General features: G+C 42.7%; 2 protein-coding genes across 2 annotated transcripts; both read right to left on the bottom strand.

The window, feature by feature from the left end:
- Positions 1–3,160: 3,160 nt before the first annotated feature.
- Positions 3,161–8,222, bottom strand: rpl15 (ribosomal protein L15). The gene is given in 4 exon segments (NM_001292707.1): positions 3,161–3,514; positions 4,776–4,912; positions 7,704–7,886; positions 8,199–8,222. Coding segments are annotated over 3 exon segments (615 nt in total). The 5' UTR covers positions 7,876–7,886; positions 8,199–8,222; the 3' UTR covers positions 3,161–3,208.
- A 19,395-nt stretch (positions 8,223–27,617) lies between these two features.
- On the bottom strand, positions 27,618–96,101 carry LOC103179943 (ubiquitin-conjugating enzyme E2 E1). The gene is made up of 5 exons (XM_042332285.1): positions 95,610–96,101; positions 94,379–94,429; positions 39,593–39,725; positions 31,728–31,875; positions 27,618–28,907 (listed from the first exon to the last, which is right to left on the bottom strand). The coding sequence occupies exons 1-5, from the start codon at positions 95,996–95,998 to the stop codon at positions 28,810–28,812; spliced, it is 819 nt and encodes a 272-aa protein (XP_042188219.1). The 5' UTR covers positions 95,999–96,101; the 3' UTR covers positions 27,618–28,809.
- Positions 96,102–144,179: the final 48,078 nt, after the last annotated feature.

The raw sequence follows: 144,179 nt of genomic DNA, 5'->3' as shown, positions 1-144,179 counted from the left end.
CAACTAGTACTTCAGCTCAAAGTCAGTCACAATTGGAGTTAATAAAAATAAAGTGACCTCCAGTATGGAATACTCACTAATATGGCAATGGCTAGCAGCAATTATTTGCATCAGTTTGTTTTGATCAGTAGAGGAATTGACTGAATGAGGCCATGTTAACAGCACGTAGCAATTCTGTTGCAAGAGGTTGTATATAGGATACATGTACTGTATCTGGTCTGCTACACCACAGACCCTGGAGCAGCAGTGATTACCAGGAAAAACAAGAAAAACACAACATTAAAAATAAATAAATCACTGCTTCAAAGGTAGAAACAATCTGTTTGACATGCATTCTAGTTAGGCTTCACTGAGCTTTGACTATAAAGAATTCATGGCCATTCGAAAGATGGATGGCGAATATTCAAAGTCTTGGATTGTTCCCAGCTTCCTGAAGGCATAATAAAGGCTCAAGGCATTCAGTTGCAACAGCTACGACAGACCCAACTAATATGTCAGTGCAGCTTAAATTGAACACAAATTTCCCTTAAGTCTTTAGTTTTTCCAGATATCCAAATATCTGGTGGGAACTCTTCAGGTCCACCCCTAAGACCAGCCTGGATTGCCATTGCTAATCATTATGCAATGAACCCTGCTGAAAAACTACTTGCCTTTATATAATGTCTCGCAATGTCTCACAGGGATAGGGTTGGATACCATGCAAAGGTGGGGTGGTGGTGGGGAGGGTGTTGAATATGGCCATAAGAGTTCAAACAGGTGGGATTTGAAGCAAGAATTAAACAGAGGGCGAGAAAGAATTGGCAGAGAAAGTTCCAAAAGTTAGAGACGTAGGAACTAAAGGCTTGGCCACCGATCATTGAACCGAGTGGTCAGAGCAGCAAACCCTAATTAGCTAAGTGAAGGGAGAGGATGGATTTGTAGCTGAGGTTAGTGGACATGAATGAATATGCAGACATTGGTATGAGGAGTGCACGGTGCAGCGCAAGCGGGAAATGGGCTTCGCTCACCCCAAGGTCCCACTGTTGAGATTGCCTGTGTCTCTCCTCTGTATGTCTGTGTGAGTGAATGTGTGTCTCTCTCTCCTGTTTGTGTGTATCTGTGAGTCTGTCGGTCTGTGTTTCTCGCTCTGTGTCTGTGTGTCCTTGTCTGTTTCTGTCTCCCTCCGTGTCTGTGTGTGGTGGTGGCCCTGAGAGGCAGAAGGTGGTGACCTTGGGTATTTGTAGGATCTCCAGGCCTTCAAATGCAGTGCAGGGTAGACACGGATCATTCGGCCCTTCGCTAGTGTTATGAGCTCAAAGATTCAGCATGGGGCTTGAACCGGCAACCTTTCCTTTTGACTCAAGAGTGCTTCCGACTGAGCCAAGCTGACACAGCATCAGCAAATTAACCAAAGCTCTAAGCCAACCATAGGGCTTGATATCCTAGCTGTCAGCTTTAATACAACAATATTTCATTTATAGAGTGCCTTTCACATCGAGAGGATGTCCCAAGGCTCTGGACAGTTGGGTCGGGACCCAAGCAGGAGGGAAATGGTCAGGGTGAGGGGAGGGAAGGGAGGGGAGGGAGCGAGGAGGGGGTAGAGAGTCGAGAGGGGAGCTGAAGGCACGGTCAAAGAGAAAGGTCTTGAGACCGGCCTTGAAGGAGAAAAGGGAGGAAGCAAGGCGAAGGCACTGGGGGATGGAGTTCCAGAGCCTCGGGGCTGAGAGCCCGGCCACTGATGGTAGGGCGGTTAGGGTGGGGGATGTGGAGCAGACCGGAGCCAGAGGAACGGAGGGTACGGGCAGGTAGGTAGGGGGATAGTAGGTCAGAGAGGTAGGAGGGAGCGAGGCCGTGAATGGGTGAGGATCTTGAATTCGATCCTCTGGGGGATGGGGAGCCAGTGGAGGCGAGCGAGGGTGGGAGTGATGTGGTCGCGAAGCCTGGTGCGGGACAGTACACGAGCTGCAGAGTTCTGAATGACCTGCAGCTTGTGGAGGGAGGTGGCGGGAAGGCCGGCGAGGAGAGAGTTCCCATAGTCCAGCCTTGAGGTGATAAAGGCGTGGACCAGAGTTTCAGCAGCGTGAGGGGTGAGGTAGTGCCGTAGTCTGGCGATATTCCGGAGGTGATGGAAGACGGCGCCAGTTGTGGCGCGAATATGAGGGAGAAAGGACAGCTCAGGGTCGAACAGAACCTCGAGGTTCCTGAGTGGCTTTGAGGTGGAGAGCGCAGCCTTGGATGCTGATAGCGCCTGAGGTGCGGAGACGCTGACGTGAGACAATCAGGAGGGCCTCAGTTTTGCGCACGTTGAGCTGAAGAAAGTTGTCTCTCGTCCAGTACTCAATGTCAGACAGGCAGACTGTCAGGACATCGGTGGTCATGGAGTTGAGGGTAAGAGCACTAACTTGATTATTTCAAATTTGTATTTTGTTGCAAGTCCTTTGTTACAAGTTTTTCATTTACTACTGGCAAATTTAAACACGTGAAAAGCACGAGACCAAGAGGTAAATCAAGTAATTAAATGGGAATCATGCCCAAGGACCTGGGCATGTGAAAAGCGATTGAATTTATGGGGCGAGGGGAGGAGAGGAATTTGGGTTATTGTGGTTTCATTGCAGTAGAATATAATTTGCTTCTAAGGATTTTCAGAGTAGAATCTTTAAATACCTTTTCACAATGCAGGATCTTTGACTGGACATTTAACTTACATGTAATTGATGGTTTCATGAATTCATGAAAAGCTACATAGCTTAGAAATTCTGGTGCATTAAAGCACAAGAAGAAAAACAAGATTCCTTGCTATTTTGATTTGTAAATTCATTCAGTCTAATTTGTTGTGGTTTCCTTATGATGGTACTAAAATACTCTAAAGCACTCCAATCACCATGATCCAATACATTTCGTAAAGTTCATACCTGGGGGACAAAACTAAATTACACAAAAAAATGAGCGTTACCAAGTTGACTGCAAATCTTAAAAAGAAGCAGTATTCAATAAATCAGAAAGAAAAAGTGGATGCATCAATATTCTGGATGATCTCAAAGTCTGGAAAAAAGGAAAACTCAAAAACAAGTATTACAACAAAATCAAGAAAGGTATTAAAATAAACTTTCTTTTTAAAAAAAGGAACAGATCACACCCCAATTTCACATAATTTTAGGTGTAAAACTGGACAGGCAAATATGCTTCAAACAAGATGTTTTATTGCCAAAGGAAATATACAGCATACATATTAACGGTAGCGACGTAGCTGCAGAGTGTTGCGCCTTCTCCATGCAGCGTGACGAGAACCTCCAATAGTAAGATGGAATCTGTGACCTTTGCCCAAACCACGGCTCTTCTTGCCAGCAGATGTCAGGCCACGCATCTCTCTGTGCTTATGCACAGGTTTTGTGATCCATTGGGTATCAGGATTGCGCCTAATAGCTTTGTGGAACGGATCAACAAGAACAACCTCGAAGAACTTGTAAGTTGAATCTTCACCCACCCAGTATGAAGCGAGTACTCTCAGGGCTTTGCAATGACGGCCAGCACGTTCCTAAGGGGAGAAAAAAAAATCATATGGACATGGGTTAGGTCAGTTGAAGAATTCTCAGAACTGAAATACAAGTGAACAAATAATTTAGAATAAATAATTTCCTGAAAGGAAAGTCCTAGGACACTATAAATGTTAAGGATTCTTATTTATCATAAAAGTTCATAGTTGAGAGTTCTAAATCACTACAGCTCTGTTGGATAGCAAAATGTTCCAGCAATAGGCTTAAATTAATACTACCCTCAATTGGATGTGTCCGGTGTCAAATGGAAATCGTTTTTTTTATCATAATTAGGACCTCGACTATTAGGGTTTAAAATATATATTTTTGAACCTTAATCCTGCTAATTTAATTATCAGACAAGTGATTTTTAATCTCAAATCTCATCTAATGTAAACCTGGTTAACAAAGGAACAAAGAAATATATGAATGGCAATTAAACCTACATTTATACCTAGGCTAACTGGACTATTAAGGAGGATATGGTCCAGCAAAATTTACAACTGTGTAATTACATGCCAGTACTGACATTTTTCGAAAATTGCAGCAAATGCCAGCACCAGCATTGTAATTCCTTTAAATCCCGCAAGCAGAAAATAGCGAATAACCTATCTTCTGCTTCAGGGATTTGAACAATCTAAGTCAAAGTCATTATTCTTGGCCACTGAGAATACCAGGAAGGTTGGTGAGGCTGTGCAGCACAGCATTGGCGTGTGCTAGGCAAGTGGGCTAACAGGTATCTACACTCATTATTTGGTTTCGGGCCTATGTTCGAACTCTGGACACCTGAAATACGGTAAGCAGGGGTTTACTGCATTTAAATAATAATAATAATCCTTGCATTTGATATAGCCCTTTTCACGTCAGGAGGACGTCCCAAAGCGCTTCACAGAACACACTGTAACGTGAATTGACTGTATATTTGTGGGTGAACGCAGCAGCCAATTGCGCACAGCAATGTCCCACAAACAGTCGTTGATTGAAAATGACCAATTTATTATTGTTTTGTTTTGGAAGGATTATTAATAGGCTCTGTGTGGAGTAAGGAAACTTGCCCAAGGTTTCGCCTTCTGCCGGGAATTGAACTCAGGTCTCTCACTTGCAAAGCGAGTGCTCTAACCACTGAGCTACAGGACTCCGCAAAGTATCAAGAACTAGGTTTTTACTTTTTAATTTAAAAACAATTCCTACAGTTGAAAAAGAAACAATTATAACAGAAAAAATACAAAACAATTTATAAAACTTCATAGCAACAGCCCATACCTCAGCAACAGACTGAAGACTACGGGCAAACTTCAGTTGATTGACGCCATGATGCACTGGTTTACCGTAGGTAGCACCCTTAGGCACTGGACGTTTGCGACCACCACGACGGACCCGAATGCGGTAGATAACATAACCTGTGGAGCAGTCGTAACCCGGGTTTAGCAAATTTTGGACACATCAATGAAACAGAAAAAACACACATGAAAAATCATAATCGTAATTGGTCAGCATGCAAAATACTGTACAAACATGAGGTTAATCAAAAAAAATATTCTGTGAGGAGTTGGTGAGATTAAAGTACCACATTGTGCTTGGTCTCAGTACTTTTGTCACCTGTCTCAGTCTCTCAATTTCTCTCTCCCCACCCCCTACCGCTGCTCCCCAAGACCGCACATATAACAAAGTGCTGAAGACTGTAAGGACTTACCATGGGCCTTTCTGTAGCCCTATTCCAATAACCTTGCATAATACAGGCAAGCAACATTTTTGCCCACTTCTGCATCACAATCCCCACTGTTGCCAACATAGACTTAAGCAACAATAGTTAGTCTATTTGCTACCATGCAATAACATGGAAAACTTTTAGTATGACAACAGTTCAGTCAGACTACCTCGATACACCAACAATGTTTTCCAAATATTGAACCAGAACAATTCCTATGGAGGAATCTGCGCTCCAAAGCACTAGTATCTATTGCTTAAGGCCTTTTAAAAATGCAGCTTTAACAGTCCTTTGATGGCTCAGTTGGTAAAGGCATCACCTGGAATGATTTGATGAGAAAGCTGCAACATTCAAGGTTCAATCTGTGTGGAGTTAAAATAGACCTCACTGCCCCTAAATGTGTCTTCTGTGAAGGAGTGGTGTGGTCAGTAAACGGAGTCTCCTTGCAGCTGAAGTGGCTTCAACATGACATACTTGGCAAAGGAATGTCGGAATCGAGTCAGCCCTGTGAGATGGTCTTGGTAGCAATGGTTTCCAAGCCAGGCAAGCCTGAAGTACAGTGCAGAGCTAATGGCATACCAGCCAACCTGTCTCATCGGCAGGACTAAGAGGGGCAGACAGGTGCTTGCAGGTAGTCTTCCCACTCATCTACTGTTAACCCTGCAAGCCAAAGCCCTAACAGATAGGTAGTCTCAGCTAGGTAAGCAGTGAGAAGCTTGCTAGACAATGCTTCAATGGCAAGGGTTGCGGTTTTTGGCCGGTTAGTATCCAGCAGCACGCCAACGCACTCTGGGGTCCCAAGCCTTGGCTCTTGCTAGCCTACACCTAATGTTCTCCAGAATTAGGTATGCAGGGTGGTCCCTCGAAGGAGAGTGCATATTCCATTCTAGTCACGGAAAGTTTTACGTGTAGGTGTTGAATGTTCTGGTTCGATAAATTTGAGCACAGTGATGGGGTTCTGCATGTAGTCAAACAAAAAATAAACTAGGGTGGGAGAGGAAAGGCACAATCCTATTCCCGATATTTATCCAAACTGCAAGATAAGGCTTTGTAACCTTCACACTTGATTCCCCCGATGCCCTTCTCACTAGCCCCCCGACCGCCTCCAGTTTTATCCAAGATTGCAGGTAAAGGAGGAGCTGAGAAAATCACATCATCTATCTGCAGGGTAGCTTTAGCTATTTAGTCAATTGTATCCAAGCTATTTAAAACAACTCCCCCCCCACCCCCCCATGTTCCTCAAATTGTTCCTGTTTACATATCTACCTTGATCACTGTTCCAAGTAGGGCATTCCACATCCTAACAATTTTGTGGAACAAAAAATCCTCCTACCCCTCTCTCCTGCTAATTCGATACTCTAGTTTACTGACTTGCCAGTGGAAATAAATTCTACGAATCTACCCAAAATATCCCTCATTATTTTAAAGAACTTCATCACACCTGCCCTTGATATTCTCATCCAGTAAATATAGGCTCCACACTCTGCTCACAGGTCAAGCCACTCATCTTTCCAATACATCTCCTCTGCATCCTCTCTCTGAGTCTAGCATCTTTCCTAAGGGGGGGTGGGGAGAACTAAACATAATACTCTAGATGTGGTCTAACAATCAGTTGCTCTGATTTGGCTGTACAAGCACAAACTGTACAGCCTGCATCAACCTGTGAATGATGAGCTTCATACGGGGAATAAATTCAATCTCTGTAACTGGGATTGGCCAGGATTGGGAGAGAACCAGGCTGGCTGATGTGTCATCTGCAATTCGCTGGAGTACTTCAGACTTGACTAGCTCAGGAACCATTACTACTGAGAGCAATTGATGCTGATTTTGGACAATAAAACACGGGCATAGACCCGCATGTCGCTGCGGCCTCTTTGTGCTGTTTTTATGTTTGGCAATGGAATGTCAGAATCGAGTCAACCCTCTGTGGTCACTCGTCCGGTTCCTGAGCCAGATTGCTCTTCAGTATCCCAGGGCACTGCTGATGACAGCACAGTGCCTGGCTCATTGGCAGGACTTGGAAGGGCAGACCAGTCACTGGGGGCAGGGAGTCATCTCACTCAGCTCCTGTTAACCAAGCAAACCAAAGCCCCAATGGGTAGTAATGGCCCCAGTGGGTAGTAATGGCCCCAATGGGTAGTAATGGCCCCAATGGGTAGTAATGGCCCCAATGGGTAGTAATGGCCCCAATGGGTAGTAATGGCCCCAATGGGTAGTAATGGCCCCAATGGGTAGCAATGGCCCCAATGGGTAGCAATGGCCCCAATGGGTAGTAATGGCCCCAATGGGTAGCAATGGCCCCAATGGGTAGCAATGGCCCCAATGGGTAGCAATGGCCCCAATGGGTAGCAATGGCCCCAATGGGTAGTAATGGCCCCAATGGGTAGCAATGGCCCCAATGGGTAGCAATGGCCCCAATGGGTAGTAATGGCCCCGGCTGGACAAGCAGCAGGAAGGTTAGCCATACCCCTACAAGTCCTTACCTTGCTTGGCCTTGTACCCGAGCCTGCGCGCCTTGTCGGGCCGTGTGGGCCTGGGTGCCCGGTGCAGGGCGGAGAGCTGGCGGTATTGCCAACAGCGGACACGGAGCAGGAAGCGCAGCACATCCGACTGCTTCTTCCTCCACAGCTCCTGCATGTACTTGTAGGCGCCCATCTCCGGTCAGTCTGAGGGGAGGAAGAGAGAGGACAGGGGCTCAGCCACAGCACTAACCCTCCCCACAGCCTCGGCCTCTGCTATCGCTTCTCCCCGTGTCCACACGCGGAGGCCTTAGCACCAGGGCCGCTCTCCCCCAGAGCCATCCCCACCCCCCCCCCGGGTTTCAGCTCTTCCATCCCGCGGTAAAGTGCAAATAAGATGCGCAGTGATCGCGGGGGCCGAGCGGGAGACTCCCCGGGGCGCCGCGGGCCGCGGATGGCCGGTGTGAGGGGAGGATGGCGGCGGATTGTCGGGCGCTCAGACACACGGCTGAAGCTTACATGGCGGCGGCTCGGCAGAGAAAGGAGGGAGGGCGCTCCCGGCGTGCTTAGCACCAACTACGTCACATCCGCCAAGTGCCAGCTGACAGACACTGGGCAGAGAGAGCAGCACAGCCCCAGGCTCCTCCCACCCCCCGAGGCTCCTCCCACCCGAGGCTCCTCCCACACAGAGGCTCCTCTCCCCGAGGCTCCTCCCACCCCCCGAGGCTCCTCCCACCCCCCGCAGCTCCTCCTACCCCGAGGCTCCACCCCCCCGAGGCTCCTCCTACCCCGAGGCTCCTCCCATCCCGAGGCTCCTCCCACCCCGAGGCTCCTCCTTCCTGGGGCTCCTCCCTCTCAGGGCTCCACCCACCCTGAGGCTCCTCCCTCCCGGGACTCCTCCCTCCCGGGACTCCTCCCAGCCCGAGGGTCCTCCCTCCCGGGACTCCTCCCAGCCCGAGGGTCCTCCCTCCCGGGACTCCTCCCAGCCCGAGGGTCCTCCCTCCTGGGGTCCTCCCAGCCCGAGGGTCCTCCCTCCTGGGGTCCTCCCAGCCCGAGGGTCCTCCCTCCTGGGGGTCCTCCCAGCCCGAGGGTCCTCCCTCCTGGGGGTCCTCCCAGCCCGAGGGTCCTCCCTCCCGGGACTCCTCCCAGCCCGAGGGTCCTCCCTCCTGGGGGTCCTCCCAGCCCGAGGGTCCTCCCTCCTGGGGGTCCTCCCAGCCCGAGGGTCCTCCCTCCTGGGGTTCCTCCCAACCTGAGGGTCCTCCCTCCTGGGTGCCCTCCCAGCCCGAGGGTCCTCCCTCCTGGGGGTCCTCCCAGCCCGAGGGTCCTCCCTCCTGGGGGTCCTCCCAGCCCGAGGGTCCTCCCTCCTGGGGTTCCTCCCAACCTGAGGGTCCTCCCTCCTGGGTGCCCTCCCAGCCCGAGGGTCCTCCCTCCTGGGGTTCCTCCCAACCTGAGGGTCCTCCCTTCTGGGTTCCTCTTGCAAATGAACTGGCTCTGAGGTGACATGTCTGGCAGTGGAATGTCGGAATCAAGTCAGCCCTCTGTGGCGGTCTCCAGTCCAGTACCAGAGCCAGGAGGGTCCGCAGTATCCCAGGGCACTGCTGATGTCAGCACAGCTCGTCTGCTCATCATCAGGACCTGGAAGGGCAGACCAGTCACTGGGGGTAGGGAGTCATCCCGCTCGGCTCCTGTTAACCCTGCAGCCAAAGCCCTAACAGGAAAGCCTGACAGACAACGATATCAATGGTAAGTTTTGTGGCTTTAGCTGGTCAGACTCCAGCAGTGCCCCAATAAACACTCTGGGGTCCCCAAACTTTGGCTCTTGCCAACCAATGTCTAATACTCTCCGGATTAGGTAAGCAGGATGCGTCCCTGCAGGGAGACAATGTGCATTCCATTCCAATAAATATCATGGGAATTCCCACATATAGGTGCATGGAAAGGTTTGGATACTGTTAAGCATATTCTTACGCTTAAACACCAGGCTGACTAATAAAAGACTAATAAAAAAACAAAGCCTGAGGATTCTGCAGGGCACCAGGTGGACAGGCACTTAGTGCAAAGCCAATCGTGCGAGTTCCTGTAAGCATTCCTTAAGCACTTCGAGACCCCACCCCACATGAAGGGCACTAAATAAAGCGAGTCATTGTCGTTTTTGCAAGGCATCAGGTGAACAGGCACTCAGGTTCCTACAGCACCAAGGGAAAGGCTGCGGGTTCTTGCAAGGCACTGGGCGTTTTTAAAGTATGTAAAAATAAGATAGATTTGTCCAAAAAAAATGTTTAAAGTTGGATTCAAAATGGGACAGAAAGAGAGAATATGGAAGAGGAAAGGAACAAGGCAATATCTTTGAATGCACGTTCAAAATACATGGTCACTACTGTGAAACAAATTGAAGTATTTTGATGTAAAGGGCTAAATCAAAAGCAACAATGTTATTATAAGACCCATTTTGTAAATATATATCCACCTGCTTTAATTAAACATGCTTACTGAATCTGCTTTTTTTGAGTTCAGGGTTAGTGCATTCCATATTTTCACAACACCTGATCCCCAGCCTTCCCCTCCAAGTCCTACCAATGCATTCAGATGCTACTCATGTGAAGGTAGCTATATAAATACAAATTACTGTACCAATGAGCCAGGCTGGCTGGTTTGTCATCAGCAGCGCCTTGGCTTTTGCCAACTCATGCAGACGTGCCTGGCTCAGGAACTGGTATACCAAGACTGCCACAGAGGGTTGACTCAATTCTGACTCTGGAGCTGAACTGGCTACAAGGTGACATGTTTGGCAACAAAGAGACCCCTCTAATTTCCAAGGAGGATATTCACTAATTGGGTCTTTGACATCTGACAATCTCAGGTTTGAGCCCTCAGTAGGTGGACAGCCGGAACCAGCAACTCTCTGTGAGCTTCCTGTGAGCATGAAATACTTGAGATGCTCGTCACCATCTTTTTGTCCACTGCTTGGATACGTGTACCCATTCGTTTTTAAATTTTTATTTCAAATTGTTTTTGAAATACGTATGTTTGTCGAATGGGATAAATATTACAGTAATAATAATCCTTGCATTCCACATCGATTGTGGAAATGTCTCAAAGCACTTCAGATGATATAATATAAAGGGGTGTGACTGTGAGTATTTTGTGGGAAGTAATAAAGTTGGATTGGACAAATTAAATACTTGTGGTACAGCAATTATTTGTGTTCATCTCAGCATAATACTCTAAAGTGTGAACTCAAAACATCAAATGAAATTTGAGGCTCAAGGGAATCTGGAATTCTCTGCAGTTAATGCCAGCGCAAGGAGTTAATGTCAAAAGGACCATTGGAAAGTCCTGAGCCAAAAGGATCTGTGTTCTGTACAATAGGTAATGGAGGGAATGCAGTGCAGGGATTGTGTGCCTTAAATGGATTTGTCCTGTATAATGTATAATTCTTGCTGACATAAGGGTAATGAAAATTTTATAGAGGTAAGTCACAGTTATGATAGAAATGAGAAGAAACATTGTAGTCATGCCCTTGAGAAAATTAACTGGTGATCTCCTGCCCTATCCCAGGTTGTATGTAGAGCGAAACTTTATTACATCAGAAATTTTCAATCGTCTCCAGTTTGAAGAAGCGTTCAGAAATCCTTTACCTCAGTTTATTTTAACTTTTGTACATGAGGTTCAAATTCAAGCATTTTATCAAACCATAAGCACAGGCTTCAAAACTATAAAATAATTTATATGTTTCTAAATTAATATGCACCACACTAATGTATGACTTTACAATTAGAGGGTTTCTTGTGATTTAGCTTTATAGCAATACACTGAGTGCTTTTCAGACTTGCTTCATCTGCATATTCTGTCTCCTAAAAAACACATAAAAGTCTTTATTCGTGTCTGGACAAATTACTGTCAGCATTCAGTTAGAAGTAGTCCAACACAAGATTAGCTAAATGTGCTTCTCTGTTCAACCTAACCTCTGCAAATAAAAATTCTGTAATGTTATCTTTAAATTAACAATTCTGTAATGTTATCAAGATCTTTAAATCTGGCTCCTAGCCAGTGATTGCACCCCACCCCCATAACAAGAATTTACGTTTATATAGCGCTTTTTCACATGGAGAAGATGTTCCTTTACACAGCCCTGAGGGGAGAACCTGAGAGGAGCTCCAAGTGGCTTAAAGTATGGTCAAAAGGTTAGGTCTTAATGTAGGTTGTTAAGACAGGGATGGAGGGGTTGAAGCAGAGGGATAGAGTTCCAGAGAATGGAGAAGGATTTGGTCATGTTATTCCTTCTCTCCATGCCCACTGCATCCATGTCTGCAGTCTCTCTTCCCAACCATGTCTGCAGTCTGTCTATGATTACAGTGGTGAGACATCACCTTGTTGACGAGTATCAAGATAATAATAATCCCTCCAAAAAAACCAAAAAACAATAATAAAAAAAATTGGTCATTTTCAATCTACGACTGTTTGTGGGACATTGCTGTGCGCAATTGGCTGCCGCGTTCGCCCACAAATATACAGTCAATTCACTTTACAGTGTGTTCTGTGAAGCGCTTTGGGACGTCCTCCCGACGTGAAAAGCTCTATATCAAATGCAAGGATTATTATTATTATTATAAGAATGGCTGAAAGCTCACCCAAGGTTTGGAGACATTTGAAAGTGAGGTCAAGGATCCTGAGTTCAATCTGCAGGGAGCTGGGGAGCCAATAGATCCAAGTGAGGGTGAGGATGATGGTCTTACTGTAGTGACATTTATTTGAAGATGTTTTTTAATGGCACTTTACAAGACCAGTACATTTCCTGAAAGCAGCATAATTCAAAACTACAACAAATTACATTTATATACTCTATTTCACGTAAGGATGTCCCAAAGCGCTGGACAGTAAGGGTTTGCACCTGAGCTTGGGGTTGCAATCAGGAGGGGTGGAGGTAGGGGGCTGTGAGGGTAGCCAAAGGCAAAAGAGGAAGGCTTTGAGATGGGCCTTGAAGGAAGCAAAGAGAGTGGGACGAGGTGGAGGGATTTGGGGGATGAAGTTCCAGAGGGAGGTGGCAGCTGAAGGCCCGACCGCCAATGATGAGGCGGGCAGGGCAGCGGACATGCAGCAGGCTACTGCCCTCCAAGCAGATAGAATTGACAGGTTTGTAAGGCAATTCACCTCAAGATGTTTAACGTTAACAAATGGCAATCGTTAAAGCCTCAGATTTGTTGAGCAACGTAAGGGGGAAAGAGTTACTGCAACTTCTACATCTATAAATCATCCAACTTGCAGGAGATTCAATGTGAAGTATTTAGACAGACAGACTATATTTCTTGGCTGTCATGGTTGAGTGCCTTAATGCTCCTTCTTTAGAAAAGAACAGACACTTTTCATGATTTATCATTCAGTGTTGCAGTATAACCAGCTACAAATCACGTCAAAGATCTGCAAATAAATAAGTGTGCTTCTCAGGGAATGTGGGATTTTGGACAACATCTCACCAGATTTTATTGATGTTTATATGCAGCCATTGCAGTTTAAAATAATCCTCAGAAATTGAATAATAATCCTTACATTTGATACAGCCTTGATGAGAAGTCTCAAAATGCTTCATAGGAGCCGCCGCTAATCGGTCCCCTTCCCGCCCAATGGGAATGGGAATAAGAGGTAGGAGCTATCACTGCCGCTCCTCTGCTGGGTGGGAAGAGGTAATGGTATATCGAGTAGCCTCGGACGCCGCTTAAGCCGGACAAAATGGCCGTCCATTTTAATCAGCCTCTGCTGATTGTGAATTGATTGTACTTTGTGTGCGAAACACGGCACACAGCAGTGCACCATAAACACTTGTGGATTAAGTAACCAAATTATTTTTTTGTGGCGAGGGATTAGTACCCCCTGAAAGCGACCCGTCAATCGACTAGCAACTGGGTTCCTACTGATTGCTAGGTAAATAGAGGCATGTGGAGTAAGGAAACATGCCTAAGGTTTTGCCCTGCCTGGGAATCATACGCAGGTTCTCTCGTCTGTGAAGTAAGCGTGCTAACCACCACGCTACGGGACTCAGTTTAGTGTGAAGTGCAGTAACTGTGTAAATGTATAATGCTAAAGCTACGTTCATTCTGTATGTGGCCTGACTGGCTCCCGCATACTGTGGTTACTGTACAAATATAAGTTATTTACCTTGATACATTATGGCAAAAACAGCGGGAAAGCCTGAGAATGATTGACCCGGGTTAGCAGGGTGCACCCCTCCTGCCAGTGTGTCAGCATCCATTTAGTAATTACATTTAGTCACAATCCAAACATTATATTGCAATTACTTCAACTGTCTGAAGGCTCAATGAGTAAATGCACCATTTGGTGTGGTCCTAAAACATACAGATGAAGATGGTATGTGTTTTGTTGTGAGTTACGTGATCTTAAACAGAGCAAGAAGTGGCACAATTGCTTGTATTACTCTGAGCTGGGGACACAGAAAGAAATCAGTCAAGATTTCAGTCTTGTTTAACGTGTAGCTGAAACCTGCACAGATGTGGCACATCAGCAGCCCTAAAAATCTGTATGTTTTTAGCCTGAAGATCATTGTCTTAAAACATAAGATTGTGGACAGTTTCAGGGAATAGTTTTACATCCAGTCTTGACTTGGAAGTCAGTTTTCCACAGTACCCAAAAAGAACTTTGGAAAATCAACTTCCAAATTAAAATTGACTTTAAGACTGTTTGCAGAATTTTGCACAATCTTAAATCTTAAATCATCTGTGAGCCTGACATTGAGTGTTGTGACCTGTGGGCACCACAGCCAAAGCTGATTACTACTTACCCGTGGAAACACATGCACCACTCACACACACACAAAGGAATTTCTAACAGAAATCAATAACTAGCAATCGGAGTAGAAACCGTGGTTACTTTTCTCTCTTCCCAGCACAGAAGCCAATTGTCACATCCCCAAAGTCACTGACTGAGACAGCTAATTCAGCACAAACTGAGAAATTGAAGCTAGGACATTTCTGAGTGTATGACATTTCACACTGGGAGTACCTTTACCAATCAAGCTGTTGGGAAAACTGCTAATTTAATATATTAATAGCCATTAATGAGCTTCTTGAACTTTTTTCAAGTGTGATTCAGATGGCAATGTTGAAAAATGTTATCTAAACCTAAATTTGAGGCAATGCCATGATTCAAGAATAACTAATTGCATATTATTAATCTTGAAACCTGTAAAATAAAATAAAAAATAAAATGACAATCCTGTGTTGGCCAACAAAATATCCTTAGATGTCAAATTATCCAGGTTAAGATTGTCCAAAACACAACAGCCCAAATTACCAAGGATATTGAGGAATGTAAAAGAAAATTTTACTGATCTTAATAGGCTGGCAAGCTGAAAGCACCCCATAATAAAATTGTGAAAATGAAGGTAAGCGATGTGTAATGCAGCAAAACTAATGCTGCCATTCACAAGAAGTTAGAGACAAGCACTGTGAGGAAAGTGGAGAGAGATCACAGTGATTCTAAATACAGTATATGGAATCACGTTTAAATATTGTCGAGGTGACACAATGAGAATGATAGTCCACTTATCAACAATAATAATCGTTGCATTTGATAATAATAATCCTTGCATTTTGTGTCAGGAGGAAGTCTCAAGGTCTTCACAGGATGTACTGTAAAAGTGTAGTAACTGTGTATTTCTGGGGGGGAGGCAAAGTAAGAGAGTCTCCTTAGAGTTGAACTGACTCCAACATGTCATGTTTGGCAATGGAATGCCAGAATTGAGCCAACCCTCTGTGGTGTCCTCAGTAGTCAAGTTCCTGAGCCAGGCAGGAACGCAGTATTCCCGGGCATTGCCAATGACAACCCAGCCAGCCTGGCTCATACATGCATTATTTGTGAGGAGGTTATCACAGGATAACCTCCTCACTCCTCAAATTGAATAGCGTGATAGAAATGACAAGATAAGGCACTGTTATAGAAACAAAAGCTTCAACTGTTACACAGTGTTAAATAATTTATAAAATTACTAAACATCACATCCTATCATTGCAAAGCATACCTGCGTGTCAATGAAACAGCAGTTTAAGCCGCATGACTTGCAAAGCATGTATACATTCAGTAAATCCCTGGCTGAGGCAGTCAACCGCATTGAGATTATTTTGTCACGTCGGTATTAGTAAGATTTCAGAGCCTGAGGACTTGTCACAAAGGACAATTTAATACCATTAGACTGCCATTATCATCTGGACTAACAGCAGATCTCTCCCCCTACACTCTTATATAGGATGATGCTCTTATTAGTTGGCTGAGCAGGTTTCACTTGTTAAGTGCCTTGGGTTAGTGCCAATTCCAGTTACGTAAATACTGCAATATTCCCTCTGGTGGCCAATGTTGGTTTTACCAGCATCATTGAGAATGCTGGCAATTCGTTGTTAACGTGGACTGAGAAAAGATCAGTCTGGCCTAACAAGTCTGTGCGTTAACACAGATCCAAATAAACCTTGCGATAACACAGATCCAAATATTGATGACTCGATCTAATAAAATCCATCTCTTAGTGGAAAGGACTGCATACATTCTCTCTGATTTACAAACACAGGAACCACCTTCTCTTTACCCGGTCTGATTCTTCCTCAGCCACAATCCTTCCTCCTGTAACAAAACCTTTGCGCATTTATTGTAAGAGATGTGTAGTATTGCTAATGGCAGTTAAGCACGTATCCCTATAATCTAATACTGTTCCCAACTAGATGCTAATCCAGTTCTTTTGGGAAGGAATTAGTTTGATGGCTTCTCTTAGGAGGGACTCCCGTATCTTAATGTACGCTCTGGGGCCCCAAGCCGTGACTCTTGCCAACCTGTGCCTAGTACTTTCCGGATTTAGGTAAGCAGGGTGCATCCCTCCAGGGAGAGATTGCACTATCCATTCCAACAAATATCTCTGGAATTTCCATGTATAGGTGGAACTCTGTTTAAGCATGGTGATGGGTTTCCGCATGTGTCAGACACCTGGCTGACCCACCCAAGAATATTATTTAACATAGTAGTTTTATTGACTTGCATTGCAGTGGCTACATACTAAAACAATTACAAGATAGATTTAGGGATTTTGTTTGGTCAAAATTCTCCTCTTCTTCACTCCTGAAGACGGTGACCTGTTGGGTGTGGATCCACAAGTGCCGGCACAGTGTCCAAAGGCCCATTCTTCAGATGAGAACTGACTGTGAGTGAGTACCTGCACTACTTGACTTTTGAGAGCATCATTGGCCTGACCCTGCCTTTACCACTCTTTATACAAAGATACTTTCCAGCAAGGATTAATAGATAACAATAAAGAGCAGAAACTCTAGCTGATTTTCACTTCCCTAGGCCTGGGATACCACTGTTGCAACACCCAGAGCATAGACAGTGATTTGAAATAATAATTCTTTTATTTTGAGCTGGTAATTTACTATTCCATATGACTTACGGCTTTACCTACCGGTCCATCAGGTTGCGTTTCATGACAGGAAGCTGGAGACATCTGTAACAAAATATCTTATCATATTGCACCTGGTGGTTGGGAACACACCAACTTGCATTTATGTAGCGTCCTTTATGAGGTGCATAACATTAACACAGTTTGATGTGTAACAAATAAAGGACTTAATGACATTGAGCAATAGAGAGATCTAGGGTTGCAGGTACATAACAAAGATTTATATTTATATAAATGCCTTTCAAAATCAGGAGGACATTGCAAAGCGTTTCAAATAACTGACTGAGAACCAGAGCTGGACAGAGGAGAGTTGGGGTTGAGGGGAGGGTAGGGGATCAAAACGCAGTCAAAAGTATTGGTCTTAAGGTGGGTTTTCAAGGCAGGGAGCAAAGCAATGAGACCCCAGGATACAATTCCTGCATACAGAAAGGGGAATAGCTGAAAACATCTTCACCGATGGTGGGGCAGATAAATAACAGATCTTTAAAGGCATGAGTTCAGATAGAAAAAGCCAGAAAAGGGCAAGTGGAATTGGCGATTTTCTATACAGTGCAAGTGATTACAAGAACAAGGATTTGGAGTTCCATTTATAAAAGGCATTAGTCAAGCCTCTGTTGGAGTACAACAACAATAATAAAATTACATTTATAGAACGCCTTTCGCGTCAGGAGGACGTCCCAAAGAGCTGAACAGTCAGGTGTCACGACCCAAGCGTGGGGGAGGGGTGGTGTAGGGCTGAGGGAAGGCAGAGAGGTGGGAGAGCGACCAAAGGCACGATCAAAGAAAAGGGTCTTGAGACCGGCCTTGAAGGAGGCAATGGAGGAAGCGAGCGAAGGGACCGTGGGATGGAGTTCCAGAGTATGGGGGTAGAGAGGCTGAAAGCCCGGCCACCGATGGTAGGGTGAGTTGGGCCGGAAACATGGAGCAGGCTGGAGCCCGCTGAACGGAGAGAGAGAGGGCAGGTTGGTAGGGAGTCAGCAGGTCAGAGAGTAGGAGGGGGCAAGGCCATGGATGACCTTGAAAGTGGGGACCAGGATCTTGAATTCGATCGTCTGAGGGATGGGAAGCCAGTGGAGTCGGGCGAGGGTGGGAGTGATGGGGTCACGGAGCCTGATGTGTGAGAGTACACGAGCTGCAGAGTTTTGGATGATCTGCAGCTTGTGAAGGGAAGAGTTGGGAAGGCCGATGAGGAGGGAGTTTCCGTAATACGAGTACTGAGTAAGTTATGGCCTCCCAATCTATAGAAAGACCATCAGTGCCATAGACGAGGTCTAAGTTTCAGCTCTTGAGGATACCAAAGATGAGGGATTATAGTTATGAGGATAGACTTGAACAACTGGGGCTTAATCACTGGAACAGAAAATGTTGAGAGAGCATCTAATAGATGTGTTCGAAACAAGATCAAGATCTAGTGACATTAGAGTATAGCAGCTATAATCAATTGCACACCAGACTCCCTCTTAAACTTGCTGTTGAATCTCTGGACCCAACAACCCCCCTCCCCCTTCCCATCTGTCTTCAATTCCCGTCATAGCCTATCTTCTAGACCATGCCTATGGTCAACTCCCACATCCCCCCTCCCTTCTGCTCAACATCCATCCCCGCCACGGTACAGCTCTCTGAGATGGTGTTCTATGTGAAGGGTGTTGTATAAATGTAAGGTATTATTTTAGGACTCTCTTTTCTAGTTATTTTTCAGGAGCATGCAGATCAAATTATGTTCGTCAGAATCCAGCCGCAGCAGAACAATTTTCAAAACGACATTTGCAAAAGTGTCACTGACAAAACATTTATTTCTGAGTCTTTTGTCTAAGCTACCCTTTAAAAACACTGTAGATGCAATGTCCAGCCCAACCTAATTGCATTCTGCAGATGGAGCTTGAAAACTGGTTAACAATATACCTCACGCAAATAGAAATGTTATCAATTAATCTTTTGTTTTTGAAAGGAGTTCTCTACCTTTAGCAACACAGTGCTGTTGAGAAGCATTCTAATAACAGTATAGCGATTGTGGCATGGCTTTTGAATTGCCTCATTCATTCACCAGGCCTCAGTTTACATTCCAGCTGCTGTCTCCAGTGGGATGAACTTCAGCGACACGGCCGATCGGACCAGGCTGTTCACATTATGATTACATTTACTCAGCTGTCAGTGTTAATCCAACAATTGTTGGGGATTGCGGTTTTTTAAAAAGAAAAATTATAAAATTGGTCATTAGAAAATTCAATGGCATAATTTTAAAAACACAGCTCTGAACACACCACTGTTAAAACTCATTAGACCTCAATATTTCAACAACAACTTAACTGCGGTGGAGCCTGATCTGAAAATCGGGAACGCAGGGGCAAGGCAGAGAGATTGAGGAACAGAGTTCCAAAGCTTTAGGTGTAGTGGCTAAAAGCATGTCCACCAATGGTGGAGCGGAGGGGACGAGGGACAAAGCAGGAGGTTGAAGCCAGTCGAGTGGAAGCGACGAGGGGTGGAGTGTGGAGTAAACAGGTTGGAGAGGTAGGGAGATGCCAGGGTGTGAAGGGATTTGTAGATGAGTGTGAGGATCTTGGACAAGACAATATGCCACACATGGACTGGATTAGTGGGGTGGGCGGAGGGCGGGGGGAATGGGTGGATGGAAACACAAAATTGCAGGTTTGGAAGTGCCATCTTATATCTCAATGAAAAATGTCCAAGTTGGGTGAATTACGAATGGCAGAATGATATTTGAATCACTTCTGGAAGCAAGAAACTTGAGTTACCAAGTTATCCTTGAAGCAAGAAGTTATTTGCTTCTGATGAATTGGCTTTGGACATCAAATGGAGGATTATTGTTTAGTGGTTGAGTGTTGAAGCAGTGGACTACAGGAAAGAAGGGAAACGGGTATTATGTTTGAACTGGCAGCACTTCCACTCCATAGTTTTACCCAGCAGCAAAAGCAATACAGGAATCCGGGGTTGAAAGATGTACTGCGCAAAAGTAAGCAAGGGCTCCCACAAACAGCCGATCGCTTTCATCAATTGTTTGCGTGTTCCCTACAAAAAAGAGCAAGGCAGTTTAGCCCCCACCACCCCACCAGTTAAACACAGACATGAGATCTTCTCAGATAAGCCACCTCAGCCCTGTTAGCCCTAATAATTCTGTTCACTTGGTTCAGTTGTAAAATATGCAATCTCTACTTAATCGACGCATCTAGAATTTCCCAAGTAAAGCAATCCAATTTCTCTTTTTTGGGGGGAGGGATTTCAATATTTTTTATTTCACTTGAAGTACTTCACTTCAGAATCAAAAATGAGTTAAGAGGTAATGGCCATCCTCTTTACTCATTTTTAACTCATCCTCTTAACTCATGGGTGCCTTGAAAATCAAACATTTCAATTGCAAAGAAAAACTTGGCGCTCGCTCCCATTTGTACTTAATGTTCGGAGAATTATTGTAATTGCAATGTATAGATCTTACTTCCTCCTCCATGTGTCTTTTTTTAGTGTTATTTTCACTTCAGGGGAACTGGTTCTGCCTAACTTGTCTGAATTTTGGAGAACGTGTCTTAATTTCAGGCTCCTGCAGAGGGCAGTCAAGTCTTTTTGCAAAATGGGAATAGTTTTTTAAAAAGATTTTATTCCAAATAAAACCAATGACACTGTAGTTACATGGGAAAGCGATGGCCATCCTTAAAGTGAATGACCATAGGGTGGAAATGAAAATAATGTTGTGCCAGAAAAGTTGCTCACAGAGAGTTTAGGCCTCATCAGGCTTCCAATTGATCTTGGGATAACTCAGAAGGTGCAACACTTCAGAAAACATTTTGTTGCACAATGTAATGTATATATTGTGGAGCACAGTTAAACAACAGACTCCTACTATAAATATGTTTCTAGTTGAGTATCATGAATAGAAAAAAACATATTCCGAGAGCAACAAAACAGTTACAGATGTAAAGATTATTGAAAAAAGGAAGCAATGTGTTCTGAATACAGGATCATGCCCTCCCACGTCAAATGCTATGAGGATGTTTGTCAGTTCTTGTTAAGAAATTCATGGTAGTGATGACTGAGCTGGATCAGTAAATTTAGCAGAAAACAGAAAGCTAGCAGTTTTAGTGAGCAAGTAAGCATCTAGGAAAGACATCAATAATTTTAAAGGATCTGTGTGGATTTTAAAGGGGAAAGAAATACACAATGTCTAACGAAAACTCTGAGAAAGAAAAAGTGCAAACCACAGCGTCAAGCTGGTGGACAAGGTCAAGTTTGTGGAATCAGACAAATTAGATACTGATAATTAAAATTAGGTGACATTTGAAATTGCAGATCGCCACAATTTAAACGCTAGACATTCGATTCCTCCCAGGTCTTGCTCCTCTGTTTACAGTTGCACTTCTTTTTCTCCAAAACAGCTGCTGCTTATAGTTCCATCTGCACGAGCAATCTGTATACATTTGGTCCACTTTTCAAAGTTGAATTGCATTGGGGCAGTAGTGAAAGCAGCAAAATAGATTAAAACAAAACCTTGAAACTTTTATTAAAAACTGGAGCTAATTTTTAATACTGTATCTCAACAAATTAAATTAACCAACACTTTATTTTGTAGGAATCTCTAGCTAGATGTACTACTGTACTGCATTGTATGTTTTTGAGTAATACCTTTGAGGGAAGCAGCATTATTCCACTTATTGTACGGTTGTGAAAGGATTAGAAATACCACTCCAAGAATATTAGTATTTTACAATTCAGGTACAGAACCTTGAGGACCCCGGTATTATTTACACATATTTACGATACCGTAAATAATACATTTATCAAGTGTTTAAAGGGATTGAAGGGTTTAATACATTAATCTAGTTCGACTTCAATTCATAGGAAAATACTTTTGTGGCTATAACATGAAAAGTGCAAATTGCTCTTTGTAGTGTTTGTGTTTTTAAATACCCCGAGCACGAGACCACTTGCTCATTATTAGATTGTTACACCTACCCCATCCCAAATGTTCTCTATGCGATGGGGAACATTATGTCACCTTAAATTACCATTGTAAAGCACTTGGAAAGAGTTAATCAAGAAATTTACTACATTTATCACCCATGCTGCATTTGATTCTACACAAACTATTGCTCTACTCTTTAAAGCCATGCTTGCTCAAACGCTTAGTGTAACTTGTGGCTAACACTCACATGACAGAAAGAACCACAATCACCCCAATAAGAACTGCTTTGACAGTTTAGGACTAAACCCGCCTGTATGCAAGGCCACATTTATAGGTTTGCGATAGGATTTAAACAGGTTTAGTTCCCAAAACAGATCAGATCAGACGAGACAGCTGCACATGAAAACTGCCAGCTGAACAGTTCAAATTACCAGATACAGATTTTGCAAAACAAAGATTAAAATTTCCCTTAAAACGCCAAGAGTTCACCAATGAAACTTAAGAGGTGTTGAATACCATTGGTTCGTGGTGGAGCAACACATGTTGAATTTTGGACATCAGTCAATTGATATGTATAATAAATACTAATTAAAGGCTACGTACCCACAGAAGACCCTCACCATTCATTTTTTGGGGTATAATTTAGACGGTTTAGTGTTAAAGCCTACAAATCCCTTCACAGCCTAACACCTCATTGCCCTGATCTTCTCCTCTGGGCATTCCCCGCCTCCTCCGCACCGTCATCAGAGGCCGTGCCTTCAGTCACTACGCCCTAGCCTCTGGAACTCCCCAACTCTAACCCTTTGCCTCAGCCACTCTCTGCCTTTTAATCCCACCTGAAAACCTACCTCTTTGACCTGCGTTTACGGTCACCTCCCCTCCTGCTTTGCTCAGCAACCTATCAGGCCATCAGAAAATCCTGAAGAGATATTAACCTAAGTGAGGGGTGCTATAGGAAGCCGATTGTTGTGCCTATTGTAAAGCACAATTGTATTTTTTTAAAAAAAAGGTTCTGAAGTCAGAACCCAAGACATGGAGATACCAATTTACTGTATTCCCTGAAGGCATGCTTCATTTGAGTGCACCGTCATCCAAGAAACAGGCAGCGAAGTAGACAGCAAGTCTTTCTAAACCAAAAGCAATATCATGGCGTGCTGCCACACTCAATTTCTGGCTGCTCCAGGGTGGGGTCACGCCTCATATCATGTCAACTTCCATTGGCAGCTAGTCAATCATAGTGAGAAACTACCCAGCAGAGTGGGGAGTGCTTGGTGCGGGAACACTGAGTAGTTATCCTAGACACAAATCATTTATTTTCAAAGATTTGAGTATTAGTGGTATGATATGCCTGTACTTTACGATTGCTCATATGTGAACTGTAAGTTCACAGCTGGATACTCTTTAGGGTTTAGACAGAGCACAGTTCATAGCTTAAAGGGAGGTGGGTTGAGTGTGTGTGTGTGGGTGTGGAGAGAGGGGCAAAGAGAGCAGAGGATAAACAAGTGAATACATTATTTGATTGATGGCTAATGATCCTGGCCACTTATGTATATTCAGCAACCATCTTAAGAGAGGGCAAACGTTTGGGAGAAAGATCGCCCACCCTTATTAGTCAGAGAACTTACTAACAACACAATGGGCAGGGACAGAGAGAGAGACTTAATTGAAGCAGCCCATTTTGTGGATCATTTATAATTTACAGAAGCGAAATTTAAATAACATTTTTAAGTGTTGCACCCAATCAACTGAAACCCTCGTGCACATTTTATCACCACCCGTTTCCACTATTCCAAGGTCCTCCTCGCCGGTCTCTCCAGCTCCACTGTGCACAAAATCCAACTAATTCAGAACTCTGCTGCCCGTACTCTCACCTGCTCTAAACTCCCGACCTCCATCACACCAGTCCTCACCAGGTTCACTCACTGGCTCCCTAACACAGAACGGATCGACTTCAAGATTCTCACACTCATCTACAAATCGCTTCACGACCTGGCACTTCCCTACCTCTCCGACCTGCTCATGCCCCACTCCACCACCTGCCACCTCTGCTCAATTGGCAACAGCCTCCTGATTGCCCGTCTCCTCCGCTCCATCATTGGGGGCCATGCTTTCAGCCAATATGCACCGAAACTTTGGAACTCTCCCCCTCAATCCCTCTGCATTTCCCCCTCCTTCCCCTTTTCAGATCACGACTGAAGACCTTCCTTTTTGATCTTGCTTACGGTCACATCCTCCCTCCCCCAATGTGGATGACATTTCACTCTGAGACACTGAACATATGGGGAGGGAGGATAGTCAGGTTACTCCAATGGTTCTGGCATCCTGATATATGCAGTTATACAGTTAGGTATATCAAGAATGCAAGAGTACTCGTGTGAATGTGGCTGTCGTATTGTTCTATCACACTTAAAAACAGTAGATAGCCTTAAATGTTAATGTATAAAATGGTATAAGCTCCGCCACTGTTAAGCTCTCCGAGGGTGAAGGGTGCTATATTGTTGTTGTTGCCCAACAATTTTTGAGCATGTTAAAAGTTATAAAAGGGATGCAGTACTTAAAGGGTTAATATGTCTCAAATTACAGTGGGTTGGTATCGGGTTTCAATTGTACAAATCTCTTTTCAGACAATGATCTTTGCCAGGCAGTCTTTATACTGTAGTTGCAGTATTTGGGAACAGGTGTTAGATCTTGACATGTTTTGATAGCAAAAAAAATCTCATGGCTCAAAATAAGGGTTATTGCCACAAACATTATTGCACCACAAAAACATTTAAACATTCAAAGATCTGATATGCCAGATACTAATTTCTGTAGGAGAAAGTCTATCAAGTAATGGGGCAGGATTTGCAATTCCAACTGTGATAACATCAACAGAAAACTTGGGCGATCCAGAGGGAAAACATTATCTATCAACAAAATGTCTGACCTCTTGTATCATTGTCTGTGAAACAAAAATCTGAACTGAAAACAAACACAAAAAAAACACTTCCCTACGATCAGACATGGTTTTTCTGGACTGACCAGCTATGCTGGAGACAGACTTCCCTTGTTCCAAATACCTTCAGGCAGACAAAACAGCACTCAAGAGCCACTTAGGATTCATTTAGAAATGTGGATGACATTTCACTCTGAGACACTGAACATATGGGGAGGGAGGATAGTCAGGTTACTCCAATGGTTCTGGCATCCTGATATATGCAGTTATACAGTTAGGTATATCAAGAATACAAGAGTACTAGTGTGAATGTGGCTGTCGTATTGTTCTATCACACTTAAAAACAGTAGATAGCCTTAAATGTTAATATATAAAATGGTATAAGCTTGAATACTGTTTTAGTCTTCCTGATCCTGTTCACCACAAAAACAACAACAAATTACATTTGTATGGTACCTTTCACGACAGGAGGACGTCACGAGGCGCTGGACAGTCACTCCTCCTTACAGTATATCCTGTGAAGCACTTTGGGATATCCTCCTGACATGAAAGGCACTGTACCAAAAGTAGGGATTATTATTATCCTCAATTTATATTCTTATATTCCCCTCTTATTCCAAATTTACCCCCAAATTCAAATTAATTGGTTGCTCATCACATTGTTCTGGATGGGATGTTGCTGCTGCACATTTGAAGGCATTTACCTTATATACAACTCCCTTCATTTCTAATGAATTATAATTGGTAAAATGTCTTGTGATGTTTATTTTTATGTGGCAGGCATTATATTATGAAGTTATTTTTCTCATTTCCATGGTACTCTATTTAAAATGTAAAGGGTCAAATGCTACATATTGTATTATATGAATAGTCTTGCACCTACTTTATTATGTACATGTATATAAAGGAGGGGCATATTTAATAATAATCCTTGCATTTGATATAGCACCTTATAGAATATCCTGTAACGTGAATTGACTGTGGGCAAAACGCGGCACCAATTGCGTACAGCAGTGTCCCACAGTCATGGATTTAGTGATCAAATTATTATTATCATTATTTTTGAAGGGATTATTACCCCCGGAAAAGTAATCTGTCAATCGATTACAACCGGGTTCCTACTTACTGCTAGGTAAATACAGGCATGTGGAGTAAGGAAACTTGCCCAATGTTTCGTCCTGCTCGGGAATCAAACCGGGAATAGGTCTAACTAAGCTACAGAATTGCACAATGCTATTTGTAATTCTTGTACAAATTACTACATCACCTACAAAAATAGTCACTAATACTCTCCAGTAAATTCTGTGAAACGTTTTAAGATGACTTAATGGTGTGATTGAGTGCTATATTAAATGCAAAGATTATTATTTACCTATGAAAGCTCAAACTGAATGGGAGACGAACAATTCAGATAACTTTACAGGAAAACTATCAACGAGACCAAGTTTTCAGACAGGAGGTTGGGTTCAACAATTGCTTAAAAAAACTGAATTACCATATGAAAGTAAGAATTAAAAATACAATACAATGTACAATTGGCATTTCAGCACGGACATGCATTTACAAAGAGGTAGCAAAGGGTTTACAGTGAATAGAGTACTGCTGGGAGTTTGATTCCCTGGACAGCTATCCTCTTCAGATATTAACATACAGGTGCATTAACTGCAGGTACACACGTATGTCAATTCTCAGAGAAATATTTAAATCAAAATCCAATAACTATTTAAATCAGTTTTGGAATATGTGGATCAATGATCTTTAATTGCATGAAAAACATATTTTAATCCCTGAAGCCTCCAGGATCTTTTACTTGTAGAACTATGGAAATCCGAGAAGCTGAGTATCTTACTGCATTTCGATCCGGCCTGTGTCCAGTTAATCACACGTTACATGGAGGCATTTGTGTCAGTTGTTGATTTGGATTAAAGTTACCCCTCTTCTCTTTCTCACTCACGTGCAAGTGGGGTCTCATTGGAGCTAAACTGGTTCCAAGGTGACATGTTTGACAACGTCAGATTGTCGGAATCAAGCCAGCTCTCTGTGGCAGTCTCCAGTCCGATTCTTGAGCTAGGTGGCTCTATAGTATTCCAGGGTATTGCTGATGACAGCTCAGCCAGCCTGGCTCACCAGCAGGACCTCGAAGGGCAGACCAGTCACTGGGGTCAGGGAATCATCCCACTCAGCTACTGTTAACCCTGCAAGCCAAAGTTCTTAGGGTTTGGGTGGTCCTAGCTGGACAAGCTGCAAGAAAACTTGCCAGACAGCAATACCAATGGCAAGTTATGCATTTTTAGCTGGTTAGACTCCACCAGATCCCCAAGGCAGACTCTGGGGTCGCTAAACCTTGGCTCTTGCCAACCTGCGCCTAATACTGTCCTGAATTAGCAAAGCAGGATATGTCCCTCCAGGGAGAGAGTGCGCATTCCATTCCAACAATCTATCTCTGGGATTTCCATGTGTAGGTGGGATGCATGGAAACCTCAGTTTGGTTTGGATACTCTTAAGCATGGTGATGGGTTTCCGTATGTGTCAAACACCCGGCTGACAAAAAGAACGCACGCACTCACGCATACACGGCAAGACAGGCTGTTACTTAGTAAGAGCTATTGTTAATATGACTTTCAACTTTTGCTCATTAAAAAGATTTTTCATGATTTTTTTTAATTACAGAACGTGGTTTCTGACAAACTTTTGACAGTCTGAATTTAAATTTCCAAAGAAAACTGCAGCAGTTATAGTGGTTACAAACCAGTGGCTGTATAAACTTTGGTAGAGTTCAACATTCTTTGAATTTGTAATGGGAAGGAGGCCAATGGAGCTTGAACACATGTTGATTGCAAACACTTTGCTCCTCCTTAAGTCTTGTATTTTGTTAATCTTTACAAAAGATTAATGAGAAATCAAAATGCAGCCATCTCTTTATGTGAATTCCTTGCTTCATAATAGCACCCATACATATTTTAACAATATAATATTCTCACTCGACTACAGGAGGACCGTCAACACATTAAAAGTGTTTAAAAACAGGCATTTGTAGAGGTTGAAACCATCAGGGACACAGGGTCCTTTATAATTTATTAGCTATAAGTTGCATGCCTGATAAAATTTTAAACAGGACTCAGAAATGCACAACCAACAAAAGAAAAATAATTCCCCATTACATAACCAAGAAAATAAGACTGAAACTCTAAAATCAAAATAAGGCAAATCATTTAAAAAAAAAGATTTGGGATTTCACTTCCACCCCTTTTGCTTCTTGTAAAACAAAACTGTTCCCTGTATTTACGAATATTCTGCCAATTTAATCCTTTTCCCTGAATATAGGCAATTGTGTTGGATCTGACCATTATTCTACCAAGGTCTCAAAAATGCTGGAACTCGGAACCTGACTGTGGCCTTACATTGTTCATCAGTTTCAACCTCTGGACATTCGATTGGTATTACAAGCATTTTCAACTTTGATCTTACACAATGAACACAGACAACTAAAAACGCATACCATTCGAAGAGGCATCACGCAACACAGTAACAAATATGGACTTTCAGTGACCCATCATATTACAACTTTCAACCTTCCCCCCCCCATTGTGAATTTTCCTATCTACTGCCAGATACCAACGGTTTATTGTTTAAGCTACAATAACAAAGCTCATCAAGAGTTTTGACTATGCAAATAAAAGACTGTTGCAGTTAAAACCTGTAATAGGAATGCTTGTCCCATTCCCTTGCCCCTTACCCTCCAACCCCCCTCCCACCCCATCCCACTTTCAATCCAACGATAAGCAGCTCATTTCCATCAGAGATAAACGACGGTAGACGGGTGACATCCAATTTATGTGGCGTATTTCTTGGTCCACTGTCTTGCTATTCTGTCATGTTCAGCCCTGTTCGTCATATACTGGGTGGCTATGCTTCCAACCAAGGGGTCAGCTGTAATGCAACAAAAGCGATAGTCAGCAATTTATGTCACGAATTGCAGAATCCCAAATTCTTTCTCCCTTGTGACATTCTCCCATGTGAGCAGTGATTTATTGCATTATACAGTTCTATAGGTACCAGTTACTCTACACTGCCTCAACCAAGTGGCCATTTTTCAACAACAGCAGCTTGCATTTATGTAGTTCCTGTCATGCAGGGTAGCATCTCAGAGCGCTAGACAGTGACGGAGCCTACGCCAAGCCTGGGGGAGTGGGGATGTCATCATAGGCATGGTCGAATAGGAAGGTCTTCAGCGATCTGAAAATGGGGAAGGAAGGGGCAAGGCGGAGGGATAGAAGAGGAGTGTTCAAGAGTTTTGGGGTGTAGTAGCTGAAAGTGCGAAGTGTGGCCACGGATGGTGGAACTGAGGGTACGAGGGACATGCAGGAGGCAAGAGCCAGTCGAATGGAGGTAGCGAGTAGTGGGTTGGTGTAAAAGCAAACAGATTGGGAGGTGCCAGGGCAGAACGGAGTAATTTATGCAAATTCCTTGCTTGTCGGCCTCCCCAACTCCTCCCTCCATAGGCTGAAGATCATCCAGAACTGTGCAGCTCGTGTCCTCTCCCATATGAGGCTCCGTGACCCTATCACCCCCATCCTCGCCCGACTCCCATCACATAGAGGTTACAGTTCAAGAACCTGGTCCTCACTTTCAAAGCCCTCCATGGCCTTGCTCCCCTGTACCTCTGCATCCTCCTAATCCCCGACCATCCTGCTTGCTCCCTACGCTCAGCGGGTTCCAGCCTGCTTCACATTCCCCGCTTCGCTCACCCCACTATTGGTGGGCGGGCCTTCTGCCACCTTGCCTCCACCCTCTGGCACTCCATCCCGCATTCCTCTGCCTCAGCCCCTCCTTTGCTTCCTTCAGGACCCATCTCAAGACCTTCCGCTTCGACCGTGCTTTCGATCACCCCGTTGCCTTCCACCCTCCACAATCCCAATCCCCAGCTTGAGTCAGAAACCCTGACTGTCCAGCGACTTGGGACATCCTCTCAATGTGAAAGGCGCTATACAAATGTAATTTTGTTGTTGCTGTTGTTCAAGTACGAGCTGGACAATGAGTAATAGTGGAATCAACCATGGGATCATCACCAATCTTGTCCTCAATCAACATTCACATTTAAAGCACTTTAAATGATGGTCACTAAATAGTGATCAGAAACATACTGGCGAGTTTCACCTGTTTAGTCGACGGCACTGAGGCCAACTGCAATGCCCCTAATGCTGCCTCAGTGGCAATTCCACATTAATACTAATGAGGGAAATAATGCAACATTATGGAACTATTGTCACTTTTAATCAGTATCAACTCTGAATATAATATATTAATTTTCGTATTGTATTCTAAGCTTTAGAATCTAATGTAACATTTTTGACACATTACTGGAAAAGTGTTGCAGCACTTTTCAATTTGCCAATTGTGGAAATCAAGTACTGTATTTGCATTCATTAATACAAGCATTTTCTTTAATGATTGCTTCTCCACATTTCCCCCCAAAGTCTCCCTATAGTAGACTCTTTCCCTGGCCTAGTCTTGAGGAGACCTGCTTCCCAGGCATCTGCTGAACAATCAAGGTTTCTTTCTTTCCACATTTTGAAAAATCGTTGAAATCAGCATAGTTTATAGATTCCTTCAATCATGGTACAGCATCACATGATGCTCGCAGATACAACAACATTTGTACAGCAACTTTCACGTCAGAAGGATGTCCCAAGGTGCAGGACATCAAGGTTTTGCACTTGACCTGGGCAAGAGGGGTGGAGGCAAGAGGTTTGGGCCAGAGAATGGCCAAAGAGGCAAGTCTTATGATGGGCCTTGAAGGAGGCAAGGGAAGGGGGTAAGGCATAGCAATGCTGGGATGGAATTCCAGTGGGGACATGGAGCAGGCCAGTGCCCCCATAGCACAGGCTGGTATGGTTTTAGTTGATAGAGGCAGGGAGGAGCAAGAGCTTGGAGGGCTTTATAAGTTATGACGAGGATCTAAAACTCGATCCTCTGGTGGATGTGGAGCTAGTGAAGCCGGGCTGATGGAGCTTTGTGCGGGAGAGGACACGAGCTGCAGAGTTCTGAATATGGAGGGAAGAGTTAGGACTTCCAGTGAGCAGAGAGCTAGCATAGTCAACCCTGGATATAATTAAATCAAATACAGTAAACTCCAGATACCCCATCACTCCAAGAGAAAAGGGTCTGTTCAGTAATTATCCAATGTGACGAGTTAACCATAGATTCTTATAATGTGTTGAAAACAAGAGCGGTATAACTTCTATTCTTGGTAGATTAGCAAGATGGTGTCAATATTGTATTCTGAGTCATTGCCTATCCCTCCCAAAGATGGAATATTACCAGATAAAAATAACTGCTGGTCATGATGATGCCAATTCAGTTTATAGATAAAGATACCACTCGGCACCACTTTCTCTCACTTGCTCATCCAGCACCTTCTCACAGCGGACATCACTTCTGAGCGTGTCCCTTATTAATATTTTCATAGAAGTGGCCGGGGATTTTGATACGATATTGACGGCATGATGACTTAAGTGATAGTGACGAGATAAGCCGGGGTCGAGTTATCTGGAGTTTACTGTATGTACATAAAAGTTAATTCAGAGATGCCCAATTCCTAGCAAGTATAATTTGTGAACACTCTCTCCAACTTCCCCCCGCATGTAGAAGCACTCGATCTCCCCGCCGTGCTCCCCCATGAAGGTCCAGCTAGTTTAAAACTGGACAGATGAAATGTAAAGAGACCAAAGATTATCAATTTCCACTTACCAGGGTTACAGTCTGTGAGAAGAGAACAAATTGACAGAAGAACCTTTGAGATGGTCAGAGCTGGGCTCCAGTTATCCTTCAGGATATCCAGACAGATCACACCTTGACTGTTGATATTGCAATGATAGATCCTTGTTCGGAAAGTCACCTGTCAAATTCAGTTGAAAATTAATTTAGTGACTTGAAAAATAAAAAATGTCTGAATTAATACCAACTTATAATACTCTCTGGAAATATAGACAAGAAAAAGTTAAAACTTTTACAGTAGGTGTATGTGTCTTCAGCACCCACCTCAGATCAGGATCCTAGTAACCTGTGTGAAGAGCTTTTAGATATCCTCAAGATATGAAAGATACCATATAAATGTAAATTGTTACAGTAGATCGCTAAATAACTGAGTAATAGAAAAGTCAGGAATTTATACAATTGAGGAGTCAGACACTCTTAGAAATTGGACTTCAAGGCTTGTATTGTGTAGCTTTTACAATCCTAGATAGTCATAGATTAAAAGATATTTTGTTAAATACCTGTGAAGAATGATAATAAACCAAACTCTAGTGAGTATTACACTATTTCAGTTTGCTGCCCCAATAACATTCGCCGCACCATTCACTTATTATTATTATTTTATAGTCTATTTAACCAAAGATGAGATTTCCAGCACCGCCTGATCCTGTCGGGGAAAAATTTCACCTGGGTCTCAATTTGCTCTATTTATGCCGCAATTTAGAGCATCCAGAATTTGTCAAATTTGCCATCCATTGGATGAGACATTAAACCGAGATCCTGTCTGCCTGCTCAGGTGGGCGCTAAAGATTCCATGGCACTATTCGAAAAGAATAGAGAGTTTCTCCTGGTGTTCTGGCTAACAATTCCCCAAGTAAAACTGGTTGCTCGTTTCATGCCTGTTTGTGCAAATTGCGCAAATTGGCTGCTGTGTTTCACCCACAAAATACAGTTAATCCATTTTACAGTATATTCTGTGAAGTGCTTTGAGGTGTCTCAACATGATAAGATACTATATCAAATGCAAGGATCATTATTATTTGTTATAAATTCTTAAATAGTCTTCATTCTGATGTTTTTCCAATAAGTTTCTTTTGAAACTCCAGCAAACTGACTTCAAAGTTAAGACTGAATTCAACAACTTTCCAAATTTTGGACACTCTTTGACATGTTACATAAGACAAATTATAGAACCAGCTAGAACCAGAAATTATAGAACCATTTCTCCCCACCAGTGACCACTGAAGGGACTCCTGGAAAGAAACACTGAATAATGATCAGGAGCAGAGATTATGTCCAATAATTCCCCAAAGTTGACAGGGAAAAAAAAGTTCCATATTTATTCTATTCCCCACTCAAGACTGATATGTCCAAAGGGGAAACCAAAATGGGTTCTATTCCTAGTCACTTTTCAGCAAAACAAAATTACATTTATAGAACGCCTTTCACGTCGGGAGGACATCCCACGGCCCTGGACAGTCAGGGGTCAGGACCCAAGCATGGGGGAGGGGTGGGGTAGGGGTGAGAGAAGGCAGAGAGGTGGGAGGGTGACTGAAGGCACGATTGAAGAGGAGTATCTCGAGACCGGCCTTGAAGGAGGCAAGGGAGGAAGCGAGGTGAAGGGACTGTGGGGTGGAGTTCCAGAGTGTGGGGACAAAGAGGCTGAAAGCTCGGCCACCGATGGTAGGGCGGGACGGGCAGGAGACATGGAACAGGCCAGAGCCCACTGAATGGAGGAAGTGGGAAGATTGATAGGGAGTCAGCAGGTCAGAGAGGTAGGAGGGGACAAGGCCAAGTGAGTACGAGGATCTTGAATTCGATCCTCTGAGGGATGGGGAGCCAGTGGAGTCGGGCGAGGGTGGGAGTGATGGGGTCACGGAGCTTGGTGTGCGAGAGTACACGAGCTGCAGAGTTTTGGATGATTTGCAGCTTGTGAAGTGAAGAGTTGGGAAGGCCGAAGAGGAGGGCGTTCCCGTAATCGAGCCTTGATGTGACGAATGCGTGGGTGAGGGTTTCGGCAGCCTACGGGGTGAGGCAATGGTGGAGTCTGGCAATGTTGCGGAGGTGGTGGTAGGCAGTGTCCGTCATGGCGCAGATGTGGGGGAGAAAGGACAGTTCAGGGTCAAACAAGATGCCCAGGTTCCTGACTGGCTTAGTGAGGTTGAGTGTGCAGCCGTGGAGGCAGATGCTGCCAGTGCTCGAGTGCAGAGGCGCTGGCGCGAGCCAATCAGGAGGGCCTCGGTCTTGCTGACATTCAGTTAAGAGAAAGTTGTCCGTCTTCCAAGACTTGATGTCGGACAGGCAGTCGTCAGGACGCCAGTAGTCCTGGAGTAGAGGGTGGAGGCAGAGAGATAGAGTTGAGTGTCATCCGCATACATGTGGAAATTTATCCCATGTCTTCGGATGATGTCACCAAGGGGGAGCATGTGGAGGGTGAAGGGGAGGGGACCGAGGACAGAGCCCTGAGGAACAACGAAGTAGAGGCGGTGTGAAAGGTAGGACCTGAAGGAAAGACAGAACCTTGAAGGTTGAGGTGGGAGGAGAGGCGGTGGGGAAGATTGAGCGGTTCATGGTATCAAAGGCAGCGGAGAGGTCGAGGAGGACGAGGAGGCAGAGGGAGCCCTGGTCACACATGGTCAGGATGTCATTTGTGACCTTGACCTTGTGGGCAGCATGGAAACCCGATTGGAAGGGCACTTCATTGACTGACCACAAAATCACCTGTGGACCTGTCAGTAGAGCACTGCCTGTTCTCTCAGAATATATCCTGTACATTAAAAAAAGTTAAATACAGGCCAATTTTATTCAGCGACTCTGCATCCTGACTTTACTGATCACATGACTTTTGATGTCGCTGTCCATACACATAGGATGTCACATCAGCAGCCCCCTGATGACCTGAAAGTCAGCCACTTTGGGTGTTCAGGAAGCCAGCCAGTCCCCGCAGTCAGGTCAACTGTGGGTCCACATGATACCTGTCTTACAAGTGAACCAGCTTTATAAAGGGGCGCAACCCTGTGTCCTCACCACCAAAAGCCTGGTTCACAGATCATCAGCGAGAGACTGTTTGAGACAATAAATACTGTGCTCACATTGCAGCTAATCTAATAAAATTAAAGGGCCAAAGGAAAACAAATTAACCTAAATCTAGGCCAGATTTCTCACAGGAAATGTGAGAAATTGATTATTTTTGTCTCACATTACCCTCTCTAAATAAAGTAAACTGACAGAAATTCCTGCTGTGCAGCACAAATCCTGCATGAATTGAAGAATCCCATCAAATTTGCATTGGTCTCAGCAGTTCTAATGTGTTTGCTTCCAAGTGCCTCCCAAGTGAATCGCTAGTACAATGACATTCTGCAGACTGCTGCTATTCCAACACTCCACGACCTGTAGATTTTGATAGAAAGTTAAGTCCTTCAGAGCTGTGCTTCATTGCATTACGAGTTTAAAGATTCATAGTTTCTGATGTCAGATAAATGCTCCGACTGCTAAAGTTCCCATTGGACAGACCACTGAGTAATGTAAGCTGTAGTGTGATAATAAAAATACATTGATATAGCACCTTATCAAGTCATCAACATGTCTCAAAGCAATTCACAGGATATCACTGTGAAGTGAGGTAACAGTATATTTTGTCGGCATACATGGCAGCCATTGTGCTAGAGTTGAGACAATTGAAAGAGGCCTTGATTGAGGTATTTAAGGCTATGAAAGGATTCAATAAAGTGGATATTTGGCTGTTTTCATTTGTTGGTGAGTGCAAAATGAGAAGGCATAAATATGATATTGCCAATCTTAAAATAGTGCATTGCAGTTATAAACCTGCTGGGTTGCAAGAGAGCAGTGCTGATCAAATTCCCCTTCTCTTCAGCTCTCAATTTGGTCTACCCTAGACACAGGTAGCTAAATCTTCTCTGGAAAGGGGTAAAAAAAAGAATTCCCCCGACAGCTTTCTCAAAGGTCCACTTCACAATAATAGAAACATGAATTGAGAAAAGACCAAGTTTTAGGGATACATTTATAGGCACTTTTGCGCCTTCAATCCACATCTAGGCTATTTGCTTCAGAGACAAAAATCAAATGTGAGATGCAATTCCTCATGCAGTTTGAATCTGAACCTCCTCTGGGACATTTACATCCAAGAGCCATTCAGACTTTTATTGATGTTTTTCCAATGCAGAAAGTAAATGTCAAACAAACATTTTATTGTTATTACTCCCAATACAGGCTTCAGTGCAATACTTCATCGACGGGTCTTGAAAGCCGTCCAAAAACCTGCATTTATCTGTCAGTCAACTACAGCCAAAAAAGCATCCAAATTCAATTGGCACAATGCTTTATACAGCAATGTAATCTATTCAATGTGCTAACATTTACAGTCATCAGAAGGGGAAGTGCAATATCAAGTACCATACCACAAACAAGATTTCCTTTCAATTATATCACTTTCTTGTCCCATTATGCCAAGTATGGTGAAATTAAAAGGAATACAATAATGCTTTTTTTTGAAAGGGGGAGAAGTTTTTTTTAATCTGATGATAATTAACAGAAACTGTGCTCAGATTTTGGATACTTAATTTCATCAAACTAATCTATTCACTTAACGAGGTGATGAAAGAAAAAGGGAATGCTTATCAACCTTCTTTCCCACACCCCCTCATGCCCCAAGTAAATTAGCACAACAATAAAAATTACCACAACTGCTTTTCAAGCTGGTTGCAATGAACATGGACTTTAAATATACAACAACTTGCACTTATATAGCGCCCTCCATGAAGGATAGCATCTCGGCGCGCTTAACAATGGTGAAGCCTGGGGGTTGGGGAGGGGGGGTGAGTCGAAGAGGAAGGTTTTCAGGCGGGACACAAAAAAGGGAAGAGAGGGGGCACGGCGGAGGGATTGAGGGAGAGCGTTTTGGGGCATAGTGGCTGAAAGCACGGCCTCCAATGGTGGGGCGGAGGGCACGAGGGACAAGGAGGAGGCCGGTGCCAGTCGAGAGGAGGCGCCGGGTGGTGGATTGGGAAGTGAGGAGGTCAGAGAGGTAGGGAGGTGACATGGAGTAAATGGATTTGAACACGAGTGTGACGATCTTGAAGTCGATCCTTTCAGTGATGGGGAGCCAGTGGAGCCTGGCCAGAACTGGTGAGGTGTGCGCGGAGTTTGGTTGGTGTCAGTATGTGGGCAGCAGAGTTCTGAAAGAGCTGGATATTTTGAATAGTGGAGTTGAGGAGACCGGCGAGGAGTGTGTTGGGAGTAATCCAAGCGGGAGGTGACAAACGCATGCACAAGGGTTTCGGCTGCGTTTGGGGTAAGGTATGATCGGAGGGGGGCAATATGGTGGAGGTGGAAGAAAGCGGCCCTGGTCAGGGACTGGATGTGGAGGAGGAAGGATAGCTGGGGTTGAACCAGTCGCCTAGGTTCCGCACTGATTCGGTGAATCTGAGGGAGAGCCCAGGGAGGTTGAGGAGTTTAGATCCCCAGGAATGAAGACGTTGACGGGAGCCAAGGAGTATGGCTTCCGTCTTGTCCATATTCAGCTGCAGGAAGCTTACACTCATCCAGGCCTTGATGTCTGCCAGACAAGCTGATAGAACATCGGTGGACCTGGAGGAGGCAAAATAAATTTGTGTGTCATCCGCATATATGAAGTTTACCCAGTGTCTGCTGATAATATCGCACAGAGGGAGCATATAGATAAGGAAAAGAGGGCCAAGGATGGAGCCCTGGGCTACCCCGCAGGTGACCAGGCGGGGGCGGAAGGAGAAACCATTGGCTGAGATGAAATGGAGGTGGTTGGTTAAGTAGGACTCGAACCATGCGAGTACGGTCCCACTAAGGTGGATGAGGAAGGAGCCGGTGGAGGAGGATGGTGTGATCAACTGTGTCGAACACGGCAAAGAGATCCAGGAGGATGAGGAGACAGAGGGAGCCCTGGTCACAGATAGAGAGAATGTCGTTTGTGACTTTGACAAGTGTTGTCTCTGTGCTGTGGGCAGGGCGAAAAAATAGACTGCAGGGGCTTGAGGAGGGAGTGAGTGGAGGGAGAGGTGTGACCGAAGTTGAAGATAAACATATTGCAGAGGGAGATATTCTCCACCTGACATCCCATTAACCCGCACACTGTCAAAGTGTCGGTCACACCCATGCCCCATTCATCCTCATTTGACACCTGCATCTTTCAGCAAGAGCTGTTGCATGGCAATCAGTAGCCTGAATGATGGATGTTTCTTCTCTCTAATTCAGAGTACTGAAGCCACATTTCCTGGCCTTACTGTCATCCCACCCAACCCGGGGCATATCAAGGGAATCAAACTGGGGAGCTTTCTACTCTTTATGGCTACTCCCCAGGTAAGACCAATGGTAGAGCCACACAATGTGACTGCACCATTTCTTGTAAATAGCTATTCACTACAAAGCCAAGTTAACATGAGCAAAATAATCCCCCCCCCTCCCCTCCCATACACATAGCAATCATGGAGGAGTGCTGGGCAAAGCACAACTTTCAACATGAACAAAACAGATTCCAAAGTAAGAAAATGTAGACAAAACAACAGTAAAGCTCAACTCTGATAAGAATGAAGACATAGTACATGAGAGCCTGGATGAGAAAAGTTCACTTACAACAACAACAAAATTACATTTATAGAGCGCTTTTCATGTCAGGAGGACATCTGGACAGTCTGGGGTTGGGACCCGAGCATGAGAGAGGGGTGGAATAGGGGTGAGGAAAAGCAGAGAGGTGAGAGGGTGACTGAAGGCATAATCAAAGAGAAGGGTCTTGAGACCGGCCTTGAAGGAGGAGAGGGACTGTGGGTGGAGTTCCACAGTGTGGGGGCACAGAGGCTGAAAGCCTGGCCACCGATGGTAGGGTGGGTTGGGCGGGACCCTTACCATCGGTGGCCAGAGCCCGTTGAACGGAGGGAGCGGGCAGGTTGGTAGGGAGTTAGCAGGTCAGAGAGGTAGGAGGGGGAAAGGCCATGGATGGCCTTGAAAGTGAGGATGAGGATCTTGAATTCAATCCTCTGAGGGATGGGGATCCAGTGGAGTCGGGCGAGGGTGGGAGTGATGGGGTCATGGAGCCTGGTGCGCAAGTGTACACGAGTTGGGAAGGCCGATGAGGAGGGAGTTTCCATAATCGAGCCTTGATGTGACAAATGCGTGGGTGAGGATTTCGGCAGCCTGAGGGCTGAGTCAGTGGCGGAGTCTGGCAATGTTGCGGAGGTGGTGGTAGGCAGTGCCGGTCATGGGGGAGAAAGGACAGTTCAAGGTCAAACAAGACACCCAGGTTCCTGACTGGCCTAGTGAGGTTGAATGTGCAGCCGTGGAGGCTGGTGCTACCAGCGCCCGGGGTGCGGAGGCGCTGGCGCGAGCCAATCAGGAGGGCCTCGATCTTGCTGACAGTCAGTTGGAGAAAGTTGTCCCTTGTCCAGGACTGATGTTTGATCAGGCAGTCGGTCAGGACGCCAGTAGTCCTGGAGTTGAGGGTGGAGGCAGAGAGATAGAGTTGGGTGTCATCCGCATACATGTGGAAATTTACCCTATGTCTGCGGATGATGTCACCAAGGGGGAGCATGTAGAGGATGAGGAGGAGGGGACCGAGGACAGTGCCCTGAGGAACCCTGCACGAGATGGTGCGGGGGCTGGAGGAGAAGCTGTTTGCCGCGACAAAATGGAGGTGGTGTGAAAGGTAGGACCTGAATCAATCAAGGACAGAATCTTGAAGGTTGAGGGGGGAGGAGAGGCGGTGGAGGAGGATTGAGTGGTCCACATTAACAATGGTGGCGGAGGGGTTGAGGAGGACGAAGAGGCAGAGAGAGCCCTGGTCACACATGGTCAGGATGTTATGTGTAACTTACCTTGGGCGGCTTAAATGGATATTCTGCTGAAAACACTATGTCAAGGAAAAACACGCCACCTTCATACACTGACCCAGGGGGCCCCAGGATCGTCGACCTCCACTCATAGACATTATCTCCTTTTGGTCCAGCACTGAAAGAAATAAAATTGAGAAAAAAAAGCAGAAAGTGTCACTTTTATTCTACAATGAAAAGTTGTAGTTGTATGAAAACTTAAAATCAGAAAGCTGATGAGGTGGAAAGAAATTATCCCCAAGATTTGGTTCGAAATTGTTCGGTTTGTTTTACAGTGAGAAACTACAGCCTGATACAAGCTGCTTTTTGTGTTCTGCACAAACAGACAGGAATTTGCTCCATTTAAAATGTCACTGAAAGTAATGAGACCCTGAAGGAATTACATTTCAGGTTGGACTTGATTTGTTTAAATGTTAAAAGTCCCAAAGGCTGTGCAACTGTACAAGCTCATGATCAAGGGCAGAGCACTGTATAATATACCAAGCAGGCTACCAAGCCTTATCTATCATGCTCACAACAAGTTCCCAATCATGATCGCCTCGCAAAGGCCACGCACCTCTCAACTAAGGAATGTCTCCCAGACCACTCTTGCAACCTCCACTTTCTACAAGGAGCAGAGAGGGTCTTCTGTAAATTGCTCTCAGCGCCACTACTGAAGTTTGAAGACCACCCTACCACCCGTTATATGTCTTGCACAAACACCACTCTTTGTCTTCAAGTTCTGAATCTCAGCGCTATCTCAGATAAACCAAGCCACAGGGGGTGAAGTTCATCATCCTGCGTACACTGAACAAAAGTGACAAATGGAACCAAATCACAATTCATATTACAATTCAATTTAGCAATTTTACTCTGGTAACCTGCACAATGCCACCAGAGGCAAGCTCGAATAAAAACTGTGTATATTTCAGAGCTCATCCATTAGGGTTATTATTCTCACACGAGAAGCACGGATGATTTTCCTTTACATCTGAAATAATCGATTTCTACCATTTTACACACTATGCTTCTGGGAAATGATAAGCAAAGGTGTTTTTAGTGTGCTGTGAATGGTATGAGATGCACATGAACTCTACCTGCACACAAATAGATCAATTCTTCAATTCCTTGTCATTTGAAAGACAGATCATTCCTGCTTCATAAGTAAGCCAAACCACACTGTAGCATCAGGGCAGAGTAACTCCCAGAACAAAATGGAAATGAATCAAACTACCAACAACCATCCAACAGGCCTAATTAACAACAGTTGGATCCTAGCCACACACTTCAAATGGAAATTTAATAGAGTGTGTGATTTTTTTTAATCTAACCCTTTGCAAAATCAGAATTTGCTTTTTTTAAAAAAGTTACTTTGCTGAAATAATTTTATTAAGATTGAATTCATTAGATTTACAAATGAAAAGCAGACTGCAACATTAAAATGCCACAATACTGCTTCAATTTCCTGGGGGTGGGGGAGAAGACTAAAAACTAACTTTGTTCAACAAGAAGCCACCTCCTGGCTCTTTCCTCACCAATATCTCCTCTCTTCTTTCACCCCTGTCCCTCTGCACTGAACATATGCTCATAATGGGTGATTTCAACCTCCACCTAAACTCCTTTTGTACCAGCTCCTCGGATTTCACTGCCCTTCTCTCCTCCCTGAACCTCACCCTCCACATCAACCCACAACCATGGCCACTCCCTCGACTTTGTCATCACGCATGGCCTTGACATTTCCAACCTGTCTATCACGGACAAGGCCATCTCGGACCACTTCCCCATTTCCTTCTCCTCCCACATCCCCCTCCATTTTTTTTCGCCACTGGAAAAAGCTTCCCCCTGAATCCCTCACAAATGCCCCCTCTTCCTCGGACCTCCTCTCCCTCTGGCCCTCCCGCAGCGATCCTGATACAGCCATCAAGCTGCTGAATGACCATCAGAGGTCGTGCTTTCAGCCACTACTCCCCAAAACTCTGGAACACTGTCCCTCAATCCCTCTGTCTTGCCCCCTCCTCTCTTTCAATTCTCCCCTGAAAATTTCCCTCTTTGACCGTGTTCATGGCCACCTCCCCACTCCCCCCNGGCTCGGAGTCAGGCTTCGCCACTGTTAAGCGCTCTGAGATGCTACCCTGCAAGGAGGGCACTATATAAGGGCAAGTTGTTGCTGTATTAAAGATCAACTATTTAAGCACTGAGCTGAGGTTTTATGTTATTGCTGGCAATTCCACGAATTCCAGTTGCCAGATGCACATTAATGAAACTTGAGTCGTTTCACTGATTGACAACTACTTTGCTCCCTTACCATCCCCTCTCCAAATTTACAACAACAATGTCTATTTATATAGTACCCTTTACTCAGAATAGTGTCTCAGAGTGCTTACTAGTTTTAGAATACAATATAACTAGGTAGGCATAACTAGTATTTGAAACCCTCATTAAAAATGTTAACCTAAATTAAATAATTTAAAAATGAGTCTCCAAATCTCACTTCAATCTTTCTTTGGTACACAACACACAGAGGGAATCTATAGCAGTTTCTATTATTTGGCTTCAAATGAAGTGACTGTGCATTGTAGGCGATATGTAGACCATTTTACAAGTAAGGATAATGAGCGACCATTTTCAACAAGTCAGTGTGAGCAAAGTATAAGTTTGGCGCCCGTGCTCTGGAACTCGATTCCCAGGCCACTCCAACTTCCTCTCCCTCTCCTAATTCAAGATACATCTTCAAACGTACTTCTTTAAACACGCTTTTGGTCAACTTTCCCCCCCTCACCTCCCAGCTCCAGTGCCCTGCCAGAATTGTCAAGCGACTTCCTCCCGATGTGAAAGGGGCTACATAATTTGTAGACTGTATTTGTATTGTATAAAGTAGGACACAGTAGTATCAACAATGGATATAATTTACACCAGATGGACCTTAAGAGGCATCTTAACAATGGGCTGAATGCTCTATTTTGTGGTAGATTAACAACAGGGTGGAGGGGGAATAGTTAAGATGTCAAAGTTTGATTTAAATTGAAACAAAATGTGCAAATGGGCAGATTTCTTGAATATTAAATTATTCTATTTGCCTGGTTTACCAGTGCAAAAATAAATGAATCAGAATGAATAAACTGCATCAATACACTCTCTTTGGGGGAACAAGGTACAAAGCTGTACAAAAGCCAGAATTGGTCTCTTTTGTACAGATCCAACAAATGGCCAAGGCAACACAAGTCTGGATATACTTAAACCATACCTAGCCTCTTTGCTAACTTTTTTGGTAGCTACAGGGCACTGTAACATCCTGTGTTATGCAACAATATTGAAATGACGTTTGACCAAAGCCAGTCACAAAACAACTCAGAGGGTAAAACACTATTAACCACCCACTGTCTGCTTTTGAACTGATAATAATAATAATCCTTGTATTTGATACAGCGCCTTATCATGTTTTCGAGACGTCTCAAAGCGCTTCACAGAATATACTGCAAAGTGAATTGACTGTATATTTTGTGGGCGAAACCCAGCAGCCAATTGCGCACAGCAGTTACTACTGAATGGTGCGTTAATTTTTTTGCAACAGTGAGAACCACATTGGATTATTATTCCAACACAGCAATAATGGTAGTTGTACCAAACCAGAGTGCCCTCTGGTGAGCCACTTCCTCTCTGCATCTTCATGAAAAAACAGGCCTCAGGATATGGACCAACCCGGCTCAATCATTGCTTTACTTACCACTTATACTATCTTGTATATCTGGCTTTCCTTACGCAAGGACCAAGCACGGTGGCACAAATCCCAGCCCTGTTCTACTTTGTAAACATCTAACATAGAGCTGTGGCACCAAGAAAAATCTGCCTACTCTCTTTTCCAACTTTACATTTGATAGTACTGTATTCTCTGTATGAACCCCATATTCATGTTTAGCACCCAGGAGGCAACAACATTTCAGACAAAATATCCGAGCATAACCTGTGGGTAACAGAATAATAATTATCTTTGCATTTGATCACGTCTTTTAGAAGTCTCAAAGTGTTTTGCAGAATATATTGTAAAGTGAGTACAATAAATAATAATAGTTAATAGAAATATAATAAACACATAAGAAATAAGAAATGCATGAAGCAAAAAAAGCTGCAGTTGCACATCAGAATTTGAGCACAAGTGATAGCTGGTGATAACATTTTATAATATTTATCAACAAATTAATGATGTTGCTACATTGTCAGCATGAACCAAATTTAGAAATGTTGCTGCATTAATTTCACTCCAGTTTAAAAGGGTAATCTTTATAACTAACCTGGAGAATATACTCTGCAGACAGAATAAACAAATATGAAATATTACAGGTGGCAGAACAATAATATCTCAAATTTACAACCTCCTGTAGAGTAACATTTCTGAACAAAGTCCATTTATAATAGTTACTGCTACAGGGCCCATGGTTCCTTCCTACAATTTCAAGGTACACAAATGAAGTCATGCACAGTACGCCTTTGGCATGTGACTAATTGGTGAACTAATGTACCCCAGTACCTGTGCTTCACTGGGTACCAGAGTAGTGGCTGGTACTCAGTTAAGATGATGTAATTGAGCTGGAGGTATTGCAACATTGATGTTTTACAGTGCTACTTCCTTCACTGTTTTTTGAAAAGAACCCGTACATCACAACTTTGCTTAAAAGACACAGAAGGGTATTTATTCAATCAAAACTTCTCCTCCCTCCAGCTTTGACCTACACTTTCTCATGTATGTAGTATATATTTGTAGTGTGTAATTGTACACAATTGAGCTTTGTGATTTACGATTCACTGGGGGGTGGGGGGAAAGAAAGGTTTGCCCTAACAATAATAATGCCACATTGCACCATTTAGTTTGTTTAATTGTGAGTTCTGGATTGACTTTTCATCCACACATATGCACAGACCTGACACTATCATATTGTAAAGATGGTGATGTGACGCATGCCACACAGCTACGTATCAAGAGCCACCTGACACCCAATGAACTGGGTTCCAGAACAGTGTCTCTCAACCTGTGCTATCAGGAACCAGCTCAATACATCTTAAAATGTATCGGGCCATTTGAGATAAATGTAGCTTTAAACCTTCTGAGGATTTCTTTCTTAAAGCATTTAACTAAACAATGGTAATGGAGCAGAAAACGTGTGAGTGAAGTCATCTGATCCTACTCTTGACCTCTATAACAATTTAGTTACTTTGGCACAGGCTCCATGCACTTGGTGAATTGAAGCTGAAACAGAACATTCCTTGGCTCAGTGGTAACACTCTCACCTCTGAGTCAGAAGGCTGTGGGTTCAAGTCCCACTTTGGTCCGAGGTCCAACTGCCTGCTCAGGAAAGAGAAGGGAGATTCCCCCAATGTTCTGGCTAACGATTCCTCCCCCCCAAAACGGTCATTTGTTTCATGGCTGTGCACAATTGAGCTGCCACATTCACCTACAAATATGCAGTCACTCACCTCACAATAAATCCTGTGAAGCGTTTTAGGGTGTCCTCCTGACAAAAGAGACAGCATACCGAATGGAAGAATTAGTTCTGACAAAAGGTCATTGACTTGAAACGTTAACTCACTTTCCCCTCTCCATAGATGCTGCCTGACCTGTTGAGTGTTCCCAGCGCCTTCTGTTTTCATTGGAAGATTTATTATAATAGTCGAGCAGTGCTCAGCTCTCTGTCATATGCACAAACCAGTAAAAAACCTCAGTAAAATGAGCTTGCCTGAACTCTGGTATGTACTGGCCATATGCTCATTATGCACCTAGTTGTTGAGAAATACTGCTCCAAATGACAGAAAAAGGAGACAAAACAGCATTGGGAGAGGTGAAAGGAAGACAAAAACAGAATGGATAAAAGCTACATTGTGTAACATCTGTCAATTGTCATCTCTATGTATGAAGTGGTCACTGTACACTGAAATAACTTGCTTTGGAAATGAATTCTCAAGTGGTGCAACTTTGCAGACAGCTAAGCAAGTAACACTTCAAATGTACACTTTCCACCCTGATCGTCCCAAACTGCAGTCTAGACTGGATTTTAACCCAGGAGCCTAACTATTCCTTTACTAGTTTGATCCTGGCTGCAAATAATTGCTTTCATTGGTGCCACTGTCAGCAATGATCCAAGATCTTTTGCCTCACAAAACTTCAATAAGATCCTAATCCTGAGATTTGTGTGGACGCCGAGAGATATTAGACTGAGCTGATTGACATTCAGTCTCTGAATTTTTTAAGAATCACTATCCTATCCATCTGTAGTCTTTCAGAGACATTTAGTTTTGAACATTTTATCAAAAGAAACATATGAAAACACCCTCTTGCACACATGTCAAGGCTCTCTGGGGGGAACAAAAATCTCATCTGCACTATATAGCTTTAATAACCTAAGAAGCAAGCAGTGCTACGTAACTACATTATTTACCTGCCTGTAAATCCTTTACTTATGAATTTTTAAGAACGTCATTGAACATTTAAATAATAATAATCCTTGCATTTGATATAGCACCTTATCATGTCGAGATCCGTCAACAACAATAAATTACATTTGTATAGCGCCTTTCATGTCAGGAGGACCTCCCAAGGCACTGGACAATCAGGGAACTGCACCTGAACTGGTGGTTGGGATCAGGAGGGGTGGAGGGGTTGGGGAGGGTAGAGGTAGGAGGGTGACAGAAGGCACGGTCGAAGAGTGTCTTAAAGACGGGTCTTGAAGGAGGCAAAGGAGGGGGCGAAGCAGAGGGACTGTGGGATGGAGTTCCAGAGGGTGGGGGCAGAGAGGCTGAAGGCTTGCTCGCCAACGGTGGGGTGGGCAAGGCAGGGGACGTGAAGCAGGCCAGGCCTGCTGAGCGGAGGAAGCGGACAGGTTGGTAGGGGGTTAGGAGGTCAGAGAAGTAGGGAGGAGCAAGGCCATGGAGGGCTTTGAAGGGGAAGACCAGGATCTTGAACTGTATCCTCTGAGTGTTTCACAGAACATACTCTAAAGGCTGAGATAACGGATGGAAAAAGGCTCATTACACAGCTTTGGCTTTTAATCGATTCAATAAAAAGCTAGTAAAAGGACAGACTATAATCACATTAAACTGATGAAACAGCTCAATGGAAAAAAAATTCAAGACAATTATCCATATTTTTATGGTTATGCAAATCTTCCAATTCTTCAAAGGACGGAATTACTTTTGAGATCATTTAGTACGTCAAGTTTAATACCTATTCCCGCTAGTCCACAGAGGATACTTGCCCCCTTTCCTCCTGCCCATCCCCCACCCCATGGAGGATACCTTCTCCCCCAATTACAGGAGCTCTGCCCTCACACTACAGAGACTATACACCCTCAGCCTACCCAACTGTGCCTTATTCCAATTTGGTGCTTAAATGCCATTATTTTGCAATTTCTACGCACTAGAGGCTTTACAGTTCAATATGTCACATATGGAGAGCAAAGAGCACAAAGCAATTTAGGAATTATGGCCTTAATCATGTTCCCATGAGAAACAAAAGGAAAGCATACTTTGAAGAATCAAGTTACACCAATTAGGAATTACCTTAAGTGATGTGAACTACAAGATTTTGAAATAAATGCTCAGCCTTTCTTAATTTTTGGGGGTTAGCCAAGTGCCTGACACATAGAAACCCATCACCATGATTAAAAGTATCCGAACCAGTCTGATAGGTGGTTCAGGAAAATAGAGATCCGCTTACCTCCCCCCAATTCCTTCATTTCAATGGAATAACTTTTCTTCATTTAAATAGGATGCTCCTTTAATTACCAGCCTGATCATTAACATTCATACCTTCTTAGGCAGTGCTCATCAAATTGAGCGTGGCCCTTTTTCTCCATCTGCCACATTATTTATATTGCAAAAAAAACAAATGTTTACATTTTTCTAATCTTACCAGTACTTTCTTACTATTGTTTTATTCCTGAAGCAACACGGTCACAAACACTCGCTGCATTACCTCAGAGAACTAACACATTTTGTAGTTATGTCCAGCAAGGTTTACATTTCCAAACAGGCTGATGTGTCCATGTAAGGTAAATACAGCACTGATCTCCAATGCTTTAAGCATCTGAGTGTGATTCCATTTTAATTAACTTCTCATCTCCAACTCTGCTTAAATGTTCAGAGAATTCATAACCTTATGTTTCCCATTAGAAAGACCACTCTATGTAAGGATCTATCTACCTGTGCTTCTTGGCTGTTCAGAACGTACTTGACATAAGCACATTGACAGTCCTTCATCCATCTCAAGCTACAAACCTAATTACCTCCTACACCAGGGTAATATTCTGGTCAATGCTGAGAAACATGTACTTCATTTAACGGAACATCTTTTCCTGCCACAGCTAAAAGAAATACACAGCTATTAAATAAATATAGCCATTTAGCTAGTTCTGTAAAGGACTCAAACTGCACTTCGCTAAAAACAAGAACACAATTGCTGACGGTCCAGTGGATTTCGAACCTGAAGTAGCACTAAACCCTAGATAGCTGAAGGTGTTAGTTTTAATTCCTGGTGTATACTGAGTTAAGAGCTGTCAAAACAAGGCAGTATTTGGGATATTCTGATTGCCTCAGTATGCCACAGACTGCCTAGCACTAAGGGGATTGTTATCTAACAACTCCCCTCCTCTCCCTGATCTCGCCCCAACCCCTCCTGTAAAATATGTGTTTAGTTGTCAGAGAAAACAGGATTGTGTTTCACTGTGATTCTCTTCATGCTTGAGTAGCCGACTGACACAATCCAGGCATGAAGAATGGCCACTTGGGTGAAGAACTGGAGGGCACCTGACACGGATGGATCTGTACATTAGCCAGAATCAGAGATTTCAGGGGATACAGAGTAGAGTTAAAAAAAAGGGACATAAGTAGCTATGCTAGACTGAAATTATACATTAGGTCACCACACCCACTAATTCAGAAATACAATTTTAGTCTTCTAAGAAATCCTATTTTATCAACCCATTTCTGTCAAGTGAAAGCTATTATGTGGAAAGGTGAAAGCAGTCAGGAGAGACATTTATTTACATACTGGCGGCTTTGTGAAACCATTTGTGTGAGTGATTTCACAAGCCGGTAAGAAGATGGGCATCAGATTCATCTGTCGAATCAATCGCCTGGTAGATATTAGTCAAATCACATAAATTTGTCAAAGTGATGAATAGTGCCTAGCCCAGAGTGGGTTCAAGCCATGGTCATTGAGGATGATTTAATAATAATAATCCTTGCATTTGATATAGCGCCTTATCATGTCTTTGAGATGCCTCAAAGTGTTTCACTGACTATACTGTGAAATTAATTGATTTGTATCAATCGCAGTCAAATGCTACAGGGGAATAGGAGGGAAGAGGAAATAAATGTAAAATACAGTGACATATGTAGATGTGCTGCACTGAAATGTCAGCTCTTTGGGACGTCCTCCTGATGTGCAAACGTGATACATATGTAATTTGTTGTTGTTGTTAATATACAACAGAGCACAGTTATAAAACAGTGGTTGTAATCACAATATCCCAACTCACATTACAATGGGGCCGGGTAGCTGTTTGCATTGTGCGGTCAAACTGCTTCTTATGGCTGGCCATTCCTACACACTAAACAAATGGCTGACTTTTAGGTTATGCGATTGCTGCCAACATCATTTCCTGAATCCACAGTGGGCACGAAATGACGAGGAAAACGTCATGATCTAACTGCCAGCTGAAATTGCTAACTGATGGATCATTGAACTGCTGCCACGTCACATCTTGTGCCCCGCAGAACAATGTCTGTGGTAACCTCATGACCCAGGAATTAGCCATTGTAGCGCATAAACAGAGGATGGGGTCCACATGTCACTTGCGCTATAAATGAACCCAAGGGATAATGGCGTTGTACTGTATTAATTTGGAAATCATCAGCAGCAGTAGCTATTGAACGATTCAAAAGGTAACTGGATAAGTGAGGTTATTGTTTTTAAAAAAAGGGCGATTCAGAAAAATAGACATCAGTGGCACAGACATAGTGTGCTAATTGGCTCTTTCTGTGCAGAAAATGTCTACGCTTCTAAAAGATTGTTACATTAAAAGCTCTGTCGCCATTTCCTTTCTCTGAAGACAAACTCTCTATAAGCAGGCAACTCTGAATCCAGAAGATAATGTTATTGTTTGAACCAAGTTTGTGGTCCGTACGTTTTGTTTTGGCAGCTTTCATACTACATGGTGAGATTGAGCAGGACGAGTTGGAAACAAAATTAAAACAGATTGAAGGATGAGGGTGGGGTGGCCAAAAATTTGTCACGTGACAATCTGCCAGTCCCAGGTCGTCCATCGGGAAGTTAGCACCGAGTGGTGATTTAAGAGAAAAAGACAACACCAATTTACATTTATATCAAGACTTTCACAATAGGAGGCTGGGCTTTCAGCATCTCAGCCCCTGGGCTCTGGAACTCCATCCCCCAGTGCCTTCGCCTTGCTTCCTCCCTTTCCTCCTTCAAGGCCGGTATCAAGACCTTTCTCTTCAACTGTGCCTTCACTTCCCCTCTCGACTCTCTACCCCCTCCTCGCTCCCTCCCTTCCCTCCCCTCACCCTGACCAGTTGCCCCCTGCTCGGGTCCCGACCCAACTGTCCAGCGCCTTGGGACGTCCTCCCGACGTGAAAGGCGCTCTATAAATGCAATCGTGTTGTTGTTGTTGTTGGGGTGGTTAGGGCAGGGACCATGTATATTTCATGGATCTGACTTGAGTCAACTTACATATCTTCCAGCAACCAGAACAAAACCAGCAGAGCCGAGAAGGAACAAAATGGTTTCTGTGGTCATTCTGGGGTCCCCAAGCCTCGGCTCTCACCAATACTCTGAAGTTAGGTAAGTAGGGTGCATCCCTTCAGAGACAAAGACTGTTCATCTGTTGTTGTTGCTCATTCCATTCCAAACACAGTGAAATTTCCATGAGTAGGTGGCATATATATATGGAATTCGCAGCCTGTTTTGGATACCCTTAAGCATGGTGATGGTTTTCTGCATATGTTAAGACAACTGAGTGACCAAAAAAGATGGTAGTTATGCAGATGGACCTGAAAAATTGCCATTTTTCACCAGAAGGTTAAGAGAGGATGTAACAGATCTTCAAAATGCTGCAAGGTGTTCATACGAATAATAGTAACAGATTATTCTCATTGGATAGTAATTTGATAATGAGAAAGCATAAAGTTAGGATTGTCATTGGTAAGGTTAAGGGGGAGGTTTGGAGAAGTAGTTATTGAGGCTGAGATTGTAACATTTAAAAAGGGAATTGGATAGGCAATTCAAGAGAAACAATATAAAGACGTGGAGTCCTGTAGCTCAGTGGTTAGAGCATTTCACGCAGCCCTTCACGCAACAGTGTCTCTGAGCTGCACAGTGGCAGGGTTAAATATCAAGCAAAGGAGAATGGGGAGGGGGAGCTAACTATATGTGTGGTCAAAGAGATAGGATTTAAAGGTAAAGAGGGTGTTAGGTGGAAGGATCGAGGTAGGAAGTTCTGGTTAGGGATGTAGTCAACGCCGTGATGGTAGTGCTAAGGGGTCAGGGGATGTGTAACAGGCCTGTGGTTCGCTGAGCAAAGGGGTGGGCAGAGGAGAGGTCTGAGTGTGTCTGAGAGGTAGGGAGATGCCAAGGTGTGAAAGCACTGTATGTGAACCTGCACTAGGAGTTCAAAGACTCAATGTGGGGCTTGAACCCAAACTTTCTAACTCAGAGGTAGAGGCATGAGTGCCTCTGACTGAGCCAGGCTAAGCTGACTGAATGGCCTCCTTTGTCCTATAATTTTGATTCTATAAGTTTCCACCAGTAACACACTGTCAATGGAATTGGTCCACAAGCAACTCACATTCAATTGGTCCTGAAAGTGCATAGGGCATCAGACGGATGGAGTTATGGAGACCGTTCACAGCTAGTGAAAACAATTACGAGATGTGTACCAAACAATGGCTTGGAAATCACACGAATGAACATTTTGATCCTTTCTAACACAACTGTGCTCAAAAGTTTGAATGGGCAAAACAACAAACTACATGATCATGAGGGGAATCCCTGCTTGAATTCATTTCACCTGATTCACTCCCACAGAGTCTTTATCCTTCATCAACCTACGCCACAGAAGACAATGATTATTCCACACCCACGATACCATTACCACTACCCTTTCAAATGGCTATGAAGCGCGTCTGTTTTTTNCTCTCGACAGGGTAATGTATTAAAATTATCATAACTCAAGATTTTCCAGCTCCCTACACCCTAGGACCAGCCTTATTCCACCCACTGTATAACCTCAGGTCCTGCACTGGTGATCCTACAAACAAAACACTCGGGTTAAAGTAGACTGTTCAAGCACAGCAACGTAAGACTTAAAAATGACAGGGAAACATCCCCCCCTCCTGCTGTTGAACTGTACTGAAGAAATCAATCTGAAAGGTACAAGAATCCCCACACACTGTGAGTGTGTCAAAATAGAAGAGAGGAAGTAACCACAACACAGAAACGTTGCACAAGATGAGTGGTATTCGGCCAAGCATTGGTTTGAATTCACTTAGTACACCAACGGAACAATTCATGCACGTCATCTCTTATTTTTTGGTTAACCTGATTCCACACTGCATTTAAACGGCATTTTGTGAATTGATGCAAACGAGGGCACAGTAAATAAGATCACAAAAGGAAACCACCAACGTTAGATTGCGTCCTGCATTTCTTATCTCACCTTAAGATCAATCAGTTATTAACTTGCCTCATGGTGTCAGTCGAGCTCAGTTGATTGCACTCGTGTGTAATTTGTAGGTTCAAACCCCTTGTCATGACCTTGAGTTCATAGTCTAGGCTGATATTCCAAAATAGTTGGGAGCGTAAGCCCAGACAATGAACTCAATGTCAAGACAAGGAGTTTGGCAAGGAGGAGGACTGCATTTTTTGAAGATTTTTGGGGTTCTTTGGGTGAGATGTTAAACTAAGATCCCACCTGATTATTCAGGTGGATGCTGAAGATCCCATGGCACTATTCTAAGCAACAACAACTTGCACTTATATAGCACTCTTCATGTGGTTTGAAGCATCTCAAAGCGCTAAAAGAGAAGGGAGTTTTCCAGTAACCAGCTGCAGGGTGTTAGGGAGATGATTGATATTTAAGGTTGTAGGACCTTGAAGAGTCTCTTGAGAACCCCATTAATTTGCCACTCCGAGTTGCAGCCTCAAAATGTATTAATGGCAAGCCTTGTATTTTTCAGTTTTGCTTTTGATCGGGGAAGGGAAGAAATACATGTTATTCTACCATTAAACAGGCTTATTCATTGTTACACTGAACATACACAGATATTTTGTTTGTTTGACTTTTATACTGTACATGGAAGTAGTCCAGGAGGACTCATCCTGTGGAGGTATGCTGTCCTCTCATTATCACCTTTCCATCACAGAGATCAGAAATGTTTTTGGTTCTCAAACCCTAACCATTTGTGCCCAGTGAGATTTTACTTTAAACCAAATAAAGGTAGCATAGCGTGTAGAGCAAAGCTAATAGGAAATTTAAGTTCAACCTGAGAATGAAAGGAAATACATGGGTCCAAATCCAATTAAATTAGCACTGTACATGGTGTACATGGTGTACAAATGAGCACCAGGACAGCAAATGTACAGGGGATCATTGAATATATTACATAACACTGTCACCTATTGTCACACATTACTTGCTGGAAACCACATGGGACTGCAGCAAAATAAGCGAGATAGAGCATTTATATAAGCTTTCCATGTTAACTAAATGGCTCAAAGTGCTTTTAAAAAATATAGCGGATTGGAAATGAAATGAATATTGACATAAAGGTAAATACGGCAGCTATACTGTGCCATTGCGCAAACAACAATGACATGAGACACCAATTAATATTATCTTGGGAGGAAATTTGGATAAGGAGACTAATACAAGCCAAGATAAGCAGCAGAAAGATTCCATATTTCTTCGAAATAGCACTACATGAGTGTCAGGCTACTTTATTTTCATGCTGCTTTCCCACCTCTGCTATTTTTACTTTGGTGTTGCCTCGGTTCTGTGGAGGCTCCAGTGTAGCGATTGTGTATTTTCTGGCAGCCAATTTGTGCAGACCAATGTCTTAATCACTACCCCAACGGTGTAGGAAGCGCTCACATCAGCAAGACTTGCAATTTAAGCATTAGCCAGAATTTACAAGTACTGTATTGAGTAGGAATAAGGGTCATCTCTGAATAACAAAAGATGTAGAATGACGATGATCATGTGATTACAGTGCTCAGTTCAGCTTTTGAAAAGTATTTTAATATTGGCGGGGGAGGGAGTGGTAACAGGCAGATAAATCACACTTAGATCTTTATTACTCTTAAAAATTGAACTGAAACTTCATCCTGGAGTGATATGTGTCAAATGCAGAAATGGATCATGGCCAGATGACACTCACGAATACCTTTAGCTGGGCACATGAACCTTCTGTACAGATTCTGCTGCTCGAGTTCTTTACAGATTTGTAAATGATGTTTTGGGGTTCCACAAATCAGATTTATAGATGAGTTATCAGCTTCAATTACACCCTTCAATGTGGTTAACCTGTTTGACCCAGTTAAGTACACATCAGTTACCATGAAAAAATGATTATGGGCATGAAACCTTTTATTATTCATAAATTAAACTATTACAGTCAAAGTGGGACACTGCCTCCAGGTTTGTTAAATCAGCATAAAAATGATTTACAACTTTTTCAAAGGGTGCAAGATGTTAAGATGGGGTCTAAATGCAAGCAATATTCAAAATAAATTGAAAACATACCACTGTAGGGCTGTTTGGAAGATCGCCAGAATATTCAATTTCTTCTGTGTGTACTCAGGGGAAAGATTGTTTTCCTACTCTGCAATCCAACTTCACAGTGATACTCAAAACAACCATCCCAAGGCTAACAGAGCAATGGTTTCATAGCATAGGGTCTCCAAAATAGATATGTTAAGGGAATACTCAAAAAGAGGAAGAGATTTAATCCTGGTGTGTAAAATGTCACATCTTTGAAATGTTGACAAAGTAAAGGATAATGATTTACACATCAGTACAACTTACAGATTTGTTAAATTTTTTCCTTGCCAATTTTTTCCCTCCTCCTCTCGTGAAGGCATTTATCTAGCTTTGTACTTCTCCAAGGTCAGTCATATGCATTGAAGCAAAACTTGATACTGGGCATTTCTGCAGACCACAGACATCTCAATACAGAAAATATTTTATGCATGTTATCTTGGCAGCTTTCTGCGCACCTCCAATTTCAAGACACATGAATATAAATTATATTGTCCCCTCAGTAATTGAGGAGAAATATCATTACTTCACTTATACTAGTACTTACCAGAAACCATGCTTTTGGTGCAACTGTACATTAACAAACCCAAAATATTTGCATGCTTCTTGATTGTGCACAGGTTCAGTAAATCTAGACATCATGTTTAATCCCTAGCTCTCCTTCATTTCCCAGTCCCTGACCGCGAATGCTTTCCTCCACCTCCGCCATATTGAGTACCTCCGACCATACCTCACACCCAATGCAACTGAAACCTTTATCAATGCATTCATCAGCTCCTGTCTCTATTTTCCCAATGCTCTTTTCACTGATCTCCCCAATTCATAAAACCCAATTAATTCAAAATTCTGTCGCCAATATCCTCATCCACTCCAAACACCACTCACCCAAGTCCTTGCCAGTCCTTGTGAGCCTTGCCTTGCTCACTGTTGCTGATCAATTCAATTTCAGGATCCTCACACTTGCATACAAATCATTTCATGCCCTTGCACCTCCGTACCTCACAGATGTGCTTATACCCTACTCCTCACCTGCTCCTTTTGCTCTTCTGGCTCCAGCCTCCTGCTTATCCCTCCTGATCCACCATCGGTGACCATGCCTTAAGCCACTATTCTCTGAAAATATGTTCCTCAATCCCTGTCTTGCTGCTTCCTTGCCTGTCTTCAGACTGCACCCGAGGAGCTTCCTCTTCCACCATGCCTACGGTTCACTCTCTCCCTTCTCCCAGCTCAGTATCAAGCTCTGCCACTGTTAAGCTCTCTGATACACTACCCTGTATGTTGTTGCACAAATGCAAGTTGTTGTTATAGGCTACTGATTTGTGACAACCCTGGATGGCCTGGTTCAATTTTTAGCATGCTTCGCTCTGAGATGCCAGCATGTCTTGGAGGAGCAGATCGGTCGCGAGGGACTGAGATTCTTCCCAACCAGTTTCTCTTAATCCTGCAAGTCAAGGCCCTAATGGGTAGTCATGATCCTAGTTGGATAAGCAGTTGCCACAATGCTCTCAATGCAAGCTATGTGGTTTTAACTGGTTAATTCCAGCAGTATCCCAACACACACCCTGGGTCCGCAATCCTTGGCTCTCACCAATGGACACCTGATAATCCTCAGAAGTAGGTAAACAGTATTCCCTGGAGTACTCTTCTTTCAGGAAGAGGAAGCACATTCCAGACAGAAGGGAAATTTCCATAGGTATGTCGCATGTTTATGTGGAACTCTGTCAGGTTTGGATCCTCCTAAACACGTTGATAGGTTTCCTGTCAGACACTAGGCTGACCAAAAAACAAACCACTCACGAAAGAGTAAACTAGATGGTTTCTCTTGTACAACTTTTAAAAAAATAGTTTAGCAATTTACAAAGCATGTCGGCGCAAGCAATATTGGATTTAAACACGTCCCTAAATAGAATCTCTTTACCTGACAGGAAGCCAATCTCATCAACGACGATTCCTGTTTATGCATGCAACGTAAGAAATCTTTCTTTCATATAGATGTAATTGGTTGTTGCTTCTGATCTTTAGAGGAAGTTATCAGTATGGTTTGGAGGCATCATGTTTTATTCAGCAACACTTTTACTTTTCAAAACAACAACGGAAAGATCCTCAAAACACACCGGCTTTCAGTCTTTGCTTCACACTACGAGTGGATTTGAGCACTCTCTATCCATTTTTTAACACCGATTCCAATTTTATTTTCTGCAGTCTGTTCTAAAGCATTCTGTACAAAAGCATCCCTCAGCACTTCCAGGCCTCGAATGCACAGTCAATTATCTGTGAAGCGCTTTGAGACATTTTGACATTATAGGTACTATATCAAATGCAAAGATTATTCATTATTAAACATCTCTGCTCTAAAGACTTTGGGCTCCAAAGTGTTAGATGGAGTCTAAAGATACATATTTATCCTGGAGTCTTATGGTCTTAGCCCTGGTTGTCAGCATTTACAAACACTACCAGGGCTACAGGGACTGTTCTAATGTACCTTTTCACATAGGAGTCATTATTCAAGATTACTTCCTGCTGCTCTTATGTGCGTTTTTGAATATGATAAAATAACACTTTATATAGTACACTTGCTTTATTGTAGGCTTGTCCAAACAAATGCATAACAAAATCTCTGTGAAATAAAAGCAGTAGTTGATATTCCCACCGAGTGTTTTATTTAATATGCAGTTTTCTGACTACCCCTACTGAATTCTTAGTACAGGCCAAAAATCCAGACGTGTACAAATGTTGGCTAGTCTTCGGAACTCTGGAACCACAACGTAAAGATGGTATAAAGGTCCATTTGTTTCAGATTTGCAAAATTTCAGACTGGCAGAATTAAATTATAAATCCCTGCAGAATTGCCAGTCAATCATAAGAATCTACAAACCCTGAAGGATCTTGTGACAAAATAGGGGGAATATACATTTTTGAAACGAGACGAGTGGCATATCAAACAACACTGCCTCACTTGTGTGTATTCTGGTTACATTGGTCACAAGCTGTCAAACCCCAAATGGACTGGTGATACAGAGGACAGTTCTACTACATGCAGCATGTTTTGGGCTATGCAGTGTCACGTCTACTTCAGCTCTTACATTGAAGTGAGCCATTCAAACCAGCTCTAAATGTGTTTTGTCACTCATTTGGTGAGTTGCAATTGAGGAAAAGCAACCACATTGGCTGATTTGCACTACAATTGTATATTTGAATTGCACTGTTATGGGTGCACATTTGGAATCAATAATTAGCACACCATTAGATCAGAAAACTGGTATAAGAAGGAAAGCAATTCATGTGCTAATGAAAGCTTGGAAATGTATTGCATGTTAATAATTTTGTATTAGGTATAATATTTTATTACGCCAAAATGTCTCAAAGTGCTTCAGAGTTAACTGGTGACAAGTGCAGTTACTTGGGAGGCAAACAGGCAACCAATCTGCACATGGAAAGTCCCACAAACAGTTACGGGTGAATGACCTGATCTGGAGGACTGCTGGCCAAAAAACTGGGAGAAACTTCCTTTTCTTTTTAAATAGTGGGATATTTAACATCCACTTGAAAAGGTAGATGTGACCTTTGTTTGACGATTTGTATTGTGATAGCACCTTATCACGTTGAAGTATCTCACATTAATTACTGGTAAGTTTAGAAGAGGCCACCTTCAGTTAATGTCTCATCAATAAAATGACAACTCCAACAATGCAGTGCTCCTCCAGTACTGCAGTGAAGTGTCTGCCTGGACTATGACCTCCAGTTCCAAAGAGGAACGAACCTTCTGACACAGGGGGTGACAGGAACTGAACCAAACTGGTATGAGCCTCCAGCACAATTCACAATAAAGTGGCATTCACCCTCACATCAGAAGAATGCTTTGGCTACAGGCTTTGGAACCTGAAGGAAAGAAACACTGGAATTAAACAGGCCAACCTATTTAAAGAGAAAGATAGATTGGTTTGGACTTGACCCTTCATCGGAAAGGAAATGCAGGACTGAAGGACCTGAAAAAGTTTAATTTGAATACAGGAGGAAACAACAACTTGCATTTATATACCGCCCTTCACGTAGGTGAACGTTGGAGAGCGCTATATAGTCATTAGTGAGTTGTGGAATGTCGTTAATGAGAAATAGAGGACAGAAGAAAGTTGGAAACATGGAAGCATTTGTGAAATCTGTCAGGCTCAGATAATTGAAAAGTGTGTAAAGGAGCATGTAAAGGAATGGAAGAAAAAGAAATGAAGCTTTTAGAATAGGTTGATGGCTTCACAATGCAATACTTGAGCAAAGATGCCATTTCCTTCTAGCATTTCAATTCTGATTTTTCATTTGATATAGCACTTTTATCATGTCGAAGTATCTCAAAGCTCTTCACAGGAGTTTTTTTNGATCAATTCAAGCAGTCACTGTGTTTTCAGCAAACTCCACAAACAGCCAAAAAGTGAATGACCAGTTTTAACTGGGGAATTGTCCGGGAACACCAGGAGAAAGTCCTTTCGTTTTATGAACAGATCTGTGGGATCTTTAACCTTAGGTAAATGTCCCATCTAAAGAATGGAACCTCCATCAATGCAGTGCTTCCCAGCACTGCAGTGAAGTGTTAGGTTAGACTCTGATCTCAAAGTTACTACTTGAAATCGCAACCTTCTGATTCAGATCCAAGACTGAGCCAGGCTGACACCAACTAATGGTCATTTCAATGTTTTGGGGGCTAATTACCTATTGTTATTAACACTGTCCTAAGCCCAAACGCTCAAAAGCCCAAATGTAAACAGTAAGCAGATCATTGAATGAGGCTGGGAGCAAAAATGTATGCCACATCCTCTCCCTTGCCCAAAGTGATTTTGGTCATTGGTGCAGTTTCTCTGTAGTTTTGATCAATTTGAAAAGCTACAAGTCTGGTGAAGTGATTCCAATTTCAAACACTACATATTGACTCATCTTCAGAAATTATGCTTTATTAGGCACAATGTCACAGAAAATTGCAAGCTCTGCAGTACACCTAACTGGATGTTTGATACTTTATAGTGTATCAATCAATAGTATTTACAGAGTGGACAAGAAAAATCTGATTGAATTTCCACAATCCAGCCATCCCGTTCTATGATGATCCTAAATTCAGTCAAATCCTTCTGCCTTCCTGAGCACTGTCAACAAAAATAATACAGTACATTGAAAAATGCATCGACCATCAAAGCATCAATGACCATTAACAGATGTAGGTATTTCTAAAGCAAATTAACCTGAGAGAGGAAGTGGCCAGACCACAGATGACTTGTGAAATGTTTCACTGAATCTGCATTAAGTGGTATCCAGGCACCTCTTACAGGTTGCTCCACATTTTGAAGCACTTAATCAAGGCCAAATGACCACAAGAGTATAATTCATATCCGAGTGTTACATTTTGTGGAGTCATTTTAAGATCACAAGAGAGGCACAGATAAAGCAGGCCCTTCAGGTCATTTGATCTCATTTTTGCAGATTTCCCACACTACCCATCTTCCCATTGCAGTATCAAGTATTTTCTTAAAGGGGTCAATGTAAGTGACCTAATCAGTTTGAGCACACATGGCAATCACCTCCCTTAAAAGAGGCCACCTCAGACTCCAGTCGTTTCTCAGCAACCTACCTTGGAAGAAAAACTTAATATAGTTAAGCCTGTGCTTTTTGCAATATATTGAGCAAGAATTAGGCTTGAATATAAAATGAAAAGAGTGAACAATCATTGCATTGGAAATATTTTTCGTTTTTAACATGTAATAATAATACTTGCATTTGATATAGCTCCTTATCATGTCTTCGAGACATCTAAAAGCACTTCAGAGTATACTGTAAAGTGAATTGACTGTATATTTTGTGGGTGAAACGCAGCAGCCAATTGCACACAGCAGTGTCCCACAAACAGCTGTAGATTGATTGACCAATTTATTTTTATTTATTTTGAAGGAATTATTACCCCCAGAAAAGCGATTCTCCAATCGACTGACAACAGAGTTCTTACTTACTGCTAGGTAAACAGAAGCGTGTGGTGTAAGGAAACTTGCCGAATGTTTCGCCCTGTCAGGAATCGAATCCAGGTCCTCTTGCTTGCAAGGTGAATGCTCTAACCACAAAGCTACAGGACTCCACAGGATGAACAGAATGATTCACATTACAATGATTTGCATTACTCCCAATCTCCTTTCTATAGGGTAGTAAATAAGCAAAACAGGAAAACACACGCAGAGTAGAATTCATGCAGGCAATGGAAACCAGGAATTACTGTGGAATGCAGTCCTCAGCAGCCACCACAAACCAGACACAGCCTCCACAACCAACCGCAAGTTGTTTTTAAATACACTGACACACACAATAATTTATTATTGTCCTCCAGGAAGACTGTACCAAGAGGGAGCTTATATTTTTATAGCCCCTGATCATTTAACATGTCATTATTGTGTAAGTGTAGTAACTATTTTAATAGGCAAACCAGGTGATTTGTGGCAGCACAACAAATATTCCAAAGTTGTAGTTTATTAATAATTTTAAAAAATCCATGGACTAGTGTAGGAAAATAACTGCTTCCAAGGAACTATTTCCTAGGGGTATATGTATTTTTGATTATAGTGCCATTTTACTTTCATCATTTCAAACAGCAATTCTTATGTGTAATACTCCTTTCAGCTACACTGCTAGAATTCCCCACAACAGTGGAGAGCTGTCACCATCATTGACTGCTACTCACACAGAGCACTTTGCAAACACCTGCAGAACCCTGAGAGGCAATTACTGGCCTGACCTCATTGACAAGCATTTGTGATACTTTACAATACAGTCTGAAATAATACTAAAACGGATATCAAACATTTTATAAACAGTTTTAGATTAAATCAAGTCTTATTCTTTAAAATATTAAATGCCATCAGAATATCAGACAAGCCCCTCCTTCCACTCACGCTCTTCACCCCTGCCCACCCAGTAATAGTGCTTGTGTACTTGCACCATAACAATCTGTGCATTTGATATAGGGCCTCATCACATCGTTGAGACGTCTCAAAGCGCTTCGCAGAATATATTGAAAAGTGAATTAACTGTATATTTTGTGGGTGAAATATGAAACCAAGTATTTGAGATGCATTCTTATGAGAATAAATGGTAGCTGACAGATTGCTATTACAAACTGAGAAAATAACCCTCGCCTAGAAAACAGCGTGGTGAAGACAGACGGAATGAGGTGGACCTAAAATTTAAGCCCTTCCTCTCCACCAAGAAATCAATGACTCATGCTGGATGTAGTTCCATGGATGCTGACAAACCTCCTCCAAAATCTTGTGCAAGTGAGCACTCTTCATGTATCACTGGGCAGCGGGTGTTGCTGGCGGTCATAAAACTAATTACTCCCCATTAGCTTAATGATAGCTAGTTAACAGCGAGTTAAAAGGCCACCAGGTACGTTAGTAACTTTATTTAGCAATTGTAAGGAACTTTAGAATCCTCCTGTGAGGATTTTAAGGTGGCAGCCTGGATCAGTTGGTAACACTCTCGCCTCTGACTCAGAAGGTATGTTCAATCTCTAAGTCAGGACTTTGAACTCACATGCTTGAGACTGACACTCCAATGCAGTGCTGGGGGTGAATAGCAATGTCGGTGGTGCTGCCCTCCAGATGGTAGTTGACTATTGAGAAACTTTGAATAGGCCACTTGTCCACCCACTATACCCTGACTGGTGCATGAAGACAGATGAGGGAGTAGTAGTGATAATAAACATGGTTTGAAAGACAACATTCTTGGAGCTCAATGCAGATGGCAATACGAGCACCAACAGTAGATAGCATTGAATGCTACAAGAATAAGAGGAAGGTGACTATAGGCACAGTTGGGGCGATTTTTTGGAGACTTTTAAAGATAGATAGACAGGGGGCAAAATAAAGGGGGTTAGGGAGGGAGTTCCAGAGAGGATTTGAGTTTGCCAAAAGTAGGGCGGAGGGGATGAAAAACACACAGCAGGTCCAGTTTGTTGAGCAGAGGAGACAAAGCAGGAGACCAAGCCTGCAGGAGGTCTCCAAAGCAGGGAAACGTGAGAGCATCCAGGAATTTCTAGGTGAATGTGAGGATCTTGAAGCTGTCTCCAAGGAGCCAGGGAGTAGTGAGAACAGCGCTAATAGGTATGTGAAGCTTTGTCTGAGTAAGAATACGAGTGGTTATTGTCTGAGTTATTATTGTCTGAATAAGAATGCGAGTGGCTGAACTTAGATGGACTAGAAGTTGTGGACAGTTGAGGGCAAAGGAGAAATCAAGTCCAGAGGTAATGAAGGTGCGAAATAGGGAGGCAGGCAATATGGCAAACATGAAGAGATTGGCTAGGGATCGATGCAAATAAGGAGGCTCTAATACAATGCCAAGATTGTGCACTGGCTCAGTGAAGTGCAGAGAGCAGAGTTTAATTTAATCAGAGCTAGAGGCAAGAAGGCATCGGAGGGAGCGAAGTAGAAAAGCAGTTTTGCTGATGTTAAACTGTGCTTGTGCGATCCGTGCTGAAATCATTGGGTTTCACTACATTCAGACTATCGAGGCTGAAGCAGATGATGAACTCACTGCTGGATGGTGACAGGTTCCCCTGGCAGCCCATACACCGTTTCATTGATTCAGTGACTTACACCAACAGTATCCAAATAGATCATTTAAAACCAATCTCTAGGAGGACCATTAAAATGGGGATATTCCTGCCCATTTTATCTCACTCCCAATAGTCAGGCACCTGACCTCTACAAAACACCTGAGCGTGTTGAGTACCCATAACACAGCACGGTGGAGGAGCAATGTACAATCACACTGGCAGTCCTACTCCTCCCCAGTAAAAGATTTCAAAAAACACATAAACATTATACACAAGCTTAAAATTAATGCCACTAAACTAAAGGAACAGCAAATAAACTTACTGGTCCACAGTAATTACTAGACTCTTAACCCAAACTAAAATTCTTCTGACTGTACATTTATATATACAGACAAACACAAAGTGTTTATATGTAGTCTGTTAAAACCACATATAATTTGTTTCCTGAATGTGGTAACACATACAGTTGGCATATATTTATATATATAATACATATTTATATATATAATACATATAATATATTATATATAGTACTTACAAATCACTGGCTAACACATTATTTAAGTCACTACTTTATGGTGTACTATATTAACAATAACCTGAAGATGCACAGCAACACAAAAGAACAAGAAATAAATGTTCTATGAAAATATCCACATTTATATTTGGATAGACGGTGGATTAGAATCAGAAATAAGTTTAAATTTCAATTGCTCGCGAGCCTACTGATTGATGTTAACCTATAGTTGTGAAATATATAATTTACCACTCAAACTGCAGTTGCAAAAATGTACACATATCAACTTTTTTTTTAAAAATGGCATGATTTAACAGGAAGCACATTAAACTGTTGACCAAGCTTCCCCTAATGGCATAGGGGAGAAAGGTGACACTCAATGTAGCACTAGACCACTGTGACCATAAGTTTGTTTTTATTAATTCCTGTTCTGTGGTAAGTTAGCTGATCTCAGCTAACAGCAGTTGGTGAACTATAATTGACCTTGATAATAACAAAAGTCCTTACATTTGGTATGACACCTATAACACTGAAGTATCTCAAAGTACTTCAAAAGTAATTGCTATCAAGTGTATTTGTAAGGGTAGGCATTTCTCGGCAAACACGGTAGCCACCGATTTGCACATAGCAAATTCTCAAAAACAGCTGTCATGATGTCAAGAGGAGTATTGACCAGAGCACCACAAAAACTCCTCTCTTTTTGTATCATGTCATGGGATCTTAATGAGCAAAGCATTGGCATAGTCAAGTCTGGATATGGTAAAAGTGGATGCTGGGAGCCCGAGGGGAGAGATGGGCACAATAGAATTGGGGAAAGAGAGGATTGGGGTCAGCTTCAATGACTTCCATGTTGCAATAACTGCTGACACTGAGTGTCTAAGCCACAGATGAAGAATGGCCAGTTGGTAGCTGGAGCCAATGGCACACTGCTCCTGTGTTGTGGAGAAACAGCAATTTCACTTTAAGCGCTTTCCAAATCGATAACGTGACGTTTTAATAAAGTAACCAACATGGCACTTGCTGCTCTTGCAAAGCTATGGGGAAAAAGCTATGGGAGACTAATTGGATAGCCCTTTCAAAGAGCCAGCACAGGCACCATGGGCCGAAATAGCCTCCTTCTGTGCTGTAGGATTCTACGATTCCAAGTGGAGCCCACAGCAACTGCAGGCCGGGCAAGTTATCCAAAGAAGCACAACCTCCTACAACAGATGCTGAAGCCCTTTCCGTGTCTCCAGGATCTGGAAATGATGCCGCAGGAAGCCTATCCCAGTCCTCCATTTACAAGTACTTTCAGGAAAAACAGGCTCAGGTCCAAGATGGTATCACTAGTCACTAATGCAGAGCCGAGGCCTTTATTTAAATGAATAGTGATGTGCGATTCTATCAGCAAAGCCAGAATTGTGCCAGCACAGCCCTAATTGGACCTAAACCAAAATCAAGAGGATTACAATAAAGGGAGTGGCCACTGTAAAATCTAGCCGGAGACATTCCAAACATTGTACCTCTAGATTAATCGTTTCACATTCCCACAAATGGTTTACTATATTTGAACACTGACTTCCTTCCTAAGGTCTACAATTGTCCAAGTCACTCAGTGCATGCTGTCAGGAGTCACAAGATTGCCAGTTGTAAAGAGTTGTGGCAATTCATATAAAATGCACTGTTATTTCAAGACAGACAGTCTGTTTCTGTTGTGTTGCAGCCATTGGGATTATAGACCACAAGTCACAATGAATGTAATTCTACACACGTGCGCATACGGTGCATATCACAGAGTGCCTCCCCAAAGTGGCAAGTGGCCCTTCTCAGGGTGTGTGCGGGCATGCACATGGATGTTGTGTACACAGGGGTGACTCCCGACTGTGTTAAAGGGAAAGTCCCAAAAAACGTGTGCACAATCTATGTGCGGTAAACAACGAAAAAAAATTGTCTCCTGAGGAAGGGAAAAATTGTAACAGAAGATGTGTTTGTTTTGGATTTGTTGTACTACATGTTATTTATAAATAAATATATATTTTCAACAAAACAAAGTAATTCTACTCACATCACTGTTCCTTAAGCCCTCTTAGAAAAGGGACTCTTAACAATTAAGCATTAAAGAGAATCACTGCTGTTAGAGATGAAAAACATACAGATTACAAAATACAGTCACTATAATTTGCAATAAAATCCTGTGAAGCACTTTGAGATGTCCTTCTGATGTGAAAAACACCATTTCAAATTATTATTATTAGATTCATAGTTGAGAATGAGCTTGATAGAGCATGCTATGCACCTCCACCCCAATGCCATTACCAAAGGCTTTTGAAGTTTATACAGATATGGAAAACCTTCCCTTCTCTAATTTCCAGGTATATTTTTCTTCTTTTGTAAAAATAAATCAGGTGTGAAGTTATATAATAATCGTTGCATTTGATATAGCGCCTTATCACGTCATCGAGATGTCTCAAAGCGCTTCACAGGATATACTGCAAAGTGGATTCACAGTGTATTTTGTAGGCAAAAGTTCCAAATAGATTTGTTTCCTCACATTTATACAATCTGTTTCTTTGCTGCGACTGAACTGAGAGTTAATGAATTTATATTAGGGTTAGTTATGTAGAATGAATTTACATTAGGCTTAGGTTCATTTTCTTTCCTTCCCACTTACAGTGTGATAATTGATCTTTATGTAGCGGTTTATACAGCTGTGCTGGTGTGGACCCAAGTTCTGAGTCAGCACTATTCACAGTTTGTACCCTATTAGCATCAGTGTTGACAAAGCAGGACTATAATTAAGATTTTCTTTCTCTCCCCGTCCACCCCCCACTCCCCCACCGCACATTTTTTCCATATTGACCTTAACTATCAAAGCTGAATGATGTTTTGTCATGGATTTTGCGATTATCATTCCCAATCAAGATACTCTGGGTACTCTTGGTGCAATGGAGCACATTGTTTAATTTTGGATAAACATGCTTCAAAAATATATAAAATGCAGAACTCCCTCCCAAATGGACTAGTGATAACTATTAAGGCATTCAGACTAGAGCAGATAAGAAGGTGAGAGGCTTGAATCTGGGTCAACAACAACAAAATTACATTTGTACAGTGCCTTTCACGTCGAGAGGAGGTCCCAAGGCGCTGGATAGGCAGACAGTTGGATCCCGAGCTGGGGGGGTTATCAGGATGGGTGGAGGGCCAGCCGGGAGGGTAAATGGAGGCTCAGAGGAGGGTCTTGAGATGGGTCTTGAAGGAGGCAAGGGAGGAAGCGAGGTGAAGGGACTGTGCAATGGAGTTCCAGAGGGTGGGAGCAGAGAGGCTGAAGGCTCAACCACCAACGGTTGCGGGCAGGATGGGGGGATCTGGAGCAGGTCAGTGCCCACCAGGCAGAGGGTAGGATGGTAAAGTGAGTAGAGTAGGGAGGGGAAAAATTGGCAGTAGAAAATATTAATCGACTAAAGTTCTTTGATTGAAATTCTGGTCACTGCTAAAGTCATTTGCTCGAGCAACAACAACTTGCACTTATATAGTGCCCTCCATCCAGGGCAGCGTCTCAGAGCGCTAACAATGGCGGAGCGGGGGAGTGGAGAGGTGGCTGCAAGCACAGTCAAAGAGGAAAGTTTTCAGGCAGGACTTGAAAGAGGGGAGAGAGGGGACAAGGCGGCGGGATTGAGGGAGAGTGTTCCAGAGTTTTGGGGCATAGTGGCTGAAAGCACCTCCGATGGTGGGGCGGAGGATGCAAGGGACGAGCAGGAGGCCGGTGCCAGTCGAGCGGAGGTGCCGGGTGGTGGATTGGGGAGTGAGGAGGTCAGAGAGGTAGGGAGGTCCCAGAGAGCGAATGGATTTGAACACGAGAGTGAGGATCATGAAGTCGAACCGTTCGGTGATGGGGAGCCAGTGGAGCCCGGCCAGAACTGGTGAGACGTGGAGCAAAATGGAGCAATATAGGCATGACCTGGCTATAAGCTCCTCGGTCTCAGGGATCCCTCCTCTGTGACCTTGCTGTAAAGAATCTGGTTCAATTGTGAAGCCTATCCCTCCCCCAATCAAACAGACTGAGAGCATTCACCATCTCATTGTCTCAGCTCACACAATGACAATGCAATGAAGTACTGCCTGAGGAGGATTGTCATTGATGTCCATGCAGCCATATTGTAGCAGGCAATGACTTCAGGAAACAATTTGCATTTATTTAGCGCTCTTCACTCAAGATAACTTCCTGAAGCGCTTCAGAGACCGTGTCGGGCACTAAGCGCAAGAAGAAGCAAACAGGGAAGAGTGCCTTCAAGAAGTCAAGTTGGGAGGTAAAATAATAGTGATAATAATAATCCTTACATTTGATACAATACCATCATGTCAGTAAGATGCCCCAAAGGCCTTCACAGGATATACTGGAAAGTGCTGTTTGTTTTGTGGGCAAACAAAGGGTTACACACCAGTGTTTGTGTCAGATAGGGAGAGAGTTGAGCAAGGGAAGAAATGAGGGAAGAACAGGAAAAAAGTAACACTTGAAAAAAACATTTACAACTAAACACCTGATGGTTACCATTCCTATGGGTTCAAATGACCTTTTTAGACTTGCAATCTGTACAGGAAAGCAGAATTACTAATTACAGAATACTACAGCCGTTATGCTAGCATGCTGTGGAGCAGAATTAAAGCACCCAGTTCAAAAGATGCAAAATATTAGAATACATTAGAATATACAGCACAGAAACAGGCCATTCGGCCCAAATGGTCTATGCCAGTGTTTATGCTCCAAATGAGCCAGTATTCTTTGGCAATGATTACTATTTCTCCATCTTTGCCCCCCTCCTCCCCGCCACACACAACACACACACTGTACAGATTGCAAGCCGATAAAGAGCGCTAAATAATACAATTTTAAACAGGCAGGACAGAGGAAGATTGACATGACAATGGTAGACTTGAGTCTAATAAGAGTCAATTTTGCTAGACCTTTGTTAGAAAAGTGAACCACTGAAACCTGGATACTTGTGCTAAATTGGATGAAAATGCCGATATTCAGTTCAGTCTTTAGAACAGGGCTTAATGAAATTCAAAAGCCATTATATTAGCAGCTCGAATTACCTATGGTGACAAATACACCACTGCCTCTTTCATTTATTTAAACCCAAAGGTGTGGAAATAAATCACTTTCCTTCCAATAAATCTTTTTTATGGCATTTCATCAAATATATATGCAAGCTGAGTGGGACAGTGGTAGTGCTGATGCAGTCCAATTGTCTAATGGGCTGTACATGATCTTCTGATGAAGACGCTTTTCTCCATTAACCTGATGACTGAGATCTCGAAGTGCTCATCAGTAAATCAGAGCACCCTTCAACCCCATAATGTCAGGAGCCACAAACTCACTAATTTTAAACATTAGCAAACAGTGAGAGAATTAAAGGAGGGCTTCTTTTTTCCTGGAAATGAAGAGGGAGAATGGCAAGCCTTTGCCATAGCTTACCTCAATTGAGAGGCGTAACAACCCATTTTAGCATCTTTAACATACAACGAACATCTCAAAGCGCTTCAGCAGCAACTTAACAACAACAAATTGCATTTCTATAGCACCTTTCACATTGGGAGGACCTCCCAAAGGTGCTGGATAGTTGAGGTTTTGCACCTGAGCTGGGGTTGGTTTCAGAAGAAGTGAGGGCCAAGTGGATGCACACTCCATCTCACTAAACCAGTCCGGACCCTTGGCACCTTGTTTGATCCTCAACTATCCTTTCTACCCCACATCTGTACCTTGATCCGCTCTGCCTTCCCCCACCTCCGCAACCTTGCCTGACTCTGCCACTGTCTCACACCGCAGGCCCCCGAAACCCTCATACACACATTCATAACATCCACGCTTGACTATGTAAACTTCTTGCTTGTCGGCCTCCCCAACTCCTCCCTCCATAGGCTGCAGATCATCCAGAACTCTGCAGCCCGTGTCCTCTCCCACACCAGGCTCTGTGACCCTATCACCCCCATCCTTGCTTGACTCCACTGGCTTCCCATCACACAGAGGAATGGCAGAGGCAACAGAGTGGATCCTAACAATTTTGGACTTAAGGAAGTCCATCATCGCCTCGCTTCAACAAAGGTGAGCAGAAGAGAAAGGAATGGGAAGTTAGTAGTTTGTACCCAAGCTAAGGTCAAAGAGCTACATTTTTATTTGGGTTTTGAAGGCTGGGGAAGAAATATTATCATGATGATTATCATCAAAATGAATACTTCTTACTAACAAACTTATGGATTTCTGACCCTGACGGAGAAGCTGTTATTAGTATTTCTATCAATTGTTTTTTAAATGAATGAATATACTTTCTAACAGAAAGGGGAAAATGAAAGAGCTGGTTCCCTATAAATGCCAGCAAAGTGGCTGCTTCTTCCTGTTGTTCCAGCTACAATACAGAGACAAGAGCACAGGGGCATTTGAAAGCTACATCTACTCCACACTGCTGCTTTACTATCCACTTCTCCATTTAAAGTCAAAATGATTACATTATTATTAAAAAAAACACTGTGCACAAATTGGCTGCCGGATTTGTCTACAAATACAGTTACTATACTTTACAGTAATTCCTGTGAGATATGAGATGCCTCAACGACATGATAAGGCACTATATATCAAGTGCAAGGATTAATATATGAACATTTTATATGGTCTTTCACATCAGGAGGACATCTTAAAGCCCTCCATTTACTGTAAAGTGTAGTGACTGTGTATTTGGTGCATGAATATGGCAGCCAATTTGCACAGAGCAATATCCCACAAATAGGCATGAAGTGAACACTGATTTCACCTGGGAGATTATTTGCTAGGACTTTAGGAAAGTTTCCCTTTTCTTTTCAAATAGTATTATGAGATCTTTAATATCCATCAGTATAGTCAGAAGGGACCTTGACTTAACATCTCATCCGAAGGACAGCACCTCTAACAATGAAACACACTCCCAGTAATGCAGTGTAGTGTCACCCTAGAATATTCGAGGTACCGACCCCCATAACTTTCTAACTCAAAGTTGAGAGTACTACCAACTGAGCCAGGCTGACATTTCATTCCACAGATTCAATTGAAAAACTGGCAAGTACAGATCATACTAGTGGGAAACCCAACCATTTTCTTAAAACGAAAAGCAGGCTTTATTTTTTTTTAAAAACTGAAATTTTCGTAAAGGCGTTTAAACATAAATAGCATCGTAAGTGTCATAACATGAGATGTAGGAAATTGCCTGAATAGGTTAAACAACAAGTTTTGCCAATTTTAATTGTAATTTCAGGACCCCACTTCACTCATTTGTTCATTCTCATTCCTCTTCACTCCCTGACACTCAATGGCTCATAAACTTCTCCAGCTGAAAAAAATGTGAATTGCCTTGGTCATTCACACTGCACAAACGGTCAATCAAAGCATTTGCTTTAGGCAACTATAGTGCATGGAAATTTCTAGAGTGTTCCTAGAAACAAACAACAGCAGTGAGAATTTGTTAGAGAACAACTGTAGAGAATGAACAACAGATTGCAAAGCGCAAGAGCTTTAACGAGGCAGAATTTATAGAAAAGGCTCAAAACAGGAACAGGTACAAATAAGTGATGTTCCAGCTATATAGACTGGAATGTGTACCTGATAAAGGCACATTTCTATCCTGTACGTGTCTAGGAATACACCACAGTTAATTTGCATTCACACAAAGCTTTCTATCTCACTGTTCAAGCTCTGGAAAAATCACATTTGTACTGCACAGCCTTCTAAGTAATCAGAACAAGAGGAAAGATAATTATTTGAGAATCCTGTTGATTTCAGTTGATTTGTCAAATCTGTAGAACGTTCTGTTCATAAAGTGAACGTAAAGTCTTTGCATAAACGATCACTGATCTTAATTCACATCTATAGCAACACACAGTATGGTATAATCGCTCTGAGACGCTGCCCTTCATAAAGGGCGCTGTAATAATGATCCTTACATTTGATATAGCGTCTTCTAGACGTCTCAAAGAGCTTCACAGAATATACTGTAAACTGAATTGACAGTATATTTTGTGGGCGAAACATGGCAGCCAATTGCGCACAGCAGTGTCCCACAAACAGTCGTGGATTGAGTGACCAAATCATTATTACCTCCTATATACATGTATATATAAATGTATATATGTAAAGCTTAATACAACAATGATGATGAAGTGTTCTGTTGTTGTATTAAGCTTTACAGACCAGGAAGGTTCTGGCACTGTTTTAAAACAATGATCTCAATCGGGATGACAATACATCCTAAGAACAATACAGTTAATTGCCTTCAGGATCTGAAGACTTGTGCGTGTTTGTGTATAAATAAGGATCACTATTGAGTAATCTGTGGTAGAAAGTGATGAGGTTACAGGATCGAGTTTGGCTACAAAGTTGCTTGCCCCTCCATCCCCATCGACAACCATGAGAAATGACTCGCTGACCCTCACTGTCTAAACATCCACTTTGGGTGCAGAATTGGCAAGACAGCTAGTGCACGTGGGAACTGTATTACACTAAAATTATAGTAAACCACAATCTGGTTTCAAAGCTTTGCCACAGGCCTAAGAGTTTTTTTTTAAAAAACAGCACTGATGAATGGTTCAAGATCAATTTTGAATTTCAATTAGCAAAGCCTTTTATCGACCCAATATGAAGTCAAGCGTATTCACTGACAGGGATTAAGGTGTCCAGTACAGTAAAACCTTGATTATGTGCTGTAAGGAGACCACCCCAGTATTTACAGGGATGAACTCTGAAAAATGATTAGATAAACTAGGCATGCCTCAGTGGGGACTTTGAGTGTTATAGAGGAGGCAACAATGCTTTCAGGTACACCAAGACTCACAAGGAAATACGGATAAACCGGAGAGTCAGAATTTCCGACTAAGTGTCATTTCAATGCCGTGAGATGAAAAAAAAGCATATGCAGCCCCGGAAGATTTTAGTAGTGTGAGAGGCTGTGGGCTGCTCAGCATGGCGTTGGCACGTGCTAGAAGAGTTGGGCTGTTGGGAGTCTACCTGTGGGCCAGTGGAATTTTTTTTCAAACCTGGCCTGACTAGGATTGTTGGTGTTTCACCCACAAAATATATAGTCCATTCATTTTACAGTGAAGTGCCTTGACGAAGATGTGATAAGGCGCTATATCAAATGCAAGGACTATTATTATAATTCCAGATACCTGGAGTCTGGTAAACCAGAGGTTTACTGTTTGTCATTATAAACGATGATTGATAGCCGGAACAGGTTACCAGAAAACATGGATGGTAAAGGCCGTGACACTGAACTCATTTGAGAAATCACCTAATGCTGTACAATAGATTCACAGTACACACCAACTAGAATAAAGTATGGCCCTGGTATATCAAGGTATTTTGGATCCACTAAATCCCAAACAGTGTTATAACCGGGGGGTGGGGGGGGGAGGAAATTACTGATCAGCATTTCTGCATTCATTGCACACCTGGGTTTCCCATGCTAAGAAGTGACAGATTTATAGGTCAGCAGATTGCTGCCATCATTCACTTCCTGCCTGCTGGATGTTTTTGGTAAGTAAATGTCAGGGTGCACAGCCCGATCGCGCTATCAATGAACCTGAATTATAACAAAGAGTGTTAGAACAGGGTTCCACTGTATCTGCACATCTGCACCAGGCTCCAATACAGAAGTGGACTTAAAAGCTGCAAAAAGTAAATCCACTTGTGCACTTGAGAATTGGCTTCACAATGTAGTTGAATGGCAAGTCCGGAACAGTTATATATGAAATATAATGCAAGTTTTTTTTNAAAGCACTCCAGGAAGCTGCCCTTCGTGAAGGGCGCTGTATAAATGCAAGTTGTTGTTGTTGAAGTCCTAGGAACTTCCTGTGCATGTACATAGAAAGGGAAAGAGAAAGTTATAGAAAGGGAGAGAGAGTCGGGGAAATATAGAAATGAGAGAGATATTCAGAAAGAATGAGTGATGAATAAAAAGGGTTAGAGAGAGAGTGGCAGAGAGAAAAGGGCTTGCGTATTCTGGTTCTACAATTCCGAGAGAACAGTTTTTTTAAGTTATCTCTATAGCCAATTTCTATTTTGCATTATATTTATCTATCTGTGCTGATTGCTTATCCACAATGGGTCCCAAATAGGGAAGATATAATTGGTTCTACGTTTATGAGATGATGGTAGGGTGAGTATTTTGGATGAGATCAAATGGACGCAAAAGCTTTATTCATTGATACTTATACTGTGAACTTTTGACCCACCTTCCCCCCAATGAATAATTACAAGTGCATATAATAGAGGTATCACTGCATTGTATTATTAAAAGAAACACTGGTAATGTCATATAAAAACATACTGAGCAAGGACAAGTGAAGCTTTTACATCACATGAAATATAAGGCACAGTTTTTTTAAAAATCTCCAAAATCAGAGTTGCTTTAGAATCAATGGAGCCTTACATTTCTAGGTTTATCTTGCTTTACTTCTGCTTCAGAAAAATGGACATTAAGTAAACTCAGGCTATGCTGTCTGGGAGAAAAAGTTGTATGCATATGCGTGATTTATATGTGATGTTAGCACAACTGTGTTTATTTTTATTTAAAACAGGTTAGGGTTAGCTTGGCTCATTTGGCAGCATTTATGCCTCTGAAACAGACCCTTTTAGGTTCAAGACCCAAATTCGGGACTTTGAGCTCATAGTTTAGGTCGGTGCTCTAATACAATGCTGTACTTTGTCAAATGTGTCGTATTTCAGATGAGACCCCAAACAAGATTCCAACAGCCTGTCCTTATAAACGTTCAATAGCTTTGGGCAATCTTCCTGACATGAAAGTGCAAACTGCATTATATGAAAGATCTCACGGCACTATTGTTATGGCCTAAAAAATAGGGTGTGTTACGAGTCAGGAGATGATTAGCTTATCAAATACAATTGGTGCAAAGAAATCTAAGTGGTTTTGATAGGAAAATGAATGGGACGCAGGTTCATGTATGACTTGAGCGATTATAAAGTTAAGAATTATGTGAGTTTTACTGTACTACTGAGAACAGTGTAGGGTTAGAATGTGAGAGAGAGAAAAAACAGAGAGGGGTCAAATAAAGAAACAATGAGACGTATCTGCACAACAACTATCTACATGTCTGCTTAGCCACATCAGGCTCTTATGTCAAAGTGGACATGCCACCAAAAATTCCAGTTCGTCTATGCAAAGTTGCACATGAGATTACAAGAGAAGTTTGTCCACATTTACACAGGCACTCCAATTCACAGTAAATTCTGTGATGCACATTGGGAACATCCCCTGGCATGAAAGGAGGTATACCAAATGCAAGGATTATTATGATTATTAATTTGCTCACACACTGTGATTATACATGGGCCCAATAACCAGAGTGCATGGATGCAGCTTCATGCATTAACACTGGATTTGTTTATAGAGCACAATGGCTAAGTATTTATACTTTTATATGATGTAGGTTTAGACTCAGAGAAAGTGTTATATATACAGAGAGAAAATGATATATACAGACAGAGACCGATGCACACACTGGCAAAGATGTAAATAGAATGAGAGTGACAGTGGCAGAGATGCAGAAAACGTTAGAGAAAAGAAGTCAGACCCTTAAAGGGTAAACATTTTTACTTCATTGAAAATATGATTGTTTCAAGCTAAATATAGTATTTCTTTATATTTTTTTAGGGAACAGAATATTGGGTAGCAGAATCTGTTTTGAAGAATTCAATACATCTGATAAGAAATGGTTTTGCTCTGCAGAAAATACAAAGAAAAAAAACTATTTTAAGTCAGCTCTAAAACAAAACTGTCAAAACTAATATAAAACTTCAAAACCACCCATAACATCAATTCAAATGAGATATAGTATTAAGATTGACAAGATTAATGGCATTGTATTTAACTATGCGCAGGAGCAAAAGAAAGAGCCTGGTAAATAGTTTCATCAGATCCCTAAATGAACGCTATGACCAATCTTTTTCTCACTGTACTGAAAATGACAAAAGCTCTACATGATACAGACCGAACCCCAAGTGGATTTCTCAAATCATTCAAGTCCCAGGCTATCTGTGTTGCATTTGCATTCCTATCTACTTGTCCTGACAGCAACAATGCACACCTCAGCTAAACCATTTTAATTACAGCATTACTGCCATTTTTATGGATATTGACAGATTGTAGAGGCCCAGACCTAAAATAAAAAAAAGTAATCACAGAGACCGGGCACCTGGTCCGCCAGGTGGCTAAAGAGCACGAGAATGTAAATAGGGACCATGCTGACAAAGGTTTAAAATACATCTACAAATAAGAGAAGCACCAAATATTCAAATGCTGCAAGTTGGAGTCCTGTAGCTCAGTGGTTGAGCACTCGCTTTGCAAGCTAGAGACCTGAGTTCAATTCCCGGCAGGGCGAAACCTTGGGCAAGTTTCCTTACTCCACACGCCTAATAATAATCCCTCCAAAACCAAAACAATAATAAATTGGTCATTTTCAATCCACGACTGTTTGTGGGACATTGCTGTGCGCAATTGGCTGCCGCGTTCGCCCACAAATATACAGTCAATTCACTTTACAGTGTGTTCTGTGAAGCGCTTTGGGACGTCCTCCCGACGTGAAAAGCGCTATATCAAATGCAAGGATTATTATTATTATTATTATTATTATTATTAAATACATGCTTGCTGTGCATGTTCGATCAAACTTTACTAGAAGATAATAACAATATTAATTATTACGTTACATTGGTATAGCACCTTTCACGTCAGGAGGACGTCTCAAAGCGTTTCAAATTGAATGTTTTGTGGGTGAAGCAGCAACCAATTTGCACAAAGCAATGTCCCACAAACAGCCGTAAAGTGAATAACTACATTTATTTGGGGCATTGTTGACCAGGACATCAGAAGAACATTTTCTTTTTACTGTCCAAATGGATGTAAAGATCCCACTGCATCCACTATTAAAAAAAGGTATTTCCCTGGTCACTAACTTCATGGCTGTTTGTGTAACACGGCAACAAATTCACCTACAAAACATAATCATACCAGTTTACAGTGTATCCTGTGAAGTTCTCTGACATAAGGCAATGTATGAAATGTAAGGATTTTTACGATATGCAATTTCAAATACGTCACCCACGTGCAAGCCCAGACATTTCTTCAATGTTTCATTATTTCTTTCTCTATTTTTGGGATAGGAAATGCTTTTACGCTAATTTCCCCATATTTGTATTGTATTAACAAGGTGCCTTTTTACCTAGGAAAACATGTCTTGAATCCAACTCAGATTGACAGCACAAAGGTTGCTCCACGGTTGAAAGAGCCTAATCTGAAGTTAGTCAGGAGGAGTCTCAATACAGGTTTTAATGCGCGTGACTCACAATCTCACTCAAAAAGGCCACAACGGTATCGGGTATGGGAAATGAAAACATTGCACTCATGCATTAGGGTCTCCTGAAATCTCATCGGAGCCCCCAAATCTCATGACTTTATGAAATACAGATGGGTCCCTGGAGAGAACGCTGCTTACGTTGTGAGCGCTTTCATTGGTGGCCACGCGGTGATCATGCTGCTAGAGCACTTGGGAGCTGCCACTATTATTCATAACATGGGAATTATATTAAAGAATATTCAGAGCAGTTGAAACACACAAATTGCCCTGAATATTCTTTGATTTAATCCCCATGTTGTCCCAGGCTTGATCCCTGCTCTGTGCTGATCTGAGTCAGGGCTTCTGGCACTGATCAGCTGTACTCCCGTGCTGAAAAAATAGCCGCCCTCTGTGTAGTCAATCGTCACGTACATCACTTCCTCTATGTTGTAGCATGTGCAGTGTGTGTAGGAAGCACAGTTACTCTGTGTCACAAAAGGCACTTTTGTGAAGCAAGCGTCATCAGAAGTGCTTCTTGTGATTTTTTCCACACATCACTGAAACGCAGTGGTCTGTCTGGGTCTGCTTGGCTCCTGTCAGCACCTTCTCACCTCAGGCTCTGACAGCATCAATCGACATGGACACACACTCCACCTCGCGGAGCCATTGCGGAACCTCTGTGTCTTGGTTCGAATCCCAACAGTCCTCTAAACCTCACTCAGCTTTCCCAAACCTCTGTAACATTACCTGCCTCGGCCACTACTTCTCCCCTCGAGGGTTACCGAGACCCTAATTCACATCCATCTCTGCTCAGCAGACGGGCTGACTATTACCGCTGAAGGGCTGCAGACTATCCAGAACTCTGTAGCCCTTGTCCTTTCCAGCCCTGGGTTCTACGAGCCTATCACCCGCGTATCTCCCTGGCTCCCCATCTCCCAGCCGATAAGAGTTCAAGATCCTCGTCCTAACCTTTAAATCCCTCAATAGTCTTGCACCACCCTCCCTCTGTGACCTTCTCAAACTGTACAAACTCACCCGCTCCCTTTGCTCAGTGGGCACTGGCCTGCTTCACATCTCCATCAGCAGTCGGGCTTGCAGTGCTTCTGCTCCCGCTCTCTAGAACTGAATCCAAGTCCCTTTGCCTCACCCCTTCCCTCGCCTCCTTCAAGGTCCACCTCAAAAACCTCCTCTTTGACCACACCTTCAGTCATCTTCCCCCCTCCCACACCCTCTGCTCCCACCCTCAGCTCAGGTATAAGAACTGTCCAGCTCTTAGGATATGAAAGGTGCTATATAAATGTAACTTTGCTGTTGTTCTTGGCTGTTTATGGGACATTGATGCGATCAAATTGATAGCCATGTTCATTGATAAATACACAGACACTGCACAGTAAATCTTATGAAGTGCAGTATAAGCACTTTATTGATTACCAGGACAATAATTATCATTATTAACATGCTAATGAAACAATATCCTTTCAGGAAATTAAGGGAAGAAAATGCAAAACAACTTCAGAGGAGGCTGGAAAAAACTGGCAAAGAAACAGAAATAATATTACAGAAATTACTCATGTTAATTTCTGTGCACTACAAAATAATTAAAAAAGCAAAATCGAATGAAATATCTGTTAAAACTGCTTATATCTGTTAATATATAATTTACAATTATCAAATTGAGCAGCTGAACTTGCCATTTTTTTTTGTTTGTAATTTATATTAATGAAATGGACCAGAATAACGGGCTCAGCTGTGTGGTCAAATGTGCTGCTCCTGTGCTTCCGTGTTGATGACCTGACAAATAATCTGTGTTTGTCAGGTCATCAACACTGAGCATTTTACACATATTTGCTTTTGGGAGATCAATTATTCTCGTATTTAAACAATGTCAAGATTTGGCAATATTCCTGTTCATTTCTGTCTCAGACACATTCTGCTCATTGTATTTGACTGAAGCTCCGCAAGATTAATAAGTCGCCCGCACATGACAGGACACATTGTGTTAGGCCAGAATTTCTAGTACTCGAGTCAAAAAGAACTGGATATGTTCCTGGAATTTAAATGGATTTGCTGTTATTAGGTATGAAATGAATATGTGTTGAAGGGATCTTGGGGGAAATTGGGTAGATGGAGTCATGTTCTATGGCAGCCTGAAACAGTTATTAGGTTGCTATTTAACTTTTACACAAAATATGGCATTAAATCTTTTTTATAGGTGATTCAAAGCAAGAATTCACACAAGTAAGATCTAATCACACGAGTTTGAAGGGAAAACATCTCTGGACCCTGATTACAAAGAAGTCGTTTTGGGCCTTGCAAAAATTTTTACTGTATGCATATGAAAGTCAGCACCTCTCGTTGCAAACAAACATGCTTCGCAAAGATCCAAGTATCACACTGAATGAACAGTTTCTTTCCAGACAAATCTGTTTAATGATAAATATTCCCCTCGGCTCTCTACCACAGCCAGCAGTGTCAAGCACTTTGGGACGTCCCCCTGAAGTGAAAGGTGGTATATAAATGTAAATTTGGATTGTATAATAAGTAATAATCCTTCCTTTTGATATAGTGTCTTTCAAGTCAGGAGGACTCCTCAAAGTGCTTGCTTCATAGGATATAAAATACAAACTTTTGTTTAGATAGCGCCTTTCACATCAGGTGAACATCCCAAGGCACTCGATAGTCTAAAATTTGCACCCAAGCTGGGGGTGGGGGCTAAGGGGGTGCAGGAGTGAAAGGCTAAAGATGGTGAAAGTGCAATCAAAGAGGAAGATTTGAGATGGACCTTGAAGCATGGAGGAAAAGGCCAAGTTAAATATTCCAGATTTAAATAGTTTCAATGAAATCCAACTTAAGACTACACAGAATCATTGTCAAATGCAAAAATGTCATTTCAGTCAAACCTGTATTGAATCATGGAAGCCCCTCCACAGTAGTATTTGCAGACGAATTTTGCTGTAAACCGTCATATGAAACTAGTGTGGTATAGCAAAGACTGCAAAAAATAAGGCAATAGCAGACATCTCACATATTGCTGTCTATAACAACAAGTAAACCACACCTAGACCTCAAGGCTACAGGACATTGTCTCTACAGTACCACCCTCACTTACAACATTCAATAGAATGGGATTCCTCCCAATTTATTTATCTCATTTTGTCATCATTCTTACGTCATCCATCGGTCAACCAAGAGGGCACAGGCATGCATTATAATCCTTGCATCTGATATAGCAACCCTTTATCACTTCTTCAAAATGTCTCAAAGCGATTCACAGAATATACTGTAAAGTGAATTTACTATATTTTGTGGGTGAAATGTAGCAACCAAATGCATTTAGCAGTGTCCCACAGTCGTGGGTTGAATGACCAAATTATTTTTATTTATTTTGAAGGAATTATTACCCCTAGAAATGTGATCCACCAATCGACTAACAACCGGGTTGCTACTTACCGCTAGGTAAACAGAGGCGTGTGGAGTAAGGAAGCTTGCCCAACATTTCGCCCTGCCGGGAATCAAACCCAGGTCCTCTCGCTTGCGAGACGAGTGCTCTAACCACTAAGCTGTAGGACTATTTCATTACTTCACTGATTCAGCCATAAATTCTATTACCATAACTGAGGCCAACACTAGAATATTTTGTAGTAACATGCTGCAATTGGTAGCAGAAGTGTGACAGAAGGGAGGCAGAAATGTGTTTATCACAAAAATGCAACAGAACAGTGCTTGCCAGTACAAGGGAGGACTGCATTACACAGTTTCAATTCCTATCAAAATCCATCACCTCATTTAACCACCCTGTCTTAAACCCCTAATCTCCACCTAATTTACCCAAGTCACGGCACTGTTACACCCAATTATCTGTTCGACAGTATTCACTCACAACAGGAAATACAAAACATTGAACTGCAAACCATGAGCACAGAACAAAAACAGTAGATTGTATACATGACGTAAACCGTCAGAGGTCTGGCAATCTTTGGGCTTTTCATTAACCTGCTTTGGTCTTGCAGCAGTGGGAATCTGCAACAAAAAGCCAATTCCACTACTTCCTTGGACCCACTCCTGGTCAGAGTTTATTCTGTACGCACTGCATGAATCACTGCTAATGATTGGTGCTCGTCACAATATTTACGATGCCAGTATTACATAAGGCAAGTGCAGCATTCAAGATGGGGCTGGTTATATTGGATGCTCATGCCAGTGTTCTTTTTATATGAGTGTGTGTGTACGTGTGTGGGTGGGGTGGGGAGGAATAACCTATAAATTCTTAGATAGAAGCAAAGTTACATACAGGTGCCCATTCATCACCCCTGAACAATGTGCTGCGGCCACAGTCTGAACAGACACATTACCGGGTGGCTCGGTTCACAATCTACCAATATATCTAAATATAGAGAGTGCACTTTTGTAACTTGCACTAATGCAATACAAAGAGGTTTGCAGTTGCCGAGTAGCAAGTTACAGTGCAGTCAGCAAACCTCTTTATTGCTGCAAGATCACCACTTCGAAGTGGCCTTGGCTGGAAATCCTCCACTAATGATGGAATTTTACAAAGGCAGCAGTACAATACCATTTTCAGAAGCGTCTTAATGTCAGGACTGATGCTCATAATCACCACTACAGGAAACATTCTTTTGAATGCTTCAAAAAAGATTTCATATAACCATGCTCTTTTATACAAAGGCTTAAAATTTACATATTTTCTAACCTGTTCTGGTTATGAAATATTTTCATATTGCTCCCACAATGACTTTAAAGCCATACAGACTAGATTCCCAGATTAATCTTTGGTCTATGACAGGTTACATGATCTTGGACATGGGAGGACTACAATTGACCTCAGTGTTCTCAGGCTCAGAAGGATTAAATATATCAAATAAATCAATCAGCTATGGCTGCTCCTGACATTGCTATCAAGTAACACATTGGATAGATAGTACATTAGGCAAGAACAGTATTGGGTTTGGCTCTGACTCTCAGGATTTTACTATCTAAGATAACATGGGCAAAGTACTAGAAACCTGCAAGTACCCTGGAATTGTAACCCAGCAGTCATTATCCTCAGGACAAGAGGGAACAGGGAGAACTCTGGAAAACTGACAGTAATACGAGAAGAAGCTAAAACAGCTGAAAACTCAGCTGTCAATTAAGCACAGTACAGTGGACTGTAATTGAGGACAGACAGCATGACGAAATGACAAGACTAAAAGTCTCAATCAAATGTACAGCAAGATTGCAAATGATTTCAATTCTGTTTATATTAAAATAAAAAGTATAATTACTTGCATATCGTTTTCTAAAGTTTCCTTACGACACATCCTGGTTCAAGCTTCAAACGTAATATATTCCAGCTTTATAAATGTTCCCTACATCTCTGCAATTTAATTACAGTTTCCAAGGGGGAAAAATTGCAAGAAGGGAGAAATAAAGTTTGACTGCTATTATCAGCAGTAGTAACAAACCCAAGACTAACACTGTTGGCTTCAACCCGCAAGAATTGAGTCAGATACAAACAGCCCATAAAGGCACATCATCAATTCATCAGCCTAACCACAATTGTGCAGCAAATATTATGGCACAGAAGACATTCACAACAGAGCCAAAACAAATGAATCACTGTAAGCTCTCGGTTCCAGTTCTACTTACCCCATCTGACAAATCTTACTGATCTTGAAGATACCAAATTTACAGTCACCTAGTACCATGTGAAAGCACTCCACATGTCATGGGAGGTACATTAAGATAACAACAACACGATTACATTTGTATAGCGCCTTTCACGTCAGGAGGACGTCCCAAGGCGCTGGACAGAGTACAGCATTTCAGACCCGAGCTGGGGTTGGGGGGGCCGGGGGTAAAGGAGGGGTGGGGGGGGGGTGGCCGATGGCATGGTCTGTCGAAGAGGAGGGTCTTGAGACGGGACTTGAAGGAGGCTAAGGAGGGGACGAGGCAGAGCAACTGGGGGATGGAATTCCAGAGTTTGAGGGCAGAGTGGCTGAAGGCTCTCCCGTCAATGGTGGGTCGGGGACCTGGAGCAGGCCAGAGCCGGCTGAGCAGAGGGAACGAGTGGGTTGGTAGGAGGTTAGGAGGTCGTAGAGGTAGGGTGGGGCGAGGCCATGGAGGGCCTTGTATGCGAGGACCAGGATCTTGAACTGGATCCTCTGAAGGATAGGGAGCCAGTGGAGTCAGGTGAGAGTGGGGGAGATGGGGTCACGGAGTTTGGTGCAGGAGAATACACGGGCTGCAAGAGCTCTGGATTATCTGCAGCCTGTGGAGGGAGGAGTTGGGAAGGCCGACAAGCAGGGCGTTTGCATAGTTGAGCCTGGAGGTGATGAAGGCATGAACAAGAGTTTCAGGGCCTGAGGGGTGAGGTAGTGGCGGAGTCGGGCGATGTTATGGAGGTGAGGGAAGGCAGAGCGGGTCATGGCTTGAATGTGGGGAAGAAAGGACAGTTGAGGGTTGAACAAGACACCTCGGTTCCTGACTGGTTTGGTGAGTTGTAGTGAGCAACCGTGGAGGTTGATGCTGCCAGAGTCTGCGGTGCTGAGGCGCTGGCGCGAGACAATCAGGAGGTCATCAGTCTTGTTCACAATATGACCTATTATGAACAGTTCTCATTTGAATTTACTTACATCCATGCAACGAGCATTGGTAGCTATCTCTCCAACAAGGACTTATATTTACATAGGACCTTTGATATGAAAAAAAATTCTATTGCAGATCACAATCTGCCAGCTATTCCTGATAAACGAGGCACAAGTATTATTGTATGCATGAATTCCCCCCTTCCCCCATTGTCTTTGTTAAACCACTTCAGTACAGAAAGAAAAATAGGTCAGGGAGACACCAATTTCCCACTTTTTCTTAGCTCTATAAGTCCTTGCTCGTATACACATCATACAGGTAGATATATGATCCTACAGATGGCATAAATCACACGTGTAGATTGAGTGGCACATTACTTTAGTTTGAAACCTGAGATTCTGGACATGATTGTGAGCTGGTTATGATCGGCTGTTGATCATCTTCTCCCCTGAAGGCTCTAAGGCATGAAATGATAGTTCTACAGGTGTTGCCAAGTGATCAGTTTGTCAAACAAAACACCAACAACAACTTGCCTTTATATATTGCTTTTCACATAGAGAAACGACTTGAGAAAATTACTGAAATGGTACCAGCTATCGAGCAGGGAGGGAGTGTGTAGAAGGAAGATGGTCACTGTAATCATGACCGAAGAAATAGATTTTTGGGAGAATTTTAAAGATGCTTTTAAGGACCGATAGGGAGGTGTTTTGGGGATGATTTTCGGAGGGAGTTCCAGAGGGTTGTGGTATAGTGGCCAGAGGCATAACTGTCAATAGTTGAGGCGAAAAGGGTGAGAAACATGCATCAATTTGTCAAACGGAGAGGGCGAGCATGGGGGATTTGTAGATGAGAGTTAGGATCTTGAAGTCAATCTGTAGAAGTAAGTGGATCCTAGCAAGAAAGGGGGAGATGGGCATTTGACGCTTATGTTGACCAAAGTGTTCAACAATTGTGTGATAGAAGTATCACAGCTGAGGATGATACCATATAATAATCCTTGCATTTGATATAGCACCTTACTATAACGTTGAGACGTCTCAAAGCGCTTCACTGAATATATTGCAAAGTGAATTGACTATATTTTGTGGGCAATAAACGGCATCCAATTGTGCACAGCAATTTCCCGCAAACAGTCGTGGATTGAGTGACCACACTATTTATTTATTTGTAGGGATTTTTACCCCCAGAGAGATCTAACAACTGGGTTCCTTCTTACTGCTAGGTAAGCAGAGGCGTGTGGAGTAAGGAAACTTGCCTAAGGTATCACACTGCCCGGGAATCCAACCTGGGTCCTCTTGCTTGTGAAGCAAGTGCTTTAACTACAATGCTACAGGCTCCTACCATCCTACAATCACAACTTTGAACTATTTTAAATTTAATAATAATATTTCTTTACCACTGTGCTACAGGAGTTCACTGTAGCACTAAAGGAGTGTTCATGCACAAATCTTTCTTGCAAGAGTCACTATTTAATGGTCAGGAGCAGGAACCCCAATCTCTTCCTCCTTCCTCTCTACTAAGCCTATTCTCATTAAGGCAAACTACAGTGTTTTTTTCTGCCATCTGAGGTACGATCTGCTAACTCAGCTCATATCCTACCTAACTTCCTGATCTGCATGGCACAGCACCACATCAGGCACTGACTCGACACATGTTTGTTTTCATTGATTCCAATTAAAAGAATGAGGCAGGTTTAATAATAATAATGATCCTCGCATTTGATATAGCGCCTTATCGCATCTTCGAGATGTCTCAAAGCGCCCTACATAATATACTGTAATGTGAATTAACTGTATATTTTGAGGGGAAAACGCAACAGTCAATTGCGCACAGCAATGTCCCACAAACAGTCGTGGGTTGAGTGACTGGTTTATTTTTTTTTGAAGGAATTACTACCCCCGGAAATTGAACCTGCCAATTGACTAACAACCGGGGGTTCCTACTCACCGCTTGGTAAACAGAAGCATGTGGTCCAACGTTTCACCCTACCAGGAATCGAACCAGGGCCTCTCGCCTCTCGCTTGCGAGTGGTCTAACCACTACGCTACAGGACTCCACAGTATACCATAAACAGTCGGGATTGAGTGACCAAATTATTATTTATACATCTCTTTTTGAAGGATTACCCCCAGGAAAGCACTGTAGTTAATCTGGATTTTGTGAGATGTTATCTGTACTGTTTGCTCATCTTCCTCAATGAAAACTCGTCTCCAAAGTTTACTGCAGCAAATGAATGATACCCGGAGTTCGCTTAAGTTTGGTGGAGTCCCTGAGGGAGGGCAGGCATGCTGGATCAACACTTGCTGCATAACTGCAGCTAGGATTCTCCAATCGAGAACTGCCTTTTGCCTATCGTCTTCATAAGATTATCACTTGCACCAGTTACAAACACATTCTCATTTTCAGTCACACTTTCAGGATAGTCTGAGTCAGAAACTCATTAAGCATTCACACAATCAATGCACATCAAGACTATCTTACAGCTGTGACATTATTATGGGTTATAAGTAGTGTTTAAGCTCATTGGATATAATGAGGAATATGAAGAACTTTCACTACTGTGAATTGCTTCATTTGAAAGGTCAGCTCACAGCTAAGGAAGCCCAAACACAGGGTATACAAGCTATTGGCAAACAGTAATAGATTGTCTCCACTGGGCAATGAATCAATTAAGAGCAGGCACAAACTTAAGATTGTCCAAGAGAAAAAATTGTTACGTAGAGGCTGGTTGAAATGGGAAATTGTTGAAGCTTTGTTGAAGCAGAGTCCATAACTTCTTTCAAAGGGGAATTTGATGCGTGTTTAATAATCGGGAATATTAAACGATAATATGGAGCGAACAAGAGAGTGTGACTCTATTTGTTAGCTCATGTGGAGAAAACACCAGTGCAAACGTTATGGGCCAAACAGTCTATTTCTGTGCTGTAACGTTCTATGATCGAATCCATTGCCAGTAGAGAATAGGATTTAAAATCTAATTTTCCAACAGAGGCTCCAGTGCTCTTTTGGAGCAACTGGTTAACATTTTTGAAAAGAAAACACTAGAGTTTCATGAGATATGCTGTCTGATTTTCCAGTCGTCCACTCTTATTTGAGTATAAACATATCAAACTGGGAATCAATGTCACCCGTGCCTCGAGAACCCAAATGAAACGCCTCAACGCAGCCTTTCTAAGTGAATCTAAATATTTTGTACATAGTTTCCAATCTCTCCCAAAGGAGAAAGGAGGACTCCCAAAGGAGGAAGGGTGAAAAAAGGATATGTCCTCAGTGATGGAATAATCTGAAACAATGAATACTGAAACCTTCACTTTAAAGTAATCATGCTTTATTCAGCCACACTATTTATAGGATTTTTCAGCTATGCAGCAATGATTCACACCAAGTGTTGCACAGCAACTAGATTGGACTGCACTATTAAAATATTTCCACCAAATGACTACAAATTAAATATTTGCATTTTAAATTCATAATAACCATGCCATGATGTTTGACTTCTGTTATCACATCCATTGGTTTCCAGGCGTTGACGAAATATGTTACTGATTTGTGAGTCAAAGGGTTTCTCATTCACAGGATTTATAAATTCACTAATCTCAATTTATATAACTTCCTGTGCTTATTTCACATCAGGAAAATATCTGGGTTTTATTATGCCATTAACCTCTCTCTCTGACTTGCAATGTTCCCACTGCCAGCCACCAAAAATATCTGCGCAACACACATTACATTTACAGCTCTAGCTTCCCCACAGTTTGGATGGAGTTGATTTTCTTTCAAGTATTACATATATTAATGAGGTCTTTATGATTCCACTTTATTATTTAATCTTTAATTTTGGCGCAAAGATTCCTCTCATCCAATTCCCTCAAGGAAGAACCCCTGCTAATCCAAACCGCAAGAGTGCTGGTTAACAGTGGAATTTGCTGAAAAAATAGAAAAGTTTTACTACTGAAAATCACTTTTCTTCTCCAAAGTCTCCCCCAACCCACCATACTACACCTCTCGCCAAATACCAACGTGCACTGAGATATGCTTCCAGATCTGCTGGCAAAGAAAGTTCTCTGCTACTATGCATCCTCCACACGTGAACATAGACTTTGAGCATCTATGGCCCATTTGACTTTGGAGAACATAACAGCTGAGACAGTCTTGGTTTGTCACCCAATTTCTACACAGATCTCTTTGCAACATGATTCGCTGAATAACAAACAGTATTGGGAACCACAGCTGCTCTTTCCTTATTGTGGGGATTACCAAGATCAATTTTAGTGCTTTAACACCACTGCTCCTTCAAACCTTCTTTCCAACGGCCACAAGACTGTGGAACTGAACTCCCTCCACCTTTTGTTCTCTTCTTCCACAAAAATATCTCATAATTTCAAATCCATACTTCACTACCAAACCAATTTTTCTCAACTTCTCTCATGTCCTTGCTCAGCAGGTGTGTTATCCTGGCCGAGATGGTAACACTCTTACCCACATTGGGACTTTGAATTCAGTCCAGACTGATTGGAAGAGGCCAATGCAATAAACATGCTTTCATTAGGAGTCGGATGGTCTCGACTAAAGGACAGCACCTCTATAAATCCACTCCTTAACATTGCATCCGCTCAACATTCAGATGCGAGTCTTAATTCCACAAACCTTCTAACTCAACAACAACAAAATTACGTTTGCATAGTGCCTTTAACGTCGGGAGGATGTCGCAAGGCGCTGGGTCAGAGGCGAGAATGCAACTAACACCCAAGTGGAAGCAGGTAGGTAAAATATATTATCTCCCATATAAAAGAGGTATTCTCAAGAAATCCATTGACAAGACAAATTCAGAACGATAATCGTTTTCACCTACTTTACATCAATTACAATATTCTCAAAATGTCCATCAGACAAGAATTCGGTATACATTACAGAACTAAATGTCTAAATCAAACACAATCTTGCATTTATTTTCACTCCAAGCTGTGATCTTTTATTTCTACTTTCAATACACAATTTCACTTCAAAATACACTAAACTTTACAGTTTATCCTGTGATTTTATGGTGGACATTAAAGAACCCATGGCACTATTCTAGTTGATAATCCCAAAGATAAAATTGGTAATTCACTTTATGACTGTTTGTGGAACACTGCTGTGCTCAAATCGACTGCCGTGTTTACCTACATATACAGTCACACTTTACAGTAAATCCTGGTGAAATGGAAATATCCTCCTGATATGAAAAGCAAACGCAAGGATTATTATTATTACTACTACAACAGCAAAATTACATTTGTAAAGCACCTTTCACATCGGGAGGATGTCCCAAGGCGCTGAACAATCAGGAATCAGGACCCGAGTGTGGGGAGTTGGGGGGGGAGCAGGAGTGGGATGAGGAATAACAACAACAACTTGGATTTATATAGTGCCCTCCACGCCGGACGGGGTCTCAGAACACTTCACAGTAACATATCCCGGGGCCATCCCAGGGAGAGGGGGAGGAAGGTGACCAAAGGCGCGGTCCAAAAGAAAGGTCTTCAGCAGAGGCTTGAAAATAGGAAGAGAGGGGGTGAGGCGAAGGGAGTGAGGAAGGGAGTTCCAGAGCCTCGGGACATAGTGGCTGAAGGCTCAGTTGTCAAGGGTGGAGCGGAAGATTTGAGGGACAAGGAGGAGGCCAGACCCGGAGGAACGAAAGCAACGGGGATTGTTTTGAGGAGAGAGGAGGTCAGAGAAGTAGGAGGGTGCAGAGGAGTGGAGGGATTTGAAGACAAGGGTGAGGATCTTTAAATCGATCCTCTCTGGGACAGGCAGCCAGTGCAGTCTGGCAAGGACTGGGGTGATTGGAGAGCGGAGGTTGGTGCGGGTGAGAATGCGGGCGAGAATGCGGGCGGCAGAGTTTTGAATAATCTGGATTTTATGGATGGTAGTGGAGGGTTGGCCGGTGAGAAGGGAGTTTCAACAGTCCAGCCGAGAGGTGACCAAGGCATGGACCAGGGTTTCAGCGGCTATCGGAGAGAGGTATTGGCGGAGACGGGCGATGCATCGGAGGTGAAAGAAAGCGGTGCTGGTGAGGGACCGGAGTGGGAGAGGAAGGATAATTGGGGGTCGAAGTTGACAGCTAGGTAGCGTATGGGTTTGGAGAGTTTTAGGGGGAGGTCGGGTAGGTGGAGGAGGTGAGAACTGTGAGATTTTAGACGTTGACGAGAGCCAAAGAGTATGGCTTCCGTCTTGTCAACGTTCAGCTGAAGGAAATTTGCGCTCATCCAGCCCCTGAGGTCTGACAGGCAGGCTGACAGAACATCAGGGGACTGGTGATTGCAAAGAGAGGTGGAAAAATAGAGTTGGGTGTCGTCCGAATACATGTGGAAATGTACCCCATGTCTGCGGATGACATCCCCAAGAGGGAGCATGTAGATCAGAAAGAGGAGGGGGCCAAGGATGGATCCTTGGGATACCCCGCAGGTGACCGGATGAGAGAGGGAGAAGCCGTTTATGCAGATGTACTGCTGACAGTTTGTGAGGTAGGACTCAAACCAAGCGAGTGCAGTCCCACTGAGGTGGATGACAGAGGAGGCGGTGGAGGAGAATGAGTGATCGACTCTGTCGAACGCGGCGGAGAGATCCAGGAGGACAAGGAGGCAGAGGAAGCCCTGGTCACAGATAGAGAGGATGTCATTTGTGACTTCCACTAGCGCAATCTCTGTACTGTGGGCAGGACGGAAACCAGACTGGAGGGGTTCGAAGAGGGAGTGGGAGAAGAGGTATGCGCGGAGTTGATGGGCAACAACGCGTTCTTGAACTTTTGCGAGGAAGGGCAGGTTAGAAATGGGGCGGTAGTGGCTGGGGTTTGAGGGATCCAGGGAAGGTGCTTTGAGGAGGGGGGTGATGACAGCAGTTTTGAGGGGGGCAGAGACTGATCTGGAGGGAGGGACTGGTTCATGACATCAGCCAGTAGTGGGCAGAGGAGGGGGAGCTGGGTGACCAGCAAGTTGGTGGGGAGTGGGGTCAAGGCAGCGGGTGGTGGGTTTCATGGAGGTGATGGTGGGTGAGAGGAAGGAGGGAGAGATAATAATAATAAATCTTGCATTTGATATAGCGCTTTTCACGTCTTCTAGACGTCTCAAAGCGCTTCACAGAATAGACTGTGAAGTGAATTGACTGTATATTTGTGGGCGAAACGCGGCAGCCAATTGCGCACAGCAGTGTCCCACAAACAATCGTGAATTGAAAATGACCAATTTATTATTGTTTTGTTTTGGAGGGATTATTATTAGGCTCTGTGTGGAGTAAGGAAACTTGCCCAAGGTTTCGCCCTGCCTGGAATTGAACCCAGGTGTCTCACTTGTAAAGCAAGTGCTCTAACCACTGAGCTACAGGACTCCACAGGGAGGAAGGAGTGTAGGATGGGGGTGGTGGTAGGAGCAGATGATGGGGAGGGTGAGGGGCACAGAGAGGGCATGGTGGTGGGTGACAAGAGGCAGGTGGATGAGGCTGCCTGGCGGATGTTGTGTATTTTAGATGAAAAGAACTCCATGACCTCCTCGCACTTGGCATTTGATATGAAAATTGAGGAGGACTGAGGGGGTCACGGAGGAGGTAGTGGGTGGTGGAAAAAAGGATTTTAGGGTTGTGTTTAGCCTCCAAGTTGATGTTGGAGTAGAAGGCCGTTTTTGCACGTGTCAAAGAATGGCGGTAGCTGTGGCGATGCTCGAGCCACAGTTGCTGGTGAACTGTCAGGCCAGTTTTCCGCCATTTGCGCTCAAGCAGCCGGGTTTGGGTTTTTAGGCAGAGGAGATGGTTGTTGTACCAGGGGGATCGGGTGGGTTTGGAGATGGTCCTGGATTTCAGGGGGACGAAGGAGTTGAAGGCGGAGGAGAGGCGATCATGGAGCAGCTGGACGGCTGCTTCAGGATCTTCGCGGGTGGAAGGCCAGAGGGATAGGATATTTGAGCAAGGGCAGAAAGGTAGGAGGGCGGCTGAAGGCACGGTCGAAAAGGAGGGTCTTGAGTCATGCCTTGAAGGAGGTAAGGGAGGGAACAAGGCAAAGGGATTGTGGAATGGAATTCCAAAGGGCTGAAATCCCTGTCCGCCGATGGTAGGGCGGGTTGGAGCCTGCTGGGCGGAGGGAGTGGACAGGTTGATAGGAGTTTAGCAGGTCAGAGAGGTAGGAAGGGGCAAAGCCATGGAGGACCTTGAAAGCGAGGACAAGGATTTTGAGTTCTATTCTGAGGGATGGGGAGCCAATGGAACCGGGTGAGGGTGGGGGTGATGGGGTCACGGTGCCTGGTGTGGGAGAAGACATGAGCTGCAGAATTCTGCATGATCTGCAGCTTGTGGAGGGAAGAGTTGGGGAGGCCGACAAGGAGGCAGTTTCCGTAGTCGATCCTTGAGGTGACGAATGCGTGTGAGGGTTTCGGCAGCCTGAGGGGCGAGACAGTGGTGGTAATAAAGTAATTAACTAGAAGAAAGAACTTGCATTTTTATAGCACCTTACATCAAAGTGCTTTGGAGCATTTATTCTCAAGTGTAGTGACTAATTTTGTTGACACACCTCGGCCCACAAATAGCCACGAGACAAATAACCAATTTATTTGGAGGCCATTGTTGGCCAAAATACTAGAAAAAATACACTCAGACTGAGCCAAACTAACAACTAGAAGACGTCAAGACTTAATGATTTTTATCCCAAAATACAATTTGTCCAGCAAAGCCCACAATAAAAAAGTATGTGATAGAAATCAATACAACCCTCTCTGTCCCCACTCTGGAACTCCATCCCACAGTCCTTTCGCCTCGCCCCCTCCCTTGCTTCCTTCAAGATCCATCTCAAGACCCTCCTCTTTGACCGTGCCTTCGGTCACCCTCCTACCCTTACCCTCCCAGCCTTCTAAGCCTCTTGATCCCAACCACCAGCTCCGGTGCAGATCCCTGACTATCCAGCACCTTGGGACACCCTCTTGATGTGAAAGGTGCTATACAAACGGAATTTGTTGTTTGTTATTGTTGTACAGCTTCTAGTAACTGGCTGCATCACAAACAACTAAAAACCTTAACAAATGTGCACGGTTAGAACCTTCTCCAGACATATGCTGCAGAAGCTATGGTGTTTGCAGCACACTTGCCATTATCATTTGGATGACGAGCAAAAAGATTCAACCGTACTTGTCAATTAAAAGGATTATCAAGACCAGAGAGATTGTGCTACCATCCTGGAAAGCCACCCAGCCAGGAGGATTACGCTGCTTCCATTCCTTGAACCAGGAAAAAGATTCTGACAGACTGTCCTGTGGATCAGATGTTTGTTAAACTGAAGCCCTGTCTGTCAGTTCAAGTTCAGGTGGACGATACAGATCCCATGTCACGATTCAAAAAGAGAAGGGAGTATTTCCTTGTGTCCTGGCCAACAAAACCCTCCCCAAAAAACTGGTCACTCACTTCATGGCTGTTTGTGGGACTTTGCTGTGTGCAAATTTGCTGCATGTTCACCTAAAAAATACACATTTATTCCAATTTACAGTATATCCTGTGAAGTGCTTTGAGACATCCTCCTGACATGAAAAGGCGCTGTATCAAATGCAAGTAATATTATTTCTCCTTGTCTTGACAACTAACAAACGCCTGTCACCGTGATTCTGAAAAAAAATCCTTCCCCCAAATTACCCCCAGAAGGGCACAAGAACATTATTTCAAAATGTCTGTGCATTTTGGAGGAAATAAATGGGAAATAAAAGTAACAGTTATTTCTATGAAGTTATTTCTCAATGAGTGATGTAGGCTGCAATAAAGTTTCAACAAGGCTTGCAAAGTTCAATCAGCTCAAGATCAAATACACCACAAGTTGAGACTGCTTGTTCTTCAAAGCCATTGGACATAGATTTCTGATAAATATATGCATGCTTGGTGCTGAGGTTCCCATTAACACAGCAATCATGTGGTATGAACGACAGCACAGAATTGTTATTAATGATAGTTTAACCCTAGAATTTGTTTGAAACAATCCTGCTGCAAAAGAAGATTGTAATGTACTGTGTTATTAAATTATGTATTCGCAGTTGAATCTTATTAAATTCCGAGCTAGTTTCCTAACATTCACTTGGATTACATAAACTTGCCTTCAGTGTACCTGAAATTCCAATGTGATTTCAACATTTTTTGCCAGGACAATGTTGTGAGCAATTGTTGCAAAATTAATGTAACTGCAGACATGCTAAAGGACGAAAATACAAACAAAATTACACAACCTTTGAAGCTTCTATAATTACGTGGGTTCGTGTACTAATCAGCTCTTTATTCCTAAAATGCAAATAATCAATACTCGGCCACAATTTACAGCCAATTTGGGATCACAATCTGGACCCAGAACTGCTTCAAAGAATGGCTTAAAAATCACTTCAGACCAGTATCAAACCACTCACCATTGGTGTCAAAGATAAGGAACCTGTTCACTCACACCTGAATACTGAGACACTCAAAGGAACTTTTACAATATCCCACTGATCATCAGCAACACGTTTTACATCAGCATCAGCACATCCATCACTATTTCCAGCATGGAAAACACCAGGAATACTGAACACCATGAGCTTCATAGGCACATGTACCCTCCCTTGGGAATAACGAAGGAAAAGTTCAGTGCTGGGCCACAACAGTTTTGTTCGAAAATTCACGAATTGGTTCCAATCCCAAATTTCCCATTCCAGCCCCCAGCCTCCAGCCCCCGCCCCCCAGCCCCTCCAGCCCCCCCACCCCCAGCCCCCCCCAGCCTCCAGCCCCCTTTTGCATTGCTCCCAACAGTGCGGCGGTGGGTTGGGGTGTTTTTTTCCCCCCGTCGGCCAAACCGCCGCCCCCAGGAGCTCACCCTTTGCCTTTAAGGGGTGCTCTTAAACCAAACAATTCCATTTTATTGATTATTTCTCTCTCGTTTTGTTGTTTTTTCGAAAAAAAAATCAACAAACCTGCAGTTCGGCGGCGGATCCAACGTGATATCAGCCAACTCCTTCTGGATCCTGTCAAATACATACATACATAATATATAATATATATATAATATATATAGTGAGAGAGAGAGAGAGTGTGTGTGAAGTCAGAGAGCAGCATCCTGACACAATCTCTGGCGATTTAAAAGCTCGAGTTACTTTAAATGAAAGTCAAAAATATATATATATACATAAATTTACACATATATATATATATATACACATATATATTTATACAGACACACATTTGAAAGCAGAGCAGTCTGACCTCTGGCTGAGAGGAAAAACATGGCCGCCCTCCTCACTGCTCTGCTCCAGCAGCTCTCACACACACACACACAGTCCCATCCCCACTCCCCCCCCACACACACACACACACACAACCCCCCCCACCCCCCAAACCACAGCCCGAGCCCCCACAGAGCGGGGCCGACAGCCCTGGGCTGGCGGTGGGGGTGGGGGGTGTGGGGGGTAAAGCCATTTTAGCTAATATGCAAATGAGCCGTGAGCTCTGTCTCTCTCTCTCCTCTCTCTCTCTCCTCTCTGTTGGCCATTAAACAAACTCGGACACAGGGGCAGAGAGAGAGAGAGAGAGGGGGGGGGGGGGGGACAGGGAGAGGGGGGATGGAGGGAGGAGAGAGAGAGAGAGGGGGGGACAGGGAGAGGGGGTGTGATGGAGGGAGGGAGAGAGAGAGAGAGGGGGGGACAGGGAGAGGGGGGATGGAGGGAGGGAGAGAGAGAGAGGGGGGGACAGGGAGAGGGGGGATGGAGGGAGAGAGAGAGAGAGGGGGGGGACAGGGAGAGGGGGGATGGAGGGAGGGAGAGAAAGAGAGAGGGGGGATGGAGAGAGAGAGGGGATAGAGATAGAGAGAGGGACAGGAGGAGAGAGAGAGAGAGAGAGGGAATGGAGGGAGGGAGGGAGGGAGAGAGAGAGAGTGAGGGGATAGAGAGAGAGAGAGAGGGACAGGAGGAGAGAGGGGATAGAGAGAGAGAGAGAGGGACAGGAGGAGAGAGAGAGAGAGAGAGAGAGGGAATGGAGGGAGGGAGGGAGGGGAGAGAGAGAGAGAGAGGGGATAGAGAGAGAGAGAGAGAGGGACAGGAGGAGAGAGAGAGAAAGAGAGAGAGGGGATAGAGAGAGAGAGAGAGAGAGAGGGGAGACACAGGGACATCAGCTGTGTGAGGAGTGTTGCTCGGAGTCTCCCCCTCTCACCTCTTGGCGCTGGTGGTGAGCAGTTTGGGGTTCTTGCTCATGGTGCTCTTGGCTTCTCTTTTCCTCTTGTTGCCGCCGCCGCCGCCGCCGCTGTTGTTGCTGTTGTTGCTGTCGCTGCCGCCGCCCGTAGCAGTGATGGTGCCGCCGGCGATGCCGCCGCCGCCGCTGTTGTTGTTGTTGTTGTGCTGCTGCTGCTGGTGGTGGTGGTGGTGGTGGTGGCTGTTGGTGTGGGGGTGGGCGGTGGGGGTGGTGATGGCGGCGGCGGCGCTGCTCTGCTTCCCCACCGCTTGCAAGGAACTTGAAGAAGAAGAAGAAGAGGAGGAGGAGGAGGAGGAGGAGGAAGAAGAAGACGAGGAGCTGGTGCTGGCCCTCGAGTCGTCATCCGACATCTCCACCGCCTGCACTCGCTCTCACACTCCGGCAACTCTCTCTGTCTGTGCACTGCCCTCTCTCTCCCTCTCCCTCACTACACACCAACACAAAACAATCAATAGTGACCCCCCCCACACCCCCACACTGCCCCCCTCCCCCTCCCCCTCCCTCACACCACAAACATAAATCCCAAGATCTGCTGTTTTGCTTCCTGACCAACAAATCGGGTAGAGTTTATGTGTATATATATATATATGTGTGTGTGTGTGTGTGTGTGTTTATAGATTTTATATATATATATTAAAAACAAAGGCTGGGGATCTGTACCTGAGCACAGACACAGACAGACAGAGTGCGGAGAGAGAGAGAGAGAGAGTGAGTGAGAGGTTCAATGTCAGTGAAGAGTGAGTCCCATCTGATGGGAGTGTAACCCTCACAGCGCCGAGACACTGACTGACTGACACTCACTCCCTCACTCACTCCCTCACAGGGAGATAGAGATCTCGTCACTCCCCCTCTCCCTCTCCCCCTCCCTCCCCCCCTCCCCAGCTCCCAGCGCCGTCAGCAGGACCTGGAGCCGGAGCTGCTGTTGCCTCCTCCTCCTCCTCCTCCTCTCCTCTCCTCCTCTCGTGGTGGACGAGAGAGAGAGAGAGAGAGAGAGAAAGAAAGAGAGACAGTAACAAATCTCGCAACAATAATAAAACCTCGCAGTTTGCACTGTGGACACTTTGCATTATTTCACAGTAAGAACAAAAGTGGTGCATAGTCAGTCTAGTGTGTGTGTGTGTGTGTGTGTGTGTGTGGGGGGAGAGAACAACCTGACGGCTGCTGATCTGCATTTAAAAAGCCCCCTTTGCCTGTATTTACCTTGTCGCTGGGTTGCTTTTCACCCTCTCGGTGCTGCTGGGCTGGGGGCTGGGGGCTGGGGGTCGGGGGCTGGACGGGGGTGGGCGTGTGTCTGCGCCTCGGAAGCGTGTCTCGCTCAGCAGAGACAGAGACAAGAGCGGAAGTACAGCAAACCACAGGGATAAGGGAGACTGTGGGTTGCTGTGGGGCTTTAACCAGCTCCAGTGGCTGCCAGGCGAACCCAGTGCCTTGCTGTATCAAATGCAAGGATTATTATTATTATTATTATTATTATTATTATTGCAGCCCACCGACCGACTTCATTGCATTCCAAGTCACTCATCATCAGCCCACCTCCCGCTCACTCCCTACTGAGAATGCATATTTTTCCTTGATCAGGGGATTAAATAAAGTACACCCTGACCGTCTCTTTTCAACAGGTTTTACCGAGCAAAGTTGGGCGGTGGGACCTCTCCCCACTGTACAATTCAGCTGCGTGGTATACCTCGGTTTGTGATAACTTGGGTGTCTTAGATCAAAGTACTGTACATCAGTTGTAGGAGACACGGATTTTTGGAGATGTTATAGGTAACTCAAGGAAGTGCTGAGTTTGTTAGACAATACTACAAACAATGCAATGGATTGAATGCAAATAGTATAAATAGATTAACCTGCCAAGGAGATTGGTGACGTGAACACTTCCAGATGTGAAACAAGTGGACATTAGAGGAGTGTGATAAGTCTATAATTTGGAGTGCAGGATTTCACTTAACACACTAAACCCACAGATTTTGATTTACAATAGTTTGTTGCTCTGATCATCTCTTAAAATAAATGCTCGCCTTGTTGGGACTTCATTGGTTGCCTGGATTCCAAAGTAAGATATTATATTTGCACCAGGCTGGTGTAAGAGACTGGTGATACAATGAGTTTTGCGGATTAGAAAAAAAAGGTCATGTGCTAGAGGCAAGGTTCATTCGTTTTGAGAAGTGCCCTGTAGTTTTAATGTGTTAGATGAAGTACTGCACTACAAAATTCAGAATTCACTCATAATTCACTTTTTATCTATGATCTTGAAAAGAAAGTCAGGGGAGTGAGTTGCTCTACAAGAAGTTCTGAAGTTGGTAGATTTTGAGATATGTCTTGAAAGAGGAAGGGAGTTGGAGGGACTCTTAAGATGGAGTTCCAGAAGGTGGGGGCAGAATGGCTGAAAGCCCACCCACCGATGGTAGGGCAGATAAGTGGGGGACAACTAGCAGGCCATTGCTCACTAAGCGAAGGGAATGGCTGGGTCGGTGTGGTCGAAGGAGATTGACCAAATTGGATTCCTTACATACCGTTTACTGAACAGCTGGATGTATGGTTTGGTGACACGTGAACTATAGTTGGACAGACCTAGTAAACATTTTCTCCCGTGTTTAGGTGTTTTTGTGGGTAGGTATTTAACCCCCAATAAAATTCAATTGCTTTACAGACTTCCTTGGTAAAACTTGCATGAAGAAACATCAGTGGTCCAAACTGAATATTCTGGGTTGATTTTGTTGTTTTAGGACATCTCAGTAAACCTAGAGCTCTGAGCTTAATGTACAAAACCGTTCTTTGACTCTATGGCTATGTACCATCGCTAATAAATACTTACCATCGGCTGTTTGTGAGATCCCGCTGTGTACAAACTGGCTGCCGCATTCGCCCACAAAATACAGTCAATTCCACTTTGCAATAAATCCTGTGAAGCGCTTTCGGGCATCTCAATGATGTAGTAAGGCGCTATATCAAATGCAAGGGTTATTATTATTGAGCATCTCTCTTTTATTTTATATTGTATCTAAAAGTATATCTTTATTGAATGTTTGTACTTCTCAGGGTAAGGGATGTTAGCTGAACAAAACCTGTTTGAGGTGGTATGAGTCAGCATTCAGGACTTGCGTGTCAAATGTAGCCTGGTAGATCGCTCTAAGCTTCCACAACATGTGGCATTGCCCCAACATTGGCTGCACAAGTGTAACAAATTTCTTCCACTAGTCATCCTTTTAACTTCTTTGAGTCAGTTTGCCAATTTAATACCAAATTAGGTGATTTTTGTACCTGTAGTCAACATTCATTAATAAAGCAAGTTGAGATTGCTTATGGCCTGGAGACTCCCATCAGTATCGACTCAATTCAAAGCTAAGTGTAAAGGATGAAAGACCTTTGTGCTGACTCCCTACAGCTCCATTCATGTTTTATTTTGAAGATTTTATTTATAGTTACCATTGAAATATGTTTATTTTTAGTTACTATTGAAAGTTCAAGAGGACCTTTACATTCACTTGCTGAAATGCTGGAGTCAAACGAGAGAGCGTTTGGAACTCTTGAAATACTGTACATTTCTCTACTGTATTACATATAAATTTCTTGCATTTGACATAAAACCCGCCTTTCACATCGGGAGGACGTCTCAATGTGTTTCACAGGAGTGTAGTGACTGTGTACCTTGTAGGTAACAGCCAATTTGTGCACAGCAATGTCCCACAAACAGCCATGAAGTGAATGACCAGTTTTATTTTCAAGATTGTTGTTATTTTGGAGATCTATGGTGAGCTGGCTGTCTCTTTTCACTGAGTAACAAATACAAGAGACATGCCACATAATTAGTCCACAGAGAGACTAAACACAGGACTAGGTGTTCAGCGCTTTGGGACGTCCTCCCGACGTGAAAGGTGCTCTGTAAATGTAATTTTGTTGTTGTTGTAGGTGAGTCCTTGCTTTAACACAATCCAGTCTGCCCACTTTACTCAGAATTATCATAAATCCACGTTTAAGAGGGTTCGGAGATATTTCTCAAAAATCTTACTTACCTTTGGAGTTAACTGCTCTTTAAGTCAATAAAATTTTAAGTCATTTTAAGTCATGAAATGTAAAACAGACAAAAATAAAGCAAAATTACCAATAAAGTAGCATGTTTGTTGATTAGGGTACATTCCTGTTACATTCTGTTCTCTAATCCCTTCCTCGTGGTAAATGTAGCAATTTGTTCAAAACCAGAATAAGGCTTCTGTGCATTGAAACTGTTCTGTATCAGATGAGTTCAAAGCCTATCCTAACATTAGCATCGGTCTGGACAGCTTCAATCTATGTCTGTTTTGTCATGAGTAGTGTGATACCATTACAGATATTTGTGGAAGTACTTAACCTATACCTTGGAAAATAAGGTAATCTTTTACTGAAGTGAGTTTACATTTGGTATGTCCCCAGAGTGGAACAATTGAAAATGGCATTTTTACAATGTGGGGGAGATCACAGGCATAAACAGTTTTTCCAATCCATAATGCTGTGCCTTGTTCCACCCATAAATCAGAACAAAGCTAGAATTTGTTCCTAAACAGTAGCTGCACAATTTCAAAGAACTGAATGACCGCATTTTGCCATGTGACGGGTAGAAAGTGAGCTTCTGAAACAAATTCACACACAAGTTCCTGATCTTAACTGCAGTGTCAGGGGAGACATTAGAAAGAGGCCAAGAAGCCACTGCTTTTCCACAGGGACGGAAGAAAACTGAATAGAAAAACACCTAAGGTATTCTCCTTTGCACATCCTCTGTACTGTGACACAGCAAGAGAAGGGGAGAATATGGAATATATTTAACAGGGAAAGGCCCTTCCCTGATTGATTCCACAGCAAGATTTGTTTAAGGTTATGAATCTGCCACAATTGACATGCTTATTTAATTATTTTTTCTCTTTCCATCTTATCCGTTTCTTTCCTTTGCAGACTTTTATCTCCATGAAATTGTCAATTGCTATGGAGGGCAGGTGTTCATGTTGTAATCTTCTGTGTAATTTATTTTGCAGTTTCACACTCCACCAATATATGTCCACCCATGTATGTCTATTCTTTCTTCCAATGCACTTCAAACCTTGGACCCGGGTACTAAATTCTCAAGGAATTTGCTCTCTGGCCTTTGTACAGGCTTTGCTGGATTTCAGGATTAAATGTTGGTCACTTGATGAATACCACAAGTTCAACAATTTTGAAATTTAAAACTGGAAGTTGCAATTAGAGCATCAAATCTGATTTGTGAATATTGCAAATGAAACTTCAATGTTGAGCTGCAGAAAATTATGGCTGGTCCAGGACAGGGAGTCAGGCAGAATAAAAATAATCCCAGAATCATGGAGTTTACTGAAGAGATGGAGCTGCGTGTTATCAACAACAACAACAAAATTACATTTATAAAACGCCTTTCACGTTGGTCAATAAACACATGGACAATAATTGTTGTAGCGAATGATAAGAGGCCAAGAATAGATCCCTTGAGAGCACCAGAGGATGGTCACAAGTGGAGAAAGCATTCAAGGAGATGCTGATGCCACAGGTAGTAATGAGACCACAAGAGGATAGTACTTCGAGGTGGGATCATTGAGTGAGAGAGATGGAGCAGTCAGCAGTGTCAAAATTAGCTGATAGGATGAGAGGAACAACTCTTTGTTAATTTGTTTTTAAACCGCAAATATTCAGCTTTTTAAAAAAAATTCTTGTTGATGAAAAGAAAAGTATTCTTGTACAAATATAAATGAACATTGGTGTTCATACAGATAATGAATTTATGAACCTTTTCAGACATGAGTAGTGACAGATTTGAGAATTATGTCTCCACCCTATGAATACACAGTTATTTAGAACATAGATGTGTCCAGGACAGGAACAGGCTATTGTGAACCATTACAATTTTTTTAAAAAAACATTGGAAAATGAGTGGCTATTGAAGCTACATTTGCATTTTACATTCTACACTTAAAATCAGAGACATTTACTGCCCAGAAAGAGGGTAGTTGGTTCATTGTGTCTGCACTGGCTCTCAGAGCAAGCTGTCCATTCAAACCCACTCCCCTGTCCTACCCTGATACGCCTTCAAGGCTTTATCTTTCATGTACTTGTTTACTTCCCTCTTGAAACCCACAATTGACTCTCCTTCTACCACCTTACTTGGCAGGGCATCCCAACAACTTTCTGGTGAAACAAATTCTCCTGAGCTCTCCTCTCGCTCTTCTTGTGACTATCTATTTCTATGTCCTCTACTTACTGACTCCCCTAAACTACATTTTGAACTGTGATCCAAATTCAATAATGTTCACTTGGTTTTTACGGTGTTTTCTGCTTTAATTTACTTCATGCAGTGACTAGTTTCATCCACCTGTTAAATTCAGCATGTTTTGATCTCTCCACAGAATGTGGCAGGAAATTTGCATTGGGCTAGTCTGATGCAAATCCCTTGATTTAAGATCTGGGATTGAGAAACAAATAGTTCCACACAGCTTACATTACGCCTACTTACTGTAATTAACTGTTGATTCACAGCTGTAGTATCAATGGGGATTTAGATAAAAGTAGGTGTGGTCATGTTTTTGCTTCTCTGCCTTCATACTAAACTGTCATGCAGAAAACATAGCACACAAGAGACTCCAGACTGTTATTTATAATAATACTAATAATAATCCTTGCATTTTGATAGAACGCCTTATCACATCATTGAAACGTCTCAAAGCGGTTCATGGGATTATGATTTTTTTCACATTATCCAATTTTACCACAAAATCTTTACTTATTTTTTAATGTCTTGTTTATTAAAGAGAAAAAAGTACTCTTGAGTGTTCATGAATCGCTTGTTCTCCAGACACGAGAAAAACTTTTTATATGTGAGCGAGCCAATCTTATGCCAGATTTTATTCTCTGGGTGAAATGCCACAAGCTCAGTAACTGGCTGAAAACTGTCAAAACTCATTCAATATGTTGTAATCTGATTGGAATACTAGCCTCTGCCAAGAAGTGAAGTGAATGCGTTATGGCATAATTAGTGGCTCTTGCAGTCATTTAGAACATGATGCTTTGCTTTTTTAATGCTAAGTAATTATATAGTCTCGGCTGACACTCCAATGTAGTGCTGGGGGTGTGCTGCATTGCTTTGTTTAAAGGTGCTGTCGTTTGGATTGTCCCATTCAAATTGTCACATTCTCTGCAAAGTAGTCATTGCACTTAGCACTATATCCTGTGAAACTCTCTCAGACATCCTCCTGATAGGAAAGGCGCTATATCAATGTAAAGATTATTATTATTAATTATTCCTTTAATGATGTTTATAGTTGTCTGTGCTCAGATGAAACAGCAATACTTTAAAAAAAAGTGTTTGACTTTTTGGTTTATAGTCGTACTGCTTGAGAGCTGTAAAGCTTTTGATTCGTGTTGTTTATTTCGACTGAATACTTTCCATTATTTGTTCTACATGAAGCAATACTATTTAGTTTTGAACAGAAACAAGGATAAAGAATGAATGAATAGTATAATAACACAAGGAGAGTCTATTTCACAGTAAGACAGTTTTAAAGAGCTTGCAATTTTACAGTGCCTTATTGCTTCAAAATGTCTCAATGGGCTTCATAAATATTTACTCTCAAATGTAGCAGCTGATTTTGTAGGCAAATGCATCTACCATTTGCACACACAAACAGGCATGAGGTGAATGAATAATTCACCTGGAAGATTGTTGGCCAGGACACAAGGAGAAACCGCTTCTTTTTGAATAGTGTGATGGCATCTTTAACATTCACCTGAAGAACAAGCAGACTTTTGATGGTAAATAACAACAACAACAAATGAAACACAAACTAAAATTTACCAATGACTCATAGGAAGTGTATTTCTGCAATGTTTTGTGGTCATTACCGCTGAGATAATTTAAGACATACAAAGGTAAACCAGCTGAAATTGTATGTAATTTACTAACTTGCTATCTGGGAATGAGCCAATTGACCTTTGTCAATCAATGTTGCTGGCAGTAAATAAATCCAATAAATTTACCCAGCAAGTCACACTGCAGTCAAAGACAATTAGATATTCTGATGAAGATGTTCATGAAAATAAAGATACATCTTAGTGTCTGAAAAACAACTCCTCAAATCATCAATATGCTTCAATGTCCAGTGCTAAAATAGCCCTTTGAAAATACTAAAGTATCGATTGTCATCAAAAATACAGAGATTCCAACTCTTAAAGAGTAATTCAACTCAAAATAACCCACAACAACAACAACTTAACATTGATAAAGTGCCTTTCAGGTCGGGAGGTCGTACCAAGTTGCTTAACAATCCTGACTAGGCACCAAAGCTGGGGGTTTGAGATGAGGGAGTGAGCTGAGGAAAGATAACCAAAAGTTTGGTTAAAGAGGTAGATCTTGAGATGGACTTTGAACGAGATGAGGGAGGGAGCAAAACAAGTGAGGAAAGAATAAACAAGAGGGGAAGTCTCCTGAAAGCCCACTGGATAAAAAAACCTATCTGGCTTTGGAACTGGTCTATGGAGACCACCAGAGAGGATTGATTCAATTCCAATATTCCATTGCCAGGCAAGTTACCATGGAGCCAGCTCAGCCCAAAAGAGCTGCTAAGTTCCTTCCCAAGGAGGATAGTCATTAGTTGATAATCAAACATTTGACACAAGCCTTCACTAAGTGGAGAGCAGGTTCCCCCACTTCTTAAAAAAATATCCCTGGACTCATTCTTGTTCCCTGACTACCATTCCACCTGCAACCTGTCTTTCCTGCCAAAGGTACTGGAACAAGTCATTGCTTCCCACCTTCGTTTCACCCAAAAAGTATACAGTCAATTCACTTTACAATATATTCTGTCTAGTGCTTTGAGACATCTCAACAACGTGATAAGGCGCTATAGCAAAGGCAAGGATTATTATTAGTATATATTATTATTCGCTCTTTCCTTTCCTGGCACTCCCTATACAAGCACCTTCAATCCGGTTTCTGTCCACAGTACTGAGGCTGGCCTGGTGAAAGTCTCCAATTGCATTTACCTCCTTGTTCGTCTTGATCTCTCTGCTGCCTCCAATGCTGTCACTGGTCACGCTAATCATCTCCACCATCTCTCCTCTTAGTTTCACCTTTATAGTTCTGTTCTCTTCTTATTTCATTCTTACCTATCCCTATGTGTCCATTTTCAATGGAAATTTATTCTTCCAACGGCTTTCCTTCCCGCCTCTTCACTGTCATGTGCGGTGTTCCCCACCCTCTCCATCATCGTCAGTCAGACTTTCAGTGTATCTGCCCCCACTCTCTGGAACTCTATCCCACAGTCCTTCTGCCTTGCCTCCTCTCTCGCTTCCTTCAAGGTCCACCTTAAGACCTTCCTTCTGCTCTTTTGGCCATTTTTCCCAAGTCCAATGCCATATGCTAGGTTTACTCATCACCAATTGCTTATTCCAGCTTCTTGTGTGAGGGGCTCTAGTAAAGAGACACGTCGAGTCTGTCTCCAGGGTGCTGAGTAAAAGGTAAGTGTAGTTTACCTTCATTGAAGCTATTTCAATTTTTACAATTCCAACTCACTGATTGAGCCTGAATGTCACCAATGTGCAGAAGTAGACCCATCTGCTGCATGCCCAGCTGCTGAAATCCATGAAGAAGAACCTTTTTGGACATATGTTTTACACACCATTATCTGAACCTATTTTTGGTCCTGGCTGTTGGTGAAGAAAGACAAGAACAACCAGAAAGTTCTTTGCTGCTTTTCCGTGTAGTCTTGAAGTGTCCCAGTAAAGGTTAATGCGCACCACAACCTCCATGCATGGATACAAATCAACAATTAGGATAGACACCCCTTGTATCTTCCAACTGATATCTTTAAAATTTGCTCTCGAGATATATATTTTATGAAATTGAGATATTAGACACTTGTAGATTAACTTGAAATGGATAACAGAGTCACTCTACATGCAATAACATCTCCAAATATATATTGGTCTGTTGCTGTATGAATAATTATCCTATTGTTCCTCTCTAGGCTACACATCTCCTGTAAATGTGAGAGTGGGTAAGTGAACTTTACCTAAGTCTCTGCCATAAATACACTAGTGCCCAGTTGGTAAGTAAGCAGTATCCAAGAGCAACCCAAGGATGAAACTTCCTCCAGCTCCTGTCCTCTGGGGAAGTGGCTGATCTCCACTCATCGTTATCTAATAGTGTTGTGCTCAGTGGAGTGTTAGATTGAAGCTGCTCCTTGCCTCATGTTGCTGCACGCTAGTCAACGTGCAAAGGTGAATGATTCATGGATGCCTTATATCAGCAGCTCATAAATTTGAGCACTGCAATAGCCATCACGAAAAACATTTCAGTCAGTACTGCCAAAGTTATTTCAGTTACCTTACTGTGTGTTCAACTTTGTTTTTGATCATTCATTTTGTCCATCTCAGCCTATTGAATGTAAGAATTTCATGTTGGATTTAGGGTTGGTAAGTTGTGAGCTACATTTTATTCTATTCAGCAATACCTCTTCTTCCACTGGTTGGGTATTGTAAATTGCTTTGAGATGTTGGTCAGAGTGAAAGGTGCTATATTAATGTAAATTGTTATTGTAAAGGTGTATGAACATACCTTTGCAACACCAAGTAATACTTAGACCTTAATGTCACTTGGTGGTACACTTAAGACTATTGACTGAAAACTGTAATGGCCCAAAATTCCACCAAGTATTAGCTTTTAAGATTATTCTTATCTTAAGATTTAAAATTGTTTAGAATTGTGGAAAATTCTTGAATTCAGCCTTCATCTGGAAGCCAAGCAATTCATTTCAATTCTGTTCAGCGTACAATTTTAAGGCAAAATGATTTTAAAGGATAAGTCTAGGTGAAACTTCAGGCTTTATGATCGGGCAACATTTTGAAAATTATGACCACCACTTGGAGAGACGTGTAGGTATGCATTATTTGTCCATAAAACACAGTCACTGCACTTCACAATATATCCTGTGAAGCGCTTTGGAATGTCCTCCTGACATGAAAGGCACTATACCAAATGTAAGAATTATTATTAATATTGTATTGTGGGGGAGATGTATTAGTGGTCTCTGCCAGGAGTAAACTTGATAGACCTCTAGGCCTTTTCCTCTCTGCTTCCCGTTAAGGCTGAAATCAAGACATTTTCAAAATTCTGCACTATTCTTATATCTTTACGACAATAGTCTGAAGGCTAAAACCGAGCAAAATGTTGAGCCTCTGGTTTTGTGGAGTTTACCTGTAACTGTTCACATCCTGGGGATGTTTCCTCAGCACCAAGGGGACAGTTAAACAAGAATGTTTATGCAAACTCATGCAATTGTTTGCGTGTTATGAATCATTTTCTGGCTATCAAGTTTCCCACAATCTTTGAGGAAGTTCTGTCTAGGATACGGTCAGGAAACAAATGGTAGCTGGCGGTAGCCTTTATTCTTAACGTCCGTCTTGTGACAGCCTCTAGAGATATGGAGAATAAGCATAAGATGTGGTAAAGCACTATATCAAATGCAAGGAGTATTATTATTATTATTATTATCATCATCATCTGAGATTGTATTCAAAGTTAGCTTGATAAATTCACAAGACCAACAGGTTGCAAAGCTTCCCCCACCGACGAGGGAGAGGGTGGGTCAGGCCACTTGCTTTAGTCTTTAGGCTAGAATTAGTGGCCTTCCTACCAAGGCAGTACTTTGGATTTTCTGTTGTCTTTAGATTTCCTCAGAGATCTAAGTTTCCAACATGAAATTCTACACGTGACGTGGGAGGAAATTTGAGTACACATCCCACTCTGCCACGCCTCTGTCCGACGGGTGAATTTTGATTAACAAATGAAAAGCACAATATAACTGGACAGGACTGAGACTGATTTAATACCAGGCACTGCACTGCTGCTTGTCATCTCCTATCTGATCGACAACAGTGTACATTGATACAAAAAATGAAAAGTAATTGTTATTGACTGATACTGTAGTAACTCAGAAAACCAGAAAAAACATTCAGACACAGAGAAACAACTTACAGTGAGTTGTGGAAAGTAATATTTTTCAATTAAAGTTGTTTTCTTTTCAGGGCCTACAGAGATGTACAGAATTTTAGAAAGATTATAATAATAATCCTTGCATATGATATAGTGCCGTTCATTTTGGGAGGACATCTCAAAGCGCTTCACAAGATTTACTGTAATGTGGAGTGACTGTGCATTTTATAGGTGAGTATTTTAGTCAATTTGTACTGAACAATGATCAACAGACAATCATGAAGCGAATTATTAATTTTATCTGGGGAATTGTTGGCCAGGACACCTGAAGAAACTCTCTTGGCTTTTCAAGTCGTGCCATTGGATCTTTAGTATCTGCCAACACTACAATGCTGGCAGAGATGAGATTTGGTTGAAAAGCATTTTTTTTAAAAGACTTCTGGTGAGTTATCATATTCCTAGAATTATAATACATTATTCTAAACCCAATATAACCAAGTAACCCAGCAATTGGATAACAATGAGGATTAATCAAAAATGTTTATAAAAATTTAATTCACAGCTGCAGCTGTAAAATTAATGGTAGTCTCATTTTAAAATATTTTTCCTTGTACAGCAATACAGATGCAAAGATAATTACTGTTGACATACAATAAGGATAGTTTAGTGCAGACAAGAATGAAAGACTGGAGAGTACAGGTGAGAAAGATAGTCAACTGAAATGATTCATCTAAGATTTATTCCCAGGATAAACTCCCTGGTTAAAGATTAAGTTCCAAATGCTGTACTTGATTTTTAACATGCATAAATACGTTAATTTGATTTTGTTGCACATGGATTTTTCTACTGCATTGACACCCATTACAAACAGATGTATTGTGCACAGTTGACTGAAACACCTCTCAAGTGCTAAATAAATTGACTTTAAAACTAAACAACCGGGAATTAAAGCATTACTACTCAGATTAAATTCCACACACATTGTGCACAAAGATTAAATTGACAATCTAAGAGCAGCTCAGTTTTGCTCTCCCAGTCTTGCATGTGGATATCTTTAGCTAAGCATAGATTGAAGTTTTGCTCCAGGATTGTTAACTGGGTTGATTTGTATTCAGTGGAAAAACTCTTTAGACATTATCGTGGCCACCTAAGATTTTGTGTCACTAGAAGCAGTTCAGAATCTGCCGCTCTAATTCAAGGATCCTTTATATGCTTCCTTGTTTCCATTAACTTGAAAATGGAGGGTATTGTATTGCACATTGTGTTACTGCATTCTCAAATAATGAGCTGTGTTTTCAAGGCGAGGGCAAAAAAGGAGTCAGAGACAGCAAACATTTCACTTAATGTCAAATGTATTTGAGCATGATGTTTCAATTTTGAGGGTACTAGGTTTTGTACTGATGAATGTGTCAACTAACATGTCAGCTCTCCCGAATGTAAGGTGAATACACTAAGGTAAATTCACAATGTTCAATTACATATCACTGAAATCAGTTCACATTTTAAAAGTGCATGGCCATGAAATTGTTCTGCTAGGTTAACTCGATAACTAGGGGTTTGAAGTATTACGTGGGTCACTCACAAGATAAATGAGATTAAAGTTTTGATTCTTAAGAATAATCTGCAGTTTTAGTTTTACCAATAAATGAAACCAAACAGTCCATGTAACTTCAGGGAGATTTTTCTATATCTCTCTCTTGACAATTTTTTCCTTCCCCTCTTTCTCTGTAGGCGTTAGACTTCTTTGTCCTTTATGAGGATACAGTTTCACAGGCTCCCTTCATACCTCATCCAAGTAACCATTCATTATTCATGTGTGAGCTTTGATTGTGACTATTGAGAGGTTGTTAATCGGGGGTTGGGAGGGAATTACAGCTGAGCTCAGTCTGTCCACATTCGAGCAGCCGTCAAGCATTTTGGGAAAAAGCAAGAACCATGGGAAGGATGAGATTGCATCACCTGTCCTTACAGGCCACGATGCACACCCTAATCATGATGATAATAATAATCCTTGCATTTGATATAGTGCATTATCATGTCTTCGAGACGTCTCAAAGCACTTCACAGAACATCGTGCAAAGTGAATTGACTGTATATTTTGTGGGCAAAATGTGGCAACCAATTGCGAACAGCAATATTCCACAAACAGTTGTGGATCCAAATTTTTTTTAAAAGGGATTATTACCCCTGAAAAAGCAATCCGCCAATCAACTAACAACCGGGTTCCTACTTACTGCTAGGTAAACGGGGGTATGTCGAGTAAAGTAACTTGCCCAACATTTCGCCCTGATGGGAATCAAACCCACATGCTCTCGCTTGCGAGGCGAGTGCTCTATCCACTAAGGTACAGGACCCTATCTTCCTCCAATCACAACATTAAGCTGCTTTTTTAATTTAATAATAATATTCCTTGCATTTGATATAGTACTTTATCACGTTGTCGAAATGTCTCAAAGCACTTAGCAGGATTTACTGTAAAGTGCAGTGGCTATGTATTTGAAGGTGAACATGACAGCCAATTTGCACACTGTCCCATAAGCAGTCATGAAGTGAATAACCAATTTTATTCACTGGATTGTTGGCCGGGGCACCAGAAGAAACTCCCCTCTTGTTTTGAAAAGTGTCACGGAAGCGTTAATAGGCATTAATCCTGAACAGGCAGACTGGACCTCATTTAATTGTCTCATCCAAGGATGGCACCTCCGACAATGCAGCATACCCAGGCACTCTAGATTCTCAGTCTGGACTGTGAGCTCAAAATCCTGGGATGAGATGTGGGACCTAAATCTACAATCTTCTAATTTTTGTATTGAATCTTAAATGGGACATTACTTTCAGATAAGTATAATGAAGCCTTTGTCCTTTCCACCTTGAGATGTCCTCCTGAAAGATACTGTATAAATGCAATTTGTTGTTATTTCCCACACCGGTTTCCTCAAGTCTATCACCCCCTTCCTTGCTCGGCCCACTGGCTCTCCATTGGATCCAATCCTTGGTGGATTGAGTTCAAGATCCTCATTCTCATATTCAAATCCCTTGCATCCTACCTCTGAAATCTCCTCCGATCACACTATCCTGGCTGCTCTCTTTGCTTAGCAAATCTAAAAGTGGATACAGTAATCCATTTCACAACTCAAATAAAAGTAACATGTTTTCAGGCGTGTTGGAAAAAATATCCAGAAGTCAGAGTAGAAAGGGATAGACTAAGAGTTGTTGAAATCCTAAGGTTAGCTCCATGCCTTTGGAGTTATAGACTTTGTCTTATTTATCAGAGAGAGGGGTGTAACAGCTTCATCACGGTAAGATAATATGACAAAATACACACAGCTACTGTGTGTGACACTGACCGTGAGCACAGATAATGCTGCAGTGTCATCTCCTTCCTGCTGCTTATTTGAAGTGTGCTGCATTAAAGAGTGTGATATGCAGTGTGTGACCCTGGATGAACTGATAACAAGAGTACTGTATCAATCTGTTGAGTGTAAAAATGCAGACAAGAGGCAGTGTTTGAAATTTAGAAATATCAGCCTTTGGTAGTAGTCAAATGAAAACTCTTTACAAGTTCAGCAAAATAAAGAGTCATTTTAAAATATAATGCAAAGGTTGTGTTCTTTTCTGTTTTGTGTTCAAGTTTCATCAAAAAGTCACATGTTACCTTTGTGGTTTATGACATTAGAAACTCTTGATCATATTTAACAACAACAAGATTGAATTGTTTGTAATTATAGCCTTGTATTTTACATCAAAGTAATTCTTCAATGTTTCTATCACACATGGGAAGGCAGCAATGAATTGTTCCCAATGCTCTTGTTGTATGTTGTTGTATGATGGGAGGACTGTTTAGTGGGTATTCTGCAAGAAGGAAATCAAATGGGCTTTAGGGCCTTCTTCATCTGAACCATTGTGAGCAGGGATTCTTCTCACTTGGTTTCTGTTAACTCTGAAGCCAAAGATCTAAAAGATGGGATGATCCTAGGTGAACAAGCAGTAGGATGCTTGCCAAATAGTGCTCACAATAGCAAGCTCTGTAGGTTTAGCTGGTTAAACTCCAGTAATACCCTAATAGTTTTGGCTCTTGCAAATCTGTGCTCAATGTTCTCCAGGGAGAGTACATACTCCTTACTAGACACAGGAACATTTCTAATTGTAGTTGGCAAACATATGTGAACTTTCAGTCTGGTTTGAATATTCTTAAAGCATGGCAATAGGTTTCCACATGTGGCTAACCAAACAAAATTCTTCCAAACCTCTCTTGTGATTTTGTCATCTATATCTGTCCCGTCCATTCCTGCCTGACCAAGTCTCATCTATTTTCCAGGACTATTAACATCTGTCAGCATTTACACTATCTCTAACTGACTGAGACACTTCCTCAGGGAAAGGATAAATCAAACACCTTCTTATGGAAAACTATTGTTTTGATATCTTCTGCTTCAGGATATGGATTTCCAAAAACTCACACATAACCTGACACAGCAAAACATATTTAGCATTTTATATTAAACCGCAGCATTTTAAAACAAATCCAGGTAATAATGATGCTGCATCAAAACACTGAATGAGTTAAAGCTAGCTAACGTTAACTTCTCCCACACAGATTCATCTCTTCTACTCTCCCAGAATGATTCTTATGCTCCATGACCTCAAACCTCCGTTCTTACTCAAAAGCCTTCTGTCCCTGAATTAATCTTCTTTAGAACAATCTCACTCAGTCTTTTTTTCTCTTTGTGCTCAACAACTTGCATTTATATAGTATCCTTCATGTTGGATGTCTGGGAGAGCTTTACAAAGATGGGGCTGGAAGCTGAGCATACAAGAGGAGAGAAGGGAAGTAACAGGAATAGGGAAGTGACTATAGATCAACAACAACAAAATGACATTTGTAAAGCGATTTTCATGTCAGGAGGACGTTCCAAGGCGCTGAACAGTCAGGGATCAGGACCCAAGCGTGGGGGGCAGGGTTGGGATGAAGGAGGGCAGAGGGGGTAGGAGGGCGGCTGAAGGCACAGTCCAAACGGAGGGTCTTGAGTCCTGCTTTGAAGGAAAGCAAGAGAGGGAGCAAAGCGAAGGGATTGCGGGAAGGAGTTCCAAAGAGGGCGGGTCGGGGAGAAACCTGGAGCAGGCTGGAGCCTGCTGAGTGGAGGGAGCGGACAGGTTGATAGGGGATCAGTAGGTCAGAGATGTAGGAGGGGGCAGAGCAGTGGAGGGCCTTGAAAGTGAGGACAAGGATTTTGAATTCTATCCTCTGAAGGATGGGGAGTCAGTGGAGGCGGGTGAGAGTGGGGGTGATGGGGTCACAGAGCCTGGTGCGGGAGAGGTCATGAGCTGGAGAGTTTTCGATGATCCGCAGCTTGTGGAGGGAAGAGTGAGGAGGCCGGCAAGGAGGGAGTTCTCAAAGAACGTCTTCAAAGAAGTACGTTTTAAAGTGGCACTGAAAGACAGATAGAGAGTGGACAAGATAGAGTGGAGGAGGGAGTTCCAGAAGTTAGGGGTCCAGAATATGAAGGTTTTTTCAGAAATGGTGACTTGAAGAGGGTGGGGAACCTGCAGCAAGCCCAAGTTAGCTGAGTGGAAGGGTTGAGTGGCGGAGTAGGTTAAGAGACTTGAGCAAGAACCAAGAGGATCACCCATAGAACTGTATCCGGCAGGAATCAAATGGCTTAAGGAGAAGGAGAGGGGAGAGGAAAGACATTAGAAGAGGAATGTTGCTAAAGGAAGAAAACATTTGTATTAATAATCATCCATCCTTACATTTCATTAACACCTTTCACATCAGGAGGATGTCTTAAAGAATTTTACTTCCAGGAAACACTGTAAAGGGTGGTGACTACACATTTAGGCAACTGCAGCAGCCAATTACACATGGAATGTCCCACAAACAGCCATGAAGTGAATGACAAATTTTATCTGGAGCATCATTGCCCAGAATACCGGGAGAGAGTCCCTTCTCTTTTTGAATTGTGTCATGGAATCTTTAACATCCACGTGAATAAGCAGACAGGAACTTGGTTTAATGTCTCTTATTAAGGATGGCACCCTTCAACAATGCAGCACTACCTCAGAACTGAATAATAATAATAATAATAATAATCATCCTTGCATTTGATATAGCGCTTAATCACATCTTCAAGACATCTCAAAGCGCTTCACAGAATATAATGTAAAGTGAATTGACTGTATATTTTGTGGGCGAAAATGTGGCAGCCAATTGTGCACAGCAGTGTCCCACAATCAGTCGTGGATTGAGTAACAAAATTATTATAATTATTAACATTTTACTCTTGAAGGGATTATTACCCTTGGAAAAATGATCCACCAATCAACTAACAGCTGGGTACCTACCTACTGCTAGTTAAACAGAGGTGTGTGGGTAAGGACACTTGTCTAAAGTTTCACACTGCCTGGGAATCAACCCAGGTCATTTCGCTTGCGTGGTAAGTGCTTTAACCACAACGCTACAGGACTCCTGTAATATAATAATAATCATGTTAATGAATTGCATTGCATTGCCAATCAAGAATACAAAATCAAAGGCCCAATGTGGAGCTTAAATCCACAACCTTCTGACTCAGAGATGAGAGTACTATCAACTGAACCAGATTGACGTATGTTAAACAACCTTTGTTCACTTTGACATGTGTGACACATACAGGTCAGCCTGGGCAATAGTATCACAATAGTGTGGGATGGGATTTCTCTATTAAAATCAAACCAAACAGTCATTTTTCAATTTATTCCAAAATTATACCATTTAAGGAATTTTGTGCAGTTCAGTGCATTTCTTTTAATGTGCAACAAAGCAGTTGTATGCAGCACTCACTATTTATTGAAAAATGTGTTTGCTAGCAGAATGTCAGAGATGAAAGATACGTGTTTAACCTCTTTCCATTTTCCAAAAGGTTGAAAGCATTTGCCTATTTGCTCTCTGCCTCGGTGTGTTCTGTAACTTCCTGTTTAATTGGAGCTCTTTGTGTGATTCTGCAGTAGCAAGTGGGAGTCTGAACTAAAACAGTGTCAGTCACTGAGGAGAATGGAGGTCAGATCTTTCCCACGTACCAGTAGCTTTTATTGGAAGAAGCTGTTTCTGTGTTTGTGTTATGCTCTGAGCTTTCTGGGAGTCTTTCATAAAAAAAACACACAGAGAGAACCACCACTGACCACTGCAGCTCTAGATGGTTGCAGAAAGAATGTCTTATAATGTTAGCCTCTTAATTATATTATTGTAATGTGATGTTTTTATCTCAGGGCATGCCTGTCAAAGCCTGGAGTCTATATGCAGGATGCATGATGGGGAACAGTAGACTAGGCAGTTAATTAGGTGGGGAAATGGGATTAAGAGATATGCCATGATCTAATAAAAAGGTGGAGTGGGCTCGGCAGCCTGAATGACCTCTTCCTTGTCCTATGTTCCTAATTACCTGAAAGAGAAAGTCACAAGTGGGTTACAATGATTCTAGGCATGACCAGAATAATTTCATTATTTTGCTGCTCTTTTCCCATTGCGAGTTCTGTTTCCCTCATGTCCCATTTCTGCACTTCTCAAAATGCTGGTTAATACAAGAGATGAATTCCTTTATGTGTCATTTACTGCACTAGTGCTGCTGTACACTGCCTATTTAATCTGGGCCCTCTCATAAGGAGTTTAAACATTGGACTTGGACCTCAAAAATTTAAAGGTAACTGGCATGTCGGAAACTGCTCTACAAATATCTCTCCACTACACTGAATGTGAAACTGATCAAAAGACTGACAAAGAAACTGTGAGGTTTGAGACATCCTTATCCCACAGCAACCTCATCCTTATCTTCAAATCCTTTTATTTCCCCCAACCCCTCTGAAATCCTCTCTGGGAATGTCTTCCAAAATCCCTTCATATTGTAACTTCTCTACTTGCATTCAATACACCCTTAATAATCTAGCTCTTTAATCATCTCTTAAATCAAGATCTTCATCCCTATTGTAACACTGGAGAAAGTCCAGTGTGGATTTACTAGAATATTACTAGGGATGAATAGATATAGCTATTACAGCTATCAAGATTAGTCAGGTACCGGTTTTCTCACTGGAGATGAGACGATTGAGGGGAGACCTCTTAATCGTTTAATAACAACAAATTACATTTGTTTAGCACCTTTCATGTCAGAAGGACGTCCCAAGGTCAGGCAAGGCTTAATCTACAAGTAAGGGCCATTAGTCCTTAGTTTTCTTCCTCAGAATGATCAGTGTTGAAAACATCACTTGTTGGATATCAAAGCACCAACCAGTGACTATGCTCCATGGGGGTGGAGAGAAAGCAGGGTCTTCAAGGAGCTGAACTTGCCCTAAAGTGACATGTTTGGCAATGGAATTGCAGAATCGAGCCAACCCTCTGTCTCGGTAGTCAAGTTTCTGAGTGAGGTAGGTCCCCAACGCACAGTTTGGGATCCCCAAGACTTGGCTCTTATCAATCTGTGCCTAATTCTCTCTGGAATTAGATAAGTATGGTGTATTCCTCTAGGGAGACAATGTGCATTTCATTCCAATAATAATCTCATCCGACTCTGGAATTTCCATGTATAGATGGGATGCATGGAAGTCTCAGTTTGGTTTGTATACAATTAAGCATGGTGATGGATTTCTGCATATATCAAAACAATTCACTTTTCCAATGTGAAACTCCAAGAGTCCTCAGTTATTTATTGAGTGGCCTTTACGCGAAACAGTTTGATTGTAACATAGCCTGTTTGGCAAGTGACAAAACTGATTACACAAAGAATCCAGACACCTCCCTCCCTCCCTGCCTTCCTTTGCAGCTTGGACTCCCAGTCAGCTGTCTGAAGGTGTCCTCCCAAAGTGAAAGTGCTATATAAATGTAAAATCTTGAATAAAACAAATTTAGGAGGAAAATAGTTTTAAGAGAAGCAATGTATAATTCTAAGGTTACCAGGCATTACCAACCACTTTCAATGGGCCCATCTTTGGCTCTTAGAAGAGTTGTTGATGGCCCAAGTGGAAAGTAATTAATGACTGGAACACTAGGAAGAGTGGTTGAGGCCAGGGAACTTTAAAAAGCAGCTTGTTGCTGTTGGGAAGACAGTAGAGTATTCTTGAGGGATAAGATCAGATGGGCCAAAGGGCCTTCTTCATCCAAACAAATCTGGTGATCTTGTGATCTTGTGAGATTGGAGGTGTGGAACCAAGGTCTTTAACCTTGTTGTCTGTGCAATGGCAGAAGAGGCAGTTTTCCAATCCAATGAGCAGCAATGCAGCCTGTACCTTTCCAGTTTGGGGTCAATAACAGGAGATTGGATGTTTCAGTATTTCAATTCCCCGAGGACTGCCCTGGAATGTTAGCTTAGGCTATGATTTCAGAGGTTTAATGTGGGGCTTGATCCAATAGCCTTCTGACTCAGAGGTGACAGTGAGTCAGCCTGATAGCCCCACTAATCATCCCCAACAGTAGTTAGAATCTTAATGTTATTAAAAAGCCGAGAGTGAGGTCCGGGCTGTCATAGTATTAAATAATCAATAATATTAAAATGTATGTCTCCAAGTGCTTCATAAAGACAATGAGAATCGTTGAATAGGAAAGAAAAAAGGGGACAGTTTAGGGTGTTAACCAAAGTCACAGCCAAAGTGATACATTTCTATGAGAATTTACAATCCAATGAGGAAATGAGTCTTACAGACCAGGAAGGAGATTGAAACCAAACCCTCACTTGTGCCTAAATGAAATCTTGTTGTAAACATTGACTGTGGAGAACATGAGGGAGGCTCAGGCACGTGCTTGTGAGCAGGTTACCCATATACTCCCACAGTAAATGTTTGTATGTACTCAGGTAAACCTTTCACTTTCATTGTATGTCTCAAACCGCATATGTTACTGAAGGTCGTATGCAGAGTTCCGCTAATCAGCAGCAAATGGCAGGTAATGTTATTAAAATGCTGGTGTGCAGGTGGAACGGCACTATTATTAAATATTCAATATATTAAAATGTGTCTCTTAAAAGTTCTTTGACAATCCGAGGGTGCTCTTTAAAACAGAGGTTGAATTGATTTTCACCGCTTGTTGGCATGCAGTGTTGGTTAAATTGATTTCCTAGTGAAACGACTACTCAAGGGTCAGAATTTCTTCCTTAATTTCAACTCTTAAGATGGTCTGTTCAGTCCTATTTATATCAGACATTTTGTGACAGCGTGAATAGGATCTCAGAGTCTGTCTTAGCAGTTAAAAGAGGAAATTAAACTGATTCGTACTGAGCTGCTCTAATAAAGGGCTGTGGTGAGAGCAAACAACAACAATAATAAAAAAAACCTTGCATTTGATACAGTGCCTATTCACGTTGTCGAAATGTCTCAAAGCACTTTAGAAGATTTTATTGTGACGTGTTTTTTGTAGGTGAATGCAACAGCCAATTTTGTGCACAGCAATATCCCACAAACAGCCATGTGCTGAATGATCAATTTTATTTGGGGTTTGTCTTTTCTTCCCCACATCCAAGCCATGACCCACTCTGCCTTCCCTCACCTCCATAACCTCACCTGACTCCGTCACTACTTCATCCCTCAGGCGGCTGAAACTCTTGTTCATGCCTTCATCACCTCCAGGCTCGACTATGCAAACCTCCATGGTCTTGCTCCCCCCTAACTCCGTGACTTCCTAACCCCCTACCATCCTGCCCACTCCCTTCGCTCAACAGGCTCCGGCCTGCTTCATGTCCCCCGTTCCACCCGCCCCACCATTAGCAGGAGCGCCTTCAGCCACTCTACCCCCAACCTCTGGAACTCCATCCCCCAATCACTCTGCCTCACCCCCTCCTTAGCCTCCTTCAAGTCCTGCCTCAAAACCCTCCTCTTCGACCATGCCATCGGTCACCCCCATTCCCCTCCCCTCCCTTCTCCCTCCCTGACCCCAGCTGTCCAGCACCTTGGGACGTCCTCCCGACGTGAAAGGCGCAATACAAATGTAATCTTGTTGTTGTTGTTTGCCAGGGAAAAACTCACTTCTCTTTTCAAATGATGCCATGGGATCTTTAACATCCACATGAACAGGCACTTGTCTTGGTTTAATGTCTCATTCGAAAGATGACACCTCCAACAATGCAATGATTCCCCAGCAGTCAGCCCGAGATGGGAGCTCAAAGGCCCACAAGAAGCTTAAAACCACAAACCATCTGACTCGAATGCAAGAGTGCTACCAACCGAGCCAAGTTGACAACAATGCAGTACATGTAAATATTGTAGCACTTAGGTCCAGCAAACTCGTCTGTCTACAGAGCAGCCGGTGTTATTTTCCTTAGCTGTAACAGGAGAAGATGGCATAGGTTTAGGATTGTGAAGGACAAGTTTAAACATAAGGAAGTATTACTTTACATGGTGAGGAACCAACAGCTGGAATGGGTTACAAGGATGGGTGGTTGAGGCTAAAATGCTGGATTTGTTTAAAAGTCAGATTAAATGTTGCAACAGGAAAATGGTAGGATTGGAATTTCTGGCAGAATGAGATCAGATGGCCAAAGAGTCTGCTTCATCTGAACCTCCCTTGTGGACTGACTGTATGTCTAATTAACTATGTCTCTTTCGGTCTATTTTACACTCGTATATGTGTCCGCCTGGCTGATTTAGCAGCATGCTCTCCTCTGAATCCCAAGGTTGTAGGCCACATCGTAGCTTTGAAGTCAGAGTCTAGGCTGACACTCCAAAACAATGCTGGGAGTGTGCTGTATTGCTGGAGATGCCCTTTTTCACATGAGACCTTAAACCTAGGGTCCAGATGAATGTTAAAGATCCCACTTTTCAAATAGAGAGTTTATTCCAGTGCCTTGGCCAACGATCCCCAAAATAAAATTGGTTATTCACTTCATGGGTAAAATGCAAGTGTTTCATTGTTTTCTTAAGAAGCAATAAAGGAATTGCAAATTGCATAATTAAGCACACATGTAATTTCCTCTGTTCACATATATCTGCATATGGTTACACACCATAAGGCACAAAGCAATAAAGAAATGTGCAACCTGCAGCAACATGGTATCAGAAGTGTTAATGCCATTGGAGTAGTTGTCCAAGATGTTCTTAGCTGTAAACGAAGGGTATTGAATATGTCTCCCTCTCACTTGTAAAGGCAGTTAATTGATTATTGACACTTTCTTTACTCTGGGTGGATAAATGCTTAGATTCGATCAATGTGAATTTTACACCGAACAATAACCATGGTTAAATTTGGAATTGCTTTCATAGGCATTTGATTGGAACTGATAACTGATATGCAACTATCCTTCAAACTTTACCTCTGGGCTGTCACACGTTCCCTTTGCCTCACCTCTGCAACATTGTCCACTTCCACCACTACCTCTCTTCACACCACCAGGCCTCTGAGACCCTTTTCCATCGACTCCAGCCTGGATTACTCCAATGCCTTTGCTCATCAGACTCCCTCCTTCTTCCCTACACAACCTGCGGACCATCCAGAACTCTGCAGTCCACATGCTTTCCTGCACCAGGCAACTTGCTCTATTATCTTACTGTAACATGGTGGATGAAATGCTACATTTAAACAATGCAATGCATCTTATGATCTGAATCCTTTAGAATCATCGTTCTTTGTTACTGTAAACCGCATTTTATATCTGTATGTAATTTACGATTGTTTAGATTACTGACAGACGGATTATTTCTATGAGATGACATTTTTATAATGATGTTTGACAGATCAGTGTTCTCAAGTCAATAAATTTGACAGCCCTGGTCAAAGTGACAAATGACATTCTGTCCATCTGGGACCAGAGCTCTCTCTACCTCCTCGTCCCCCTTGACCTCTCTGCTGCCTTTGACACCATTGTGTCATATCCCCATCCACCGCCTCTTCTCTCACCTCAACCTTCATGGCTCTGTCCTTGACTGGTTCAGATCGTACCTCACACACCGCCTCCACTTCATCTCCACTAATGGTTTCTCCTCTAGCCCCGCACCATCTCGTGTGGCATTCCTCAGGGCTCTGTCCTTGGTCCCCTCCTCTTGGCATCTTGTTCGACCCTCAACTATCCTTTCTACCCACCTCCGCAACATCACTCGTTTCTGCCACTGTCTCACACTGCAGGCCACCGAAACCCTCATACACGCTTTCATTACATCGAGTCAACTCCTTGCTGTCGGCCTCCCCAACTCCTCCCTCCATAGGCTGCAGATCATCCAGAACTCTGCAGCCCGTGTCCTCACATGCATCAGGCTCCATGACCCTATCACCCCCATCATTGCCCAACTCCACTGGCTTTCCATCATACAGAGGATACAGTTCAAGATCCTGATCCTCACCTTCAAAGCTCTCCATGGTCTTGCTCCCCCCCACCTCTGCGACCTCCTAACCCCCTACTATCCTGCTTCACTCAGCGGGCTCTGGCCTGCTTCATGTCCCCCACCTCGCTCACCCCAACATTGGCAGGCGGGCCTTCTGCCACTCTGCCCCCACCCTCTGGAACTCCATCCTGCAGTCCCTCTGCTTGCCCCCCTCCCTTGCCTCTTTCAAGACCCATCTCAAGACACTCCTCTTTGACCATGCTTTCGTTCACCCTCCTTCCTCCCCTGCCCTCTATCCTACCCAATACCGACCCCTAGCTCGGGTCTGAATCCCTGACTGTCCAGTGCCTTAGGACGTCCTCCCAATGTGAAGGGGGCTAAACAAATTTAATTTTGTCATTGTTGTGGTAAATTTAACATTCCAACACACATAGATTCATATTTCTGTTCCGTAATGACAGTTGAATTTGTAATTTGGGACTAAAAGCATGGTGGTTTTCATGGTTCGCCAATTGACCCTTTTTTTGAAGCAAAAACGTTGCTGTGTAACAGCTCTGACCAAACCCACATAATATGCACAAGAAACATCTGCGTCAACCCACTCTTGCACAATGATTATCTGTTTATCTTGGGTCCTGCTAATGAGAGACATGGAAGCCTGCAGTCTTGTTGGCTACAATAATTTAGTTACATGTCACAAAATATTTTCTTACCACATCAGAAACGCAAACTGCCTAGTGTGTTACTTTTGTTTCAATGATTGGAGTTTCCTTATTTTAACTAAGAATACTCAAAATAGACCCCAATATTTTGCTTGATAAGATTTTCAATTTATAAATGTGAAAAATAATTATTTAATATTGAGTAAGTAAAATGAACACCAAAATGAATGAAATATTTGCATTTGGCACAGTTTGAACTCTAATTAATATTTCATAAATATTCTGTTCAGGCATGAGAATAATGAATAAATACTGTTATAACAAGTTTTTTCTGTGACTTATTTCCATTATATGAAAATCACAGAGAAATAATCTCTATTTTTCTGTATTAATGTTCAATGTCTGTCAGAAAATGAATAGAGTTCCTGCCATTGCTGCCATCAGCACTCTGTCGACACAGCCTGAAGCCAGGAATAAAGCAGCAACTCAATTCATTATGTATAATCCTCAGTGCAACAAACATTTCCCTGTCAGCAAGGATCTGTAAGAAACAGATAAACCTATACACAGACAACTGAGAGGAGATCTAGCTGTCCCTATAAATACACACAATGAAGAACAGTGGAGTATCAACTTTTACACTGTGAGGAAAGAACACTTTTATAGCTTGCATATGTCCGGCAGTGGAAAGATATCTGATCTTCCTTATTCATGAAATACACTACGTATTCTATTGGTCCCTGTTAAGTATCCACCATAACAAAACTACACTATGTCTACGAAGACCACATCCTCTCCATAAGATTACATCTTTGACCGCACTTTGAGCTATCATTCCCCTTCCCCCTCAACTCACACCCCCAGTTTGGGTGCCCAGCATTCTCAAGCACTTTGAGACGGCCTCCCAATGTGACAGGCGCTATACAAATGTAAATTCTATTATATAGAAGGTGGTTAAAGCCGTCCTCATATTCCACCCTTACCAAACTCTGTATCCCCATCACACCAGTTCTAACCAGGCTCCACCGGCTGAACAGAATTTCTCAGCTCTATAGTCACAGTTTGCTCCTTATAAATGACACTGGGGACTAATTTGTAGTGTTTGTCATCAGGGTTTGAACACTAAATGCTACATTCATTTGGAAATATTGAAAGATATCCAATTGATGATATTCACAAACTAGCTAAGTGCGATTCCCAATAGCTGACAGTGTGAAAAAAGGCTGGAGGCCAAAACGGCCAGCCGTTTTGTTGCCCTTTTATTTCCCTTCCTGAACATCACAAAAACTGCCTCAGAAACTATTGGGTCAGATAATAATTCTTGCATTTGGTAAAGTGCTTCACTGTATTTACTGTGAAATGGAATGATTGTATTTGTGGGTAAACACAGCAGCCAATTTGTGCAGAGTAATGTCCCACAAACAGCCATGAATTGAACGATCAATTTTATTTGGGGGCATTGTTGGCCAAGACACCAGGAGAAATTCCCTTCTCTTTTCAAATTGTGTCATGGAATCTTTAACGTTCACCTGAACAGGGCTGCAGTTTAATTTTTCATCCGAAGGACTGCACCTCTGACAATGCAACACACCTCCAGCACTGCTTTGGAGTGTCATCATATATATGGGATCAAGAATCAACGTGGGGCTTGAACCCACAACCTTCTGACTCAGAACCACTGAGCGAAGCTTACACACATATCTCAGTCACCTTCCAATACTCTTCTGAACCAGATACTTATGCAATGCTTTCTAAGGAGTTAATTGACATATTAGTAAAGCCTTACTGCTTGGGAGCCACTTTCATGAATCCACTGCACTGTGGGGAAATTATGTTTTCTAATCTCCAGTGTTGCTTGAGGTTTGTTAATTTTCAACAGAAGCAAGTGCAGAGGAAGTGTATGTACAAGCAGACCTGAGCTCAAGAGACAAAAGAGAAGGCAGATGTCCAAGAAAAACAAGCTTTTAGCAAATTCATGAGTTAGTTACAAAGATCTTTCTCACCAGTGGAATAAATAGAGGATATTGAATAGCTGTCAGTGCATTACAGGTCAGTAATCAAATTGATGCTCCAAATTATGTTATAGACCTGAGGTTGTGTGTCAACTAAACTCTGAGATTCGATCACTACCTAGCAAAGTACCCACATTAATGTAACATTTTTATAAACCACACAAGTTAATTAGTTTTAATTTATTTTAACTGAAAACTAATCGTTTCACAATATGTTAACATCTTTTTCTTTGAAACTAGTGCTTTATGATGTGAAAGTTTACAACACACTAAATGTTGTTAACACAGCATTTCAGAGGGTGTCAGATTAATTTTACCAGTAAAAGATGCAAAAAAAATTCACCTACCTATTGTGCATCGCTTTTATCCAATAGCGTAAGGCCACTGCATATTATCGGATTAAAAAGGCAACAAAGAATTATAATAAAGTTTGAAATCCTTTTGTTTATTTTGATAAACCTCCTGACTCGACTTCTGAAATGCCCTCTTTTCCAGTCTCCCCAGCTCCACCAGGCACAGGATCCAGCTGATCCAAAACTCTGCCGCCCACATACTCACCCGCACTAAACTTCATACCGCCATCACACCAGGTCTAGCCCAGCTCCACTGGCTCCCCATCACCGAATGGGTCAATTTCAAGATCCTCACACTTGTTTTCAAATCCCTTCATGCCCTGGCACCTCCCTACCTCTCCGACTTGCTAAACCCCCAACCCTTAACCCGCTACCTCCGCTCGATTGGCTCCAGCCTTCTGCATGTCCTTCGTGCCCTCCGTTCTACCTTGGGTGGCTGCGTTTCAGCCACTACGCTCCAAATTCTGGAACATTTCCTTTATCCCTCCACCTTGCGCCTTCCTTCCTCATCTTCAGGTCGCATCTGAAATCCTTCCTATTTGACCGTGCCTATGGTCACCTCCCTCTCTCCCTGGCTCGGTGTCGTGCTCCGCCACTGTCAAGTGCTCTGGGACGCTATCCTGTGTGAGGGGCACTATATAAATGCAAGCTATTGATTTTTTTTGTGTAGACAAAATTGCCTGTTAACTTTGTTTTCCTCAGTAAAAAATCTGCCACTGTCTTCCTCTTGAAATGTTCTTGACGCATTGTTTTTCAGTTCATATTTGTTGGAGATTGGTTTATGCTTCTAACACTAGGGATGTCAGCTGACATCAATACCAGCATGACAAAATACAATGGAAACTCCCTCCTCACAACAAGGTGTATTTTACCTTATTAATGAATAGTAGAGTTAAAAAGCAGGCTTGTGTGATTGTTACTCAGTATTGACAATTGCTCTGTGTTTTTTTTTTCGTGTTACTCTACTTGGTGAGAAAATGTTTCGCTATATGTAATGAAATTGTTGTAGTCAATAGGAGGAAAGTCCTGTACAATGCTCAGTAACATGAGTCAAGAAGTTTAACAACTGCCTTTCATTGTGCAAGTCAGTTGTTTCTGCAGTTATGTGGAACTAGTTAGTTCTACTGCCGAGCAACAACGTTGTTACGAACAGAGCCAATTGGAGACTATTGCCTGCCTGATTTTGTCTCCAACTACAACCTCCAGCATCATTACAGACCTGTGGAACAAACAACAACCATTTGCATTTATAATAATGTAATAATCCTTGCATTTGATATAGCTCCTTGTCATGTCTTCGAGATGTCTCAAAGCGCTTCACATAATATACTGTAAAGTGAATTGACTGTATATGTTGTGGGCAAAATGCGGCTGCAAACTTGTCCTCCCCAAATAATTATCTACTTCTCTCTTAAAAGTTGTTATCGAATCGGCTTCCACCACCCTTTAAGGCAATGAATTCCAGATCCGAACAACTTGCTGGGTGAAAAAAATTCTCCTCACCTCTGTTCTGTTTCTTGAAACAACCATATTAAATTGGTGCCCTTGGGTTACCAACCCACCCACCAGTGGAAATACTTTCTCCCTGTTCCTCCTATCGAATCCCTCATAATTTTGAAAACTTCTATTAAGTCTCCTCTTAACCTTCTCTGCTCCAAGGAGAATAATCCCAGCCTCTCTAGCCTCTCCTCATAACTGAAGTCCCTCATTACTGGTACCATCCTGGTAAATCTCCTTTGCACCCTCTCCAATGCCTTGATATTCTTCCTAAAGTGTGATGCCCAGAACTGAACACAGTACTGTAGCTGAGGCCTAACCAGTGTTTTATAAAGGTTTATCACAACTTTCTGACTTTTGTACTCTATGTTCTGAGCTACAGGACTCCGCAGGATTCATCCAGCCTCTTTGCGCAGGATGATGTCTCAGAGTGCATCACAGGGGCAGATTCGGTCACCAAACAAGGGAGAAAGAGAGGGGAGGTGACCATATGTCCTGTTGAAGAAGTAAGTTTTAAAGATGCATAAAGAGGCAAGGTGGACGGATTGAGGCATGGAGTTCCAGAGGTCAGGAGGGTAGTGACTAAAGGCACTGCTTCTGATGGTGGCGTGGAGGGAATGGGGTAAGCACAACAGTCTGCTGAGTGAAGGGGGGAGGGGAGTCAGCTTGGCAGTGCGGTAGGGAGGTGCAAGGGCGTGAAGGCATTTGTAGGTGACAATCTTGATCAATCTTGAAATTGATCCTTTTGGAGATGGGGAGACAGTGAAGCCTGACAAGGATTGGGTTGCAGAGTTTGGTGCAGGTGAAGATGTGGTGGTAGATTTTTGTAATGATTTGGACCATGTGAATGGTAGCACTGGGGAGACCAGTGAGGAGAGTGTTTGAGAAATTGAAGTGGAAGGTAATAAATAGGTGGATGAGTGTTTCAATAGCTTTTAGGGTGAGATAGGGTCAAGGCAAGCAATGTGGCGGTGGTGGAGAAAAGCGTCCTGGACATAAGTCCAATGTGGGATAGGAAGGACAGTTGGGGATCAAACTGGACGCTAAGGTCGTGCACAGGATTAGTGAGATTAACAAACCTATCTAATGTTCCAATGACCTATCAAACAGGTTAATGAATTGTATTAATGTGTTCCCTAAAAGGGAAACTAAATATTGGTAATATAAAGAAATCCAAGTTATGTCCAAAGACTCAGTTACAGTAATGAAATAGGTGAATCTAACATTTTGTTGCACAAATTTAATTTCATGCATGCATAGGCAGTACAGTAAGCACTACTTTAATAACAGGTAAGGTTTGTGATGTTTTATAGCAATATTTGTATCAAATTACACTGCTGTTAAGACCCCTAGTTAACAAGTGCAGCCCTTCTGGGAGGTGATATACTAATCATTGCATTTGATATAAAACGCTTTATCCAATGATCAAGATGTCTCAAAGTGCTTCACAGAATTTTACTGTGAAGTGTATTGACTATGTATCTGTAGGTGAATGGGGCAACCAATTTGTGCACAGCAAACTCCCACAGACAGCCATCCTGATTGGCTTGCGCCAGGGCCTCTGCACCTCAGGCTATGGAAGCATCAACCTCCATGGCTGCACACTACAACTCACCAAGCCAGTCAGGAACCTAGTGTTTTGTTCAACCCTCAACTGTCCTTTCTTCCCCACATCCAAGCCATAACCCGCTCTGCCTTCCTTCACCTCCGTAACATCGCCCGACTCCGCCACTACCTCACCCCTCAGGCTGCTGAAACTCTTGTTCATGCCTTCATCACCTCCAGGCTCGACTATGCAAACATCCTGCTTGTCGGCCTTCCCAACTCCTTCCTCCACAGGCTGCAGATAATCCAGAACTCTGCAGCCTGTCTCCTCTCCTGCACCAAACTCCGTGACCCCATCTCCTCCCTTCTCGCCTGACTCCATTGGCTCCCTATCCTTCAGAGGATCCAGTTCAAAATCCTGGTCCTCACCTACAAAGCCCTCAATGCTCTCGCCCCACCCTACCTCTGTGACCTCCTAACCCCCTACCATCCTGCCCGCTACCTCCACTCAGCCGGCTCTGGCCTGCTTCATGTTCCCCGACCCACCCGCCCCACCATTGGCGGGAGAGCCTTCAGCCACTCTGCCCCCAACCTCTGGAACTCCATTCCCCAATCACTCCGCCTCGCCCCCTCCTTAGTCTCCTTCAAGTCCTGTCTCAAGACCCTCCTCTTCATTGGTCACCTCCCTTCCCCTCCCCTCCCTTACCTCCTGACCCCAGCTTGGGTCTGAAATGCTGTACACTGTCCAGCGTCTTGGGATGTCCTTCCGACATGAAAGACGCTATACAAGTGTAATCTTGTTGTTGAAATGAATGACCTTTTTTTTACTTTGGAGGATTGTTTGCCAGGACACTGGGAGAAATTCCCTTTTAATTTTGAGTAGAATCATGAGATGTTTAACAATACACAATAATAATACAAATTTACATTTATATAGTGCCTTTCACATTGCGAGGGCATTCCAATGCGTTTAAAATATCTGAACAGGCAGACAGATCTCAGTTTAACATTTTATCAAAAGAATGACAGCTCTGACAGTTCAGCGCTTCACCTGGATTGTGAAAGTCTCAAAGTGGAGCTTGAACCTACAACCTTCTGACTCAGAGATGAAAGTGCTACCAACCTTTCAAACCTAGATTTCCACCACTTTTGACTGTACGCGTTACCTTGAGATGAGGTAAACATTATGGTAAGTTCTACCCCATAGAGCAGCTTCTAACCTATTTTCTTTGTTGAATATTAGTTTTTTAGGATTGATCTGCTGACTAGTATGGAGACCACACTCTGGCTGATCCAGGAATTATTGATTTGTGAGATAAACTTGAGGCCGCAGGCCCAATGTCGGAGTGGCTTATTGTGATTCAATTATTATTTGTGAATCCCACTATAAACATTGAGTTTGAGATCACAAAATGTCATTTCACTTCCTGGTGCAGTCCTTTACTTTGAAAATGCTCTGCTTCTTGATCTCTTCCTTCTCTCTGGATGCAGTTGGTTCAGTCATGTCTCATTCCTGCTCCACTTTGTGGACAAAGGAAATCCACTGATATCAGTTCTCACTGAAACCGCAAATATGTCTCATGGTGACCTCGGCATTGAGGAGCAGCTTCAATGATAAAGCTAAAAAGGATATTTTAGCAAAACTAATGCTCACCAGCTCAGTTTACCAATTGATCCTGTGTATTAATGATGGTAATAATAATCCTATAATAATCCTTGCATTTGATATAGCGCTTTTCACATCGGGAGGACGTCCCAAAGCGCTTAACAGAACACACTGTAAAGTGAATTGACTGTATATTTGTGGGCGAACGCGGCAGCCAATTGCGCACAGCAATGTCCCACAAACAGTCGTAGATTGAAAATGACCAATTTATTATTGTTTTTTGTTAATTATAAAAATTGCATTTGATACAGATCCTTATCATGTTGTCAAAATGTCTCAAAGCGCTTCACAGAATTTTACCATAAAGTGTGGTCATAGTGTGTTTGTAGAAGTGTCAGTTAAGGGATCTGCAGAATGGAGTCGTTTTCAGAGACAGACACCAAATTGTTAAATCAACTTCTTTGGCCAAAAGCATGTGTGCTGCTGAAGTAAGGTGTCACATCTATTGAGCATCAGCCTTTTACAAAAGAAAAAATACAAAACATTTTCTTATCTGTCATTTGTCATAATAATCGTTGCATATTATTATGCAAGAGTCCTGTAGCTCAGTGGTTAGAGCACTCACCTCGCAAGCGAGACATCTGTGTTTGATTTCCGGCAGGGTGAAACTTTGGGAACGTTTTTTACTCCACAGGTCTCTGTTTACCTAGCAATAAGTATGAACCCGATTGTTAGTCAATCGGCAAATTGCTTTTCCGAGGGTAATAATTCCTTCAAAAGATAATAATAATGACTTGGTCACTCAATCCACGACTGTTTGTAGGAGACTACTGTGTGCAAATTGGCTGCTGCGTTTCGCCCACAAAATATAGAGTCAATTCGCTTTACAGTATATTTTTGCTTTGAGACATCTTGAAGATGTGATAATCACTATATCAAATGCAAGGATTATTATTATATGATATAGCCTTATCACATTGGAAGGATGTCTTACTGCGCATCAGAAGATTTCCTATGAAATGGAGTGATTGCGTATTTGGAGGCAAACACAGCAGCACAATTGGGCACAGCAATGTCCTACAAAGAGCCATGAAGTGAGTGACCAATTTTATTTGGGGGGATTTGTTGGTCAGAGCATTGGGAGAAAATCCCTCTCTTTTCAAATTGTGCCAAGGGATCTTTAACGTCCAACTGAACAGATAGACGGGACCTTACTTTAACATATCATCCGAAGGACAGCACTTCTGATAATGCAACACATCCCAAGCTCTGCATTGGAGTGTTATCTTAGACTATGTGAGTTTAAGTCCCAATGTGAGATTTGAACCCACAATCTTCTGACTCAGAGGCAAGAGATAAGTTATCACACATAGTCAGGCAGTCAGCAGAACAAAAATTCTAGGGTCATATGGGAGTCACTGGATCTTTACTGCTGCAGAAAGGAAAACAAATCAATCTGTTTGGCTTCTATCAAAAATATAGTAACAACAAATCGCATTTATATAGCTCAATTCATGTCTAATACCACAGAAGTGACTGTGCACAGTTTGGTCAACATACTTACAGAAACTCAGCTCAGAGTTTCCATGTAATTTGCAGTTTCCTGGTTGTCAAAGTGCTGGACATTTCGCAGCCCTTGTTAAAAGGATGATGCTTCCTTTCAGGTCCTGAGAGGAGCATGCTGTGTGATATACAATCTGGCTTCACACATGCACAATGAGAGTTAGCACCAAATTGATGAAAGCAATGTAGGTGAGTTTCCCCTTAGCTATGTGATGATCTGCCATTTCATACAAAGCCACAACCTATCCCATGAAAACCGAAGCTAACCTGTTCCTTCCTGATGAAACCACGAGCCTCCAATGAATGTGATATACGTACAATGACTGCACAAAGCAGCACTTTAAGAGCCATTGAAATCAGTGGGATCCCTCTGTTAGTTCTCGGTCTCACGGGTCACCCTTTTTGTGGATTGTTGAAATGTGACCATTTTCTCTTCTGTGGAGCAGTTGTTGCTTTGCATGACAGAAGTCATAGAAACATAACAGGATACAAGGCTACTCAGAGCATCCTGTAGTATCCTTAGTTGGTCATTCACTTTGTGGCTGTTTGTGGAATATTGCTTTGCTCAAATTGACTGCCCCATTCATCAACAAAATACTCCACTTGACAGTAAATCCTATGAAGTGCTTTGCAACATCCTTACGATGTGAAAGGAGCTACAGTGTACCAAATGTAAGGATTATTTTATTATTATCATCAGATTAGATAGTTCATGCCCCAGCCCATAGATGCCTCTGCCTTCCCTTCTTCTGAACCCTCCTCAATGCCCCTGCCTTTCTCAAGCATGATCAACTTTGATTTCTTTACTTTCATGGCTCAGAGAGAAATGTTCCTGAACCTTCCTTAGAAGATCATATAAATGAAGGAGAACCTGTGCTCGGGCAGATTGCAGATGCTTTGACATTTTCTCATTCCATGCTTTCTTATCTTACTGATGTTACTGAGGTCGTCCCAGTGTCTTCCTTTCCCTTGTGAATTCAACCAGCATCAAAAGGCTCAGAACAAGCAGCAGAGCTGCTGCCGAGGCGCTGATGATTTATGAGATGTCTATCTGCTCACAAGGTTTGATAATGCATGACACTTTTGTGCTCTTACTTCAGCAATTTCAACCTGCGGAGCCACCCTGTAAAAACAGTTTCTTCTCCCCCCTCCCCCTCCATCACAACACTCATCCAACTTGCTTGTGCTGCACATGTCAGATGGCAATTGCTGTGTCATCACAAAATAGTAAAAAGCTATTGTTTGTTTACAGCGTGGTTCGCACACATTAATATTATTTGGCATTATCCTGCAGAACGCCAACATGGACTATTTAAGATAGACAAAATCCATTTTTCATTTCTTTAGCCTGATGTACCAGGTTGGTTTTGAAGTAAGATCTTGTTTCTGATTTACTTCTTGGATAAACAGATATGAGAAACATAACAGAGTCTCTGGATGATTCAATGGCAATTATGTACTTGTTGGCATTCTGAGATGTCATAAATCAGAGTTTTGTTTGGTGTTCTGTGTAATTTACCACATAGAACTAAGAAGATTGAGAAAAGACTGTGTGAACAGCAATGTAAATGGCCATGGTACTGAGGAGGATTAGTGCACAGGATTGTGAAATAATTCTCCAAACAAACAACTTTACATTAAATTGCATTATCCTTAGCTAGATAAATATATAATATGATGCCTTAAATTTGTAACAAATTGGTACAAACGAAACTGAGCATTAAAATAATATTTACAGAATTATTCATTTGAAATGTTTTAGATTATTATAGACATTTTCTGCTCCTTCTAACAAATAGAACAGACAAGTTTTCTCCCTGCTGCTTTAACCAGAGGATCATGCAGGCATCTATGGAGCTCACCTATAGATTTGTCCAGTGTTTCTCTACTGGTTAGTGTTTGGGTTATGTGTTAAATTCAGAGCATTGTTGCTGTCAGTTGTCCTCTTGATGAGATGTACACTGTTAACCTGCTCATCTCATCTGTTGCTAAGTAGGCTGGAGAGCTTCCCACTGCAACAGTTCAAGTGATTACATCTCAGATCTCATCTTTCAACCAGAAAAAACTGCTTAAAGTCTCATTTATTATTTCTCCAACAAAAGACACAGTCATAATAAATGTGTGCTTTAGAGAATTAAACAATTGAAAGGAAAACACTCTTTAACTTATTTGAATAAACCTTTACAATTAGATTAAAATTTGTTGAAATTGTGTTCCATGGGAGGTTTTAATGCGTTATTTTGTCCAAAAATAGCTGTCATTACTCTCTGCTTAACACCCACACATCCTGTTGGCTTTTATTTGATAGCACAACCTTTCTTTGAATAATGTCAAGTATTGTTGTCTCATCCTATAATCTGCAATAAAAGCTTTCCACCCAGTCTTAAGATCATTAAACTATTTTGTCTTCAAATTTAAATTTGTGCAGAATTCTGGAAAATTCTTAAATTCAGTTTTAATTTGGAAGAGGATACTTTTTAAGACTGGTTAATTTACCAACAAAAGGAAACTCACCTTTTCCTGAGACAAATTAGGAGGAAATGGTTTAGTCTCTGCAAAATTCGAAACACATACTGTATGGGAGATGCAAATAATCATCCCAAGACATTTCAAATTCTACCAAACATTCACTTACATATATAATAACAACAATGATAATCCTTACATTTGATATACCTTGCATGTCAGTAAAGTGTATTTTGTTGACGAATGTGGCAGCTAATTTGCACACAGCAATGTCCCACTAACAGCCATGAAGACCACTTTTATTGGGGGATTGTCGCCAAGACACCAGGAGAAACTCCCTTGTATTTGCTGCTAGCATAATGCCAATATCTGTTTTCAAATACCTAGGATTATGCTATTGAGTTAGAGAAAACTGAAATCAGCTGTAGCAAATAGCAAATGCCATTCACCTGCATTCACTTTCCAACAAAGGTCATGAGATAGAGATCAAGAGCAGAAAACCTGGTTGGTTTACCACTCCCTGTTGCTGACTACACTCTGGGTAATCGGAGAAATTTACAGCAGACCAAAGTAAAAACATTAATTGTTCATCTCATATAAATACAAGATAAGAACATTTCCTGACTGATAAGAGTTGTGCCACTAAATATATACAGTAGTATCAAAAAGCTAGAATGTAGCCCTTGACAGTTCAGTTGGTAAAATCACTGCCAGAATGAAACAGTTGCTTGGATCCAGGGAATCCCAGGTTCTGGTCTGTGCTGAGTTAGTCAATCTCAGTTTGCATAAAATTGGTCGCTCACTTCATGGCTAATTGTTGACTGTTGCTGTGCGCAAATTGATTGCTAAATTTGCCTACAAATACGCAGTCAATGCATCTTGCAGTAAATTCTGTGAAGCTTTTTGAGATCTCAATGATGTGATAACGTTTTATATCGAATGCAAGGATTATTATTAGTAGTAGTTTGGTTACTGCAATTGGCCTCAGAGCCTCTCAACTTGAAAGGGGAAAAAATCAGTTTTTACTTTTGCTCACTATCCAGGGTGTGGACACTGAAGAAAGCAGAATCCAATTAATTTACCCCCAACCCTCCCCCATAATCGATACTCATTGTCCTCTTCACCCTCTATATGCTCCCCCTCGTGACATCATCCGCAGACATGGGGTTAACTTCCACATGTATGCGGATGACACCCAACTCTACCTTTCCTCCTCTACCCTCAACTCCACGACCACCGATGTCCTGACAGCCTGCCTGTCCGACATCGAGTCCTGGACGAGAGACAACTTTCTTCAGCTCAACGTGCGTAAAACTGAGTCCCTCCTGATTGGCTCACGTCAGCGCCTCCGCACCTCAGGCGCTGACACCATCAGCATCCAAGGCTGCACTCTCCACCCCTCAAAGCCGGTCAGGAACCTCGGGGTTCTGTTCGACCCTGAGCTGTCCTTTCTCCCTCATATCCGCACCACAACTGGCACCGCCTTCCATCACCTCCGGAATGTCGCCAGACTATGGCACTACCTCACCCCTCACGCTGCTGAAACACTGGCTCCCCATCCCCCAGAGGATCGAATTCAAGATCCTCATCCTCACCTACAAGGCCATTCACGGCCTTGCTCCCTCCTACCTCTCTGACCTACTATCCCCCTACCTACCTGCCCGTACCCTCCGTTCCTCTGGCTCCGGTCTGCTCCACATCCCCCGCCCCAACCGCCCTACCATCGGTGGCCGGGCCTTCAGCCTCTCAGCCCCGAGGCTCTGGAACTCCATCCCCCAGTGCCTTCGCCGCCTCCTCCCTTTCCTCCTTCAAGGCCGGTCTCAAGACCTTTCTCTTTGACCGTACCTTCAGCTCCCCTCTCAACTCTCTACCTCCTCCTTGCTCCCTCCCTTCCCTCCCCTCACCCTGACCATTTCCCCCTTGCTAGGGTCCTGACCCAACTGTACAGCGCCTTGGGACGTCCTCCCGACATGAAAGGCGCTCAATAAATGGAATCTTGTTGTTGTTGTTGTTGTTGTTGTCATGGCTTACGTCCGAAGAACCACCACCAACGGATGAAAAACAATCCCCTAGGTAAAATTGATCATTCACTTTGTGACTGTTTGTGGAATATTGCTGTGTGTACCCCTAGGTACAGTGCATCCTGTGAAGCGCTTTGAGATGTCCCCCCAAATTGAAAGGCCAGGATTATTATTATTAGTAGTAGCAGTTGTTCTGTACCCAAATCAAAAGGACAAGAATCAATTAACCTCTTTTTGCTGCACTCTCTGTGTGTGCTTTGACTCACATCTGCTAGATACACATTCAAAATGTCCCCACTTCACTCAATGATCAGTGATCCGGAGCTGCTTTAATCTCTCAGCTCTTTTTTTAGGATTCGGAAGCCTCAGGGTATTAAAAACAAAGGACAGAAATGACTCCCTGAGGGCCCCGCAGGGAAATGTACCACCTGGTATGGTATTGCTGTACAGACTCAGCCATTCCTCATGTATGAGCTCAGACAATGAGTGTAGGCAACATATTTTGGCTTGGGGGATGGGTGAGAATCACAGTCAAACTCAATCCTATCCTCACTTGACAATCATATATACATACTTTGCGATAAGAATCATTGGATAATGATCAGGAGTGGGTGATTTCTGGCTGATTTTGCCACAGACCAGTAATCTGTGACCTTGTAATTTGTCTGGTCTCTGGTTTAATACAGTGCAACCAAACCCCTGATATAACTCAGTTGCCTAGTCCAACATATCATAGGCTGCAGCAAAGGCCAACAGTGGATAATTTCTTGACTGTCAGGTCGCCGCTGATGTCAATTCCTGTGCGGAGTGACATCACTAGTGTTTCCTGTGCATAATATGGATTAGCAATGCACTGGAAATGACATTAGAGCTGCAACCTATGCATAGTGCATATATGCACAACACACAGAAAGTGACATCAACATCGATCCAATTACCCAGAAGTCAGCTATTTTTTAGCATCAAAAGCCAGAAGCTGGGTGTTCATAATATAGGACACTGGATCCACAGAACATAAATGCTTTAAGAGAAGCCTTGTGAAAATAAAATGATAATAATCCTTGCATTTGATGTAGCACTTAACAAGTTATCAAAACACATCGCAGGATTTTTATTCTGAGACGTGTATGTAGACTGTAGGCAAATGCAGCAAACATTTCATGCAAAGCAATGTCCCAGAGGCAGCAATGAAATGAATGACCAATTTTATATGGGGGATTGTTGGCCAGGACCCTGGGGGAATTGGCCTTCCCTTTTTGAATTACTGCCATAGGATTTTAATGCCACCTGAACAGGCAGACAGAAAATTAGTTTAATTTCTCATCTGAACGATGGTACCTCCAACAGAGCAGCCCAGCGCAAAACTGGAGTGTCAGCCTGGGCTGTGAATTCAAAGTCTTGATGTGGCGCTTGATGAACCCACAACTTGTGACTCAGAGGTAAGAAAGCTACCAACTGAGTCAGACTGGAACACAAATAATCTTTTAATGAACATGATTAGGTCACTTCTGTTTCAGTCTGACTCACGAAGAAAACAATGCAATAAGAGTTATAGATTATACAACTGTTAAAAGCAATTTGTGGAGCTCTGCCTAATGGGTAATATGGTGAGCTCTGGGCCAAAGGTTTGAATTTCAGTCTGCGATGAGTTAGCTGATCTCAGCCAGGTAAGAATGAGTGGAGCTATAATTGAGATGAACCTCCGTGTAAGGGAAGGCACGAATCAGTCAGGGCCTCGCTTTAACATCTCATCCAAAGTTTAGCACCTCCAACAATGCAGCGATCTACCAGTACTACATTGAATTGGCAGCCTAGACTAGGAGCTTAGATCTCAATATAGGAATTGAACCCACAACCTTCTGATCCAATAAAATATATACTTGTATAGCGCCTTTCACATAGGGAGGATGTCTTAAAGTGTTGACGGCGCTGGCTAAGCACCACAGCTGAGGGTGGCAGCTGAGAGGGCCGAGAGAACATAGAAAAGGTTTTGAGATGGGCCTTGAACGAGAGGAGGGAGAGAATCGGATGGATTCAGAGACTAGAGGGATACCAAGTGAGCCCGACTGACACCTGGGAAGCCCTATATTACACCATACAGTACCTTTACTCATAAGCTGTCGCAAGAGCCTGTGGTGGATTTGGGACCAAAATGAAAAAATTTTTCTCTTTAGTGCTCCATTCTCTGAATAAGAATTCCATGTTCTGGGCAATTTAACAACAAACAAATACATTATAAGATTTTTAAATTTTTTTTCTAACTTTAATCCCTTTTGAGAAGAGCAGGCATTTCTTTTATACATTCAGCACAAGTTGTAGAATATATAAGGACAGAACTAATATCAGAGCAAAGCATTCAGTGCATGCTCATTAACAGGGCACTATTTAACCAGCAGAAGAGGCGTCCTGCTTAATTGCTATGCCGCACATTGGAGTTGCTGAGTTTACAAGGCAATAAATGGTTATCACATAAACGATAAGGCCTGAGGAGCTGCTTCGTGCCAAGTAAACCTGGCAGCTCCCATATTTATAACTGTCAGACTGGAAAGCAAGTGTTGGAAATCAGAAAGGACTGTTTAGCCAATAGATATTGCTACCTTCAGCATGCTACATATAATTTGCCCAGCCATAGGCTATCCTTAATTTACTTAAAGGATTGCTCCTGGGTCAGCACAGATCACAAACAATGCATTTGTGAACCCTGCCCTAATATTTCAAAGTTTCTAAGTCCAAACATCCTGGTTAAAAGCACCTGCACTTATTTTAATTTTCCGTATCCCTGGATAACCTTCACTGCAAATTGAACATGATGATCACAACCAGCCCATTGTGTGGAAACAGTGGCCGATGGGTTAAAAATCAAAATAGGAAGGCAATATTTGCCTCTTTGTGGGTTCACTTTAAAGATTGCCTCACGCTTTAAGGTTCCAAATTAAATTTTCAGTGAGTTTTCCCAAGTGTATTCCTTTAATCTCCCAAGGGCGGCAAATAATGAAAGATCGAAGCTCTGGGAGGTGAAAACTCAGAATCCTCCTCTATCTACCTCAAGCAGTTTGCTGGCCTAATCTCATTGTGGGCGAGTGTGAGTGTGTCTATGTGTGTGTGTGTGTGGGGGGGGGTGGGGGGGTGCGGCGGGGGGGGAGGGGGTGTCGTAAAGAACTGTTTGACAGTATATTTTGCAAATTAGTAACAAGACATTTGTTTTTGTGATTATGTCTCTAAATTGACGAGAGGGATGATGGGAAGAGTTATGAATAAATAACCATTTCATGGGGTTACATCACAGTAGAGTCTAATACATTTTGTATGAATGGAGCAGTTTTATTTTTCCCTGCAGAGGTATATAAATCTACTGCTAGTGAATCCAGGGCAAATCCACTGCTCTGCTTTTATATTTTGAATACAACAACAACAATTTGCATAGTGCTTTGCTAGGATGGAGAGAAAGTCTGAATCGAGAGAGAGATGGGGAGGTTGTGGGGCGGGTGGAATGGGGAGCGGGAAGATGACCAATAGTGTAGCCAAAGAGTCAGGCCTTTTTGATCTATTTTGAAATCTGGGTGGGCTGGGGGGCCGGGTGAGGCAAATAAATGTTTCGCCCACAAGTATACAGTCAATTCACTTTACAGTATATTCTGTGAAGCGCTTTGAGACGTCTAGAAGATGTGAAAAGCGCGATATCAAATGCAAGGATTATTATTATTATTATATTATATTATTATTATTGTTATTAAGAGAGTTCCAGAGGGAGGGAGCTCACCCACTAATGCTGGGGCTGAGGGAGCGGGTGGGAGCACGTGGGAGGTTAGAGTGAAGGGAATAGCTGGGCCAGTAGGGTCAAATGAGCTGGCAGAGTCATGGAAGTATTTGAGGGTTGGGATGAAGATTTTCTAGTTGATTTGCTGAGGGATAGGAAACTGGATGAGGATGGGGGTGATGGGGTTGCAGATCTTTGTGTGGGAGAGAATGCAGGAGGATTGCAGAGTTCTGGATCGTCTGGAACTTGCAGAGGGTGGAGAGAGAAGTGGAGTCTGGAGGTGAACAAGCCTGACTGAAATTTACCCTCGTGCTCCTGACAGTCCAGTTTCACATATGACAAGTGCTTATTTGGTCAAGACAGTGGAAGGAAGCCAACATCTGTGGAACCCTCTGCAGCATGAGCCATCATCTTCAGGAGAGAGGTGTCAACTGGGAAACAATGATGTGAACTGCTCTTGTACAAAGCCTAAACTGTGAAGCAAGCTGGACTGAAGAATCCTTTCCCATTCCTATACTTTATGCTTGATAAAGGCTGTCAGAATCGAGCCAACACTCCGTGGTGGCCTCAGTAGTCCGATTCCTGAGCCAGACAGGTACGCAGTATTCCAGGGCACTGTTGATGACAACACAGCCAGCCTGGCTCATCGGCAGGACCTGGAATGGCATCCAGTCACTGGGGGCAGGGAGCCATCCCACTCAGCTCCTGCTAACCCTGCGAGCCAAAGCCCTAATGGGTAGAGTGGTCCTAGCTGGACAAGCAGAGGGAAAGCTTGCTAGACAGCAATATCAATGCAATCTTTGTGGTTTAACCTGTGAGACTCTAGCAGTACCCCAATACACACAAAGGATGCTTCCTTTCAGGTAGAGTGTGAATACCATTCCAACAATCTAACTCTAGGATTTCCATGTGTAGGGGGATGCATGGAAATCTCAGCTTGGTTTGGATATTCTTGAGCATGGGTTTCTGCACATGTCAGACACCTGGCTGACCCAAAAAAAATCCAGCATCTCACCCAAGTGACTATTCTTCATTGCTGAGACTGCACAGTCTACTTAAAATCTAATGGATTATCACAACCACGTTCAGTCTCCATCTCTTTAAGAACTACGAACATAAACACTTTCAATGCCTGTAGCTCAGTGGTTAGAGCACTCGCTTTGCAAGCGAGAGACCTGAGTTCAATTCCCGGCAGGGCGAAACCTTGGGCAAGTTTCCTTACTCCACACGCCTAATAATAATCCCTCCAAAACCAAAAACAATAATAAATTGGTCATTTTCAATCTACGACTGTTTGTGGGACATTGCTGTGCACAATTGGCTGCCACGTTCGCCCACAAATATACAGTCAATTTACTTTACAGTGTGTTCTGTGAAGTGCTTTGGGACGTCCTCCCGACGTGAAAAGCGCTATATCAAATGCAAGGATTATTATTATTATTATTATTATTGACTCCACTGATGCCCCAGCGGATTGAGTTCAAGATCTTTGTTCTCACATTGGAATCCCTTCGTAGTCTTTCCCCACTATACCTCTGGCATTTTCTTCACCTTTACCAACCCGGCTGTTCCTTTCACTTGGCTGACACCAGTCTACTCCACATTCCCATGCTCTACCAGTTCTACCATCGGGGCAGGCTTTCAGCCACTTAGCACCCACTCCCTGGAATTCCATTCCCAGGTCCTTTCGACTAGCTCCCTCCTTCCTCTCTTTCACTGTGCTTTCAGTCATCTTTCCCCTCCTCACCTCCCACAGTTCCCACATGGAGCTCCATTGCCCAGTCAGAATTGTCAAGTGCTTTGAGATGTCCTCTTGATGTGAAAGGTGCAAATTGTATTGTACTTCAATCTTCAGACTGAATTTGTGATCTTTTCAAAATTATGCATGATTTTAGCTTTTTGGACAACAATCTTAATAATAATTATCCTTGCATTTGATATATCGTCTTATCATGTTTTCAAGATGTCTCAAAACGCTTCACAAAATATACTGTAAAGTGAATAATTAACTGTATATTTTGAGACCATTGTGAACCTCAAACACAAGCACTTTACAATAGAGTTAATGGGATTTCATACAGCAGTGAGGACCTTAAGCTTTTTTTCCCTTCCTAGACCTGGGGCACTGATGCCAATTGTGGTGTAAAGAAAGTGGATTTGAGATTGTTTATTTTATATGCTCTATGTTTTGGATGTTATTTATTTGTGTGACAAAAGAGGACATCGAGCAGCCTTAAACCCAAAGCTCTACTCAGTTAAATTAAAGTAGCAGAAGCTAAACACAGCCTAAACACATTGCCTCAGCGAGAGAGTTAACTCTTTACTTCCCAAGAGGTTTGAAGCTGTCAGTGCAAAATGTGCAATAGCAATTGGCAATTTAACTCTTTACTTCCCACTGGGTATCAAGAACTGAACAGATACAAGATAGTATACCTAAATTACATTATTCACTAGATTGATGTTTATGAAGATTAAATCATTCAGTAAGTAATATCTCACTATTAGCTGGGTTCACTCTTAAAGCCCCATAGTTATGAGGTTATCGTGGAGTCCTGTAGCTCAGTGGTTAGAGCACTCGCTTTGCAAGCGAGAGACCTGAGTTCAATTCCAGGCAGAGCAAAACCTTGGGCAAGTTTCCTTACTCCACACGCCTAATAATAATCCCTCCAAAACCCAAAACAATAATAAATTGGTCATTTTCAATCTACTACTGTTTGTGGGACATTACTGTGCGCAATTGGTTGCCGCGTTCGACCACAAATATACAGTCAATTCACTTTACAGTGTGTTCTGTGAAGCGCTTTGGGATGTCCTCCTGACGTGGAAAGCGCTATATCAAATGCAAGGATTATTATTATTATTATCTCTATGCTGTGGTCAGTGTGTGTGTATGTGTATCTCTATGTTGTGATCTGTGTGTGCGCGTGTGTGTCTCTACGCTGTGGTCTGTGTGTGTCTCTTTGCTGTGAACAGTGTGTGTGTGTCTCTATGCTGTGGTCTGTGTGTGTCTCTATGCTGTGGTCTGTGTGTGTGTGTGTGTCTCTATGCTGTGGTCTGTGTATGTGTGTGTGTCTCTATGCTGTGGTCTGTGTGTGTGCATCTCTATGCTTATTAACAATAATATTTCATATTAAGTTGCTTCTTGCTATCATTGTGAAGCAAAAGTCACCAAGTGTTAGATTGTTCATCCACCAAGAGGGAGTGATAACAAACCAGCACTTGTCTTCAGCTTTAACCCTGTGATGTTGTGAGCAATATTATCTGACCTTTTAGCATATGAACATAAGCTTCCAGCTCTGGAGTATTGGCTAACCTTGTGTGTCTCACCTGCATCCCTGCCCGGTCATTTGCAATCTCCACTTCGACAACAACAACAACTTGTATTTATATAGCGCTCTTCATGCCGGGCGGTGTCTCGGAGCACTTCAAAAACTCTGATAGTGCCTTCCTGCCAATGCCAGTGGTTTCCCAAGATCACAAGAGAGGTTCAGATGAAGAAAGCCCTTTGGCTGATTTGATCACATCTTTCCAGAATAGACACCCCAGCATCTTCCCATCGCAGCATCAAGATGTTTCTTAAATATGTCAAGTATCCTTTACAGGTGCTTTTCATTAGACCTGACGACATGATTTAGTACCAATGGGAGGGAAATATGGGGTACATGATCACATTGTCAAAAACATGCCACCATTTTTGCCCTGATTTTAAACAGCTCTTTCCAACACAAGGTGTAGACTACCCAGACTCTGTAGCCTGAATCACTTCCCCTAGCAGGCTCTGTGAGCCTATCATCCTGAGTGTCACTCGGCTCTGTTGGTTTTCATTTCCCCAGTGAATCAAATTCAAGATCTTGATTCTCATCTTTAAATCCCTTCACGGCCTTGCCCCACTTTACTTCTGTGATCTCCTATTGCCCTACCTACCTGTCCGCTCCTGTCCTTCAGCAAACACTGGCTTGCTACAACTCCCCACCCTATCCTGCCCACCATTGGCGGGTGAGCTTTCAGCCATTCTGCTCCCACTCTGGAATTCCACCCAGCATCACTCTAACTTGCTTCCTCCCCTACCTCACTCAAAGCCCACCTCAAAACATACCTCTGTCAACACACTTTCACTCAGCTTTCCCCTCTCCATCCTCTTCAGCTCCCATCCTTCCAGCTCAGATGCTCAGCGTAAAGCGTTTTGGGTCACCCTCCCAAAGTGAAAGGCACTACATAAATGTAAATTGTTTTGTGCTGTAGTAGCATGCTTGAGCCTAAACACCTCCCTGACTTCTGGAGAACACTCTCTCTCTCAGCCTTGTCAGAACCGAATCTTAGATTTTTATAAGCAGGGTCTCCTTGAAGCTGAACTCCAAGGTGACATGCCTGGCAACGGAATGTCAGAATTGAGCCAGCCTTCTGTGGCAGTCTCAGTTGTCATGTTCCTGAGCCAAGCAGGTCTGCAGTATTCCAGGGCACTGCTGATGATAGAACAGCCAGCCTGGCTCATTGGTAGGACCTAGAAGGGCAGACTAGTCACTGGGGGCAGGGAGTCATCCCACTCAGCTCCTGTTAACCCTGTAAGCCAAAGCCCTAACGGGTAGGGTGGTCCTAGCTGGACAAGCAGCGGGAAAGCTCCCTGGACAGCAATATCAATGGCAAGCAATGCGATTTTAGCTGGTTAGACTCCAGCAGTACCCCATTGCAAATTCTAGGGTCTCCAAACCTTGGCTTAATAACCCAAATCCAGCAATGTATTTAGTTCCCTTATTTTTGCAGTTCCTTTTTCCATCAACTGTGCTGGGAGTTTGTTCCACATGCCTGTCACGTTTTCTTTTATGAAAATAAATGTTCCTGCATTTCCTATTCACATTTGCTGCCCTTATAATGAGTTCTGATACAATCTACTCGTCTTTCCTTTCTCTTTCTATAACACGGTTTTGCACTCTTACTGCACTTATCACTTTTTCTGCAAAATCTTCTCTCTCTTTCCCATTCTCCTCTCTCTTCTCTCTTATCTGTGCATGTCTTCTCAACTGCAATAAGATAAAATATACTGACTTGCATGCCTTAAAATTCCAAAGCAAAGCCATTATATTAGGTGAGTTGACTCATCTGTCTTTGCCAAGACACGCCAAAAATCCAGTTGAGTATTTTTGAGGTTTGCAAACATCTTGTGAACTGATAACACACAACCACTTGTTACTGTCACTTGCTCTCTTAATTGGGCTCCACATTTTGGATTTATAGCTGAGTGTAGGATTTCTTCATGGGTCAGGGAAGCATCCCCTTCCCAATAGGGAGGAAAGTTTATGAGGCTATCTTTCTTCAGCTTTTATCTGATTAGTGTCAACACACTGGAAGGTTGTTTGTTAATTCAGTTGTTGAACTCAGACAATTGCAAACCATGAGTCTTTGTTCTTTCGTGTCAACTTTCACAGCTTGTGAATCTTTGTATTACGGTCTTTGGAGTTGAAAAAAGCTGTCGGAAAGGCAGGAGTGGAAATAGCACCTCCATGCTGCTTAAAGCACCTCAGGACATAAGGTTCGTTTTTTCCAGGAGAGCCTATGTACACCATCAGACCTTGGCTCTGACTCGAAGTCAGCTCAGATAATAATAACAATAATAATAATAATAATCCTTGCATTTAGCCATTAAACTAAAGGTTGTAACTCAGAGGTTAGAACACTCGCCTTGCAACCGAGAGACCTGGGTCCAATTCTGGGCAGGGCAAAATGTTGGGCAAGTTTCCTTTTTCCACACGCCTCTGTTTATCTAGCAGTAAGTAGGAACCCAGTTGTTAGTCGATGGTGAATCGCTTTTCCG

Source organism: Callorhinchus milii, unplaced genomic scaffold, assembly GCF_018977255.1.
Source record: "Callorhinchus milii isolate IMCB2004 unplaced genomic scaffold, IMCB_Cmil_1.0 Scaffold2, whole genome shotgun sequence".
Classification (NCBI taxonomy): Eukaryota; Metazoa; Chordata; class Chondrichthyes; order Chimaeriformes; family Callorhinchidae; genus Callorhinchus; species Callorhinchus milii.
Note: the sequence above shows the minus strand (reverse complement) of the source record. Positions and strands in the feature narration are given on the sequence as shown.

What these genes read in the sequence shown, in the direction of transcription:
- LOC103179943 (XM_042332285.1), bottom strand. Translation starts at nt 95,998, where the DNA reads ATGTCGGATGACGACTCGAGGGCCAGCACCAGCTCCTCGTCTTCTTCT. An exon ending in CTCACCACCAGCGCCAAGAG is followed by an intron (nt 94,430 to 95,609) that starts GTGAGAGGGGGA and finishes TGTATTTGACAG; the next exon opens with GATCCAGAAGGAGTTGGCTG. An exon ending in GATCCGCCGCCGAACTGCAG is followed by an intron (nt 39,726 to 94,378) that starts GTTTGTTGATTT and finishes TATTTCTTTCAG; the next exon opens with TGCTGGACCAAAAGGAGATA.